The 116731-nt window shown below is 36.5% G+C and overlaps 8 protein-coding genes, 2 long non-coding RNA genes, 1 other non-coding gene and 1 pseudogene across 16 annotated transcripts in view; 5 read left to right on the top strand and 7 right to left on the bottom strand.

The window, feature by feature from the left end:
- The window catches only part of LOC149010663 (uncharacterized), a 5304-nt gene extending 3075 nt beyond the window's left edge, over positions 1–2229 (bottom strand). Inside the window, exons 1-3 of the mRNA XM_089163682.1 lie at positions 2098–2229; positions 421–1706; positions 1–250 (exon numbers count right to left, since the gene is read on the bottom strand). The exon at positions 1–250 is cut by the window's left edge and continues 756 nt beyond it. Of these exons, the coding sequence (XP_089019808.1) occupies positions 1–250; positions 421–1704 (1534 nt within the window). The 5' untranslated portion in view covers positions 1705–1706; positions 2098–2229. The remainder of the gene's footprint in view (positions 251–420; positions 1707–2097) is intronic.
- Positions 2230–14682: 12453 nt separating this feature from the next.
- LOC149010664 (nicotinamide adenine dinucleotide transporter 1, chloroplastic-like) lies at positions 14683–31920 on the top strand. The gene is made up of 9 exons (XM_089161937.1): positions 14683–15125; positions 15255–15350; positions 15964–16070; positions 19166–19214; positions 19344–19450; positions 28667–28761; positions 28846–28934; positions 29013–29107; positions 30880–31920. Exons 1-9 carry the CDS (start codon positions 15056–15058, stop codon positions 31132–31134), a joined length of 963 nt encoding a protein of 320 aa, XP_089018063.1. The 5' UTR covers positions 14683–15055; the 3' UTR covers positions 31135–31920.
- Positions 31921–39530: 7610 nt separating this feature from the next.
- Positions 39531–47843, top strand: LOC149010665 (kinesin-like protein KIN-14I). Its single transcript, XM_089161272.1, has 19 exons — positions 39531–40083; positions 40265–40431; positions 40528–40671; positions 40874–41134; positions 41231–41302; positions 42344–42412; positions 42734–42811; positions 42957–43088; positions 43209–43290; positions 43378–43473; positions 43578–43754; positions 43857–43963; positions 44130–44308; positions 44428–44589; positions 44672–44925; positions 45025–45188; positions 45304–45504; positions 46087–46610; positions 46742–47843. The coding sequence occupies exons 1-19, from the start codon at positions 39966–39968 to the stop codon at positions 46845–46847; spliced, it is 3093 nt and encodes a 1030-aa protein (XP_089017398.1). The 5' UTR covers positions 39531–39965; the 3' UTR covers positions 46848–47843.
- A 3295-nt stretch (positions 47844–51138) lies between these two features.
- On the top strand, positions 51139–56095 carry LOC149010666 (putative protein phosphatase 2C 5). 3 transcript variants are annotated; one of them, XM_089163070.1, is made up of 8 exons: positions 51139–51503; positions 51580–51969; positions 52068–52239; positions 52329–52546; positions 52668–52775; positions 52897–53022; positions 53114–53346; positions 55427–56095. In XM_089163070.1, the coding sequence occupies exons 2-8, from the start codon at positions 51760–51762 to the stop codon at positions 55641–55643; spliced, it is 1284 nt and encodes a 427-aa protein (XP_089019196.1). In that variant the 5' UTR covers positions 51139–51503; positions 51580–51759; the 3' UTR covers positions 55644–56095. The 3 variants fall into 3 exon arrangements, with proteins under 3 accessions (XP_089019196.1, XP_089019198.1, XP_089019199.1); XM_089163072.1 differs by having other exon boundaries at positions 51605–51969; XM_089163073.1 differs by having other exon boundaries at positions 51715–51969.
- Positions 56096–57106: 1011 nt separating this feature from the next.
- Positions 57107–57179, bottom strand: TRNAV-UAC (transfer RNA valine (anticodon UAC)). Its single transcript has one exon. It is a non-coding gene; the product is annotated as a tRNA-Val (tRNA).
- A 3055-nt stretch (positions 57180–60234) lies between these two features.
- LOC149010668 (3'-5' exonuclease-like) lies at positions 60235–61324 on the bottom strand. Its single transcript, XM_089163619.1, has one exon. It carries the CDS (start codon positions 61298–61300, stop codon positions 60641–60643), a length of 660 nt encoding a protein of 219 aa, XP_089019745.1. The 5' UTR covers positions 61301–61324; the 3' UTR covers positions 60235–60640.
- Positions 61325–65473: 4149 nt separating this feature from the next.
- On the bottom strand, positions 65474–69809 carry LOC149010669 (3'-5' exonuclease-like; annotated as a pseudogene).
- LOC149010670 (uncharacterized) lies at positions 69779–71209 on the top strand. Of its 3 annotated transcripts, XM_089164393.1 has the most exons (3): positions 69779–69864; positions 70015–70099; positions 70210–71209. In XM_089164393.1, the coding sequence occupies exons 1-3, from the start codon at positions 69859–69861 to the stop codon at positions 70929–70931; spliced, it is 813 nt and encodes a 270-aa protein (XP_089020519.1). In that variant the 5' UTR covers positions 69779–69858; the 3' UTR covers positions 70932–71209. The 3 variants fall into 3 exon arrangements, with proteins under 3 accessions (XP_089020519.1, XP_089020520.1, XP_089020521.1); XM_089164394.1 differs by having other exon boundaries at positions 69822–70099; XM_089164395.1 differs by lacking the exon at positions 69779–69864 and having other exon boundaries at positions 70010–70099; positions 70242–71209.
- A 2850-nt stretch (positions 71210–74059) lies between these two features.
- Positions 74060–77912, top strand: LOC149010671 (uncharacterized). Of its 2 annotated transcripts, none has more exons than XR_016174751.1 (3): positions 74060–74592; positions 76146–76267; positions 76800–77912. It is a non-coding gene; the product is annotated as an uncharacterized LOC149010671 (long non-coding RNA). The 2 variants fall into 2 exon arrangements; XR_016174750.1 differs by lacking the exon at positions 76146–76267 and having other exon boundaries at positions 74065–74592; positions 76800–76898; positions 76994–77911.
- A 4004-nt stretch (positions 77913–81916) lies between these two features.
- LOC149010672 (receptor-like protein EIX2) lies at positions 81917–85409 on the bottom strand. Its single transcript, XM_089162469.1, has 3 exons — positions 84278–85409; positions 84071–84142; positions 81917–83904 (listed from the first exon to the last, which is right to left on the bottom strand). The coding sequence occupies exons 1-3, from the start codon at positions 85407–85409 to the stop codon at positions 81917–81919; spliced, it is 3192 nt and encodes a 1063-aa protein (XP_089018595.1).
- A 1657-nt stretch (positions 85410–87066) lies between these two features.
- LOC149010673 (uncharacterized) lies at positions 87067–94404 on the bottom strand. The gene is made up of 3 exons (XR_016174731.1): positions 94099–94404; positions 93760–93876; positions 87067–88613 (listed from the first exon to the last, which is right to left on the bottom strand). It is a non-coding gene; the product is annotated as an uncharacterized LOC149010673 (long non-coding RNA).
- Positions 94405–99004: 4600 nt separating this feature from the next.
- LOC149010674 (receptor-like protein EIX2) lies at positions 99005–102847 on the bottom strand. The gene is made up of 3 exons (XM_089162470.1): positions 101602–102847; positions 101176–101247; positions 99005–100998 (listed from the first exon to the last, which is right to left on the bottom strand). Exons 1-3 carry the CDS (start codon positions 102845–102847, stop codon positions 99005–99007), a joined length of 3312 nt encoding a protein of 1103 aa, XP_089018596.1.
- Positions 102848–116731: the final 13884 nt, after the last annotated feature.

Here is a 116731-nt window from a genome sequence, read left to right on the forward strand (position 1 = left end):
TCTGATTGAGCACAGGATCTTGTACTAGTGAATTTGAAGATCCAGGATCAGCTGGCCTGCAACCTTCACAGTACCAATTGCCTTCAGGTACTTCCCGACCTAAACCAACACAATAGGTATGAGCAGGGGAATCACAAATATCACAAAGTAACATAAGGTTATCATCTCCAGCTTGCTGACATTCCATGCAAACAACATTTTCATATGGATCAAAATACCCTCTTATTTCCTCTTCAGTTGGCCGATAGACCTGCAGATAATATCCCAACATCAAATTTGGAAAATACAAGAACTTCACACGAAAGAAATAGTGTGGACATTAAACTGTAATTTGAGAAATAAATGGGATTTAAACAGTAACTAACGGAATTAATTTTGGTGCACAAGGATAACTGAATTTAAAGTGAAGAAATAAGACACCTGATCCCGTTTGGCGACGCGTATGATCATAGTCCTTAGATCAATTCCCAAGATGGAACTTGCTGGTTTACTAATGGTGGTAAATCTCTGTTTACACAGTGGGCAACGAGATTCCACCTTTGACCACTCAAAAATGCAAGCGAAACAAAAGTAATGATTGCAACAGTTCAATGTTCCCCGAATTGTGCCTTTTCCATCCTCAGACCAGCAGATCCCACAAACCTGCTTCCCTACATCAGTCCGTGATTCTTCGACCTTAACCTTCCCCTTTCGTCCAGGGCTTCGCCTTTGCTGATGATTTGAAACTTCATCAACATGGAGTCTCTTCGACAAAGAAGAACTCCTCAAGCAAGTTGTCAAATTCCCACAAAATATACTGGCTTCTTTCAATACTTCCCTCTCTTCCTCAGAAATGGTGTATTCATAATCCGAAGATCCAGTAGATAAAACGTCAGAATCTGAACAAGAAACCACAGATCTCTTCCCTCGTCTCCTTGATTTCTTCTTAGTCTTTTCCTTTACGGTTATATTGTTAGCTATAAAGTCATCATCATCAGAGTTAACTTGATTCCTCAAAACTGACCTCCTCTTGGTTCTTTTCCCCTTCTTTCTCAATGGCTTATTTCCAGTCTTTCTTTTCTTTTTCTGGCCTTTCACAGAAACCCTTCTCCGCACGGAACGTTTTCTCGTGTGACCCTTATCCTTGACCTGAAAATCCTCATCTTCCTCAACGATATCAATCCCATCCAGAGTGAACTCCTCGTCATCGTCGTCGTTGTCATCATCTTCGTTATCATTGTAATCGACAGACGCCCTGGTTCTCTTCCTCGAAGGTGGTTCAACGAAACGTGAAGAACCCCTATCTGGATCTAATCTAGCAGCCCTCCTCACCCTTCCATCTACAAGATCGATCCCATCAGGCAAGAATTCCCCATCATCGTACCCGTAGTCAACTTCATCATCGTCCGAAAATTTTGTTCTTTTATGTGAACGTTTAACGCTATGTTTCCTTTGACCTCGAATAACCGATCGGGATTTGAATCCAACAACTTTTTTCTCCTCCTCCTCCTCCTCATCTTCTTGACTTCCACCACTTACCTCGTCAAAATCAAAAGCTTCCTCCGATTCTTCTCCAGCCAAGGAGGAAACGTAATCGGAGCTCTCATAATTTCCTTCATCTTGTCCCAACACGTAATCTTCATCAGAACCATCCGAGCCCTTTTCTTTAGAACGAACCCTTCTCTTTCCACCATTTCTTGGAACCAATTTTCCTCCTCTTCCCATCTCTGAATTAGGAAAAAATTGAGGATTAAATTTGAATTACAGAGAGCAAAATTCAAGAAATTCTGTCATCTTTAACCTTCAGATGATTCGTTCTTGATTATCAATTAAAGAAGCAAATTTCAAGAAAAAGAATTATAAAGTATGAATCTTCAACTTCAACCTCGTCTGTTCAACATTTTTTTTGAAAAAATCCAATTAAATTGGTTTTCCATTGGGAGTTCTTCAACGGAAAAGAAAAGCTAGCTTGAAATTTAAATGTGAAAGATGCTTTTTAAAAATTAGAAGTAATTATTGTGATTATTATCTGTTAACTTGTTAAGTATATATTTGTATGTATCATCATCATCTGATTTATAGATCCATATATATATATATAAATCATTAAAATCGTACCTGAGGCTCTGATGAGAAATGAACCCAAATACGGACGGAGGTGGAGAAACGAGAGATTTCCGCTTTTTATGTCGACCGCCGCCTCCCGGCTCGGTTCTGGTCTCTCTGTTTTCTGTCTTATATATGATGATCTTTCTCTCTCTCTCTATTTGGTTTTCATCATCAAACGCGTTTGTTTATTATTATTATTCTCTTTTCTTTTCTCCCATTGCGTTTCTACCTACCATAGCACCATGGGCGCACATTTGGGCCCGCCCACAGAATTCTGGCCCAGTAAATTCAATAAAGAATGGCCCACATAAATCGGGTCCTGTTTTCTGGCCCAGCTTTGGCCTTTGCCCTTTTTTCTTTTTTGCAGTTGTTAAGGCATGTGGATTATATTTCATTTGGTTCGATTCGGTTCAGCCAATTTGGATTATAATCTGAGCTTGACAAAAACTGGATCGAACGAATCTAGGCCTAACCAGTTGGGCTTCAAGGTTAGTTGTGCCCAATGAAAAAAATTTCGGTGATATTTTGCCAAGATAAATTCTGCGAAAAAATCACTTTTTATAATGGAATTTTGGGGTATTTCTAGTAAATTCACTCACCTTATGCTTTAGCTTGACAAGATCTGTCAATTTTGAAGAAGTTGGCCACAAGAATCTATGAGAATTTCTTTATCGTTCTTCCTCATGGATTCATCGTTTGTTCCAAGTTTCTACTAACAGAGGATTGTGCATCAGATTCTCTAGCTTGTTAATTTTTTTTGCTTCTAATATATGTTTTTTTCCGTTTTATGGGGGCAAAATCTGGCTCATACGCTTACGCCCTTTTAATTTGCTGATTTTTTCCTTTTGGTTGCTTTTTTTGGGGCAAAATCTGATTGAAACTCTAAGTAATTTTGCCAAACCAGCGTAACACCGAAGTTTGATAAAATTTCATAACCAAAAAAACTTTGCTCATGCAAGAGTTGGGTTTGATCGAGATTGACTTAAATCGAACCATCAACATGATTTAGGGATGATATGATCAGAGGTGAACTTAAGCTCAACTCGACTCCAGATCCTCCACAACACATAGAGAGGAAATTTTTTTAACTTGCATTGTTTGATTCATGTTTAATCTTAAAACAAAATCCTATTTTTTTAAGAAAATTTTAAAATATAGAAACTCAAATATTCTCTTTCCTTTATTCAAAAAGTAGATTTTGTTTTTAAATTGAACATCGTGTCATGAATCTAATCGTATGGATTGAAAATTTTCTTTTCGCACGACTGGATTTACAACTGCTAGAGATTACTTTCTCTTGACCTCTGGATGCATTACGTGTTGCGGAAGATTGAACAATCAATGCTTGAATTGAAAAATCCAGTTTACTTCTAGATTTGCTAATTTGATTGCTGATAATCTAGCCAGCAAAGTCCAGTGTTTGGCAATTAAAATTACTTGCCCAGTGTTCTATTCCTTTGCATTTTTTTTATCCATGTAACCATGATGCATCGAGTTCCTAATCATGCCCCTTTTTAATAAACTTCTTTATACTTAGAAAATTACATAATGGGTTAAAAATTAGAATATAAAACTGTTTCTTGGATACAAAAGCATAACCACCGGTTTGGCTGTCCCTTTAATTTTTTATATAAAGGGCTTTCTTTTTCTCTTTTTTCTATGTAAAACATATTAAAGCTTTTTTCTTCTCCCTCAAGCACAAAATGAAACAAGGCCAAGCTGTCTCAGTCAACCGACAATGCCCTTCAGGTTAGAGAACCGGCTATAAGTCTATAACATTGGACTCTCTAAGAACATAAGAAAAAACACAAAATGATGATGGAACAACAACAGCTTTAAGAATTTCCTCTAAAACCACCTATAAGAGAAGAAGAGGAGTTTTAGGGGATATATAATTGATGAACTCCACCATCTCAATGCAATCAGATTCAAACTCAATACGATCTTCATCTGTAGGATCAAGCGCTTGCCGTTGCTCTAAAAGTCCTGAACATGTGGATACGGTGCCACTAATATTTCATATATAGTAGCCAGCAACCACCCCGCTTCAAGCCTGGATCTGGACGGGACCTTGGGCAATCTCAGCATAGCCTAACGAGGTCCCCAACATCATCCATGGTCAATCCGTGTAAAATAGCTCGCTCTGAATTCCCAACCCTTCACCCATACTCACAACATCAAAGCTTAGTGGTATGGAGAGTGCCTTCAAAGTATGCCCAGTTGAGTTCCGAATCACATACCAAACTCCTGTATTTCCTATGGAAGTGTTTCTAGAGGCATCGACATCAATTTGAATGACTCCTCAATCTGGTGGTTCCAAGGAGCAAGCTGATGCACCACCGAGGCTTGACCCTCTCTCTGCCGGAGTTGCTCGCTAAAAATGGTCCTTGTTTGTAGCCAAAAAAGGAAAACCACAAATTATAATATGAGGAGCTATCAAAGGACCTGGTTGGCCACTCTAATACAAGGTCCACGGGCTTAGCCAGTAAGGCCCATGAGCATAAGTTGTAAAACCCAAATGTTTAAACTCATGGACATATGATTGGCCCATGAACTAAAAATTTCCACACTTATAGGAAACAATGGTACCTCAACTTGTAGGAAATGTAATGGAACCCCCTCTCCACTAAGAAGAAATAGGGCCATTGGCTTGGAAAATATTTTTTTATTCTTGAGAAAATATCTAGTAATGTTCCCTTCCATTGGATGGAAGGATATTTACACAAATCCTAACCTTCTTTAGTGATTGAGGTGCTATAGATAGAAGTGGCTTTATTTGGCTATGGTGCCAAATAAGTGAGTCTTTTAGCCTTAAATGAGCTATAGTGTAATACAAATTACCAAATCCCTCTTTGTTAGATGTCAATGGGACTTGTACATTTATATAAGGAGTGGGATGCATGATGGAGGAGAAGATAGAAGGTCCGAATATTAAGAAGAGGAATGCTGCTCGGAGTAAGGAGGCTTTTCCAGTAGTTGCTCCACGTAGGGGAATGTGGTGATGAACGGGCTACTCAGGCACAAGTTAGGAAGATGACCTATGGAAGTGTTGTTGGGGAAGGATCGGATCTTTCATTGGATAGTCTTTTGAATCCAATTCAAGCATAAAAATTTAGGCATATTTTCATCCCTCAATCACCCTATTAGGACTAACACAATCTTTCCAAATTTTCGTAAATTAATAGATATGATTTCATCGCACATCGATGGATGCGGTGTGAAAGGAAGTTCATCAAACGTGGAAGCTTACAACCCTTGTTTTTTTGCATTCTCTAGGGAAAAGGGTTATATCATTTTTCAATTTAGGAATGAGAATGACATGATAGCGGTCCAGTGACGAAACCCTTTAGGGTGGACTTGTAATTGTTATGGTTTTAGTGTTGGAAGTTGGAATTTTTATATTCATATGGCACAACCTTCATCGAAGTTAGTTTGGCTTTGTTTATTGAATCTTCTAATGGAGTACTGGCATAAAAAAAATTCTATTGTCAATTGTGAAGATGGCGGGTCATCCGGTAACTCTGCAAAGAAGAACTCGTGCGGGGGCATTGGTTATTTTTTCTTGTGTCTTGATTGAAGTGGACTTTGTTGTGGAGTGAGTAAAAGAGTTATAGGTAGAAAGGTGTGAGCCAAGATCCTCCATAGTGTTCAGCTTTCTACAAAAGGTGTTGTATGAGAATGATCTATAAAAATGCTTCTTTTGTAAATCAATGCCAACCCATGCAAGTCAAGGTTGTTGGACCAAGAGAAGAGAGTGGGAGACACTAACAATTTGGAAGAGACAAAGGATTCTGTTGAGGGAGACTTTAGTCCAGGAAGTACTCTAGGGGCACTAGACTTTGGCAATTTGGAAGAGAGATAGGATTCAGTTGGTGGAAACTTTAGTACAACAAGGAATCTAGGGGTGGAGGGGTTAGAGTATTCTCTTAGTCATTTGATGCTTAGATACGAGTCCTACACGTCTAGTGCAGATAAAGAATATTCTCAATTTCAAATCAAAATTTAAATGCAGACAATTCAAATAAGGACGTGAACCCTCTCTCCACTAAGTATTTCAAATTTTGGATGGAGTGTCATACTCATCCGAATCTCATATATTCTCATTCATTCTCATATAACCAATATAAGATTCAAAAAGAAGAACAATAATCATTCACATATTCTTACACTTTCATTCATGCAAAATCATACACAATCACATAATAATAGATATAAAATTTTAGGCAAGATATCATCAATGAAATTGAAATAACGATATTAAAACATACAAGACATGGTTAGTTTATTTATCACCTTTAGATTTGGGTTTCGTTCTCCAAAGTCCCAATTTTCACACTCAAGAGTTGGTGATTATACTCAAAATATTCTTAATCACATAAGATAAATAATATATATATTAATTTGGGAACCAATTGAATTTCAAAAGAGGTCCATAATCATGCTTTCCAAACCCAAGATATTAAATGGCCTCAAACCCTTCATTATCAACCTAGTTTCCGCAAAAATCGTTATTTCACCTCCAATTTGAAGTCGAATTGAAAAGAGACTTTGAGAACTTCTAATTAATAGTAATAGGGTCCTAAAAGTATTAGCAATTCATCCCAATTTGGTCTTAATCGAAAAGCCCCAAATGTGCTCGTAGGCATCTCTGAGAAGCAAAATGTAAAATTGTTCGCAACGAATAGCACAAGCAACTTCCAAACTAAAGGGAAATACAAATAGAACTAATGGCAAGCATTCAATGCATTCAATATACCACAACTACCAAAAGTCTATTATTTATTATGAAGAAAACATCATAAACCTAGGTTTAGAGAAGAGAGGTTGAAGAATACTCACCTTTCTCAATGATTTCGTGATGATCCGAGTCTCGACGTGTCTCTTTGTGGATGTAATCCAAGATTCTTCTTGGTTTCTTCTTCTCTCCAAGCTTCAGCCCCACTCTAGCATTAAAAAAATGCATGTAAAGGTGACTAAATGCTTAAACTAGGGTTTTAAACCCGGATTCCCAAAATTGCCTAGAAACGGGAGGGATGGTCGACCCTGCCGATCGACCAGCCCTTGGTTGACCCCTCAACCAAGGTCCGATTCCAGTGGTTTTTAGACTTGAAGGAAAGGTCTTTCAAATGTCTACGTTTGGGTATATTTACCTAGTCATTTGGATTATGCATCATTGATTTTCAAACGTGTCAATATCGCCTTTTAATCCCTTCGTGATTGACTTTCTCTCTCTTCTTAAATTTTAGGAGAGGTGTTGAGTCATCACTAGGGTCATCCACTAGCATTGGGTCCATCTCCAAACTTTTAGGCTCGACTTGAATGGCCCACAGTTGTAGCCAACTCGAGTTTTGGGTTCGCGGTCCTGAAACCATAGGTTAAAGGGTTAGAAATCCGGGGGATTTCACAATAACACCTTACAAAGGATTGGGGTAGGGCTGCCCCCTCAATCCCTATATTTTAATTCTTTGTGAAGAGACCCCATCCAAGAGACTCACTTCCTAGTTTGGAATACCTAAATTGTTAAGGTTGCACATTTCAAGAACAAACTTTGAAATAAATCGTTTGTTTTTTTGCTGATGATTGCATGTTTTTTCACTCCAATTAACTAAGAGAATGCACTTCTAAATGGTTTTGTTCTCCATGATATGCATAGGTTTTTGGTCTATATATTAACAACTCTAAGTCATTCATTCTCTTTATTAGAGGGACTTAAGGATATACCAAAAGATACACTACACCCCTCCTAGACATCCCTAAAGTTTCTTCCCATGGTTCATACCTGAGTCCACTTTTGGTAAGTGTAAGTTTTAATTATTTTCCTTTCTTTATGATAGACTGAATACCAAATTGGCTAAATGGAAAAGGCAATTGCTATCAAATGAGGGGAATGAAGTTCTCATTGTAACTATGACTACGACTCTCCCATCCTACACTGTCTCATTTTCATTCTCCTATCGGAAGTTAGTAATAAGCTCTCATTGATTAGTAAGAACTTTTGGTGGAAGAATAGCAATGAATTTGGAGTGCATTGGATAAGATGGAGGAAGATTGTGCCCATATAAGAGAATAGGGGGATTTGGTTATAAGTCCTTGTACTACTTTAATAAAGCCTTCTTGGCAAAACAAAGCAAGAGACTATTGACGAACACAAACTCATTGTGGATCCAACCAATGAGAGCAAAGTATTTGCAACATCTCTCTTTTCTCCAAGCTCTAATGTCAAGGGATGCTTTTTGGGATGGAGAAGTATATTAGCTGAGAGAGATGTTTTTCAACCAAATTTACTTGGGAAAATAGGAAATGAGCTTAGTACATACATATATCAAGATCCTTGGGTACCCCTCTCATCCTCTCCTTACATAAAAAGTTCCACCCCCCCCCCCCTAATTGGGCCATTCTTGGTGAATGAACTGATTCATTGGAATGTTAAACAATGTAACTTCCCTCTACTCTTATTGATAAGTAGGAAATTTCTACTATTACATCTCTCCCCATTTAATCATCTTCAACACCAGACTCAAGGATTTGGAAATTTACCCAACACATAGGATCTAATGTAAAATCTACATATTATGGATTTCTCTCTTATTCTTCTGATGTGTAACTTAATGAACTTAATGACCAAGCTTCACCATCACATCAATCACATCGGGCAAAAATATGGAAGATTAGACAATTCCAAACTTCATGGTATTTCCAATCCAATCCAATCCCACTAATGCTGATTTTCTCATATACACAAATGACGCTTAGGACTCTTCTACAACTTATAGTGCTTGAAATTACATTGTTTGGGACCATGGTGGAGAATTTGTAGCAGCTAAGACTAGAGTGAGTATGGTCGTATCAGCTTCTATAATGGATTCAATTTGCATTTTCAATTCAAATAACTAGCACACAAATTCTTTCATATTGTAAAATTACTATTATGGCTTTGAATGGGCAGCCCTCTTCCTTAGATTGGGCAAGCAGCAGTCGATCTGATGACATTTTATAATTCAATTCTAAGTTTTATTCCATTAAGTTTGTTATGTACATAGATTTGGTAACTCTTTTGGATTTTTTAGCAAAGGGTGCAAAGAAGTTTTGCTTTAACAAGGTCTAGTCGGAATCCCCCCCCCCTTTCATTGTAAATTCTTCTCATCTCGCTCTTACAAATTTAGTCTTTAAGAGCTTAATATAAATTATCTTTTGACCAAACAAAGTCTCTCTCAGGGCTACTCAAGTTTCCAATGGTCAAAGTCATCATCAACCTAATGGGAAAAAAGAAAAGTTTATCATACATGCCTTCCACATTTTCTATTTTATTTTATATATGTAATAACTTTCCGCATGTTGCTATTTTTTTTTAATAAAAGATTTTAAAAATGATCTATATTTTTAACCATTGGATGAGAACAAAAAGGACCATATGTTGTACATAATTATGTTCTTCCAACGGTTATAAGCAAAACTTTGTGTTGTGCCTTTTTGCATCAAGTGTGGTCGCTCAATCCCAAATTGGACAACGGGTCAACTAGTAAAAGACCATGGGGGCTTGACTTGAGGAAGATTGTGTTTGAATGACTGATAACCCCAGTCATCAAGGGACGATCAGACATGCCCGAGGTCATGGGTTTGACCACATCCTCGGGAGGAAGGCACAATTCCAAGCCTATGGGGCTCAACTTGGGCCCCCGGGAAGAAAGTAAGATCAATCATATGCTCGAGGCTTTCCTGACATGTTTGCTCAGAGATCCTGATATCCCCACAGAGCGTAACGTACATGTTAGGAGATACATCGACTTGCTTCCACATCCTTCTTGGGCGGAGCACCCACCAAGCTATTGGCTCCGTAGATTGGGAGTTGTCACGTCAAACTACCCTTGCTATACTAGTATTAGGAGCTTACAAGTCTTGCTCATGATGTGTCGACTAGAGATGAGATGCAGACTAGCTAGACAACCCGACAACCTCGAAGAGTCAGATTCTACTATAAATACCCCTTATCTACCATAGTGTATAATAATTCTCATTTACTCTCACCATACTCATTAAAGGAGGGGTCAACGGCGGTTGGAACGGCCGAAAAACCCCAGCCCAAACAGCCCATAAAAAAACGGGGCGGCGGGGGGGGGACAACGGAGCCCAAGATTGGATCGTTGGCTAACGGTTAACTAAGTTAAAATCAATATTGAAATTTATTTTATTTCCCAACCCAAACCAGTCCACACACAAAACACAAAGAAGAGGAGAAACCCAAGAGACCAACGAAAGTGATGGCATAGCCCAAACCACCCCACCCCAAAAATAAAGAATTAGATTTTCATCACGGTAGAGGGAAACAGCGAATAAGATTAAGACAAAGAGTAAGAGTATAATTAAGACTTTAAATTTTAAAATAATAAAACTAAATGAAATTGAAAATTAAAAAAAGATTAAGATTAAACTAAGAGTTATCAATTACTTTAAATTTTAAAGTAATAAAACAAATGAAATTTGAAAATTAAAAGTTAAAACAGAAACCAAACGAACGGTAACACTCAACCCACTCAACCGAGTTTCAACGCTCAACCCGAAATTCGGGATCATTAATTACTTTAAACAATACCAAAAAAAATTACATTTAATATTTTAATTTTATTTATGTAAAAGACTACGCGGGCCACGGGCGCCGAAAGAGGCCCCAACCTAGGATCGGTCGCGGTGCGTCGTTTGGTCGTTTTACGTCGATTGAAAATTGACACCCCTAATTAAAGGTATCTAAATCCTCTTTCCAAAGTAGTGTTTTTGAATTTGATTTATTCTTCAGAGGTGGCCACCCAACTGCCAAAGCCATCTAATACTAATTTCTTTTTTGAGCAAATTGAAACAGTTAAATTATTGTATGTTTAAGGCCTCTATTTTGGGGTGCCAGTGCAATTTGCTCTTCTTTTTTCGATGAAGAAGTCATAATGAGTTTGATTGTGGTTAAATTTCCTCCAGTCAGATTTGAGTGCAACACGTGGTATTATTGTATATTTTATTATTATTATTTTTTTTTGATAACAAAGGCGCTTTATATATATAGGAAAATTGGGGATGAAATATTACATATGCGGCCAAGTTCTCAACCACTCGACTATCCTTCCATTGGCTAGTATTGTTTTTTTTCTCTAAGTAAGTTTATAAAATCCATAAGGATTCTTATGTTCTAATTTTTCAACCACGGGATCAATATGATATATTATTACATGTGATCATGTGGGCTGGGTGAATAACACGTGCATCCAATGATTGGTTAAGCTTTAGAAGGCTTCTCCCCATTGCATTGAGTAAGAAGGCAACGTGGGAAAGTAAACGATCTTATATGTTTCTATACTAAAGGATTGGATGTCAATCAGACGGTTTACAATCATGCAACATCTATAGGTTGTTACTCTTAATTAAAAGAAAAATATATAAAAAAAAGACAATTATGTTGCCCAGTATTTTGATTTTATTATTATTTTATCTCTTATATTTTTTAAACTTACTAATACAACCTTTAACTTTATTTATAATTACTGTTGATACGGAATCTCGCTCGTCCTTCCCTGTCACGAACCTGCAAAATACGTGCTCGACCTTGTGTGGTCGAGGTACGTCTCCGACGAGTAAGTCAGTACCAATGATATGATCTCAAGTAATTGATCACACAAAATATTAATGCTTACCACATAGTGTTTACCTGAGGTGTTTATATAGTGTATGATAATAGAATTATATTAGGACTATGAATCTAAGATGAGTTGCTCTAGGAAAGTAACTCTACAAAGAGTTCTTTAGCTAACTTATCTTTCCATCAAGTTGATAGATGGTAGGAGTCTACCTTTGTCAGGTTCCCTAAACTCGTTAGGGTGAATGTGCTTGTTGTATGGTCGGTCCTACCATGAACCGCCTGGTCGAACCATATTAAGTAACGACCCTGGTCGGATTGTCCAGTCATGAATTTAGACCGGAAGATATAGAATGACCATTTTAGTCATTAACAATTACTAATGCCCCTTGTGTTTAAGTTCTATTAGTTTATTGATTATATAGAATCTTTGTATTTTTTCAAAATCTCCAAGATAATTCTAAAGTTATATTTTTATTTATTTACTATTTTTAAGTTACAATACTATTCTTAATTCATATAGAAAAAAATTAGCCATAAATTCATTTTCTTTTTTAAAAGAAATCATCAAATAAAGAAAAAAGTGATTGAAGAAAACTCAAAATAGAAAATTCAACTCAAATTACTAAACTCACTTCTTCTATTCCTTCTTCTCTTTGATTACCTTTGAGAATTTGAAGAAATTGTCTGCAACAACCTCTGGCGGCTAAAAGGAGTAATGCAATTTCAACAATTTATTTTATACTTTTGAGTAAAGGTTGTATGTAAGGTTTTGTATTTTCCCTTTTTTCACCTTTTAATCATTCAGACTTTAATGGATTTCTCCTTCAAATCATTCTTTCAAGTAGAATACTAGTTAAAATGGCCATTTTGGGTGAAAACCCCAATTTGAATTGTGTAAGACGAGATAATTCTAGAATTCAGAATTCTGGAACGCTGATTTTAGATTCTAAATCTCCACACGTTTTTTGAAACAAATTCTAGGTTTTACCAAAAAACATAAAACACTAAAAAGCTGGAATTGTGATATGTTATCGCCGTACTCCCAATGGCCCAAAGGACTGGTTTCTGGGCCAGTCCATAATTGCTTGCTGAGCCTGGGCTTTCCTCGATTGGACGTCACCCTAAGGGTTCTTCTGTCGAAAAGTGACCTAAGAGCACTGGTCGGATCCTAATCCGTGATAGGGCAAGAATGGTCTACGTGACAAGAACCACCACCTTATGTGGACCCAATTCCCCTACAGCTAGTTAGCTGCTTGTGTTAGGGGATCTTATACATTCAGAGATCTCCTCGAGCCTAGAGATGGCAGTATCCTCGGCTCCTATTCATGAGTCTCCAGCATACCACACAAAAGGGTGCGACTGAGACTTAGCCTTCGGATGTGACTCTCCTGACGGTTGAGGTGACTTTCTTGGCCGTGCCTTGGGCCCCTAAACCGTAGAAGCCATCTCCACCTTCCATCTTCAGGATTGATCATGCAAAGGCCACGAGGCCCACTACCTCTGGAGGTATATCCCTTATATAATCCTTCATCATACACAAACGGGATAAGCTTTACACACTCCAGCCATCTCTTATTAACTTTTTGACCCTTTAAGAGCATGATCTTCATCATCTCTTGGGGCTCTTTACTCCTCAATGGAATCTCTAATTTATTGGTTTGGACTAACTCGATCGTCGGAGGTGGCTTCCGGTCCTTAGAGGTGGCCTACTTTCACTTTCTTTTGGTCTCAGTAGCAAGGGCTGGATCAGGAGCAAACCATGGGGTCAAGATCATCTTTCTTGCACCAACATGATCTAATCGAAAAAAGATGGATCAGGTTCACTTTGTAATAACTAATAAGTTCAAAACAGTGCCATAAATCATTGATGAAAAATCATATGTAACTTACATTTATTTTCCGAACGAGTATGAATAGAGTTTTATTTTTGTCAAAATTTGAAAATAAGGATAAAATTGGTATTTAATTTGATTTTTATGAATGAGGGTAACATCATCTTTTGATTTGTTTTGAATTTTTTTGAATTGAGGTTCATCCAGGCCAACTTGCGCACATTAATATTTACTTCCTCAAGGGGAACTTTATATTAATGCGGTCCGAGGGGTGCAAACGCAAAACCTCCCCAGGGAAGTTGGGTCTTTAACCGCTTTTGATTTTTTTTTTATTTTAATAAAGGACAAAGTCGGCATTGCCCATTCATACTTCATAGCTGGAAGTTGGGTCTTTAACCGCTTTTGATTTTTTTTTATTTTAATAAAGGACAAAGTCGGCATTGCACATTCATACTTCATAGCTGTTTAACACTGTTAAAAGAAGGGGCAATCGTAATTTAATAAAAAAGGTCCTATTAGTAATAAAATCAGAATCAGAGAGGAGAAATAATAATTATCTCAAAAAATAAACAGTGAAGCAATTTCGTTGAATTTGAGAGAAAACGAATGACATCATGATTGTACATAATAGCTGTTCAAAAAACAGTTTTTTTCGCAAATTCTGAAACCATATGTTTCCTTTTTTGTGATTTTACAAACAGTCCGGATTAGCTACCTGTCGGTAGAGCACTCTTGCTCTCGATCGGTTTACCGCCATAAAATATAGGGGACCAGGAGTTGGATGATGTGATCTTATTTTTTATTTTTTTATCTTTTACCTGTGGGTCCCACAAGATTTGTGGTGGTAAAGCCATCGGTGCTCCCTTGAGGGGGTGATGATCCGAATTCTTTTATTAGACCACAGGTTTATAGTGGACAAGGATCAAGAATCACCGAGACACTGATTGGATTATCCGGAATCTAGACGACACGTGGACAATTAGGTTTAGGTTTTTTTCTTTTTTTTTGGGTAAAGGACAACCAGGTCTTTGAACCAAAACAAGTGTTAGAGACTTTGGAATCAACGGCTTCGAAGAAAAAACGCATTTTAACTTTTCCACCTCACGATGTACTATATCATCTTCAACCAATAGCGAGGCAATTTTTTGGCGAGTGAACACGTCAACCGTGAGAGAGGAAGCGAAGGAGAGAGACGGTCAGAAACGGCGACCTTTCTCCTCGTCTTCCCCGTCTCCCACTCTGCCTTACAGGCTTCTATTATATAGATGATGAAATTTTAATGGCGATTTCTCTCTCCCCCTCGATCTTATCGAAAATCTAATTTTTCTTTGTTAAGCTCTGCAAATAATCTCTCTAGGTTCTCTCGGTTCCTTCTCAAGAGGAATTCACTGGTATACCTTCTGGCCATGCGACTCTGCTTCTCTGATATCTCCCTCTCGAGAGAGGAATTCCCTATATTTGTCTCGAGACTTTCAACAACCTACCGCTATTCTAGGTCTCAATTTTATTTTCAGCTATGACCAGGAACTCTCATCTTCCTACTACTAATTGCGTTCTCTGCAATGCCGGCGCTGGCGCCGCTGCTGGTGCGTTGATTTGTTTAGCATCTTGTACATGATTTGAATCCTTCATCGCTTATAAATTACTAACTTTGAAGAGACTGGCTTCCTGTATCCTCCACTTCTTCTTTGTTTGATGTTTGAATTACTGTATAGGAGTAATCGCTGCCACATTCGTTTGCCCTTTGGATGTGATCAAGACGAGGTTTCAGGTACATGGGCTGCCCAAGCTTGCGAACGGACACATTAAAGGTACATGCTATTACTTCGCCCCCTCTGCTGACTGTTGCAACAATTGGAAGGAAGGAGGAAAACGTGGAGCGGGGTGTGGGTGTGGGGGGAGGGATGGGGATTTCTCAGTATTTGTACAGTATCATGCTTTACAGAGTCTCTGTTAAATTAGTGGCGAAATAAACGGGGGGCGTTTACGAAAATTCGAGATATTTATGAAGTTGCCATTCATTAAAAATTGTTGAAGAAGAGGAAATATTTTGTTTATCCAATCCTGAACACAAACACACACGTAGACACTTTCTTGTTCATGTTCATTAATATACGGGCTTGTTCATATTGGTTGATATACTGATATATATTGACCCAAAAAGAAAAAGAAGAAAAAAGAGAGAGCATATACTGATATATAAGTTATATGATATCTTATGTGATTCATATTCCCTGATAGATTGCAAGATAGTTTATGGTATGCATCCTTACCAAATAACTCGCATAACACTCAAGTTATGGTGGCATGTGATGATTTTCTGTCCTGGAGCCGTTTTAATGATCTTTGATGTGGTGAGCACGTACTTTTCTGTTACTTTGTTTTGCTAAAAATCCTAAAATCTGGAAACTTAAACCTAAACAGGCAGCCTCATTGTCGGGAGTTTGGAGCAAATATGCCGAAAGGAGGGGTTACGTGGCATGTATCGTGGCCTTTCTCCAACTGTGTTGGCTTTACTCCCAAACTGGGCGGTGAGTTTTTTTCCATTAAATAAAACCATCAATTTGGTAATTGTTTTATTACACGTTGAAGAAGATATGGAAAGAAAAAGTGTAACTTGTTCATTTAGTGAAACGTGTTTGTTCCTTTGGAGTTTATGCATATATTATATAGAAGGCTATAAAAGTCCACTTCAAACAGCGTGGACTCATCACTGATATTGTGTACATTGCACGTACATAGTCTTTACATCATGTGTTGGAAGCTTTCGTGCCATTTTGATTCTTATTGCATGAGTTGATATTTTGGGCTTGTTGGTAGTATATGTGTGGTCTGTAAGAGATGCATTCATGCTGTGTACGGTGAAGGTGAATTGCTTAAACAAACAAGGCTGTTCTTTGTTGAAATGGGAGCTGATAGGGTGATGCAAATCTGAAGACCTACATCTCCAATAGGACCAAGAGGACCAAGTGAAGCCCCTAAGCTTGCTGCCCAGCAGCAATTAGAATAGTTGAACTCTAATGTGACTTGGTATTTTTCAGTACTATATGTAATTTTGGTTGAGAGTGGTAGAACTGTAACTCTTGCCAAGTTTAAGGTAAGGGACTGCTGTCCTTTCAGCTTTTATTATAGTTTTTGTCTTTGTAACAGCTTCCATGATCTAAGGGGGGGGGGTCTTGTAAGGGATTAAAGTGTCCAATTTATGTCTGATTTAGGAATCCTACTTCAGTTGGGTATTCATTCCTTTTGTATTAAGGAATCCAAAAAAGAAAATCGACAGGAAGAATACTATCTGATTTTGTATGATTACTTTAAACTTTTACTGCCTCTCTTATGAGTATTAAGCTTAATGGCATCCTTGGTGTGTAATAATACCCAAGGTGGTGAGTTTTGGGTTCTTGGTGAGTAATATCCAAGATCCATCTGTGGTTGAGGATTCACCTTCACTTGATGTTACATCCTCTTCCACAATTGAAGACAAGGCTTCTGTTCAGGGTAACTTGATGCCAGCACACCCCATCTCCACCTCCCATCCTTCTCCTCCACTCTCCCATGTGGCCCTATATTGAATAGGGGGTCAGGCTTAAGTCTCAATTCAAAAAGTTAGGATTTTAGGATTTTGGGGTAGTTTATTGGGGGTACATAAGTACATAGGTTATAGTGGTTGGACAATACTTGGAGAGGACGTAGGTAATGATATATAGGGATGATCCCCAAAGATTGGTGTAGATTTAAGTTTGACTTGTGTCTTTTGGAGAATACAAAAATTTCAAGCAAGGGGATTAAAACCTTGGACACTGGAAGATAATTTGTTGTGTCCTCTTGATTGGAAGAAGGAAATGATATGTTTAGGTTTGTGGGATGTATTTCCAATGGATTCTAGCAGTTATTTTGGGCTGGAGATAGGTTTTAGCATCTAGGGCTTAGGGAAAATGAAAATAGAAAGAAAAAAGGGAAATAGGTTTGGTACTTAGAGGATTAGAAATAAGAATCTTGGGGATGAGGTGATTCAACTTACTGCCAAGTTGAAAAAGAAGATGGAGAAGTAGTTGCAGGGGAAGGGCGGGGAGAATCGTTGTACCTCACTGGTGGCAATTAACAAAACTCCAAAAATTCAATTCATCAAGTCTTGCTGTCTTGGTCAGCTGAGCAATCACATCTATATACATAGCCACATTGGTTGACACAGTTCTAGACTTGAACTAGGACTCAAAATTTGAAACAGACTCCAAAGTAGGCTCGTATACTAAAAGAAAAGGCCAAACCCAATCCTTAATTCATTAGGTAACCTAAAACGTATAGGAAGTGAAATGATAAAGGAAATAGACTTGAACTAGGACTCTTCCCTAAAAATAATGAAATAAAGCCCGTATTCCTACTTTCTACTCATATGTTTAGGCCCATAAAAAATTGGCCAATTACAATTAAATCCATAGAATCAAAGGCTCATCAACTCTGCATCAAACCCCCCTCCCCTGTCTTTCTTTATTCATTTTTCTAAACCCTAAACCCCTTGGCCAAACCCCTTTCCCTTCAGAACCGAGAAGCCCTAGATCTCTTTAACCACCCATGCAAATCCATCCTAGCATCATATGCAACTCCCTCGATACCCATTGAGACTTGATCCATATCCCAATTCCCATCTTAAGGAATTCACCCCCATATCAAGATTTCTCTCATAACCCTTTTAAACTATCTTCCCAGTCCAATACATTATGGATCTATTTCCGATTATGAAATCACAGAACCCCATACCATTACTGTTCCATTTAGGCCTTAACTGAAGACCCCATTTGAGATCACCCCATAAACCCATTCTGCACACGCTAGCTGGATCACCCAATGCCTGATTTATGTTCCCATACGTTGGTTCTGATCAAGATTTGGGTTGATTTGGCCTTCATGCAGTTGAGGCTACATCATGTGGGAACGGTAAATCAAATTTAAGATAACGAGAGTGATATTATTCTTTATTAGTTACTCTTAAGTGAACATCAAATAGTAGAGATCAAATTCATGTCATTTTATGTCTCTGTGAGAGCTACTACCATACTATCTAGTTATATCTAAGCTGTACTTTAGAACCTGGCACTATTACAAGCAGAAGTTGGTTGAATAATTATTTTGTTGACTTTTTGACCAACATATCACATGGTACATTTATGAACCACGTCCTGCCACTTATTTACATCATCCACCACAATAGAACTCAAACAGGAGCTGCAATATGTAAAGCTAGCTTGGTTGGGGGACTAATAAAGGGACTGAAATGGAGGAAAGTAGGAAGTAAAGATAAATGGACAAAAGGGTTCATATTCTTCTTATGATAATTTGACAGAGCTGGTTGGAAGGCAAGAATCCATGTACCCGATTCCATTTAGTTGGGACAAGAGTTGTTATTATTTCTAACATATTTATGAAGATATTTGTGACATCCTTATTAGTTAGAATTGTTGCCCCCTCCTGAAATGCTTCATTTGCTTGACAAGCGATAAGATGGAAGTTGAATTTTGTATTCCCATTATATATATATATATATATATATATATATATATATATATATATATATATAGATAATTCTCCCTTTTTGTTTGGTAACTCAGGCTTTTGGTTAACATTTTTGCAGGTATACTTCACCGTGTATGAACAGCTCAAAAGCTTAATGTATTCTGATGGTTAGTTTCTTTGCTTACTTCTATGAAATGATAGAAAGCTGTTAATGTTTTGGTCATTACCCTTGGCTCTTCTATTTCACCTTTTGGCCTGTAAATAATATCATTTAACTTTTATGGTTTACACGGTAGGATGCCATCAACTCTCAATAGGTGCAAACATGGTAGCTGCTGCCGGTGCTGGAGCTGCAACAACGATTGCCACAAATCCTCTTTGGGTTGTGAAGACAAGATTTCAAGTATGCCAAGACATGATGTTAATTCATGTGCCACTGAATTTTTTTATTATTTTTATTATTTCTAATTCAGATTTACAACTGCAATTGTCTGCTAGAAAAGTCTTGTAATTTTTTGTGTTCATTAGGCGCCAGAATGTATTATGCTGGGAATTCTAAGAGGGTTCCTCTTCCGAGGAATATTGTTTTAATGTTAGAGTGTTTACATTTGCATGTACAAAATGTTGCATTCTGTGAGTTGGTTTTCATATTTGTATATAATATCTTATCTCCTAGTGCCATTTAAAATTGCTTAGCTGGTCCTTGTAAGGCCAATGATGTGATGTAGGAACTTATCCTGCTGTCCATACTCAAGAATATGCTGATTTGACTTCTTATCGTAGGCATGCTGATGTAGAGCCAGGGTTTCCTTTATTTTTTCCCCAACGGGAGACAATTTGTTTTCTTTTTTTTTGGGGGCCGTTGGGGGGAGGGGGATTGAGGGGGTCTTGGTGAGGAGTGAGTTTGTTGTTCTCATTTCTTTTAGAGCTTTTTCAATTTGGACCCCCTAAGGTATAGCTAAAGGTAGGTTAGCTATAAACATTTAACACTTTCGCATCTGTACTCCCTATGGTAATTTAATTTTGTGACGGCAACTTTGAAATTTGAAACTTTTCTAATAAAAAAATCCTTTTATAGGTAGAATGACACCAATGCCCTTCTCTTTCATCTCACTCTTCTTCCTTCTCGGGAGCTTTCCCTTTATTCCCCTCCTTGACCACGACCACTATTGGATCCACCAACCCCTCACTCATGTTGACTCCTTCCCTCCAACCAAATCTCCATATTCTCTTCGACTTCTCCATGCCAACCTAAATTTTCGACTATTTTGGTTTCAATCATGGTGGGACACGAGATATCTCGCTTTTTCAAAGAAGCGAGACGAGATGGAGGTCGAGAGTAGAGAGTTTGGATATTTCGCTCGAGATCTCACCATATCTTGCCTTGGATCTCATTGGAATTCTCAATTTTCTCCTTTTGTTTTTTGGATTTCGGCTGGATTTTCACTTGCAACTACTCTTAGCACATCTACAACATTGAAGGAAGATCAATCATTCTTTGCTTATCTTATGAACTTATGATTTAATGACTTATATAGAACTTCTAATGGTTGTATAATTTTATTATTCTATTCTTGAAAATTGAGATTGTGATACTCATATGGATGAAATTTTGATAACATTTAGGTTCTTTGATGCATTTGATACACTTGTTTTTCATTTATATGCCTTAAAGGTTCTATATTACATGTTGTATAACCTTGCATTCCCTAATCCTACAACAGTTCGGTTTCACACTATGTGTAGACTTATAAATCATACTTAGGATTGTTTTCTAACAAATCCAAGGCCACCAATGTGTTCAAAAGGCCTTATATAGGCTTAGTACCAAGTTTCAACTCAATTGGGACCCTAAAACCCACTGAGATGGGCCAATGAGTTGATGCCAAAAAATTGTATATCTTGACCGAGATCTCGCCAAGATGGTCGAGATCTCGATTTTTCAAGGTGACAAGATCTCACTCGAGAGCAAGATTTTCTACCATGGTTTTGACTACCAATCTTTCTTCCATCTTACCCTCTCCTTTGTCCCTCCCCCCCACAACCCCCCAAAGAAAAAGGGAAAAAAGAGAATCCCACCTCCGAGATCTACAAATTTATGCAATCGTTCCTGGAATTCACTGTGCTTAGGAAAGTGTCATAAGCACTAAAGGAATAACATGTTCTTTGTTTTTCCATCTCTTCGCTTGGTTTGCTTACTAGCATGTGAATTTCAGATTCGGAGTTGTTGAATTGGTTGAGAAAGGCAGCAATTTCCTCTTCTTTTTTTTTTTTTTTTTTTTTTAAATTTTTTATAAATATAGGTCTTGCTTTATTAAAAAAAAAAAAATCATTTTTGACTTTTGTTTTGATTTGTGATATAGGAAAGAAAAAGGGAAACAAATAAAGAAAGCACTAAAGCACTGTTATTTCATTTGTTGCTACAATTTTTCCCTAAAATGTTTACTTTTCACAAAGTTCAATTGGAGCTTGTTTCATCTTCTTCTTCAGTTATAGGCTCATTCGATCAAATTTGCAATAGTAGAGTTTTATGGGTTTAGTTCTTCATCTTGGTGTTGAAAAGAAGCAAAAAGGGGAGATTTTGTTTTGCTCCTGATGGATCCTCAAGTTGAAGGCAACCTCATGATTGTTTCACTATTCTAGCCTCCTGGACATCATTAGGGCCCTGAGAGGTAGGTCCTGCTTATCGGCAAATGGAAGAAGTGTTCTTCTTGGGTCGCCATCAGAGTTAAAGAGGAAGAATGGAAGGAGGAGGACAAATACCTCTTCAACTTTGGTGGAGAAAATATTGCTCCTCCTCTAGTCTTCGCCCTTAATCTCTGACATTGGAATCTTGGCCATCACATTCTGGTGGGGGTCTGGCTCCATGTTCTCTTCAACATACTAGTTTTCAAACTCTTCTTCCAGTGGAGGATAAACTACCTCTTCATCAGGGACCTGCTGATTAGGGTCAAATACAACAACTTCCCTTCTTTGTGGAGTCTTAGGCAAAGTCACCCTTCTCATGGCAGTAGCACAGAACAAAATTCGGTCAAAACTTGTGAAATTTCCCATTTTGGGATCCTCGAAATGAAAAACTAGGAGACCAAAAAAAATCCCAAGTTTCGATCGAAACAGTCGAAATTTCGTCAAAACTTGTCGAAACCTCGAAACTTGGTTCAACCAGCTGGTTTGTGAGAGGAAAAAAATTCCCAAATTTCGTGGGAAACATGGGAAATTTCATGGAAACCTGGGACTTTTTCCTGTAAGTTTTGTAGCTTTCCAAAATTTTCAATTCTTTTTTGTATTTCTTTCATGTTTCCCCAAATACCATGACAAATACCTCTTCCATCAGGACTTCCCTATCCAAATTGCATATTCCCTCAGACTGGTTATCTTAGGCATGTTGATGACCAGACTTATAAAGTTATAGTTGTCGATTACCTTGACAACCATAGGCATAGAATGTCATGGGATGTCTATGTTCGTCACTTGGAGGAGAGGATGTTACATGCATAGTGCTACTCAGCTCACAGGATGGATCCACTCTTGGCACTAAATTGTACTTTCCTTTTATTGTTAGTTACTTTGTATTTGATGTTTTGAAGTTAGAAATTATATATTGAATGTTATGTACTTAAATTTATAGTGTACTTCTCGGACAACTTTACATTGATGTTATGTACATTGAATGACCTATCTACATTGATTTTTTTAGCAAAATACAGCTAGTGTGTTCCTTATACTCAAATTAGCTTAAATGTAGAGTCCCATCCTAAAATACTGCCTAAAACCTATCGAAACTTCATGTTGAAACTTGCATGAAAAAGTCCTAAGTTTCCTCGAAATTTCCCAGTTTCCTACCTTGGTTTCCCATTTTCACCTTATCGAAACTTGAGTTTCCCTCGAATTTTTTCTATGGGCAGTAGAAACACTCTCCAAGGTTGTTAGTGTTGGGGAAGCCTCTTTTGATTTTGGCTTTAGGTGGAGGGGTCCCTCATGGTGGAACAATAGTGGAAGTGGTGGATGGAGATGGTTTGGAGTATGAGGGACCCTTCCTATAATCTTGACTAGTCTGCTTTTTGTGGGCCAATAGTGTTTCGGTGCTTAGGGCTTTGTCAAACAAATCTTGAAGGTCTATTACATCAGTGACCCCCAAAGCCATCTGAATCTCATGTTTTGACCCAAGCTTACCTAGTCATAGTCTGAAACTTACTCTCTCTGGTGCTCATCTTAGATGCCAAAGAATCAAGTTACTGTATATAATCTATATTAGACATGTTACCTAGCTTTAGTGTGTGGAATTGCTCCTGCAGTCTGGTCTTGTTGTGCTGTGGTAGGTATCTGTCTGTCAATTCTCTCTTCATCTAGTTCCATGTAGTGGGTTCTCTGTCCTTGTAGTACAACCCACACCCCATAGTTTTCCACCAGTTTCCAGCAACACCAATCAGTTTAGCTCTCCCTTGTCTCATCTTCCTGTCTTCAGACAACTCTTACCAATCAAAATAATCATCTTAAGCAGCCCTCTAGTCATAGAATACTTGTGGATCCAATGCACCATTGAACTCCTTGAGTTCTGGCTTGAATGTGATGGTCTGCAGCTCTTCACTGCTCCTGTCCTCCATTAAATATGATCCGATGTGTTCTTCAAGTGTAGTAGGAGTCTGAGTAGGTCTACGGGGAGGTCTTTCTTCAGTCTCATACCTATCAAACATGGGATGTTTCGGGACTCCCTGTCGTGGCCATTCCTATCATTCCTATCTCTGTCATCTCTGTGAGCCCTTGATGGATAGAGCTCTGTTTTAGTTTCATCTCTGTGTCTGGGAGCACCACTTTTTTCTCCTCGATGGGGAATGGAGATTTGGTAGTTGAGCCTTGGGGGTGGTGGAGCGTGCAAGGCATCTTTTCTATGTTGTTGCTTTAAGTGGGCTACTTTGGCTGATAAGTCCTGTAGCTAGCAGGCCTCATATTTGTGTCACTCTATAATCGAGGGTTTTCTGGATAGCTTCCAGTGATCTGTTTCCTGTTGTTTCTTTTATTGCTCTGATACCATATGATGAAACCCTAGACTACAAAACCAGTAGAATGATCTTTCTAAGAAAGCAGCAGGCATTCTAGGCTCAATTCGTTGCTGTTTGGTTAAAATCTCCAAAGACAGCAGCAATTTAGGACTTGTAACTCTGCTGTTCAAGTCTGGAATTCAAGGACAGCTACTAAACTTTATTATGTACTCACAGTAGGTCAATTTGGGCTTAGCTCCTTGCTGCCCTGGTCTGAATATCAATGAACAGTTGGTAAATCACTCCCAAAATACTCCAGAAACCCTGCGGCTAGGGCTGGGTTTGGCTTTCAAACCTTGGGTATTGAAAAGAGGAATTTCAGGTAAGGTTTAGGGTTCAGCCAAGGGAAAAACTTATGAATTTAATTATGCTTTTGTAACTTTTTAAGGTAATTTCAGAATTGATCCTAAGAAGCAAGGGTTTAGAAAATAGGCCTATTAGTTGGTTTAGGACTCTTGAGGTGTTGACTAGGGTTAGGGAAGTCGAAGGTAGGGGAAATGATGTAAACCCAGATCCAGGGGTAAGGGTCTTTCAAAATTTTTCCTAAATCTAAGGGGTTCCTTGGAATTCCAGCAATGAAGAATTAAAATCCTAGGGGTTTATAGGATATTTTAGTACTTTAAAACTCTGCCGTAATGTAATGTCAGAACTGAAATTTGAACAAAACAGAAAACTAGGGTTTCTAGGTATTTCGGCTAGCATAGAATAAGCTCTACCTTTGCTGTTTCTGCACATTCAGAACTGAATTTCAGTGACTCAAGGGGTTGGGTAGGTCTGAAGTTTATAAACTTAATGTTTTTCAGAAGTTGAATAAGTTGAAGAATTTTCAGGTGAAGAAAATGATGTGCAGGATCTTTAGAAACTGATAAAACAAGGTCTAACTAAGAGATTTACTGCAGGTTTGATTCCTAAAGGATGGTGCAACCTAAGGGGAAAAGAAAGAAAGGCTCAAGGGGGTGGGTTTGAAATCTGCAGGGGAAGGAATCCTAAGGCTGTCATGAGGTAGCAGGAGGGGGTGGGAGACTTGTGGGTGCTGGGGTAGTTTTCCCTTTTTTTTTTTACCTTTTTGTTTGGAGGGGGGGGTCGTGATGGCTTAGGGAAGGAAGTCAGGGGAGTTGTGGAGGGTGGGGGATGCTTTGGTTGTAATGCAGCAGCAAGGGGAAGGGGAAACCCAAGTGCGCAAGGCATTCATGTTCAGTGCTTGATCTAGGAAATTACGCAACATCCAGTTCTTATTCTTGTGCACCGGCCTTTGGAACTCAACCACAGGCTGGTTGGTTATCGGGGGTGGTGGGAGGGTGGGGGAAGAGCTGTGGGAGAGAGAGAGGAAGGCAGGGGTGGGGTGGGGGGAGGTCTTGAACTTACTTGGAGCTGCTGTGATTGTTTGTGACTGCTTGATGATTGCTTATAAACTGCTGGAATTTAAGAAGAAGAAGCTGATCTTTGAACAATTTCTACTCGGCCAGGATCCCCTCAACTAGGAAACCCTGATCCCAAACTCTTTACAATTTTATTAATCATCAAAACTGAAAATTTATATAGCCTTCACAAGACTCTTAACTTCGGTGGGAATCCTTAACAGACAAGGATCCCACCACTTGACCAAAACTCTTGAATTGGAATCTATTTACTTAAGGTCCTTAACTCTTGATTTGGAATCTACTGAAAGACACATGCTAATAATTAGACTTTAAGTTAGATTAAATAAGCCCATGCTGAATTCTTTGTTAATTAAAACTCATGTGCTTAATTTAAGATAACTAAGGACTCAACAAAACAACTTTTAATCAAAACAAAACTCCTAAGACCAAGCCAAACAAACTCTATTTAAACTCAAATAAAATTCTAAATTAATTTGAAAACAACTCCAGACCTAAAATAGGGGGCAAAATGCCAAAAAGTACCCCCTAATAATGGTTTGGCCAGGTTAGGGTGGTTTCTTGGGGCCACCTAGAGGCCTCACTTAGGGTTTCAGCCTGGGGATTCTTGTGTTCACATCAGGAAGTGTAAGTTATTCCTAGAAGGGTTTAGGATTTGGTAAAGGGGTCAGGAAGATGTGTGTTTTTAAGTGAAATTAGGGTTTAGGGTTTCTAGAGGAAGAAGATGAATTGCAGAAAAATTCTATAACAATGGAATGAAGGTTTAATGATGAAACTAAAGTAGGGATCGGTTGATGGAAAGGTTAATGATGAAACTAAAGGAGGGATGGGTTGCCGGAAAGGTGCAATCTTATAGGGGGAAGGAGGGAGTGAATGGGGTTGGGAGTCTAGGGTTCTAGAAGGGAGGGTGCTGCTGCTGCTGTAGGGTAGGGAAGAAGGGGGGGGGAATGGGGATGAATTGGGCAAGGGTTAGGAAGGGGTTTTAGGGTTGGTGAAGAGGTAGGGGATGCCCTTACTTGATGGGGAAGATGATCCTCCAAACTGGTTCTGAACTTTGCTGAATTCTCTGACTGCCACAAGCTTGAAGAAGATGATGAAGAACTACAAATTTGCAGAAATTGAAGAAGACTTGTGACCATCAAATAAACCGAAACCTATAATTCAAAATTCTGAGTATATAATAAGTGCAAGGAATGTAGAACTAAATAAATTTATGTATTCGCCCTTCTAGATGAAATTTATGTAGGATAAAAAATAAAGAAAGAGATTCTTACAAATTCTTGAAGGATTCATTACAATTCGATCCAATAGGGATTCTTAATAAGCTAAAAACCTGGGGGTGGGCTTTGTTCTCTATGACTCCTAGTCTGATATTATTCATTATTCAAAAGCTGATTTGTCACAATGAGTGGGGGCTATTTCTAGCCTTATAGTGTGGGAAACCAACTAAGACTTAACTAGGGGATCCTATTTGGATTAGGATTCCTTACGACTCAACAACTTAAAAGGACTATCAAAACAACTAGAAAAGGAGTCTTTTGAAGAACTCCTGAACAAAGACAACTTGAAAAATAATACAACCAACCACCAGAAGGAATCCTACTTGAAAATTGGATTCCAACTAGGACCACTAGTCAGATCAGGACTCTAACCACTAGTCCAATTGAAAAACAAAAGGTAGATCTATGATCCTAAAATTATTCTGGGTTTAATGGATCCTTCTGGTGTCCAAAGGGGGGTAGGGAAAAGACCAAATTGCCTTCCTGAAGTTTCAGCCTGCCCTTTGGTGCGCCGTTAGTGCCTTGTTTTGGGTCCAAATTTTACGGACTGTATACTTGCTGATTCTGGTTACATCAGGAGAATATGGGTTTGGTGAAGGGACAAGTGAAAAAGAGGTAGTATCAGATGCAGGAGGGAGGGCTTAGATGGATTGGCAAATGAGGAAGGATTGGGTGGATAGGTACTGTGTGCGGGCTCTCTACACAGTGAAGGCTTGGCAGGGGGTGTAGCCTTTAAACCAGACTAGGTCAATCCTGAGACCTTAGGGGAGGGGGTGTGGATGAGATTTAGGCTGAGGTAGAGGAGGAGCCTTTCCTGTAGGGGAGACAGAGAGGGTTATCCTGCAATGAGGTGGGGAATGGAAGGTCCAGACCTGATCAAAATGGCAAGAGGATGGGAGATTCTAGATCCATTGGAGGGGGGGGGGGCGCAGAGGGGGGAGTCTTTTGGGATGCTGAAGAAATAGACTACACTAGCACCAGTCACATTTAAAACCAAGTATCCTACTAGGCATCCTATTCATCGGTAAGAGGTAGTGAGTATAGCATCACTCCAGTATATATATTTTTTCTTTTTCTTTCTTTCTTTTTGGGCTAATGGAACTGTAGGTAAGAAAGGAAAGAACCAAGACATGGTTCCATGGTCTGGTCCATGTGGATTCTGTTGCTGGAAGAAGAAGTTTCTGGTTTGTAGGTCGCAAGAGCCTTGCGATTCCAAAAAAAGGAAAAAGAAAAAGGTTCAGTGGTTGCTAGTATGGCGAAGAGGTGAAGTGCAGGCCTGGTTGCAGGTTCGATGGTTAGAAGATGAATTGCAGCGATGGTTGCATGTACAATGGCAGGTTCGATGGTTCAAAGATGAATTGGAGCGATGGTCAAGGTAATGGCGGAAATCTTGGTTGTGAAGGTCTCGCAATGGGCTTTTTCAGGTCAGCGATAGGAATGAGAAGGTAGGCGATGGGTGATGTAGTTGAAGCGGTAGCAGGTCTCAGTCACAGAATCGAGACAGAGACGATCTTTGGTTTCTTGCTTTTCTTTTCTTTTTTGCTCTAATCGATTTTTGGCGCTGATGCCATGTTGAGAAAATCGATTGTGGTAGAATGACATGATCAATCAGTGTGATCACAAGCTCTCTATTTATAATAAGGTGGAAAGAGGACTATTACACAAATACCCTTACTAGGGTAACAAGAAATAGAAAAAATACACGAACTAAAACTCTAACAGAATTGAACTACTAGTAGAACTCAACCAACACCCAAGAAGGCTTCTAGATGAGTCATATCCTAGTTGTTAAAGCCTAAAGTCTTGTAGTGAGTGCTTCCATATAGGAGTACAGTTTGTGCTTAAATTCCTGCAGCAGTCATTTACTTCATGCTCCCTTTGTTGAAGCTTTTATAATTCGTCGTTTCTCTTCAATGTGTAGACACAAGGAATGAGGGCAGGAGTGCTTCCATATAGGAGTACACTATCTGCTTTGCGGAGAATAGCTTGTGAAGAGGGAATTCGTGGATTATACAGGTTGGGTATCAGTTGTCCTTTTATCAGCATAGATTTGTCAGTGTCTTTTTCTGATGACATATCTGTTTTTTATGTGGTGTACAGTGGTCTTGTTCCTGCATTGGCTGGAGTTAGCCATGTTGCAATCCAGTTCCCAATGTATGAGAAGATTAAAAGTTACTTGGCTAAGAGAGGTAATTTTCATCCTATTAATCCCTTTTGACGTACAAGAACGTTGAATTATTGATGCTGATCCTACGTCATGATATCAGACAACACCACCACAGATACACTCGCTGCACGTGATGTTGCTGTTGCCTCATCAGTCTCCAAAATAATCGCATCGACATTGACGTATCCACATGAGGTATGATTTTCTGAAAACATTGAAAGTGTCTCAACGGTGATTCTCCACTTTCCTCCTTTTCTTGATCATTTTCCAGTTATACCTTTCTTGTCCTGATAAAATGTCCCAAGTATTCTTATGTTATTGGGGACGAAGAGTTGAGGAGGTCATTGCCACTCCAGTATATTTCCTTGAAAACTATATGTTGCTTACCAAGGAAGGAAAAGGGAAAGGAGATGGTGGATGGAAAGAGATTCTTTGTTATCAACTTCATGTTCTGGAGGGAATAAGACTAAGGGAGCAGGCCAAGCTGTGCATTTGCTGCTGATCTACTGTTTTCCCATACTCAGTTTACTCTGCTGCCTTCTGTTTTCAGTTTAGCTCAATTGAACCTGAACTTATGTGGATTAATTAAAGGTGTACTACTACTATACTGTTGATCAGCACCTTCTAGAGCTCTTCTTGGGCTTCTTGCAGATGTAGGTCTTCAGGCTTGCATCATTCTGCTAGAGAATACTGTTTCCAGTTTCCCCCATCTATTGATTTTACTATTTTGCAGCTTTATTCCCCTTTTGAGCTAGAACATTTTTCAATACATGAATGTACTAATTTTTCATGTGTTCTGTTTTACTGTTCAACATGTTCAAGCCTGAGATTACAACCTGGGATATCCACTGTTTTTGAGTTGTTTCCTGTCGTCTCTGTTTTATCACTTGATACAGGTTTTTCTTCTATTAGGGTTGAGACTTTGCCAAATTTTTTTGTTTTTAGATGCTGTTTCCCATTTTATGGCTTAACAAACAGAAAAAAGGGCAAACGGCAAGCCTTCCTGTTCATTTTTAAACATGTTTAAAGCGTCCCTTTCTTTGCCTTTTTTTGACCTTGGGCTTGTGAAACTGCAAGCCTTCCTGTTTCTTGACACTTTTAAATGCGTCTGAAACACCCCTCTCTTAAATACGTCTGAAACAACCCTCTCTTTGTCTTGTTTTGACCCTAGGCTTGTTTCACATGGTTTTATTTGATTGACCCTAGGCTTCAATATACACATGTAATTTTGGATGCCACAATTGTTTTAAACATTTGAAGCATGTATTTCAGGTAAAAACTTCTTAATTTTTTATATGAATGGTTTCCTTTTCTTATTCTGTCTCTCTTCTTTAAACTAAGGGTAAAACACGTACCATCCGTCTGGCCTTTTTTAGTGTTCTCCATTTGTACATTTGACCATTTGGTCTTTTTGTTTTGTCGTTTTAAACATGTACTGTTAACCTTTTTTTTTTTTTTTTTTTTTTTTTTCTATTTCCCTTTATTATTAATTATGGTTATGAAATTTGAGTTATTAAAAGGTGTCACATTGTTGACCTTTGACCCAGGGTGTTTCTGATTTGAGTCTTGGTCCTGCTGATTTTAGAAACATCTTTTTTATTTTAATAAAATTTCAGATCTAGAGATTTTCAGGTTACTCTTGATCTTGCCATTAGATCAAATCCATACTTAGATAATTTATTCAAACAGCCAAGAAAGGACTTGAATTATTGTTACAGACTTCTTTTTCAGAAACCAGATTTTTTTTTTAATTAGAAATTTCCTGTTTTCTAAATTTCAATTTGATGGACATCTCTGCTTACTTATTCTCATTTAATGGCAAGAGTTCGACCTCATTTGAGAAAATTGACTTTTTGGATTTGGGTTTGCTTGGGATCTTGCTAGGAGGTGTTTAACCCGAGACCTAGTGCTAATCTTACTTACCTCCTACCAGTTCACCACTGTAATTATTCCCTCTCCTTGTGCAGGTGGTGCGATCAAGGCTTCAAGATCAGGGCCACCACTCAGAGAAGCGATATTCTGGTCTTATGGATTGCATTAAGAAAGTCTTTGAAAAAGATGGTCTTCCTGGATTTTACCGAGGTTGTGCCACCAACCTACTCAGGACCACCCCAGCTGCAGCAATCACATTCACCAGCTTTGAAATGATTCACCGGTTTCTTGTCAATCTCTACCCTCCCAAGTCTCATCCTCAGACACTGAATACAGAGACCCTCGCTTGATTCTGTGGAGCTCCAATAATGCAATTCACAGATTTTTGTGGTACTGTCGTAATGCCAGACCCACTAGAAGGAAAATTAATTCAGCCAGAAGTCATTCATCCAATTGATGGTTGAACTCTTAGATTAGATTTGTATATTATAGTCATTACATGGTGTTTCATGGCTGTGCCAACCGCATTTTCCTCCTGGTCTGGCTTTTCAAGGTTGGCAACAGAGTAGAATGTGTTCATGAGGCCTCAATACCTCTGGTTGTAATATTGCCTTTTTAGGGGTACCTTGGTCATTGTGGTGACATTCTGATGATGACGATTAAAGCCTTGTCTGATATTGGTCAGACATTTAGTAATTAATTATTGCATAGTTGTTATTCTACTGATACCTTTAAGAAGTGGAAAGATTTTGCATCTGGTGCTGCTTGTATTGAAGGTTAGATATTTGTCAAATTCTCATTTAGTGTTTGTATTTCCACTTCTGAATATCAAATACAAAAGGTCTTGATGGGTCAGATTGTTTTGTTTAAGCATCTGGGTGGGTCCTCGAGAAATGCTTGGATTGCATTGGTTCAGACTCCACCAATCATGAGTTCTTGGTGTTCTTTTCTTTTTTAATATTGAAAATCATGGAGTTGCATTGTCATTGCAATTCCCATTATCAATTCTAATTCAAGCTTCCACCTAACTTTGTGTGGGATTTGAGTTTTATTAGAACTTGGGAGAAGCTTTATTTCAGTCCAACAGCTCATGTGAAGCTTTCTTGAAATAGGAGAGTTGTTATCTGAACTGATGAGGACTTTCAACCTGCTGGAGGGTACATGTTGCCTATTCCGAAGGCATGGGATGTAATAATCAGTCCAGCACTCCTGCTGGAGAACTTTCATTTTCCTCATGTCTTCTTCCATTGAATAAATTCCCCTTGTTTCTGGGTTCCCATTTGATTTTGCTTTATTTTGGATTTTGAATAGTAATAACTGCAGATTTGTTCCCAGTTAACATTTGATTATGTAAAAGCACCAATGCATTATGGGAATTCAAGCTATCCAATTATGAGTTTGATTTCTATTGAGACACGGTAGTCATTATGTGTGGCTGATGAGACCATCTTAGATTGTGCTTCTTGCTTGCCAGGTGCCTCTACAAGCATGCCAACACTAAGCATCAGTGATTAATGATAACTGGGTGAGATGATTTGTAATATTATTAACTTCACTAGAATTTCTATCTTCATTATCATCTCATCACTGTTATTACTATTTTGTGCTTACGGTTGGACATGGCAAATCTTTATCACTCTAATTCTGTCACATTTAACTGGCCACCATTCAGGAAAAGCTAGAAATCCCAGAAGTTTATGAACTTTAATGATTTAAAAATATCTAATGGATGCATCAAAAGGAAAAAGTATACAGCTTTCAGGCAAACAGTAAAAGTGAGACAGTGTTTGCCAATTTAAGAATTCATGATTATGTGGTCAAGTGGCCTCTCTTCTGATGATCCTCCATTTACATATCCTACTAGATATGCTTATGTTTCCGTATTCAAGGACAAATTTTATTCCTTTGGCAAATGCTAGGGTCAATTACTATGTCTGAACAGAACTTTAGATCATTAGAAGACAGTATGATGGTTTATGAAGAGGAATCAGAATCAAAATCTGGTCAAGTTGCTGAATTTGGGGTGTGAAATAGTCAGTTTGAAAGTGCAACTCTGGTGTTGAACGATTGAAGAAATGCCAAAAACTTCTTCAGCTTCCTGGGTTATCTGGGATCATAGAAACAAGTTGTGATTAGAAGTGAATGCCTTCTTGAGGAACTACTGAACAAAAGAGCAAGTTTGGGTTGGCAGACACAGTAACCCTGATAAATTTCACCTGCTTGGCTGCTAGAAACCAATTCTAGCCCCCCAAAAAAACAGGATTTCTTCTGAAAAATCTCTATTCTAACTCATCCAAACTAATGCTTTCCAGAGACGACAATCTTGTAAGTACTGTACTTCAACACATCATTGCTTTCCAGGACTTTGGCCCTATGTTTTGTAGTCTCTCTGGCATTCAGGATTGTGTGACTCTCACTATAACCTGCTCCATCAGACATTTGAGGCCATGGCCCCTTAACATTTTATTTTGTTATCTGTTAACATCACTGCTGGATGGTCTCTTCTTGCCTCACTTTTAAGTCTTGAACTGTAATGTGTGTTACAAGAACTAAAAAAGAGAAATCGCATGTGAATCACACAACCTGTCTCTCATAACTCATTAACATAATGACTAGTAACCAACTAAACACACTTTTACAGCATAGATGGGTTTGGGGTAGTACTATTCTTTCTAGATCTGGACATAGTTCTGGCATTAATCTCTCTCTCTCTCTCTCTCTCTCTCTCTCTCTCTGTGCAGACATCAAATTAGAAACATTTCTTTATAAGTAACTCATTATTTTCTCTTCACTTCCCCACATATGGCTTTGAGTAAGGTGAGTTGTCCCCAGTGACTAGGAGTGGATAACTAACAAATGTCAAATCGGTCTTCCAGCTTATAACATGATAGCCAGCTCTGAATGACAGACTCTGCTTTTGTATCTCATTATCTTCTTGGTTTTCCTGTTAAGCTATCTCCCAAAGGGTGAAGGAGGGGGAGCATAGAGGATCTATCGTAAGTATATCCCTTTTATTTAAGTATGGCATGTGCCCCAAAGAGCAGAACACCCCCACTGAAAAGCTTTACTAATTAGGATCCAGCCCTTAGTCCCCTACACTTGATTACCATCTTTTTTTTTTCTTCCTTTCTGCTTTCTGCTCTCAAAGTCTCCATACTTACATTTTATATGTACCAATGAAGTGGATAGCATCTATGATAAAAAGGGCAGCCATCATTTGCATAGGGTTCCCAGATCTATTCTTCTGGTTGGAAGATTATTAAAGACAACCCAGGGACCCCTGTTAACCCACACCATTAGGATTAGTAAATAGATTTCTCTCAAGACTCTTATGTCTCCATGAAAGCAGAGAAATTTTAGCCATTTGGTTTGATTGGAACTGGTCATGCTTGACTACATGGCATGTCTCAGACTGGTTTGAAGTTGAGGGGGCCCTGAGATTAGGGACATACATAGGATATCTTTACTGTTCATGTGCACATTATGTCTTTTCTTTCCCTTGAGAACTTCTTATACTTTTGACTGAGATGGTCATCTCCATTAGTGTTTTTTATGGAATAAAAAGGGTTCCACTGTATTATTTGAGAGTGTGGGGGGAGTGTTTTAAAGGGAAGAGAGACCATTATGGAACTGTTTCGTTCAGTCTCTCACCTCATCTATTATATAATCTGGTCGGTCCAAAGGGTGAAGTGACCAAAAGAAATTGGAGTGGGATGAGGTCTTCATGATTTCATGGGAATGAGCAAGTGCCCCCACTCACAACAACATATGATGAACTCTTCTCTTTTCCTCTGTCATCCCTCCACACACACATCTGAAATTGATCAAAACCTTTGCAAACTCTTTCTTTCTAACTAACTAACTTGAAATAAAAGCTTCTAAAACTTTCATCTACCAGATAAAACCTTTAAATTAATACAGAACAGAACAGAAGGTTCAAACCCAAAACTTAACTTGATCTTACTATTTCTACGTAAGAGACTGTAACTATTGTGCTTGAAGTACATCTCCATTATACGTATTCTGTTAAAAAAATTGTCTTTTTTCTTTTTCTTTATAGAAAAGTTGTCTTTCTTTACTTCCTGAAACTCAACAATCAAATTCCCTTTTGTGGTCCAAGATATCATTTATCAATGTAGATAATGGATTATTTTGGGTTGATGGTTTTCTAACTATTTTACTCGTTAAAAAAGGCATTACTAAAAAAAAGAAAAAGAAAGAAAGAAAGAAAAAGGAAAAATCTTAAATTCAAAACTTCTTCTCTCTGTGGTCAGAACTTAGTTTCTATTTTTTTTAAAAATGGTCATAATGGTATGTAAAGTTTGGGCCCAACTAGGTTGGTATTTGATACTTTAGTTTTTCTTTTCTTTTTTTATGAAACAATAAAATGCCTTACTTGAGAGCAACCAAAGGTGGTGGGGAAGGGGATCCAAAGCAACTTAGATTTAATTGATATTAACTTAATAGAATAATATAAAAATTCAAGATTACATAAATTTTAAATGTAATCCAATGAATTCCAAAGTGGTAAAGTGAGAATTGTTTCCTTCTTTGCTTTTATTACTTCATAATTAATAAATTAAAAGGTATCCATTATCCATAGAACCGTTGTGTCTACTCTGTTAGTAAATCTTTTCCATTCTCGTAATTAGTACGTTGCCATGCCATTTTTCACCAAGTGATCAACTTCGGTCTTGTATTACAGGTCAATCGGGCTTGCCACACTAAATTAATCCAAATTAGAGTAAACCAAAAGGCTCGACCTTGATTCCATGAAAAGATCCAAAGAAAGCTTGAGATAGACGCTCAAAGATAATTTTTCTTCTCATAATAGAACGAACATAAAAAAACATCTTAGTGAAGAGGTCGTCGGTTCGACTCTTGCTGAGGCATATTATTATCCCAATCCCCCGGCTTAATAAAGCTCCTTAGTACCAAAAAAAAAAAAAATCTTATAAAAAAAGTGAGAGAAAAAAAAGGAAAAAACAACATAATCATTAAATAATAAAAAAATAAAAGGTACTTTTTGTCGTTTTGAAATATCAAGGGATAATGAGGAAGATAGTTCATTTTTTGGGGAATACAGAGTAAACTTTTTCAAAAATGATTATCTTATATAAACTGGGGGTGGGGGCCATTACATACATTTCCAAGAAAAATCAATTTTTTTTCGTAATAGGTGTTGATCATTACCAACTGAGCCAACCATTTGGTGGTAGAGGTAAAACTTTTGATAAGGAAATAACAGTAAAAAGAAAATAATGAAGGGAAGATAGAAAATTTGCCCTTTCCTACGAGTTAGATTTATTTATTTATTATAATTAATTTTGGGTTAAAATATCAATGGAGAAATTTGGATACCAACTGCCAAGGAGAAGTTGGTATGTGGGTTTGGAGGCTTCAAGCTCACTCCCATGCAGTTTAATAGTCTTCATGTCTCGGGTCGAATCCTCTCCGCTCCTCTATTTCTTGTTTGCTCTCTTGACTTAGGCATTGGACCACTATCGGCTTTTGTGGACTATAAGGTTTAACAAAAACACGACTCTTTAGGTACAGGCCACACAGTCACACTTGGGGCAGCCCATATTTCTGTATTGAGTCGTGAATGATGGGCCATGGAGGCCCATGGGCCAGAGTCAGATTCCCCACTCTATGCAGCCGACTTGATGGGCCCCACCAATCTTTACCATGCGCACGCTGGGCCCCCCTCCCCAACTGCAATTAAGAGCCCAAGGGTCCACTTTGGCCCTTTTTTGTGTAAATAAATTGGAGCACAAGGCGGAAAATAATAAATAAAATAGTTAAATATCGATCTATTCCTAACCTGTCAGGCTCGGATCCGAACCACCAATTTGAAACTTTCGAACGTTGTAGACCTACGAACCAGTGAAGTGACGCGTATACCCTTATCCTGTTTCGTATATTTGTCGATTTCTGATCAGATCACCACGATTTTATCAGAAGTAACATGGTACCCCTGGTAAAAAATCATTAAATAAAGGAAAAACAAAGAACACAAAAGAGTATGGTTGATACCAAAACTTCTTAACTCTTTACTGTAATAAATTCTTGGGGATTCACTTTGTCAGTGTTTAGAGTGCGCGTCTCCTGAATGTATGTGATAAACAAACATGACGGCAGAAGCTCCAATTTGGAGAAAATGCAAATTGACATCGATTTAGGAGAACTATTCACGTTAGACATCGTCTTTTCTAGATTCTTCTCCAAGATTGACATTGTTTTTTTATGGCTTAAGTAGTGAAAAGCATCAAGTGTTAAGATTAGAGCGATCAATCACATACAATCAAATAGAAAACAAGAAAGAAAAGGAGACATGGATGTTACCCTGGTTCACCTCAATGTGAGGCTACGTCCAACATAAGGTTTTTTACTATATTCAATGTTCGATTACAAGATAACATATATAAGCGCTTAGAAACCCTAAGTCACAGCTATTCATGAACCCAAGTCCAAACTGTAAAGAAACTCTGAGTCTTACAGAAACATGGACTCTCTACGGGCACCGTGTGAACACAATGTGAGGCATGAGCTATACTCAACAATAAGTCCAATTTCATCTATGAGTGGCGAACACCTCAATAGTTAAACACAAATGGATCATAGCCTCGCTAAAGCTATGAAAATTAATCCCTAGAACTATTTGATTACTTGAACTAAATGAATTCTAGGTGCATGTTTCGATTTACAATCAACTAAGGACTTCATTGGAATCTAACCCATAAATAACTTTCTAGGTTACCCGGAATAGTCATAAGTAATATAGCCATTTGACCACTTGACATAAGTGAAGTATAGTACTTCTATACCATAAATCATTTCCCAAAATCAATTTCTAGGTTAAACAGTTGAGTTATATGCCAGTCCACTGCATATGGTGGTTGTACCTTTACCAAATTTAAATTGGTAGGTAAAAGGTCCTTCTCTCAATGTTTCAATTAACCATTTACACTACAACCAGTAAAGCTTGACCATTGTCAACAACCTTGAATATGAAGATTAGAGAAACTGTTAAAACTAGGTATATATTTATTTATTTATCTAAGTTCTCTCTAACCATTGCTACAATGTTTAAGCTTAAACCTAAAGCAATCCTTTTCATTCTTTATAATATTACAGCTAAGTAATTATCTCTAATATTCCTTTGAAACTATAAACTAAGGAAAAGGTTGCTGGTGATGCTTTTTTCTTGTTTAAGGGTGAAGAAAAAGCATTATAGCATTTGTAACCACAGTCACATTTTGGTTGGTAAGTTCTAACTTCCTTTAGGGAAGGTTGTTAAATAGTTAGATGTCTTGAAACCTCAGGGACCCATTTTTTATTTTGAAAAATCTTTGCCCAAATTAACTAAGCATGTTTAAGATAATGGGATCTTATTAGTTAATGTAATAAGTAAGAAGTTATGGAAAATGACTAGTTCATAATTTCAAATAGACTAATGAGATGACCCCTTCTTATCCTTTAAATATTCTTCCCCAAAAAAGAGAGTTTTAGGTAACTTAGACAAGTGATTTATGAACACATCAACAATTATGATCGACTTAACTACGTGCATACTGTATTAGTCCAAAGTTTAGTATTATTTTATTCTCTATACAATTTATTGTACAAATTTGGACTCAATTCCAAATAAATGGTCAAGTTGGCTAGACCAGGGTTCAACCACATGTCCACAGGAGAAAAACATAAGACCGAAGGAATCCAACCCATAATAGGAAATTATCTGTGAAAACAAACTTGCTAGATGCTTGAGGGGCTATCCTAATAGGAAATAGCAATCCATTGGATAATCCAACAAGGATCACAAAGGAAAATACGATATAGATTGGGAAATAAGAATATTAAGTCGTTACTAGCCACATTATGGACTTTGATTGAGACGAATTGTGAAAGATCCAATGATTAGGACTAAACAACTATAGATTTATTCGTCCGGTAGAAAAGGTCAATTTATAAAAATCATGAACCAATCTCAGGGAAGGTAACTTTGTCATTCATTCCAATGCTAGTGAATTTGTTTCCCAGGTTCTGCAACTTCTGAGTTTACGAGTATATACCCCCATTCACTAGGGAAAATATTACTTCAACTTACTAATTTGATCATCGGAGGTTGCTTCTCGATCTTCAAGATCGGCCGGCTTTTACTCTTTTTGTCTCCTGTGAATAGTTCCTGATCAGGTTCATGGAGATGCACTCATAGTTTGCTTGGAGTGTCAATTAGGGTTCCAACATACTGTATCCAAAAATATTAATATTAATCTGATAATTAGAAAGAAAAAAAATTATGATTATCCATGAATATTCAACCATTTACTTAGGAGTTTTGTAACTGAATTCAGTATCATTGCAAAAGATGAATCTTAGTTTGGTGAAGTGAAGATGGTTTTAGGTGCGAACCGACCATTAGACAGTTGACACCAACATCAATCTCTCTCTGTCAGATTGAAATTGGTTCCTCTTTTGGTATTGAATTGAAGCAAAGCAAACCCAGCAAAAAAAAGTGAGGTTGTTTTGAGGGTCCAGCCGATTCAAATGGACAAAACCCGGAATCGGGTCTTGATCCGATTCCAATAAAATTAGACTTAGGCATCGAATGGAAATTTCAAATTAAAAAAAAAAAAGAGAGAGAAAAAAAAAGGTTCAGTTTCCGAGCCTGGAGGTTCGGAGTGAGGTTTGATGTTACTTTTGAAAGCAATATTAGAACGAGCAATGTAAAAGAGAGAGAGAGAAGCTTTTGAGGTTTGAGAGCGATTTGCAGAGTGTATTGGAGAAGAAGAAAAAGAGAAAGGAAGAAAGAACCGAACAGGAAAAAGAACACCACCCCACATCACCTTCTATGCACTTTCATTGTTTTCTCTTTTTCTCTCACTCTCTGTTCATCTTGCTTTCCTACTAGTCTCCATATACTTTAGTTCTTCAACTTCGTCATTTGTTCGCTTCTCTCTGTTGAAGCACCAGAAAGATATTCTTAGTACGATTTTTGAATTGGGTTGTCAGGAAAGCTGTTAATTCTTGAAGATATTGTTGGGTTTTGCTGATCTGAGATCGTAGTAGTCTTGGGAGTAAAGCTCGGATTCTCATTTTAGAAGCAAAACAGCGGATGACGCAATACCTTATTTTTGCTTGATTTGGTTTTGAGAATTGTTGCTTCTTGGGTGCGAAAATGGCAACCGATGGGATCTTGTCTTTTACTATGGCTTCTGTTGTAGAAGATGTTCTTCAACAGCACGGGAGTCGACTCAGCGATAACGACTTAGCATCGAGGAAGGCAGAGGAAGCAGGTCTCTCTCCATTCTGCTTTCTCATTATTTCACTCCATATTTTCCTTCTTCGCAATTGCATTTCGTGTCTGTTCTAGCTTGAACTTCAAGAACTATTAAGCAACTACAGAATCTAAATTTAAATTAAGTGCCTCTTAAATTCACCTTTCTTGTCTTAACTGGATTTCAACATCGTTTTCAGCACTCAGAAGATATGAGGCTGCTGGGTGGCTGCGAAAGATGGTTGGGGTGGTTGCAGCTAAAGATTTGCCGGCTCAGCCTTCTGAGGACGAATTCAGACTTGGGTTACGAAGTGGGATAATTCTCTGCAATGTTCTCAATAAGGTTCAGCCTGGGGCAGTTCCAAAGGTTGGTGGATGAAATTGCCTCTGGTTCTTACTGGTTTAGAACCCTTCTTCTGTTGCTTATATTATATGTATGTTCTTCTTTCCAACTATTTTCCAGGTTGTGGAAAGTCCATCTGTCACAGCTGTTGTCCCTGATGGAGCTGCATTATCAGCATATCAGTACTTCGAAAATGTGAGGAATTTCCTTGTAGTTGTGCAGGATATGAAGCTTCCTACCTTTGAAGCATCCGATCTGGAACAGGTATCTGTTCTTCTTAATTTTTAAATTTGAACAATCAATCCTTGATATGTGTCCTCCCCATTGTTTTCTTATGGATTCAGACGATTTTTTTACCTAAAGATCAAAGTTCTACACTGTAAAATGATGAGTGGATTGGATTACAGAAGTACAATCTTCGTAGTTGAACCTTATCATTTTTCCATGTCTTTCCTTAAATTTCCAGGGAGGGAAATCTTCAAGGATTGTCAACTGCGTACTGGCACTTAAATCATACGGTGAATCCAAACAATGTGGTGGAAACCGAATGTCAAAATTTGGGGGAAATTTGAAATCCACAAGCTCAGGGAAGTATGTTGTAAGGAAAAATTCTGAACTTTTCACCAACTCATTATCAAGGGGCCAGTCAATGAATGAGAAATACATGGATTGTTTATCTTCTGAACAAAGCTTAAACAGTGATCTTGCTCATGATCTAACAGAAATGGTTGGTAAGCTTTACTATTTGCAGTTATATTGTGGACTTGCTTCATGTGACATGAATGCAGTGATCATTAAATTACATTCAATATTTAATCTGCAGACTACCTCTCAATCTGTGAATACACTTGTACGTGAAGTTCTATCAGACAAGAAGGCTGAGGAAGTTCCAGCGGTAAGATCTCTTGCTGTTAGTAATACTAACTTACATGGCAGAGGAAAACTGTATTTTGTGTTTCTTGAACATATTCAGAGGATTGTAGTACAACATTTATAACATCCTAGTCCAAGAATCCAGTAAATGATCCCAACCATCAAACTGTTGGATCGTACAAAAGTTATGGTGAGTGGTCCAGAAAATGGCTCTAGAATTTGGGCCTTGCAGATACGGACCCATAAAATGATGTGGTCCCAAATCTATCTGTTTGTGTTCCATGTGTAGTCGGCTACATGGATTTTTGCCTTCCAATCAGTTATGTTTGAGGCCATGCTAGATACAAGGCCTAAGCATGCATATCCTTTCTAACCACTTCTCTTAAGGTTATCTTAGCTCTGCCCCTAGCTCTTCTAGTTCCTTCAATCTGGGTTATATCACTTTTCCGTACAGGGGCATTTATAGGTCTCCGTTGAACGTGGTCGTGCCACCTTAAACGACTTTCTCGAAGCTTATCACTTATTAGAGCAACTACTAGACCAACTACAATGATCACTTCTTATCTTATCCTTCCTAGTTTTGCCACTCATCCATTTTAGTATTTTCATTTTTGCTACACTAAGTTTATCTATATGATTCTTTTTAACAGCCCAGTATTCTGCACTGTACATGATAATTGGTCGAACGACGGTCCTATAGAATTTTCCTTTAAGCTTTAATGGAATACATCGATCACACAAGACTCGGACGCACCTCTCCACTTCATCCACTCACTTTAAATTATTAGGGAAACTTCATCTTCTATATCACCTCTTTTATTTATAATTGAACCTAGGAACCTAAAACAATCACTCTGAGGGATCTCCTTATCGTCAAGTTTCACCACCTCATTGTTTGATGATTGTTTGTGTTCCATGTGTATGATGGTTTAATTAAGATTGGCTTCTCCTTTAATTCTATTACTTATCTGGACTTGAGCAGTCATGCTTTGCACAGACTATTCATGATCTATTTATAATTCTTGATCCTAAGAGAATTATATTACTGTTTTGCTGGCAACAGTTGGTGGAATCATTGCTAAGTATGGTTATGGAGGAGTTTGAGCGACGTCTTGCGAGTCAAAATGAGCTGGTAAGCTTCCTTTTATATGCACTTTACTATTATGCAAATAACTTTCCCCTCCCAACGCTGAATTTATTTTGATTGTGCGTTTGTGAGTGGGGTGGTGGGTTTCCATGGATAAGGGCAAAGACCTCTCTGTTGCCACGTCTACCATTTTGAGGATATAATCATGCAAAGGATTCTTCTTTGCTATGTCAACAATTTGAGTATCTGTGGAGGATAACATCGCTCGTCTCTGCTTCAAGCGTTTTCCAATTATGATTGGCAAATATGGGATTCATGAGTTCTCATTGTAATTACTTACTTTTTTCATATTTTATGACCCAGCAGATGAAAACAGCTGTAAAGGATCTGTCTGCACCTAATGGCAACAAATCCCTTTTAAAGACTGCTTCTTGTGAAGTGAAGGTATGCTGCTTTATAAAAAGGTCCTTTGAAGTAAAATTTGAGATATGGCTTTGCTATACAATTTGTATAATGCAAGACTTTTGATGTTTAGAGATTACATAGATTTTAATTAAGTAATCTCTTACTGTCTTACATTGATATGAAGGTTGAGATAGATAATGAGACAATGATGAACAATGAGAAATGCTCCTTTGGAAAAACTATCCATAATGAAGAGTCAAAAAAACAGATCGTGAAGCAGAAGTTGATTCTTGACCTACAAGGAAGAGAAATTCAGGTATGCATTGATGTGAACACAGCACAACTCAACCCAACTCAGCCTTATCCCAAAAAAAAAAAAGATATGCTATTCTTTGACGGCGACAGGATTTATATAATTATGCATGTAACTTGTCAGGAACTGAGACATACTCTTTGTGAAACAAAAGCTGGGATGCAGTTTATGCAGAGGAAATGCCTTGAGGATTTGAGCACTCTTGGTGAGACTCGAAGGGATTTTTCCACCATTTCTTTGGGCTTATTTACAACCAAAGATTTTCTTTTATCTTAAATCTGTCTCATCCCAGGTATACATATGCATGGTCTAGCTCATGCTGCTTCTGGATACCACAAGGTCCTTGAAGAGAACCGCAAATTATATAATCAAGTACAAGACCTTAAAGGTAATGCCATAATTCGAACAACCTTTATAGCTCATTATCACAATTTATTGAACTTCCTGTTCCTGTAAAGAGATTTATCAGTTTATTTTGCACTATAATATTAGGAAGCATCAGGGTCTACTGCCGAGTCAGACCCTTCTTGCATGGGCAACCAAACCGATTGAGCTGCATCGATCATATAGAAGAAGGAAATATTACGATAGTTACCCCTTCAAAATACGGAAAAGAAGGACGAAGATCATTTACTTTTAACAAGGTTTTTGGTCCAGCTGCAACTCAAGGTCACTAAGGTCCCCCCATCATGTTTGTTTTCCATTTATTTCAGATTTTTTCCCCACTTATGGAATTCAAGTACCACCTACTCATTTTTTGTTTCATTGCAGAGGAAGTCTTCTCAGACACTCAGCCCCTAATTCGATCAGTTCTTGATGGTTATAATGTTTGCATATTTGCATATGGCCAGACAGGATCAGGAAAAACATACACTATGGTAAGACTTCCTAATTGTGGATCAATGTATGTATATGTATATATCTATCAATTAATTATTGTGTGACACTATTATTTGGTATCATCATTTTCTTTCATTTCACTAGCTGTGACAGTTCAAAGATGTGCAAGCAATTTAAGCTGATTCTTTTTGTTTGTATATCCAGACTGGGCCAAAAGATCTTACAGAGAAAAGTCAAGGTGTAAATTACCGGGCATTGAATGATTTGTTTCTTCTATCAGAACAAAGGAAAGATACCTTTTGTTATGAGGTTTCTGTTCAGATGATTGAAATTTACAATGAACAAGTACGGGATCTCCTGGTTACTGATGGTTTGAACAAAAGATATCCTTCTCAACATTTGGTTAATTTCTATTTATACTTGAGCAAGTTGGATGCTTTTTTCTCCCATCACCCACCCCTACTTCCTAAAGAGAGAAATGAATTCCTTAACTGTTGAACACATTAGAAATACGTAACAGTTCTCAGAGGGGACTTAGTGTACCAGATGCAAGTCTAGTACCTGTTGCATCAACATTTGATGTTTTTGAACTGATGAACCTTGGGCAAAGAAATCGAGCAGTGAGTGCAACAGCCCTCAATGATCATAGTAGTCGATCTCATAGGTATGAATATGAGTTGTTATATCTCGTATTTGGATTGAAATGTCCAGTGATGCGCTGATTTCTGTTTTAATTTTTCTTGCAGCTGCCTGACTGTTCATGTTCAAGGCAAAGACATGACAACTGGATCCATTTTCCGTGGGTGTATGCATTTGGTTGACCTGGCTGGGAGTGAAAGGGTTGACAAATCCGAAGTTACGGGAGACAGACTAAAGGAAGCTCAGCATATTAACAAATCACTTTCTGCCCTAGGCGATGTGATCTCATCCCTTGCCCAAAAGAATTCACATGTTCCTTACAGGAATAGTAAACTCACACAACTACTTCAGGATTCTCTAGGTATAAGAATATGAATCTCTTTTCTCCTTGGCGCATTGGAACTTTAAAGCTACATTTCTTCTTTTGGATACTCACATTTTTTATTTTAATGATGTATAGGAGGACAAGCCAAGACACTAATGTTTGTTCACATTAGCCCTGAACCTGATGCTATTGGGGAGACAATTAGTACGCTCAAGTTTGCTGAACGTGTTTCTACGGTCGAGCTTGGTGCCGCCCGAGTAAACAAAGATGGTGCTGATGTCAAAGAACTCAAAGACCAGGTTCTTATACATTCTTTCTTCTGTTACTTTGCCTGACAGTTATAGGAGCTGCATCTAGTTTTGCTTCATTTTTTCATCTAAAAGAAATTTGTCCTATTCTTGATTCTTGTTTCAGATTACTAGTCTTAAAGCAGCCTTAGCAAGGAAAGAGGGAGAAACTGAGCATACCCAGCATCCCACACACTGCAGCCCTGAAAAGCATGTAGTGAAGGCTGGTGGTTCATCACCTCTGCATTCTAGCAGATTACTAGGTGGAGATATACCAGCTAGTCACAACAACCGCCGACAACCAATGGAGGATGTAGGTAACTTACAGGTAATTTCGCCTATACATCTCGATGTAGTAAAGTCTTGTGCTCTTAGTTATTAGGATTATTAATTTTGTAGTTTTTTGGGTGAATTTTATTAATTTTCTACTCATAGTTTCATATTTATTATGCATATAAGAACCATATTTTCCCCCTCTTTTAGACAAAAAGTATTTTGAGGCAATGACACTTGATATTTGCTTTCAAAAGGAAACATAGAAAATCTCTGCTTGTAGCTACAAAAGTGCATTTGGAGTAAACGGTGAATTAAATGTTCGTTAATGTAACTCAATTTGCCTAACCTTCTGATTTCTGTCTTCTGGGAAGTAATAATATCTTTCAAAATGCAACCTGGGATATGTATCTTGATATACCACATCCCCCCCCCCCTCTCTCTTTAAACTTTTCAAGTACAGAATCTAATTGGAAAGTTTGAAAGTGTACATATCAACTCGCCTCACATATCATTTTGAAAGTGTACACTTAGATAGTTTTCAAGTTGAGACCATGGATTGTTCTGTTATTAGTTGCTAATGAATTTATTATCTGAATAAATATGAAGTTGGAAATTTGATATTCTCATTTGATAGGTAAGGAGTAATTCTCTGATGAGGCAAAGAAGGCCAAGCCTTGATCTTCAAGAATTATTGGTGAATTCACCTCCATGGCCACAAGCCAGTAGACCTGAACAAAATTTCCATAAGGAGGATGATAGGGAAATTGGGTCAGACAATTGGGTAGATAAGGTCATGGTTAACAGGCAGGAAGTTTTATATGGAGATGAAAAATCATTGGGGCATTGGGATGGTGAAAATGTGCAGTTGCCTGAGAATTTCTTCCAGAGATTTCTCCCCGATTCTAGGGTCTACACAGAACAACAATACAACAAAATCACAGGTAACAAAAAGGAGAGCCACGATTATGATTTTCAGAGAAGCCGGTTTGACATGGCTTCAGCTGGTGATTCTGATGAACTTGAGGCTGCAACCAGTGATTCGTCTGAGCCAGACTTGCTTTGGCAATTCAATAATCCAAAATTGACCAGTATACCGAATGGAGTTGGATCAAAGATCAAGAAACCTCAATCCAAGGCATATAAAAGCTCAGAAATAAGGTAATCCATGTGGCAACAGAACTGGAGCAACTACATCATAAATACTCACATGTAAACCAAGTCACTAACATTATTTGCTTCCCCTGTACAGTCTACTGATTGCTACTCTTCTGCTCCTTTTTTATATGTAGGAGTTCAACATTAGGTCCTTCACCATCACGCAAACCCTCATTACATCGGAGTGGAAGGCAGCCAGTGTCTGTGGACATGAAGCGCAGAGTTGGAAACGGGAAGTAGTTTCCTAAAATGGCGAAGAAGGCAAGTGGTTTTCAGGTTTCTTAGAGAGATATGTTTTCAAATATAGTGAGAGGCAGCAATGACTCAAGTTGCTGATATTATTTAGTGGGGTTGACAGTTCCCCAAGACACCAAAGAGGGGAGAAATCTCCATGCCATGCCAATGGCAATACATCGGATGATACCATCTAGATAGGGTCTGCATGGTTTATAACATGAGAGTGTGTCAGTGTGAACCCATATCTCATTTTTTGTGAGGGTGTACACCTGGTTTCTACACTTATGTTGTGTGGCTTTTATCCCTATTTAGTAGCAGCAATCCCAATTGGTGTGATGATCCTTTTTAGTTTCCATTTGTTTCTATAAGCATTATTTGTAATTTTGTTTTTACTTGTTCTTCCTCACCAAAAGAAAGGAAATCAAATATCATTTGAGCTTGCATTGGGGTTTCAGGTTTTCATAGCTTCTGAAAGACTGGCTGATCAATATGCCTGAAAAATGACTGTAATTAAATGAATTACCATTGTAAGACCTCAACATATTATTATTTGGTTTCCCTCTTTCTGAGTTCTGCCTCACCAAACAAAGAAAAACAAGAATCCATTAGAACTTGCAAGGGATTTTAGGGCCTATGAGAATTTGGTCAATATGCATGACCCCTGCCAGGGTTTTTGTTATAGGATTAACTTGAGCCAGATCATAGAGGATCAAGATCAGATCTAGTTCTTTAAGAATTTGGACCCAATAGAAACACCTCAGATCAAAGGAGCATCTGAGTTTAGAAACTCAGAATTAACTGGGATTAATATTTATCATCCCCATTAGATTCAATTTCTACTGGAAGCATTCTTTTTCACAGATTTGGCTCTGTCCACTCAGCCCCATTCACTTTCACTGCCAACTTGATCTGCTCTGGCATTTGTTAAAAGAAAAAAAATGAAAACCCAAGGAAAAATTGAACTGTTGACCTCTTCCTTACAAGTTACAACTGAGCTGTATGGATTATTGGTATGAAGACTAAGGACAGCAAACTTGTTGAACATTGACACTGTCAAAGACAAAATTAAGAAACAGATAGGTTATTCAAACTTGGATCGTGCAGGTGAGCCCCTACTTGAGCCTCAAGACAAGATGATTTGTGTAAATTAGCATATTCTGTTCCTAAAATAAGATATAGAAATTTTCTAAAATACCAAATGAGAAAAAAAAATCATTTATGAGAATTAGAAACCATGGATTTTATTCTTAGTACCAATCAACAGATGGATGGAGTTGTTACTAATTCATGATCTGACTTGTACAAAATGAAACTTCATTCTTGATTCTACGAGATTTTTTATGAACGTGTTTGATTTGCTTCTCTTCTATGGAAGTCTCATTTTCCTAGAATGTATCCTAATCATTTGTTTAATTCTTCTTCTAAAGATCGATTCAACCTTTAATAAAAAAGATATACAATGGTTATATTTCGTCTCTTCAGAAAGTCAACAATAAGTATAATGACCTTATTGTCCACGAGCAGGGAAGAACTTATGATTAGCTTTTTGCGAACTTTCCAAATGAACGATTTCAATGAAATTTTCGATTTCTTATTTTAAGATTTTCAACTGTTGTGTCTATTATGCTTGTTTTGATACCAACACAAACTACTAATGTGGCCAATTTGATACGAATGCCAACATCTTATATTGTGTAAATAGAGCTTGAGAGAATGTCAATGTGGGTGCAACATGTACTTGGTGTCAAAGGGTCCAAAAAGGAATTCCCACTCTTTTTTTATGGTAGAAAAGGAATTCTCACTCTAGCATCGAGGGGGACCTTTTCCGAAAAATAAAATTAACTAAAAAGAATAAAGAAAAACTAAAACTAATTTAAAATAAAAAAAATTAACATATAAAATTTCTCATTTGACCTTCAAACCCAATATAATTCCTAGTTGACCTATTTTATAATGTTGTCACAAATCGTCATGATAATCATTTTTTAGTACTAATTCAATGTTATTATTCATAATTAATGGTTACAAATGATAGGTGTTTCACATGCTTAATCCATAATCATGGGCTATTCTTGATAAACAATGAATGACATTTCACTCTAAGGTTGAGCAGGAACTTTATATATGGACCCTCAAAGCTTTAAAGTTTGTTCATGACCGATTTGTGCTTTGTTGCTTTTATGTAACAAATCCATTCCCTTGCTTAGCTTACATTGATGATAAAAATGATGATGATGATGGTGTTGAAAGAAAAGGATTATAAATTTAGTGCTTTAAGTTCCTAGAGTGGTTGTGATGTTGTCGACCATTATAATTTAGTCAAATAAATCATAGATCACAAATTGAATTCACCTATGATATGTCCAAATCCTAATTTAAATCAGTAATCATCAAATTTGAGTGAAATTAGGTGAGTTTGATCTAGGTTATGATTTCAGGTTTTAACATTTGGATCCAATTCGTTGAATGAAAATCTCGACTTTTACCCCTGACGGAAATCATCCGTTAAAACCTGAAGAACAAGAACGACTGAGTGCAAGTACATTCGAGAACATCTCCTACCGGCCACTATTTACAAGAACTAGAACTAGGTCAAGTAGTACGCACACCTCAAAACATGTATAACAATTGAATACTTACACTTCAAAAATAAATTCCAAATGTCACAAACCAAATGCAAAAATTTCTCAAAAGGAACATAAATTCATTTAAAAGATTCTAGCAATTCTGTAAGGTTCAATCCACTATCATATTTTACACGTTCAAATTTGAATCCAGCTGATGAACTATTCTGGTGAACCTAACCTCCAACTGATCTGAACGACGAGACTATACAGAACCAACTCTTCAGAATATTTTTTTTATTATCCTAAAACTTTAAGCCTCGTTCTTTTTCTTTCATTTCTAGGGAAGGTTGCTTTGAGACCAAACTTTTTAATAATTTAACCTAATTCCACTATTTGGATTCATGATTTAGATATTTTTTTTAATATCATTTCAATTTTATGAATAATTTATATATATATAAATAAAATCATGGACAGCTGTTGGGAATAAGACAGTTATTTTAAAAGAAAAATTTATAGCTGGCATTTTAAAAGAAAATCGTCCCTTTTTTTTTTTGGTAATAATCGTCCTTTTTTTGGTAGTAAGAAAAATCCTCCCTTGATTAAGACTTATTCCTAACATAGAAATATCAACAGCCAGGCGCCAACCAATAAAGTGGTAGAAGTGATGAATTACACGTCACCCAAAAATCTTAGTGATGTTAGGTGCTTTTTAGTTTTTATCTTATTTATTTATTCCTTTTTTCCTTTTAAAGACCCTTTATGTGGGCTCCACCAATCCATCTGGCAAAACCCGCCCTTGAAATTTGGCCTGTTTGTCTCAGGTTTTTGAAACCCAAAGTGAAGGTTAGGTTCAAGTTAGGTTGGATTTATCCTTAATACGTCCAGATTGAGTTTAAACCGTTCGAATCGCTTGTTTGGTTACATGTGATTTGAAATGTAATGAGAGTTCAAATCTATGGATTCATAGTTTAAAAAAATCAATTGTTTGGTTGGTTTCCAATCCATTGAAGTTTAAAGAGTTCCGTAGAGTTATTATGCGTGAATTCACATATATCATCCATCTGTATACTTAGGATAAAATCTATAGATTTCACCCAAAATTCAAAAATTAGGGTGGTTTAATTCACATTTTTAGGCAAAAACTAAAATCGTGGATGCATTAACCCATAAGTGTTTTGAAGGGCATGTTTGGTTACTTGAGTCTGGAAGATTTCAAATCTATGGAGTCATGGTTCATAAAATTAATTGTTTGGTTAACCTTAATCTGTGGTTCGGAGAGTTCCGTTAAGATGATTTTGTAAATGTTCAAATGTTTAACGCTTTTATAGTAGGGATGAAATATAGAGATTTTACTTCATACTCATAAATCTACAGATTCACATTTTTAGCGTAAAAAGGTGAATCCCTAGATTTCATGAATCAAGGGATTCACACAACACAACAAAGGTATAAATTTTCATTTATAAATCCAGAGATTTAAAAAATTTTGAATTCATATAACCAAACAGGCCTAAAACTTAACAGGTATAAATCTTGGATTCATGAATGTAGGGATTTGAAATCTCGGGATTGAGTCATTCAGATAACCAAACAGGCTAATGAATTGTACTTGGATTTTTATTGAACCGGCGGTTTACATCGAATCGTCGAACCGGATGTAAAGTGAACCTTTAGCTGGCTGAAACTAAAACGAGCTAAAGTACCCACCATTTTTCACGTAATTAATTAATTTTGAAAGAGTGACTGAGAGCGTTGAGAGCGTTGAGAGCGTGTGACCGTGTCTTCTCTTTCACTGTAAAACCAGTTCTACTGAAACTTTCTAGGGTTTCGTAATTAAATGGTTCAGTCGAGTTTTCTTCGCTATATTTCTTGAAGACGACTTTTTTTTCCGTTCAAAAGAGAAGCATTTGGTTGAAGGTCTGAGCGATCCGATTCTAATGTGTTCAGAATCTGGCTGACGAACTCTCCAATGGCCGCAGAGATGAAAGATTTGTGATTATCACGTTCCGTGTAGCTGTCACTTCGTCGTTGCGACCAAATTTCGCTCGATGACGACTTTCTAGAGAAATGTGGTGTTTCACATTGCAAGGTTAGGGTTTCTATAATTTGCTTGACTTGACTTTTTGAGGGTTCTTCTGATAGCTGTTTTCTGTTGTTGTTCGTAGTTAAATCTATTGTACTGTAATGTAGATTGTCGATAGGGAAAATTTGGATCATTTGGTTGATACATATGGTTTTGGTTGGATTAAGACGGCGAAGTCGTGTGAATGGCCCTTATGATATTCATTTTAATGAATTAGGGGATTCGTGCGAAGGTCTTTGGGATGTTTGAATTATAGATTGATATGAATCAGAACGAAGTCTCAACGATGAAGCCTCCCTTGGTTCCACTCGCTACCTTGATCGGTCGCGAGCTCAGGAGCGAGAAGGTTGAGAAACCTTCCATCAAGTATGGACAGGCTGGTCTAGCCAGGAAAGGGGAGGATTATTTTCTTATCAAGACAGATTGTGAGAGGATTCCGGGCAATCCAGCATCGTCGTTCTCAGTATTTGCGGTACTCTTTCTCGTCCTCAATTCTCTGGTTGCCGCCTGCACGTATGTTTTTCTCAAATTCTCCATGCTGATTAAAAAGAATTCTGACTCTTTCTGCAGATCTTTGATGGGCACAATGGCATATCAGCTGCTATATATGCTAAGGAGAATCTACTTAATAATGTCATGAATGCGATTCCTCAGGGCGTTGGTACGGAAGACTGGCTTCATTCACTTCCTCGGGCATTGGTTGCAGGTTTTGTGAAGACTGACATAGAATTTCAACGGAAAGGTGAGTATGAACCGTTTATTTAATGTTTCTTCATTGCTTCCTTTCTTTTCTGGTGTCTTTGTGATGATATATTGGTATGTCGTCCATAGGAGAAACATCTGGTACAACAGCTACCTTCGTTGTGATTGATGGATGGACTGTGTCAGTTGCATCGGTAGGGGATTCTAGATGCATATTGGACACGCCTGGGGGTGTAGTTTCTCTCTTGACAGTAGATCACAGGCTAGAAGAGAATGTTGAAGAGAGGGAGCGTGTGACTGCTAGTGGCGGTGAAGTCGGAAGACTTAATGTTTATGGAGGTACACAGGTATAAACAGAAAAGTTTTGAACTTGTTCACTCATGGTTGTTGCTCAGAGGTTTTGTCTTGTCATACTTCCCCCTTGTCTGCCATATATGATAGGAATTTAACCTCATTCTTCTTTCAAAGGTTGGCCCTCTTCGCTGCTGGCCTGGTGGATTGTGCCTTTCCAGGTCAATTGGTGATATGGATGTAGGGGAATTCATTGTTCCCATACCACACGTGAAGCAAGTTAAGGTGATTGATATGGTTGAACACTTGGCAAAAACAAATTCTTCTTTCTAGTTGTCAAGTTTGCTTTTAGTATGGTGATATTTAAACTTAAGGATGTTACTTTTGCTGCTTTATGTTTCCTTAGCTTTCAAATGTCGGGGGAAGATTAATTATTGCGTCTGATGGAATCTGGGATGCTTTGTCGTCTGAGACCGCTGCAAAATCTTGCCGGGGCTTGTCTGCTGAGCTTTCTGCAACGCTGGTTGTGAAGGTGATGTATAACTTATGTTAATTTCAGCTCAGTTTATCTGCCCTTTTATTTACTTTGTTTTGCTTCCCTCTTATTTACCTTACTGTTTTAGGAAGCTCTGAGGTCAAGAGGTCTGAAAGATGATACAACCTGCCTTGTTGTTGACATCATTCCACCTGAACATTCTGTTCTACCAGCAACTCCAAAGATGAAACAGAATGTACTCACTTCATTTATTTTTGGAAAAAGATCTCAAAATTCTACAAGTAAATCAACTAGCAAACGTTCTTCTGTTGGGGTTGTGGAGGAACTATTTGAAGAGGGTTCTGCAGTACTTGCTGAAAGGTTTCTATTATCTCATCCTAACAACTTTGCTTCTAAATACTATCATCAAATTACTTGCAGTGTTCCATTAAAGTGTATCCTGTTTTATGTGCCTGTGACACTTTTTAATGAGGTCTTTCTCATAAAATCTTTAGAAGTTGATGCTTCTTCCACTTTCATGGTCTTTTGATCTGCTCCTTTGTCTTTTCTATTGACAACTAGAGGCCTTACCACCAAAGTCAAGGTTGACTAATTATTAAATCACAATGATATAAGTTGTTACATTATCACTTGTGAGGTACATTACTATTGACTATTTATTTAGTTTTAACAATGAATTTTATTTTCACCAAACTGAGAATTCTGTCCTAATTCAAATGAGGTCGACTTTCCCATGAATGATTTCATGATAACTGGATTATAGGTTATCTTCCCCAATCTTGTTGGTTTTGTTTTTAATGCAAACAAATCTGGAACCAGGAAAATGCAGTGGGAGATTAGCTAGCGACAGGATTGCAGGAAAAGAATATGACCAGATTAGTGAAAACTAGATAACTTAATTGAAACAGACAAATCAGAAATCTAGTCAATTAGTTTACTAGGCAGGGCAAACAAACTAGCATGTTAAGCGTAAATCTAATGATTAGATTTAAAGGTATGGAGCAAACCCACTGGATTGGGATAAATCAAAAGCTGTAGAGTTGATGGACAGTTGGCCTTTTTAAACAGTAAGACATATTAATTCATATATAGATGATTGAAACCAGAAATCCCGCAAAAAAGATCAGTTTCCAGAAACTAAGATTTCAAGTTTGAACGGGATTTCAGAAATCAGTGAGAAAGCTAACTGAAAAGTGTATCTGATTTTAATAAATATTCAAGCAAATTGATGCGAAAGTCCAGTATAGTTGAATCTTGGATCAACTCAGTAACCAGAAACGGAAATTTATATTGATATATAAAGAAAGAGGAAACTTTAAAGAGAACATTAGCTCTAGACCAGCGTAGAAACAGTAGATGGATTGATTTATTTAATCCAACAACAATTTGGTTTGATTGTTTGCTCTGCCCAGGGTTTTGAGAATGGACTGTCAAGCTGGTCTGTTGGAAGTTTGACTTGAACTGCATGTATGTTGCGTTAATTCTGGATATAATTAGAGTTGGATATTTTAATAAGAAACAATGAGGTTATGGGTTCTTTCTAGAATAACGGTAAGGTTCTAGTAAAGTTAAGTCCTTCCCTCAAGCTACTTGACGGTCTCTATGAGACATTAGATAGTGTTCTTGAGCATAATTGAACGATCAATTTTGGAGGGATAGGGTAATAAATAAATCTGCAGGAATTCAGGTGAGAGAGCAGAAGAAAGAACACATGCAGAAGCCACAAGAATTTGTATTTTACTTTTGGGAGTGTTAATAGTGGTAAGGAAGAGGACTGGGTCTGTGCAAATAATAGGGTATAAAAAAGAGAATAGGCGCATATACCATTTGATGTCAGAAAATTTGCTCTACTCATCTTATGGTTGTACGTGTGTTTATAAATCCCATGAAATGTTATTGTGGTTCCAATGGTTGAACCCTACTGTTTTTGGGGACCCAAATGGGTAACCAGTCCGACAAGAGGTCCCATTATGTTCACACAGTTTTTGGTTTTACATGACAATCTTCTTTAAGGCTATGTTTAGATGTCAAGAACAGAAGACAGAACTTAAAAGAAAAGGATGAATTTGAGAAAAGGTTGACACAACAATCACTGTGCCTTCCTGATTCTTGTCTCATGTTTTTTCTTTTCTTTTTTTTCACATCCAAATGTTCCCTAATGCACAAAGACTTAGGGGATAACTTTTGGAGCAAGACAGATCAGTCATTTTAGTTGTTACCGCTCTGCCTGTTGAAGTGTTTCACATATATGTTTTGTTCTACTGCACGGCTGTCTTTATTGCTGTAATGTTCATTATTCTCACTCATGTTTTGGGCTCATACATAATTCATTGCAATGTACTTCTATGTACCATGTTATCTACCCTTTTTTCTCATGAGCCACTCCATGTTGCTCAGTAGTTCTTTCTTTCCTTCTGATTGGTTGCTACAATGTTGCAAGGTTGGGGAAGGATCTTCCCAGGACATTTTCCGGGCTATTCAGGTGTGCTGTCTGCCAAGCGGACCAATCACCAAGTGATGGTTTTTCTGTCAATTCTGGACCTATCTTCTTACCTCCATCAAAGCCTGGGGACGGTCCATTCCTTTGCAGAAACTGCCAAATGAAAAAAGATGCAATGGAAGGAAAGCGGCCAAACCAAATGCCAGTGACCACATAATTGATATTCTGTTAAATGTCATAGTTGATGTATGTCTATATAGATATATACATAGATATTTTTTTCTTTCTTGACAGCATTCTGAGCTTGTTCCTTGGAAAAACACCTAGGAGATTGAGATGACACTGAAAAGGGTTGCTTTGGGTATTATTCTTAGTGGTGATTTTTGTCTCTCTCTAAGAAGAGATATGTTCTGTATGTCCTGTTAAAAAAGTCTTTTTTTTATGGCTTGTCCGGTTGAAGGACTACAATGTATGATTGTGGTAGTTTGCTAACAGCTTGAATTTGTACGTAACATTTGTTGTGATGAGTGGTGACACGTTTGTTGATGTCATTGTATACTTTTTCCTATTAGATTCTCATTTTGATCACATTTTTAATATGGTAGTCTCAATTCGTTATGTTAAACATAAGAACCTTGTGCACTATTACAGCCTCTTCTGTTTTGTTCATTCACTATTGTGGATGATTCTCTATATCAATATTTCCATTGTGAGGAATCGTATCAGCTGATATGGCTGGTTGTTGTTCTACTTAGCTTTGCCTGACGGCCACTCTATAAAGTCACAAGCATATTTGAGGGATGCTGATTTGGTTCCTTACATGATGGTTAAAATGAAGAATTTTCCCCATCACTAAAAGGTAAAGAAAAAGCCAGAATGAGTGTCTTACAACCATCAAAATTCTGTTATTTAATTCAATGAACCAGAATTTTGCTTCAATGAGATGAAGAAAGGGTACCTATAGCTATAGGCATAGAGTTGTTTCATCAGTTGCGTGTGAATGGTCACTGGGAATTTTCAAATTCCAGGTATGTTGCTGACATGAATTTTCTTTTGCAGCTGGAGCTTCTCTCACCATCTCATGAGCTGGATAAAAGTGCAAGAATGTCATAAATTAAGTTGGATAAAAAGTAATTAGAGTAGGTCATTAATGGTACAAAACAAATATGATTTAGCATTTTTACCTAATTCATGACAAACTTGACAACTTCGGTGGTAATAAAGTCATATTCACATTCTACAATAATAATTTATTATTTATTTATTTTTAACTTTATTGGAAAAGCCATGGGGTTGGTTTGAACATTGATTTGCTTCTTCAGTGTTCTAAAGATGTATTTTTTTTAACTACTTACACCTCCAAATCCAACCAAAATGAGAAAAGGACTTTCTTTTTTTCGTTCTGGTAAAAGAAATAAGAAAAGGTCAAGATGTATTAATGTGAATCTTTAGAAAAAAATTTATTTTATACACGTCTATTGCATTAAGAAAAATGTTCTCCCCATTGTCTTGTTTGACAAGGTTAAATCATTGAATATTTTAAAATAGACGAGTCACAATAGAAAGTGACCATGCAAAACTACCTTTTCAAAAGAGTTAATCATAAAATCATAAAACAAAAATAGAGGGAAGGGTTTCTAAACTAAGACAGAATACACTAGCAAGTAAAAAAAAGACAATTGTTGCTGCCCAGGATCGAACTGGAGACCTTTAGTGTGTAAGACTAACGTGATAACCACTACACCACAGCAACTATTTGATGGTATACTATTGAAAATCATAATAATCTTTAAACATTAGGATTATTTCCGTTTTGCAAAATGCTATTTCTAATTAGCATGAATCTATTCAATTTTTTGTCCTTTTTCCAATTTGTTTCAAATCGGACTCCGCTAGAAGGGAATCAATCCAATTGGATCAAATAAGAGTATTGTGTTCCAAGGGTGGGGGGTCATAATGACGTATATATCTGTTGTCTTTACCTTTAATTTTTTTTCTTCTTTTAATATAAGGGAGGGGAGAGACCAAGTATTGATATTTCATACTAAAAGAGGGTCAAAAGACAAACAAAAAAAATAAATAAAAAGAAGAGTCCAAAATAGACTTATTTTAATAATTAAAAAAAAAATGAGGGGAAGGGGCCTTTGTTTATTTGTCTTTTCTTTTTTTATGTTAGGCGCTTCTCTTTCCGGTTAGAGATGAAAGATTAGTCAGCAATTACCAATGCCTTTCAATAACAGGTCATAAGTTCGATTCTTGTTGGGTATATATAATAGTCTTCCCCCTACAATAAGATATACATGTATGTACAACAGTACATGAGGTCTCGTCTCTAGTTAGAAACTTTATTTTTGATATGCACTTAAAGGAAAAATAGAAAAACATCACTTGCAATAGCCCAAACCCCCCTATGGATGAATCTCTATTAACTGCAATGATTAAAACACGGGGTTATTAGAGGATATGGAACAATTGGGAGAGATTGTAGAGGCAAACCTAGTTTAGCCATCGCTGGCTACACAAGGACTGATCACATTCTTTGTGTTGAGCTAATTGCAGTGGTTTAGTAAAGCTTTATGTTGGGCAAGAGATCTTGGTCTATTAAACTTGATCATAGAGGGGGATAATCTTGAAGTAATCAAACTCATTCAGCAACAGAGTAGAGACCCTGCATGGAGAATCAGATCGGTCATTCTTGATAGCAAAACCTAGCAGCCTCATTTGATTCGATTGAATTTAAACATACACTAAGAGAAGGAAACTTTGTAGCAAACTACTTGTCTTCTAAAGGTGAAGAGACTCAACAAAATTTTTGGAGCGATTCCTCTCCTCCTCCTTTTCTAGGGTGGCCTTTACTTTTTGATAGTCTTTCAAATAAATCATCGTTTCACTAAAAAAAAATTTTGCAGTGGTTATTGGACTATATGAAACAAGAGAGGGTGGGTCTTACAAGCATTCAAATACAATCTTTTTTTTTTTTTTTTGGTCGGGCATTCAAATACAATCAGATTCAAGGTTTATATCACATTCCCCGAACTTGAGTTAATTCTTGACATCTGTGATCTGGTGAAACACATTTCACTCATTGCACTTTCGACCACCATGTTAGTTGTTAGAGAGATTTTTTTTTTTTGAACAAATAAGAACTTATATTAAACTCTCTAGACTAATGCTAGAGGAAAGGAGATTAGTGTTTACAAAACAAGGCAGAGACTGTCACCAAACACGATTAAGCTGAAATTTCTTTGAGTCATGAGCTAAGAAATTAGCAAGAGAGTTCCAAGATCTATGGATAAAGCAAAAAGCTACATAAACTAAACTAGCAGAGAGCCTCAGAATTTCTTGGACTAGCCATGACTTGGCCAATGCCAATCTAGAGACTGGACCTGGCCATTTAAGGCCTTTACGGCTATGAGGCAATCTAAGAAAATTACAACTTGGTTAATACGCAAATTACAAAGAACTAATATAGCTTCTGTAATTGCTTCTAATTCTGCTGCAAGTGGTGAAAAACCAAATGCAAAAGTAGCTTTTGCAAGAACAAAATATCCTGTAGGATTCCAAACAATGTTGCTCCTCCTTGAATGCCTTGTAGATTTGTCCATGAAACATTTGAGAAAACCTTGAAACAAGTCTGAGGTGATGTAAATTTGCATTTGAAGCACTAAAGTTGTTTGTTGAGACGTTCACGCTATTGGAGAGAAATATTTTCTTGCACTCACTAAACTTCGCTGAGTAACTCATCCAAGTAGAAAGTGAAGCACTCTTACTACTAAATAGAAATTCATTTCTTGCATGCCAAATAATCCAACAAAGAATATTATTGATCATATACATATGTTTATAATGACCAGAATCTCCAAATTTTTTGCATCCAAAAAAGTCAACCAATCATTAATAGAGCTACTTACAAATTTGTTTGTGTCAATTCTAAGGGGAGAAGCCCTCCAACAAGCTTTTGCAAACTCACAATGAAATAATGCATGAATAGTGGTTTCCACATGTGAAGCACATATAAGACATAGAGGTGAAGGACTACTCTTCCTAGTAAAGAAGGTTTGTTGAGTTGCAATACCATCATGAACTGCCTTCCATAAAAAGGTTTTGATTTTTAGCAAGGATTTGATTTTCCAAAGTCTCCCCTAGTTCTCATTTGCCGAGAGAGATGATTGCGCTTGAAAATGGTTGGTAGTGTCTCTAGAACAATGAAATGTAGACTTCACTTAGAAAGATCCATTATTAGATTAACTTTCACACCCATTTATCTTCAAATTCCTCCAATAAAATTGGGATGGATAAAATAGCTTGCTTTTCATCATGGCTAAACTAACAATCTAGCATTTGAGAATTCCATTTTCTATTGGGCCAATCAATAAGCTCATGTAAAAAAATAGGTCCCAAAAGGGGTTGGGTCCGTTGAAGAGAAGGCAGAGGGAAGATGGGGTATCCAAAGATCTAGAAACACTGTTGTAGATCTGCCATTTCCTATTGTACGAATCAAACACTTTTTTAGAATTTCCCGCCCTAGTAAAATGCTTTTCCTCCCCCAAGATGCTTTTTTTGACACTTGGGTTTCTAAGAAGTTTGAATCTTTCATATATTTTCCTCTCATTGTTTTTGCCCAAATTGAGTTTGGATTTGTAAGGAGTCTTCATCCTTGTTTCGCCATTAAGGCTTTGTCAAACGAATGAAGGTCCCTAAACCCCAAACCACCTTGTTTCTTTAATTTGCATAACGTGTCCCAATTAATCCAATTTATTCATGTGGTTCCTTTATTTTTCCACTAAAACTTCCTTAAGAGGCTAGAAAGCTTATCGCACATCTCTTTTACACAAACTCTTTTACATGATGCCCGTAAATTCAAAATCTAAATCTAAATTCTGCACTCAAAATTGAAGTTTGAGATGAATGAACGTATTTGGTGAAAGTGGCACATGAACAAGTAGATGATGAAATAAATCCGCCCGCTCCATCCATTCAAGATTATTTTTACCCAAAAAAAGAAAAAGAAATCTCCCAAATTACCATGTAGGGGGGTTCGTTAGAAATCAATTTCTGATTCATCCAAATTCAACCAGCCATTAAACACTAAGAACAGTATGTCAATTTAAATGCTAAAAAAGGGAAACGGCAGGAAAAATCACTGGTGATCAGGTTCCAGAATCTCAGGTGTTTCTCCAAATATCAGAAACCCAGATGTCTGTCTTCCAAGAATTAATTTAGGTCTGTTCTCCTTATCGAGTTCTTGCTCTCCTGCAACAAAACCTTACCAATCTGGAAAGAAAGAAAAGCATCGAGACAGGCGTATTGAACTTGATTGTAGCTGAGCTGCTCTGCATCCCATTTACTCATCGTTACTTTCCTGGGCTTCGTGACTTCTTTTCCAAGTACCTCTTTTGTCAACCCTTTCAATCCAGAACCCCTAAGCTCCGGCTTGCTCAACTTATTTGCAGCCAAGAAACGAAGATCCATTGTCTTCAAAACTTTCAATCCGTGATCCGCTGATAATTTCTTAACATCTCCCACGATTCCCACTCCAACGAAGCTCAAACTCGGATCTTTAAGAAAATTGACGAGAGAATTGGGGATCTGATCCGCGTAATGGAGTTGAAATATCAGGCAAGTTCGTTCCACACAGAGCTGTAGAACAGCGGCCTTGTTGCTGACGCCGCGGCTGAAGCTTGGACGCCATTCCACATCAAGACCCACTACGGGCTTCTTCCCATCGATTATGCCATGGTGGATTCGTTGGATTTCGGAGATCCATTCGTCGACGACGGAGGCAGCTTTGGTTAATGTGGCTCGAATTTGGTCATTAAAGAACCTGATGGAGTATAATTGAGGATTACTGAAAGTCGCACTGTTCCTGAACATCTTCGATCGATATGGATGGTAAAAAAAGACTTGATTCTGTTACAGTTACATGTTCTTTTTATACGAGCAAGAATTTTAAATCTATTGGAGACTACAGGGGTTACAAGGTAGATGAGATGAAATAGAATTAAGAGGTTTGAATCAAGTGAAACTCAATAGTTACTGGTAAGGTTGGATTCCCCCCATATGGGAAATTTAGCCCATAGTTTTGAGTATTTTTGGTCAATAATTTTGGTATATTTGATGCATATCCTAATTTAATACAAATATGTGATAAATTTAATTTATTTTCTATAAATTCTTTCATTTAAATTCTCCTACCTAGTCATATTTAACATATTACCTTTTGAGGCCTACATCATTCAGACATAATTGGAATGATTATTCATTCACTCTCAAAATCCATTCATAATTTAAATTGTTTCTATAAATTATTTCATGTATATATTCTTCCCTAACCATATTTGGCATGTTGACTTTTGAGGACTAAATCACTAGAATATAGTTGGTAAGATTGTTCATTAATCTTGAAGATTTGCTATAAAATGTCTTCTTATCTATAAATTATTCTTATGTAGATTCTTTTCCTAATTACATTTAACACATTAACTTTTGAGTCTTGAATCATTGGGATAGAATTGGTAAGATTGGGATAGAATCGCGAGAGAAATCGCTTAAAAAGTGCAAGAAATAATATAAAAATCGAAAAAAATAAAAAAATGGCGATATATCGCAATATATCGGGAGAAATCGCCGATATCTCGGGGATATTATGTAAATGTCGTTTCACCTCCTGGTATCGTTTCACCATGGGGCGAAACCAACGAATTTAGCGAAATTCGCCGAAAAATAGTTCCTGTGCTTGTGCTTGCGCTTGTGCTTTGATTGTTGTCTCTCCTTTTTCGATTCGATTTGGGGTCACAAGTGACAAAGTAACTTTCCCAATGGTTACTTCTGGAATTGACTCCCAATTTATTATGATGGAAGACTTCATTGTTGACTTTGTTTTTGTTTTATTTTATTTAGATTGTGAGAACTCAATCCACCAAACCGGTAAGTTTAGGTATGAATGGGATTCGGGAGATACCAAAATCCACGAAACCCATGATTTTTCTGGGGCAAAGGATGAAAATGTACGGGCGCAAAGGACATCCTTGCCTATGTGAAATCTAGCCCTAACCTTGACCTAGAAACCTTGTTGTTTGTAGGTCCGAAGACCCGAAGTGAAGGAAGAAGACAACTATGAGCCCTCTCAGTAGAAGACATGGTATTTGACCCCGAACCCATGGACATTGATGATGGTGCTCCACACTTAGAAGCTTTGGCAGTGTTTGATAAGAAATTGTACCTTGAGGAAGGAGAGATTAATTGATGGATCTAATGCACTCTTGGTCATGATTTGAAGGTATTTATTTGTTCTAGATTTGTCAATTGAGATGTAGGAAGAAACCCACTTGAATTTGAGTTGATCTAGGCCTTCAAATCCTTGACTTGGCTTGCTGTCCTAGCCTGGTCGACTGCCCTAGTCGACTGGCCAGTCGACCAAGCCAGTCAACCAGCTGATTATAAGATCTGAGAAAAATCTTGCTTTCAGGTCTTTTGCTGTTCTATTTAAGTAGACTTCGTATTCTAAGGCCTCCCTTGCTACCATAACCTATTGTGTACGTGGGAAACCTCCTCCAAAGCCTCTCCTTGGTGATTGTGAAAAACTCTTTGAAGATCTATAGTTTCTCTTCTCTAGTTCATCTTCAAGGTTAGTAATCTCTTGTTTTCTCTTTGATTTACTCTTGTTTGATATTGTTCTTGCTTCCTGTGATTATGAAGTAGGTATTGCAACCTTGCAAACACCTCTTCTACAGTCTTCTTCAAGTTAGAATGAATCTCCATTCATTCTATGAATGCTATGATTCACATACTTGATTCTAGCCATGATTATATGATTTCTTCATGAAAGCATGATCATTATTCTAATATGATTTCTCTAGTATATTAGATCTAAGTTTATGATAGTATTCATCTCTGATCTTTTGATTATGATCCTCTTGACATGATCCTTCATTCTCCTTTGCATTCATGGTGTTTTTCATTGAATATCATGATGTTGATCAAAATAGAAAGTATGTTTTCTAAATAAAAAGTCTATGTTTTGATCATTGTTTGATGTTTAATCTTTGCTAGATAGTCTTAGTTTACTGTTCCTTAGATTCCTTTCGAACTTTGGAGTGTTTCGAATCCCGAAAGTATGGTTTCAGATAAAAAATTCAGTTTTGGCTTCAATTACTGTTCACCTGGTCGATTGCCTGGTCGACTGGATCAGTCAACCACCCAGTCAGCCAGTTGTGGACAGCATTGATGCTTTCGTCCGATTTAATCCGTTTGACCTTCGATTTTCTAGGTTTCTCTCCTAATGTTGTATCTATGCTTGTCTAGGGTTGATTTGCTAACTTTAGACTTGATTTCTTTGATCTTCGAATATCTTCGAATCTATTTAAGGTAAGGACAGTTGTTTCCATAATTACATATATTGCGTGAATCTTAGTTTCTATTTTGGGAATTTCTTAGATTCACTACCATTATTGTATTTTCTTAATATTATATTACTGTTGTAGTACTTCAAGTATAGTAGTACCATATTCACGTATTCTTTTGTTATTATGATACTTATTCTTGTCATTTACATATGCATTCGATCATGTTTATATGCATCTTTATATATGATGAGATATCAATTGTGTATGTTATGATTGAATTGGGAATGTGATTGAATATGTATGATTTGGGATTGGGAAGTGTCCTTTGACACTTTTCCGGATTATTGGTTGTCATACCTAGGGCTTATCTAACGGTGTTTGGCTAGGATGTTCCTGTTATATCAAACTCGATTTGGAAGGGTATTGAGACCGAACGACCCGTGGTAGCAATGGGGATTTATGGGCGCTCAAGACCGGTAACCAACCTGTGAGAAGACATGAGAGCTTTTCGTCTATTATTTGTGGATGACCAATAGGGTTGATGAGTCCGTAGTCCTGGACTATGCTAACTCTAGTGAAAAGGATACCGGAAAGGATTACCCGGGGCGAGGAATGGACGTATTTGGACCTGAGTTGATATAACCAAGTAGATGACTTGCATTTGGCTAGGCTTTACCTTGACATGCGCCAATACTTAGACCAAACGGAGAGGTGAGAGAGCGATGACCTAAACCCCAGCCATGGAATGTCCCGAGGGATGCCGGACCCATTACCAACCGATGATGAGTGATTTGAGACCTACCCAAAGAAGTATGGTGCTATGATTTAAAGAATGTTTGCCTATAGAGACCAGTATACATAAGAGTTAGATTCATACATGCATTGTCTGATTCATATCATATTGCATCATGCTATGTTTTGCTATCATGTTATTTATGTTGTTGTGGAATAACTTGCCTTGCTGAGTTCTTTATAAAGTAGAAGAAACTCTAGTTTAGTTTTATTACTTTTTCCTTTCCTTTCTTTTAGAATCGGTTGTAATTTTCTTTTTTGTTCAAGCTACATTTCCATTGTAGTTGTGGAGTGATTTTCCACACACTCTACATTTTTATTATTATATATTGGTATCATTTCTTTCCGCACTTTGATTATATTGTCTCTCTTATTCTTATCTTGATCTCATTGTTTATATAGTATTACATTGATTTATATATTGTTCATGATTATGTTATTGTGTATGTGGAAGGTTGGTTTTCTCGATACTTATTCTTTGGGGCTGTGGATCACACACTCTGGTATGTCAGGTAGGGTACTGGCTGGGTGGATGTGACAGCCTAAGACCTCTAGAAGGGTTGAATTTGCTTGTAAGTTGTCCATTAATATTTATATGATACTCAACTATGGACAAACACTGAATGATCCACTAAATCCATTTATTACTGAATCCCATACTACAAAGAGTGTCTTGGATGAAGCTCCATTCCATTTGATCATAGGTCTTACATAGATCAATTTTGAGTGCCATGTGTCCCAATTTAGATGTGGACTGCTTCATGAAGTGAAGGCATTTATGAGCAAGGTATATGTTATCCGATATGGACCTTTCTAGTACAAATGCACTTTGAGTTTCACTAATCAAGGAGTTTAGAAGAGGTTTTAATCTATTGGCAAGGCATTTTGCATTGATCTTGTAAAAAATGGTGCATAAACTAATCGGTCTTAGGTGGCTTACCTCCTGGGGGTTTTCACTTTTGGGATCAAGGTTGTAATTGTTCTATTAAAGCTCTTAAGAAGGTACCCCTTGTTAAAGAAATGTTGGATTCCTAATATCAGGTTTGACCGTATTATATCCCAATTTTTCTGAAAAAATCTTCCTGGTAAGCCATAAATCCCAAGAGCTTTATTCCCCTTCATTTGAAATAGAGCAGTTTTTATCTCCTTCGAGAAAATGGTCTACACAACATTTCATTTTCTGATGTGGAACTACAAGGTTGGATGTATGATGTGAGGGGTATAGGGAGATGGGGTGGGTAGAGGTTTAAAGTGATGAAAAATGTCTTAATATTTCATTTGAGATTTTCTAGTCAATTGTAAACCACTGACCATTCATAACTTTGATTTTATGGATGACATTTCTCTGTCTTCGCTCGTTTGTAACAGAGTGGAAGAATGCGGTGTTTTTGTCACTTTCTTGAAGACATTTGACCCTAGAACTTTGGTGCCATTATTTTTCCTCTTCTCTAAGCAATCTAGAGAGTTTAGATGTTATCTTAGCTTCAACTTGGGCTTGATTTTCTGAGGGGGTTTCTTGTTGGATTTCTTCTAATGATGACTGAAGCTTTTTTATTTCAAGGGAAGCCACTAGTATCCCCACAAAAAAAGAAGAAGAAGTGGTACACTTGCCTTACTCCAGTTTCTAATGAATTTTGTACAATTATAAATCTTTTGTTGAAGCAAGTAGGTAGATGACCCCAGTCCACCCTTTTTTAACTTGATCCAGAAAGTCATTGTATCCTTCCCATTTGTTCTCATACATGAATCTCATAGGTTTTCTTTTGGGTTTTTGTAGGATGACCTCAATAGGTGTATGATCGGATCCTACCATGGCTAAGCTTATGGGCTACAAGGCCACTACAAGAATTCAACATTTTAGAGAGATCAACTGCTGTGCGGATTTCTTGGCAGTATTTACTCACTCCACCCAAGAAATCCATTTAAACCCCTTTGCGCTTCTGAAAGCGATCTGCAATTGTACTGATTGATGCTAATAGAAAGAAATACCCCATTGAGTATACATTGTAATCCTCATGTTATCTTATTTGCTTATCAATAAAAAAAAAAAAAAAATCTTTTACCTGATGCCCGAACGTGAAGAATCGATCAAGATTAATTATCGACTTCAAATTCAAAATCAAAATCTAAATTCTGCACTAAAAATTGAAGCTTGAGATGAATGAACACATTTGGTGAAAGTGGCACATGAACAAGTAGCTGATGAAATAAATCCGCCGCTTCATCCATTCAAGATTATTTTTACCCAAATAAAGAAAAAGAAATCTCCCAAATTACTATATATGGGAGTCCATATATTCGTAAAAATCAATTTCTGATTCATCCAAATTCAGCCAGCCATTGAACACTAAGAACAGTATGTCAATTTAAATGCTAAAAATGGGAAACGGCAGGAAAAATCACCTTGTGATCTCAGGTTCCAGAATCTCAGGTGTTTCCCCAAATAGCAGAAACCCAGATGTCTGTCTTCCCAGAATTAATTTAGGTCTGTTCTCCTTCTCGAGTTCTTGAACTCTCCTGCAACAAAACCTTACCAATCTGGAAAGAAAGAAAAGCATCGAGACAGGCGTATTGAACTTGATTGTAGCTGAGCCGCTCTGCATCCCATTTACTCATCGTTACTTTCCTGGGCTTCGTGACTTCTTTTCCAAGTACCTCTTTTGTCAGCCCTTTCAATCCAGAACCCCTAAGCTCCGGCTTGCTCAACTTATTTGCAGCCAAGAAACGAAGATCCATTGTCTTCAAAACCCTCAATCCGTGATCCTCTGATAATTTCTCAACATCTCCCACGATTCCCACTCCAGCGAAGCACAAACTCGGATCTTTAAGAAAGTTGACGAGAGAATTGGGGATCTGATCCGCGTAATGGAGTTGAAATATCAAGCAAGTTCGTTCCACACAGAGCTGTAGAACAGCGACCTTGTTGCTGACGCCGCGGCTGAAACTTGGACGCCATTCCACATCAAGACCCACTACGAGCTTCTTCCCATCGATTATGCCAAGGTGGATTCGTTGGATTTCGGAGATCCATTCGTCGACGACAGAGGCAGTTTTGGTTAATGTGGCTCGAATTTGGTCATTAAAGAACCTGATGGAGTAGACTTGAGGGTCACTGAAAGGGGCACTCTTCCTGAACATCTTCGATCGATATGGATGGCTTGTGCTTGCGCTTGTGCTTTGATTGTTGTCTCTCCTTGTTCGATTCGATTTGGGGTCACAAGTGACGAAGTAACTTTCCCAATGGTTACTTAATGGAAAGCTTCTGGAATTGACTCCCAATTTATTATGATGGAAGACTTCATTGTTGACTCTGTTTTTGTTTTATTTTATTTAGATTGTGAGAACTCAATCCACCAAACCGGTAAGTTTAGGTATGAATGGGACTCTTGAGATACCAAAATCCACAAAACCCATGATTTTTCTGGGGCTAAAGTGGCTATACAGGTTCGTTTAGGCAGGGTTAGTTGATTGAATATCTTTCTATTGCTGCTTTAAACATATTTTTTGATAAAAAGAACTTTGATTCTTGTGCTTTATAAAAGACTATGTGAGAGGCAGGCACAAATAGATGCAAAGAAAAAGCTAACAAAACAAACCCAAAGAAGATTTGATGTAATGCATCTATGTGTGTTTCATTACATGGATGAAACGAGTTCTCTGATGTTAAGTTTTATCCAAAGGGTTCTGTTTTTGGCTTTAAAGAGAGCTATTGGTGCTAAAAGCCTACCCATGTCTCTAAAATTATACTTCAGAAATGATTCTCTATGTGTATAGTGTGGCCTCCACACATTATGCACAAATGGCCAATGAAATGAGACACAAATAAGATTTTAATTTTTACCTTTTTAATTGGATGGTAATGGTGCTATTTTGCCCTCTTGGCATGTAGATTAGGCATGAGTGATATACTACAACCAGTAAATAATTTCTCTTCTTTATAATTTTTAATCATTATTTCACGTTAATATAAAAGATGAGAAGGCACAAAGTACTTTAAACCCAAAAAGAAAAAGAAAAAGAAAAAGAAAAGGCATACAAAGAAGAAGGAATGAGAGCTTTCTCTCCCTCTGTCCCCATATATAAATATTCACTCTTCTAGAATTCAACCTATGTAGCTAGTAGATTATTCCATTCTTTTGCACCGTCAGTCAGTAATGTAGGAGATTCTTCCTACATATGCATCTTGATCTTATGAGACAAATCACAAATGCATTTAACTTTAAGTAATTCCTATGCAGCTCAAAGAACCTCTTTTTCTTTTTCTTTTTATTTATTTAGTTATTTATTTATTTTTTGGTCAACATATTTTTTGTGTTTGAGGTTCATTCGGGTCAGTTTGCGCACACCTCGATTATATCCTTAGATGGAGTTTTGTCGTCTGCAAAGGTCAAACCCATGAGTTCTCTACTAAGAAATATGGATCTTACCACTCTACTAACCCTCATTGACATTTATTTATTAATAACCAGAGCAGTGAAAGTTACGCCAAAACCAATCCCAGCCCTTCACCCTGTCCTCTGTGAATGAGAAAAAGGTCCGACAAACTGCAACAATTCTGTATTTGCTTCTCATGGTAACCTCAATGGCAGAAAACAAAGATGGGTCATCCAATAGAGCTCAAAATTCAAACATCTTACTCACCCAATCTGCTGCAGTTACATCATCTGGGCAGTAGAATCCAAGCTCAATCGTCATACTTAACTTTTCTGTTGACAAAAAAACACATATGCTGTTTTTAACTGAAATACTGTGTTAAACATATCTATACAAGGCATCAGGAGAAAAAAAGATTCATAGTTTTCCAACTTAAATGATCTGTTACTTGTAAAGAAGGTATACCTTGGATTGATATCTTTCCATTAAAAGCTACTTTGAGTTTTTGACTTTTGAAGACAGGTCGGATATAATCATGCTTGTCACTTTATTTCCCTTCCTTGATCTTTTTCTGGGCGGCCTAGATGTCTTATAACCTTTCCCACACCTGCATATGGATACACTTCAATGACCATAGATGGGCATCCATTCCAAAACAAATTCCCTTTCTACAAACCAAAATCAGTTTTCAATAATCTACCTTTCTCTCTCTCTCTCTCTCTGGGCTGTGCATGCTTTTGTGTTTGTGAAGAAGATTCCTTGCATGTCCCACACCTTTCACCTTCCAAATATTCCCTGCTTCCATGTAGAAATGAAATCCTGGAAGCATTCGTGCACTTACGTACTTCCAATTTCATACAAGTAGACGCCATCTCCTCTGCTTTCTCCCTCCATTTCTCTTCCTCACGCGTGGTTGCTGAGATGGAGGTAAGTCTTTTGATCCACACAGCTCTTAAAGCCTAACTGTAAACTTGTTACTGTATTGCAATACTGCACTGGTTTCATGTATTTTGCATCATCTGTGTATGTATATTACAAGGCACTAAATCATTCATTGGGTTGGTTCTAAAAATGCAGAAGCCCCGTATCACAGAGATAAAAGTTCGGATGGACTGTAATGGGTGTGTACAGAAGATCAAGAAGGCATTGCATGGCATAAATGGTATGTTGAACAATTCAAATCTGCATACTCTTTTCATATGCTAGCTACTTTGTTCTCTTCTCGTGTTGTTCCAATTTAAACATTTATGATTTGTATCTGATTTTCCACAGGGATATATGATCTCTATATTGATTTCCCGCAGCAAAAGTTGACAGTAATTGGCTGTGCTGATCCAGAAAAGATTGTCAAGGCTATCAAGAAGACAAGAAAGATTGCCACCATCTGTGCCCATAGAGAACAAATTGACACCCCAGCTCAACCATCAGAACCAGCACCACCTGAAGGTGGACAATCAGACCCTGATTCTGCAGAATCCCCAGCCACTGAAACGGCTGAACCAGCAGAGCCATCCAAAGACCCACCACTGCCTGAAAATCCAGCACCTGAGACAACACCATCACCCATAGCTGTTGATGCTGCTGTACCCCAGCAAGTTCATGAGCATGGTCTGAAAGATGTTGGAAATACTCACACAATACACCACTTTCAACATGACTACGGCCATGGCTATGCTCATGATTACAGCAATGGTTGGCATTTGAATAACAATCCTACTGGATACAATTTCCGACCTGAGCCAACAGCTTATGTCACTCACAGCTACAACACCTATAAACCATTCCCTTCCATTTCTGAAACTCACAGCTACAACACCCACAGAACATCCCCTTCTATTTCTGAACACGAGAACTTTCACTCACCTCCTCGGCAAATCCATTACAGTCGAGGGACATATCAATATGATGATTACCATACACGTGGTAACAGTGGTGTGAACAACATAACTTCAATTTTTAGTGATGAGAATCCAAATGCATGTAGAATAGTCTAAGGGGATAGAAAGAGAGGCTCACACGGAAAGGCTCTCTTTCTTTCCCCTTCCAAAGAGAGTCCTTGCAAGAAAACTAAAGGGGAATTGATTATTAGTAAAGTAATCCATGGTATTGATGGATATTATTTCTAATGGTGACTTTTTTGATAAGCTTGTGATAATGTTGAAAGAAGAATGAGATTCTTAGATTGTAATTGCAGTAAGAATTGATCCTGTATTCCACTTCATTACAGACAGATTTATTTTTCCTGGTGCTCATTTATTCCAAGAGAATCCTACAAAGGTGCATTATTCAATAACTTTATTAGCCTTCAATTTTCTGGTGATCTATCCTTACTTTTAAGGAAGAAGGTTGGCTCAGCAGCCAGCTTTCAATAAACTAATGGCAAACACCAAGCACCAAATTTATTTAGTTGTTTTGCCTAATTTTATATTTACAGAACCTAATTAATGATGATGCTAGTCATTTGATTGTGTTAGCTATGAGGCTAATGCTATTGGTCCTCTACTATTTTCTTCTCCTCCCAGAAGTTTAGTCTTTTTCTTTTTTTCAGAACATTTTCGCTCATGGAAGCTGGAGGTACAAATTGAGAAGAAACATAAAAGGGAACCGCAGGAGAATAAACATTGGCAATGGAATCATGTCTTTAGTGCATAGGACCATCACATATTTTACTGCAAGCACTCAGACATACAAATAACAAAATGGAAAACACTACTTATGCACTTTATCAACATATCCATATTGTGTTCAGGTTCTTTTAAGAGAGATTCCAATAAATACTTATGGCCTCCAAGTTCCACCTTCATGAATTCAGGCTTCATCTAATCCAGTGAGTCACAGATATTCCCACATCACATAATTATTGAACAAAATACATCATAGAGAGATCTCTGATAATATTGTCCAGCAATGTGGATGGTTCAGCAATTGAGACATGATATGAAAGCAAAAGCAAGTCACTAATATCACAGCTCACACCTACATCAGATATACCATCTCCTTGGCAATATAGTAAATGTTACTCAGGAACTTCTGTTTTCTACACACGGCTGTATATACTGTAACATACTCTTGATCTGATTCTAAACTACAATGGGATCAATTAACCTAAGATATCCTTCTGACCAAAAACTGATGAATCCCAATGACTTCATGGATTCTTTTGACCACTATATGAGAATATGACATATGGTTAAGAAGTAATAAACCTCATGTATGGTTGGAGATATCAAAAGCAGGTCAACTTCAATTTCCATCTCCCAGGCAGAACATGTGTGCTAAGCATTTACACCAAATTGATACCAAATCTTAACATATATGCTTAAGATATGTAGTGAATCAGGTATTATCATTTGTAATATTTCATGACTAAAACAAAGGGGTGCTAAGCATTTACACCAAATTGATACCAAATCTTAACATATATGCTTAAGATATGTAGTGAATCAGGTATTATCATTTGTACTATTTCATGACTAAAACAAAGGGAACAATACTTAAAGTTAAAAGCATAGATTGGGAGAATCTCTTTTTTCCCTCATAGATAAGATTGGTTCCTACCCTTAAAGTAAAAGAATTGTTTGCAAGAATCTTCGATTTTCTCATAGGTAAGGTTGGTTCCTAAACTGAAAGCACTTCTCTTAACTGAGTATAGAAAGAGATGCACTTTAGAAAGGCTTAAGCAGAAACAGAAATATAAATTATACTAATCAGTTACTTTGGTAAAGCAGGGTTAAGTTATTTTCACTCACTGGGGCAGTCATCTTTCACTCACTCACAAAGCATTCCCTCACTTGCTACTTCAGCAATTCATTTTCCCTGTTTGCATCTTGGCCTGACTGAAGCATCAGAGGTGGCCTGTTGATCATCCTGATCGAACTGCTCTGACTGGAACTTTGAGTTTTGCAGAGTTTTCACCTCAAATCTAACGGATTTTGAGGGAACCAGAACCAGCTTGAAGGTTCACCGGATGATTCACCCCCAAAGGTAGATTCAGCATCAATAATGACCATCAGTGTGTAGAAATATGATGGCTCCTAATGCTCACTTATAATTACAATAACAATCTTCAACAGTGGTTTTAACAATGACAATGCAACTCTAAACTTTTAAAACTATTAGCTCTCATACCTTTCATAGTTCCCGAAGAAGTCCAAAATTTTATCAATCCTAACTCTACTGAAAGTTACCTTAATAAAGGTAATTAAAGAAAAATGGATTCAGGAAAGAAAAAAAAAATTTGTTCGACCATCTCCTGAGCTGATAGAGAAATAGCCAAGTTTAAAAAACCAAAATAGAGAAATAGTCAACGAATAAATGATGCCTGATATTACAGAAACCTATAATCCTGCATTGATGAACTTCAAATTTAAGTTTCAGCTAAATAGTTAAAAAAAAAATCATCCATATTATCAAGACAAATTGTCTTTATCTTATAATTCAGAAATTGTGTTTGATCTTAATCTAATTATTTGAGCAAGCAATCTCGCAAATACCAAATTGCAAATTCATAGTGAACATATATGTGACAATTTTATAGATGTATATACTAAAATAATATATTATTTGAATGGTCCATATGATAGGTGAATGAACCCATATATTTCACCTATATAAAACAGAGGGGATTCAATCCCAATTTTAGCTACTGATGATCTAGTAATAAATTTCCCTTGAAAATAAGCAACATAAGAAGTTTATCAAATTGAAGAATAATCTAGTTTTTCAATGGATAATCATATGAATTTTCAATATATTTTCGCGTTATATTTGATTCGGGATGGTTAATTTGGTCATGCCAAATAATAAAACTATTGGAATCAATGTTCTTTTGATTTACCAAAGCATATGTTTCAACCATGCGAATATTTGTATAATACAAACCGGGAGAAAATATCTAGGGTGGTGTTTGGTTTTGTAATACCCTGGAATCGGTTTCTAGGAAATCATGATTCCACAAAAAAAAAAAAAAAAAAAAAAAAAAAAAAAAGAAAAGGTTTGGTTGCAACATGATTCCGAATCCAAGTGATTCATGAGAATCAGGTGGTTCCGTGTTTTAATGTAAAATTTAGATTCCGTTTCCAAATAGAATCACCAATTTGTAGTTGTGGTATAAATATCGATGATTCTGTAGAATCACCCCAGCATGGTGAACTCGAGACGGTGAACATCGAACCTCCTCCAAGCCCTAGTCGCAGACTCTTCTCTTCTTCTCTTCAACATCGTGAAGTCGAAAAGGTGAGACCATCGAAGCTTGACTATCGAACCAGAAGCTCCTCCAAACCCTAGTCGCAGAAGCTTCTCTTCAGCATCTTGAACTCGAGGCGGTGAGACCATCGAACCAGAAGCTCCTCCAAACCAAACTTGCAGAAGCTTCTCTTCGAACGCTGGTGGCTGCAGGTCTTCCATGACACTCTTTTTAGTTTTCACGTGGAGAGAAAACTGTGGTAAAAACCGAAAGAAAGGAAACGATCGAAGGGATCCCAACTCCTACTGAAGCGAAGCTTGAACCAGCTGCCGATCTTGCAAAAGGGGATTCCTCTTCTTCGTCTTCTCTGTCTCCGGTGACTCAGTCTATCAAAATCATCTTTTTGTAGCAGTTTGTCTGTTTTCCATTTATTCGTCTTCCTGGTGTTCGCGAGAAGTTGTGCCGTTAAGGTCAGTAAATAAATCGGGTTTTCTCATTAGGATTCTTCTATGTTCATATAATTCTTCTTGTTTTCTTCTTTCCCAAAATTTGTTAGATGGGTTTTCTCCATGTCCTGTTTACCTATATTTGTTTGAACTAATTGAATCTACTTTCTTGAAAACGATCAATCTCGTTTTCGGGTTCAATAAAAGCAGAGAACAAGCAAAAACCTCTACTGGTACAAGGCTATCAGCTCTGTTTCTCAATGAAGCTTCCTTTTAGTCCATAACTAAATAGACACTGTTACGACTTTTATTTATATGTGGAACTTCATTGTTCCTTTGAGGCTTTCAGTTTGTAATGTGCAGGTTAAAGTTCATCTTTGATTGAAAACTGTATGACAGAATGATGCCATTTACACTTTGGGCTGATTGTTTCTGTCTATAAATAACAGAGGTGGAGAACAGATACAGAATTATTTGTTTTTCCATGTTCTTGATCTTCAAATTGTGATGCCAGAGAGATTTTGGTGTTTTTTCCAAATGTTGATGGAAAGAAGTAGCAGTCACTTCTTATAGCTATGGTGTTTTTTGTGAAATCTATCTATGATTTGCAGTTCTAATATTAATTTCTTCCAAGTTGAAGATTCCATTTCAGTAATTAAGTACAAACTTTTAAAGCAGTACCAATCCGTGTCCATTTTCTCATTGTTTGAATTTGGAAACTTAGAATATTGTTTCTTTCATATTCAAATGTGGATTTGGATTGGGAACATGGAAGTTAGCAACTTGCTCTTCCATTTACGCTATAAACATCTTTAATTAATGAAGGATATTGTAAGGATTACACTTTGACCAAATATTTAAAAGGGTTTTGTTACTTGACTACACAGAAATTTGAAAGTATCGTATGTTGACAGCAGCAGCAATTAGAGGAGATATTGGCATGTTTCATGGGATTATGGTTCAAAAAGGATCTTGAACTTCGATTGACATGATAGGCATTGTTGGCTTGATAAATCTGTAGAAATTTATTGAGGCAGAGCTTCCCATCACAATATGACTCTCATTATTATTGAGTTTTCTAGTTTTCTTTCATCAGTTCAGGATTGGTTTAGGCTTTTCCTTCTTGAGTTTTGACCATTCCATATTACCTCGTAAGGGATTACAGCCTCACATACACAAGTTTGAGTAATAAAATTTGCTTGTTGCATTTGGTAATTCTAGTCAAGGTCTTGGGTGGTAATTTCAATTTTCAAGTTCTCTTGTTTCTTCCTTTTATCCTCTATTGAAACTCAAGTAAACTGTTGTACATCTTTCCGTTTCAGTTTATTTTTCTTTTTCAAGTTCAATGATATTCTATCTCATTAGATCTGTTACTGCTGTCTTTAATATTCTAATCATTGGTGGAAATCCTGAATTGTATCTGAAATCAAGATTGGATCTTCTGCTAAATTCTGTTTTCCTAATCCCAAGTGGGTTTGGGGACTCTTGATCCGCAAGTCTGATTTCACTTCTAGTTTCAGCTTTGACAATTATTTGTGCTTCTTGACTGATTGATGAATTTAAAATTTAATCCCAAGTGGGTTTGGAGCTGCTGAGAGAGATCTGCTGCTCAGTGAGTATGGGTTGTCCAAAGAGCAAGAACTGGGGTGTCTTCACATCATCTGATTTCTTTGTAGTTACGGCAGGAGAACTTCCGATGGTAAGCAAGCATGACACACTGTCATTGCCACTAGTATGCAATGCACTTTCTGTAGTAAGAGATATATGCTGGAGAAAGGCATGCAGTGGATTGTTTTTTACACCCTTGTTAAGTATCTAAAGGACCACAAAAGTTGTTCACTTCTAGGGAAAATGGTTTTACTGCTTGCTTGTGGAAACAAACTGTTTGACCTGTGTGTATCGCATCAAATGCGAGTGTTGTTTTGTACTTACATCTGATTAACTTTTGGAAATTTTATTATTGTCCTCTGATTTGCTTCTCTCACATTCCTTTGCATCATCATCAGTTCCTAGGTGTTTTAGTGTCTTAATATAATGATAAGAAGCACACTCTTTCCTATGTTATTGTATCTAAAAATATCAACTACTTGTCACAGCAACATTTGATTAATAAAATCTAATTTCTTATTGAAGAGAGACAAGTTGGAAAAAGAATTCAAGAAACCATTTTAGATGAATTTTGTTACTGCCAAAGTTTTCATGATTGAAAACTAATTGATATTATTAAGCAGGTTGGGGATTCTGATCGAAAGCTGGCAGAAGGGATTACTCTATAGTCAATAGCAGCAGACATGTATGGGAAGGCATCAATTATTGGTCCTCTAGTAACGGTATCATTCCAGAATTTTTGTATGGGCACTTCACTTATTTTCTTGAATCAGCTTGCCTTGCTTTGGGAGTGTGATGCGAGCTTTATCTTTTTTAGGTTCACATTCTATTTCAACATTCAGGGACTACTTGAGCTTCATTATGGTTAAATTATCTGATTCAATATTAGAACGTCTTGTCCATGTGTGACATTCTATTTTTCAGTTTAAATTTATGAATTTTTATGGTTCTAATTGGGTTGTTTCCTTTGAGGGGTTGTAGATTGTAGTTTCTGGTGGACCGAATTCATCGGTAGCTAAAGTCAAGGATGGCTGCCAATGGACATGTTGGTGCCATACCAGCAGTTACAAGTGAATCAGTCTATTCACTTCTGATCCATTCTTGAGTACTTGACAGCAGACCAGCAGTCTATTCACTTTTGATCCATTCTTGAGTACTTGACAGAGGTTCTTCAACTAGTTGGAAATGCAAGCAAGGATCTGAACAAGTGCAGCACTCTTGATTCTGTTGCTATTCTTGAGAAGTTGACAGCAGAGGGTTTGAAGCTAGAATGCAAGCAGGATCTGAAGGTAAAGCCTATCACTCCATTGCATCTGCAGCTGGCTATGAGGGGGAGGGATGAGGAGGTTGATACACTGATTAAGGGCACAACTGCAGGCGGCGGTGGTGTCATTCCTCACATCCACAAATCTGTCATTAACAAATCATCCAAGGATTGAATCTGGTATTATTAGTTATAGGTTTTTTTTAACCCATGCATTCCCCCATTCTATATACTTTATGTTTCTCACTCAAATACAAGAAAATTTGTGTTTTAACTGTTAAACATGGCATTGGATGTATCTGCTCTTTTGGGCCTTGCAAACTCAAAAATTAATGTTTATTTTTATGCCGTTGAAGGATATTTCAGGGTTCTTGGTTATGTGTATGATTATTAGTATAATTTTTAATAAAGTGATAACCGTATGTATGCACATATTCTGAAGTCACAGTTCACCCTTTTCCCATGGCTTTTGTTGAAAATTGATAGGGCAACATTTTAAGTCTGGCTGGATTGGGCTGAGACTAATAATCTAGCGTTGGACTATGACATTGATACTGCTACAGTTCCAGGTGCAGAGATAGCCACGTCGGCAGCCACATCACAGAAGTTTTCACGTCTAGAGTTCCTCATAGACTATGCTCTGTAGTTAGTTATGAATGATTACTTTGATCAGTTGATAATTCCTTTGATAGTTGCTTTAGAATTGGAGTCATCTATAACCTGAATGGGTGCCACCTATTGCTTTATATGATCTTGTCTAGGATCATAGTAGTGTTTGTGAAATCGAATCACATTTTCAGTGGCTGGAATTTAATAAAATATATTAAAATAAAAAAAATCAAACAAAGAAAAAAAATGAAGAGATAATACAAACTCACTTGAGTTAAACACTACAAAATATTAAGTGTTTGATCATTTAACCTGGATTTTGATCCCATTTAATTTCACTTTCTCACTTCTCTGCACACTTGCGGCGATGCCAATAACAAAGCATGGACCTTAGATTCATAGCCAATGGCTGGTTGACTATAAATATAAAGAGATTCAAGAGGTTGAAATTAGTTAGGTGCATGAAAGTGATTCTAATTAAACTGGGTATTCGTCAGACCTCTTATCTTCAATTATAGGACCATGCAACATTGGACCCAGTACGTCAAGTTGTTGTTGTTGGTGGTTTGTTGAATTTGGTACTTTCATAAAGTTTTGGTTTTGTCAGGTTTTATATTATGTAGTTACACTTATATAAGATCATATATTACCCTTAATAGAGGAAAAAAATTAATCCAAAAATTTGTCATCTCATCTTAACCAACCAAGAAAGGGGGAGCAAGAAAGTTCTTCCTCTTCCTCTTAATAGCCCTCAACCCAATAATAAATGGTTGTTCAAAGTGATTCAGGTTGAATCCACTCACAGAATCAGGGTAACCAAACAAATTTTCATACATATTCACTTTCAGAATCATGGTAACCAAACAGTTTTTCAAACATATTCATTTTCAGAATCAGGGTAGCCAAACAATTTTTTTTACGAATATGATTCTACAAAACCTAAATCCACAGATTCATGATTTCCTATAAACATGATTCTGAAGCGGATTCCAAGGAATTGCGGAACCGAATGCCATCTAACACTTTTGTAGTAATTATAGTTATTCACTTTTACCATTATTTATAGTCTTAATATGATAGCCATTTTGACAAATATCTTTAAAGCTTATTAAGTTTCTTTGAGACTTATTACAAAATAATGCATTATTTATAGTCAATTTCTTCTCCCAAGTAGTAATAGATTAGCTTTTTCGAAGCCTTCAATCAATGTTGTACTATTAATTATTGTATGAACATTGTCTTCCGCATCATACATCATAGTATATTAGGAAATATTCATATTCTTCATCAAAATGAAATAATGTAGAAAATCAATGTAATAAGAAGAAAAAAAAAATGAATGGAAAAAGAATTACATTTAAAATAAGCAAACTAATATAATATCAATTTTATTTTTATTTGAACTCCAGTAACATATATTCAAAAGGGTCTGTAACATTTAGATGCATAGTATTGTGAGGCCATCAAAATCATCATCTTTACAAGCAAAATTTGTTTCAGTATCATTACTTTAGAAAGTTCAATTTATCTTCACATTATTTGTATTCATTTAATTAAAGTTTGATAAAGTTTAACGAAATATTATGAAGTACGATAGATGCATGCCTAATGATATTTCATACCACATCGATGACAAATATTATCTTTAATCCTTGAAGAGTCATATTGATAATCCTTATTATTCTCTTATTTATTTTTATCATAAGAATAATAATAATTCCATCTTTTGCTCGTCCACGTCAACAGTCATAACCACGATTATAAATTTGCCTTCTTTCAGGCTTGTCATGAATTATTGCATTTCTTCAAGGAATTGATGAGTTTCATAAATTTTTTTATTAATAATTCATTATTTTGCTCAGTCACGATGAGACATGAAATCGATTTAAATAATATTTTAAAACCTTTTCAGTAATATTGCTATTGTAATAACACATTTGAAACATGAAAAGTTGAAAAAGGTTTTTATTTCCAGTAAATCTTCATCAATAATATTTTTTTCACATAATTTCAATTGATAACTAATTTTAAAAACTGCAGAAGTACTTACATATAGTTTCAAATCTTGCAACTTCAAACGCATTCAACAATATTTGTGATGTAAAATTAGCAATCACTATATACAATAAATAAAATCATTATGTTGAAATTGGTTAATGACAAAACCACAATTGTTAATGCAACTTAATATTTTATAATTTGTTTGACTTTTAAATTCAATAAATCACATACATTAATCATGCACTTACATTACATGATGGACAAGGCAAATTCCATTGTTTACAGAAATGCGCAGAGATCGATCATCATTTTCACCTTCGAATAGAAAGCATAATAATACATAGTCTGTCGTCTTTCTTCTCAAAACATAATAGTTTGAGCGGAGTCGTGCTGATGACGTGTTATAAAATAAAGAAGATATATTAAATACAAAGAATAAAATTAGGACAAGATGAGTTCAACCCTTTTCTATTAAGGTATATATTACATATTTATAATGGAACTAATATCTTCTCTGATATGAAAATATCACTGTCTACAAAGAAATACAATATATGATTTTCACATATAATAAAATGATCTTAATATGGAATGATGGATTACTAAAATCTTCGGTTAGTAGGGGAATGTGGATAGTTAAGATCGCACTTTGAGATGGCTGAAATATTCATTTGGAAGTTACATATTTTGGTATGATCTCTTTGGAGGTAATGAACATCTATAAATAAATATTATTTATAACATTTTTATCTTTTTTCTCATTTTTTTGCTTTATATTTTCTGTTTCTTTATTTCTTATGCATTTTTTATTATTTGATTTTATGTTGTGAAGAAAATGTCTATAGTTAATAAGGTAACTAACTAGTTTGCATCTCCTACCAAAAAATAAAGATTAGTTTGCATCTCCTAACCTCAAAGAAAATTTTGGTTTGCATATAACTTTTTAGGGTTGAAGTCATGTGCCATTTTTTTTTTTGTATTGTTGCTTTAATTTACCTATATTTTGTCTGAAAAAAAATATCATTATCAATAATTTACCTTTTTTCCCCCAAATATATGTGGGTCCCACAAAATATATGTGGACCTATGTCATAATATAATAAAATAATTCAAAGGTGGGACCCAGAGGTGGGATATGATCCCTAATGGGTCTTATAATGGCCCACACAATGTGTGGCGAAAAAATATTAGTGCTTCTCCAACAGGAAAGTTATCTGGACTTTCATTCTTTAGCCCCCAATGTCGAATTTTTGTTCCGCCTTTGGTTGGCAGCTTCATGCTATTTACTAAACTAGTTCTTGTGTGCTTTATATGAACCTTCACTAGAAATAGTGGACTGAGCAACAAACACATGAGTGGGGGACCCAAGTTGTGTGAACCCTTTGTTGTAATTTTCTCTATTATTTTATTCCTTGATCGTTATGAGGATCCGTTCAAGAATCCGACCAAGGAACTTAGAGTGAAATGGTTCATTATTTGATCATTTAGTTACCAAGTTGTAAATTTGTGTAAAATAAGCAACATCACCACAATTTTATTGATCCAAAATTAAAACTTACAGCAAATGCATAGCATCCTTTAATTATACAGTTAAAAAACACCCCTTAGACACATTCTTATGGAATTGAGATCAACTACCATTCGAGAATAGTATACAATATTATCCTTATACTCTTCTAACACACATTTAGAAGGGGGTTCACCTTTGAACACTAAGGAAAGCTAATGAACATGACCCAATTCCTGTGAAGAAAAAGGAAAAGAGAAGTAGGAGTTAGAACATTAAAAACAGAGGCAATGGAAATGATTCCTACCAATTTCCTCAAGGCCTTGAAGTTTTGTTTCCTTCCACAGAAAACTCCTCATTCAACAGAATGTCCAAAACCGAAAGTAGGCAATCCTCCAAGCTTTCTTGAAAAATAAAATACCCCAAACAGTCCAAAATCCCACAATGAAGCCCATAATGCCACCTATGTAAAACCATAGCATATCCATCCCTCCTTCATCACCATTGGCATCAATTTGAGGTTGAGATGTGTTGGTGCCTGAGCAATTATTGGCTAGGGGCCACCCACAAAGCCCAGAGTTCCCAATATAAATGGATGCATCACCACTAATGGTTTGGAGCTGGTTACTGAATGGAATTTTCCCAGATAAATTGTTATATGAGAGGTTCAAGTGGCTTATGAAAGTTAGAGAAGTAATGCTTGGAGGAATCTCACCAGAAAGTTGGTTTATGGAGAGGTCAAGGGTTTCCAAATATCGCATGTCCCCAATCTTATATGGGATTTTTCCTGCGAGATGATTCATTGATAAATTCAAGCTACCCAATCGCACCAGCTTTGTTATTCCATCTGGGATTCTTCCTGATAGATGATTGCTTGACAGATCAAAGCTATTCACCAAACCAAGAGTTGAGCCATATTCAAATTCTCTTCCTTTTAAGACTATCTTCATCTTCTCCATATAACCCCCATATCCTAAAATACCTGTCACATTTAACCCCAAAGAACTCAATTCACCCAAACATTGGGGGATGAATCCTGATAGCTTATTGTGTGAGAGGTCCAGCATGTGAAGCCAAGAAATGTTACAAACTTGTGAAGGAATTCCATCGGTGAAAAAGTTGGAACTGAAGCTGATAAGTCTCAGAGATGATAGACTATTTCCAATCCATGTTGGTATATTGCCAAACAATCCATTGCTACTAAGATCAAGACTAATTAAAGATGTGCAATTTTGCAATGATGGAGGAAGCTTGCCATGAAAATTGTTGTTGTTGAGTACTAGAATTTGTAAAAGAGACAGGTTACCTATTGATTGAGGAATCTTCCCTGATAGATTGTTGTCAGCTAAATCTAGGACTGCCAAGTTTTTCATGTTTGCCAAACAGTAAGGGAGTTCTCCCCATAAACTGTTGGTCGAAAGAACAAGAAGCCACAAATTTGATAGTTGACATATAGAAGAAGGAATACTCCCATTCAAGAAATTCCCAGAAAAATCTAAGCCGGTTACTCCAAGTCCTAAAATTTCACTAATATTTTGAGGAATTTGTCCAATGAATAAATTATTCCCAAGATATATATAATTGACATTAGAACACAGGGGAAAATGACCCTCAATTTGATTGGAACTCAAATCTACTATATCAGCATTGAAAAATTTCAAAGTACTCGGTACCTTTCCTCTGATTTGATTATGAGAGAGATCCAAATTACGTATCGCCTGTTGAGTACATAAGTTCCAAAAGCTATTTGGAATGGTATCTGAAATTCCTACTTTTGTGAGAGTAATATATTGAAGATCTTTTTGGGTTGCAAGCCATGAAGGAAATTTTGGGCCCATATGGAGGTTAGATAAACTAATAGTCACCAAACTAAAAGTTGGAATCCAATCGCTAGTCACTTCAAAAACCAAGGGACTATTTGGAGCATTTGATACAAGTAACTTTCTCAAACTTCTCATACTCTTAAAATGAGCTTCTGAAATAACTCCACTCAAGGAACTCTCAGTTATTTTTAGTTCAACCAACTCTAAAAGTTCACCAATTGATTCAGGAATAGTTCCACTTATTTGACAGCTAGAAAGGTCCAGATTCGTTAAGGATGATAGTCCTCCAATGCCTAACGGTATGGGACCTCCGATTTGAGTATTAGAGAGATCTAATATTCTCAAGCATGACAACCTTCCAATGGATATGGGAATATCACCCTTAGTTTGAGTTTCATGGAGGTCTAATATTCTCAATGATAACAATCTTCCAATGGATGGCGGAATGGTACCTGAGATTTGAGTTTCAGAAAGATCTAACATTCTCAAGGATGGAAGGTTTCCGATAGATCTAAGAATTGGACCTGAAACAAAAATTCAATTTTAGAGATTGTAATCCTACCATGTATCCACAAAAAGAGGAAGGTGAATTCTTTTTTTTTTTTTTTTTTTTTTTGGGGGGGGGGGGGGGAGGGGGGGGGGTTGGTAAGAGAAATCCACCAAGGGTTTGAGGAGATTGTGGAAGTTTACCTGAGAGTTGAGTTGATGAGAGGTCCAATTTTATCAAGGACGACAAGTTTCCAATGGATGACGGAATTAGACCTGAAATTGAAGTTTCAATTTTATAGAGATCCTACCATGAATCTACAAAAGCAAGAAGAGGGATTCTTTTTCTTTTATCGGTGGTGGGTGTGGAAAGATTTGGTTCCGGCCCTCGAGGAGAAGGTAGAAGCTTACCTGAAAGCTGAGTTGATGAGAGATCCAATTCTGTCAAAGACAACAAGTCGCCTATGGAGGACGGAATCAGACCTGAAACTCTAGTGTCATGTAAATGTAATATCTCCAGGAGGCTGTTGTTGCACATGGACAAACTGTTCACATATTCTCTGATTCCACCATTTATACAACCGCAATATGACAAATCTAATCTCATCAAATTACAAAGGCTACCCAAAGTTTTTGGTATCTTTCCTTCAACACTTGTAAAGGATATGTCAAGGTTTTGGAGAGAACTGGTTTTTGCAAAAGTATCTGGAATAGGGCCACTCATCAGAAAATTCTGGCTGAGATCAAGGACGGCAAGGCCAGAAACATTAAAAAGCCAGGGAGGAATTGAGGAGTAAAAGTAGTTGGCAGCTAGCCTGAGGACTCGAAGAGAAGAAAAATTTGCATGTGGAAGAGAAAGAGGGATGCTTAGAAGGTGACAGTCTGATAGGTGAAGTTCTGCTAGAGAAGGTAGCATTGTAACAGCTTGTATCCATTCTGTGGAAGACTTGCCTGTAATATTAATCCACACTCCATCCATGTTTAGGTACCTCAAAGAAGATAGACCAGAGAGCCATTGGAGGTTGTTGATGGCTAGTTCATCACGGCACTGGTGGAGGTTAAGATATTGCAATCTTGACAAGTTTCCAAGTTGTGGAGGAATAGTTCCACTGAATGATGAATGAGAGAGATTGAGATACCTCAAGTTCTCAAGTGAACCCAAGAATTCTGGAATATGGAGTGCTTCAAAATTGTTGAGGCTGAGGTCCAAGTAATTCAATTGTTCCAATTTGAGCAATGAAGGACTTATCTTGCCGCTAAAATAAGAGTTATTATAGCTAGCATCCAAATAAGGAAAACATGTATCTAAAGAAGGGGTTTCGGTGTATACTATTTGGCCTCTTAGAACAAGTTTGATGACATGGCCGGTGATATTGTTGCAGCCCACACCTCTCCATGAGCAGCAATCGTCACCAATCCAAGAAGAAAGCTGCCAAGAAGTAGTGTAATTTAGACCAGCTTTGAACTGAAGCAGTGCCTGTTTCTCCCCCTCAATGCAGCTGCTGCTGCTGCTCACAGTGACAGCACTGAGACCTCCGAACATATTGCTTTCAAGGTGTAGAGAAGTTGTTAAGACGAGTGGGCATCACTCTTAGTGACAGTAGTCTTTCTTGCCAAATGATGTTTATACCGTAAGCACTCCGACACAAGCAGTGTGAGAGGACAATTTTCCTACTTTTTACTGGTGGACTGGACTTCCTATGGCAACTTGACGCGTGTATTCACATGCATTCAGCTGTGGAAATTTGAAAAGTTGTTAAACGATTAGGCATTAATGTCAATAAACGTGACCTTCACTTCAAGTCTTTCAGGATTTTTCTTTTTTTCAAAGTCTCATTGAAATGAGAATCGTGAAAATCATGAATTGCATCCTCTTTCTCGAACTACGTTGAGGAGGATTAATTGGATCTTCTATAACTTTTTTGAAATCCCAATTTGCCGAGTGTGAACCCAACATCAAATGTGACTGTGATCACCTTTCAGGTAAAAGTCAAAAATCAAAATCGTGCCAACAGCAAAATTGCGTAAGATTTGGAATTTGGATGTCCTCCATTTTTCATCCCACCTCGACTCGCTGTGCCAAAAAGTATCTAACCTTACCAAAAAAAAAAAAAAAAAAAAATCTAACTTTTTTCTTTCCAGGTAGAAAAATATCTAACTTTTGACTCTGTGGAAACCTAATAATATAATATCAGGACAATAGTACTTATCAGTTATTTTATGAATGTCTATTCATAACTTCTCACTTTATTAGCCGCCTGCTAGTGTGGTGAAACCTTTAGAGAATGCTAGAACAAGTGAGTAAATTAAATGATTAACTGACATCTTATTAGAGGATTCATTTGTAATTTTGAAGCATTGATCAATGGCTAGTATGTTAACAATTAATGAGACTCCTCTAACAGAATAAGGTTGAGTGTAATAGATTGTCCTAAACCTTGAGGAACTATGTATGCATTTTAAAAGCTAAGTGGTTGCTCTATATAGGGCAAACCTCAGGGAGTCTTTGCAATTTTCCCAATCTTTTAGAACGAGTCTAAATGATGTGCATAGCCACATTTTCAAAGCCATAAGAATTTATCTTTTATCATACTTCAAGATATCAATACATATTGCCATCTCCACCTTTTTCTATGACAAAATTGGGTGAACCTCCACTAGGGTTAAATAAAAATTTTCCCCGTCTTTTATCGATCCACTAGCAAGGTTTCACGTGCATATGTATGTGGTTCTTGTTGTTTTTGTTAAATAATTTAAATATTTACATTTTTTTATTTTTAAGAGAAATTTGTTTTTGAAAATTATTGTAGATATTTCTGTTGATGAAGATACTCAAAGAAAGATTCAGGGACTTCATCATATAAATAATAAGAGGAAAAGAGCGAAAAACATGATATGGAGTTTTTTTTTAAAACGAAAGAGTTATCATGTAGTGCAGTGAACATGAGACCAAGGAGTTATTATTGGATCTATCGCATAAAAATTATTTTCCACAAGATTTCGTGTAAAGGTGTTTGGTACGATGTTAAGTGTTCCTAAAGTTTTTGAATGTTTTGGACTCAGGGAAGTGACGGATTGAGGAGAACTTGTTCCGTTGATATTGATCTTGTGGTTCATATGAAGATTGACAGACATGTTATTTAGGTTTATGATGAGTATGTAGGATACAAATTAGTTAAATGGGGGGGGGGGTGAAGAGTTCAAATTTCTCTATAGAACTTTTCAATGGTCATAATTATTTCACCTCGTGGCAACAAGGGTAAAGATTATTCTTATGCGGGAAGTGATTGTTAAATCACTCAAGAAAAAATAAAAAAGTCTAAAGATGACGAAGGAAGATGAGTTGCAAGAGTTGAGTGATCTATCGAATAGTACAATCTAATTATATCTTGTGGATAATGTTCAAGGTCATCTGGTTGGCGGATCCAAAAGAAGTCTTGGCAAAGCTAGAGAGTAGGTACAAGTACAAGTCATTGACAAATCAATTATTTTTGAAGAACTAGTCATATGACCTTTGGTTGTCAGAGGGAGCAAAATTTGACAAGCATTTGGATAAGTTCAATAAGATTTTGATAGAGTTGTCGGCTTTTGATGAGGAGATCAAAGAGGTGGACAAGGCATTACTCTTCTTGGCATCAATGCCTTATTCATTCGATTACATTGTGACTGCTTTACTTTTTCGTTAGGATACTTTGAAATTTGAAGACGTTATTATTGCATTGCTGATGAATGAAACATGGTAGAAATATAACGGTGATTGGGAGTCAAATAGAAGTAGTGCCTTGGTTGTAAGGGGTAGTCAAGGTAGAGGAAGATCAAATGGGAGAATGGAGGGGTCTGGCAAGTCAAGGTCTGTTGGTCGCAAAATAGTTTGTTATTTTTGCGAAGGTGAAAGTCAGATAAAGAGGAATTGTTCAAGGCAAATGGAGGATAAGAAAAAGAGGAATGAGGAGAATGAAGAATTATTTATAGTTGTCTTATGGCATGATGATGGAAGAGATGATGTCTTTCTAACTTCTTCATCATGTTTGAAGTTTTATACTAGATTTTACATTCTGGGTATTCATTTCACATGGCTTTAGTCAGGGATCAGTTTGCTATACATCTTGCATGTGATAGTGATGCTGTTAAAATGGCAAATAATGGCAAATGCAAGGTTGTTGGAGTTGGGGCTATACAGATTTACATGTCTGATGGGATTGTGAAGATTTTGACTGGGGTTAGACATGTGCTAGATCTAAAAAAAAATCTAATTTCATTGAATACTTTGGATTCTAAAGGTTTAGACTTCTCAAGGTTTTGAGAGGATACATGGCTATGATGTCGGGCCAAATGATTGGTAAACTCTACATGCTTGCACATAGTGTTGAAACAAGTAGGGCTAAGATTGAAACTTGGGCAAGGGGTACAAGTAGAAACAATTTGCAGGTTGTTAAGGTACCGAACAATGGCAAATCTAGAAAGAAAAGGGTGACATTCATTTCGAATTTGGTGATGTGATCTCTCGAAGCAGACTATAACAATAAGAGAGGTGGAGCTACATCATACTATACATCATATTCAAATCTTATTGCATCCACCCTTAATGGTCATTCTCGGAATTATCTTATTGTCATCATTATCATTGAGAATATTAGTCCACCTATTTCCTTCAATAACCTACGTGGCAAACTCCTAAACCATGAACATTGGCTGTTTTATGGTCATGGAAACAACTAGCCCCTTCTCCATGATCCTTACTCCCAAACTGCATTATACACATTTAAGAATGTCAAGCCAAATAAACCACAGTTTTCGACACCAGTTATTTCATAATAGCTAACAACAACTATATTTAAATCCACTTTGAGGATAATTTACAGTCGAGATAATAAAATCTGTCAGTCCGTGGAAACAAAAAAAGTCACAAAAACAAAATTGGAGATGGATAAAAGCTCTGCCCTCCTACCTATTCAACTATGAAGAATGTGTAGTTCTTGTAAATTCGGAAAATGGGTTGCAAATTGCAATGGTACACATGTAATCAAAATTCTGAGGTTTTAGGAATTGCATTAAATTTCTCACATGGGCAGTCCAAAATCTTCTACAAGAGGATGGTTAATTCAGAAAATGGGCTGCAATGATACACATGTAATCAAAATTCTGGGGCTTCAAGAATTGCATTAAATTTCTCACATGGTCAGTCCAGATTCTTCTACAAAAGGATGATTAGGCAAAACCAAGGAACTTTTTTTCGCCGAATTTCGGTGATTTCGCCCCCTGGCGAACCGAAACCAGGGGGCGAAATGAGATTTGCAGGATATCAGCGATATCTCGCCCTTTTTTGCAGTTTATCGCCGAAATCGGCGATATTTCGCTGCTGCTAAGGCCGGCGGCAGTCTCCCATGCTTGCAGAGATGCAGTAAGCAATTTTTGCATGTTCCTTGAGAGAGAGAAAAGGAAAGAGAGAAAGCTTGGTGTTGAGATTTGTTCTTGTTCTTGAGAAGAAATAGTTGCAGAGAGAGGAAGAAATAGTTGCAGACGAAGAGTGGGAGAGAGAGAGAGTTACAATGGCAGATTTTTATTTGAATATCATTTTATTATTGTTTTCAAATGACTGATTGATGTATTACAAGATTATTTTATATTTTTTCATTAACTTTTGAAGCTTCACATTTATGGTGCATAGATACTCGTACCAGATGTTTTACAACTTTGCTTTACCTGGAATGGTGGTGTGCACTAAATGTCTTTTCAAATATTTTTATTATGGAAGTGGAACTGTATAGTGCAGTAAATGTCTTTTCAAATATTTTTATTATTTTCTTTTGAACGAAATTGCTTTTAGAGGCAGCGAAATCTCGCCGAAATCTCGACGAGATTTTGCCATATCGCCTGGTTCGCCGGGTTGCGAACCCGGCGAACCGGGCAATATTTCTTTCCTTGGGCAAAACCTTGTTTCATCCTTTGCTTGTTTCAACTTCCCATTCATACCGTAAAGAGGGTAAGAGGAACTTTAACATTCAACTTCCATTCTGCAAAGTCTAGTGTGGCCATTCCTAGCTCCTATATTTTGTTAATCAACCCTGATTGGCGCAAACTACATAAAGACCTAGCCTATTAATCAAGTCATCAATTAACAAATAATGTACCTAAATGCCATCCAGACTAACAACACCTAAAAGCAACTAAGATCGGAAAGTTAGATCAAACATAGATATGCATAAAGGAATTTGGCCTGATATTCACTTAATGAGAGGAATCTAGACTTCACACTTAAACTAAATGCATAACACCCCCATTTCTAACACGACGAGAATGAATATTGTGATTCTAAACAACATCAATTATGTCAAATCATGATAAAGATGTATGGCCTAGCCCTTCCTCAAAAAACAGAAAAGTCTACCCAAACAAAGTTAGAAATGGGGTGTTTGATGCAGACATGGAGTCAAGAAAATGAAAACCCAACATGTGTAGGAAAAAAAGAAAGAAGAAAAACAAAAAACAAAAACTCGTCCCAGTTTCAAAACATAAGTAAAAGAAAACAGAAGAAATTAAGGACTCACTTTTGTTAAAAATCACTAGCAGGGTGGGTATCTCCTCAAAACCCAAAAATTTGCCTGAGAAGCAATAACACCAAATAAAACCCTCAAAAGTTTCTGTGTTCTAGACTTCTATAGCAGTCTCTGCAAGTCTGTGTGTGATAAAAGAACAAAATCCTGTCAAACAGAAGAGGTTTTTTCTTATGGCTGTTAATATCTCCTATTGTTTCAGGCTACTGTGAGATTAATCTTCTTCAGAAAAGAAACCCAAAATCATTTTTGATCCTGGAACATCTATATCTCTTTCAGATTCTCAGGTGATGAAGTCAACTGCTGCAGCAGTCGTTATGAGAGCACCCAGAGAAAAACATACAGGCAGCTCTCTTGTTTTTTTCAAGTTTCTTTCTTGGGATTTTGAAATGGGATAACAATAATTCTTACCAAAAAGGAGAGAGAACAATAATGAAACCTCATAGTATATGTTCTAAACAGGATGTCTTATAGTGGATAGAAAAGGAAGCCTGAAAGAGAATCACCCGACTTAGCTGAGGCAAGCTGAGGTGAGCTGAGAAAGATATGAAAGATGACAATGGTGGATTGGTTCTATTTGTATACAATTGCATCCAAAACCTTGTCCTTTATTTTCGAAGTAAAGTTTGATTCGATGACCTGCTGGAGATTCTGTGGCGGTTAAAAGCCACATTCGTCTAACCACACTGAAAGATTCTCTGATCACATCTCAACAATACTCCCACCCAGCTAAAATATTAAAAACTTAAATCAAACCCAATAAAAGCATATAGTGCATCTATAGTTTTATAAACCCGTTTGACTGTTGAAATGGGTTCTATAATCCAGAGAGGCACTATTTTATTTAAAAACCCATTTGACTGTTGAGAGGAGTTCTAGATTCCAGACTCCAGAGAGAGATTCTATACATCACCCTGACCCACACTTGTTTAAATAAATAAAATGGACTTTTAGGTTCCTTCTTTGATCATATCCATGCATGAAAAAGATTGAGAATCAAATCGATAAACTTGATAGAGTGAGAAACAAAAACAGCAAGTAAAAGTTACCCAATGCCACATCAAAATCAACCATGTAATATAGAATTAAACAGCTAACGAGTTACAAAACCAGATAGATAGAAATCCACAATAATCCCAGAATTGTTCGTTATGATACAACTTTATATATATATATATATATATATATATATAACAAAATTCCAAAAAACAAACAAACAAACTGACATTGGTAAACCAATCAAGAACAATGGGAGATTGTGAATCAATTAACGGTGCCTCAAATTAATATAGTCATAGAGTGAGGAACAAAAACAGCAAGTACCCAATTGTAAAAATTGGAATGCCACATGCCACTCAACCATGTAATACAGAATTAAACAGAGAATAAGTAGAAAATATGAATCTGACTTCTTCAGGGGAAGAGTAGAGCAAGCAATAGTAATGGCGATCAAAAGGAAGAGGAGAAGGGCGTTCCTGGAGATAGAGGCCCATGTGACCACCATTGATAACCTTCGATGCCAAGGTCTGCACTCCTCCTCATTATCCTTGGTTATGGGTTGCTTCAAGGACGACCTTGCCCTCAAGCCTTCAAAGGTTGCCAGATTTAGTAATCCAAATTTAGCAGACCTGTATGACTATATCCCCCCACGAACGTTAAACGTCTACCACTCTATACCACTCCACCTCCTGCCTACGTGTTGAGCCGAGGTATTGGTTGGCAGGTTAGATATTTTAACAAAAAACTCTCTTTATGAATTAAGCATGTAGCCTCCTACATGTGCTTCTTTATAATGTCAGCTGTAGTGACAGGAAATTCATCTAGCCTATTCATTTCATTATCAACTTAACATTAGAACTTTTTGTGAAAAGTACTTTTAATACATTAGAACCAGATCAACTGCATTCAACAATGTCTTGTACCAACCTTTTGGGGTTTGATTAGAGAATCCCCTGTTTCTGCTAGAACTAGATCAATTTCTGTGGTTACTTCAATTACATTTACTTTAGCTTTAGGATTCTAGCATAAGAATACACAAACTGTATTGCAGATATGTAATGAACATCATTATGTCGGTCCACATAATAACCCAGTGACAAAAAATGTGCTCACGGATCATTTCCCAACTTGAACCATCATTTGTTTGACTAAGAAAATTGAATCAGATTAGGAGTCCCATAAAAAGTTGATTGATATCGCTGCCCTCATGATTGTCAACTTTTGTTACATAAGCTTCCTTAATGAATGTATTTTGGTCCGTATCATTTTAGTTGTGGTTTCAACGCCTTAATCCCAAGGAGCTAATGTTTTGTGGCAACAAAATGGTATCGGTGTAATGCTTGATGGCCTATTCGGAACATGGACTGGTTCTACTGTATCAATGTATGACCACATGCTGTAGATGATCTGAATCATCAGGAGTTATTGTGCATTCATTTTTTATTCGCAAGATTATAGTCAATATGACCATATTTTCCATATATACTAGGGAGAATGTGGGGCTTCTTGGACTAACTCGTATTGGGAGCCGAAGAATTGTTCAGATTTCAGCTGCCTTCATGATATTCTTTACAACCTTAGGTTTCCTCTTACTTTTAACTTTTGACTTGAAACAAATTTGTTCCTGGGAAGGTTAGAGATCATATTTTTCCTACCCTGGTGATAAGCACTTATGGTAAAAAAAAAAATTCAGAATTTCAAACCCACCTTCATCCTTGTTTTTTATCATTGCAGGAAAATTTGGAGCCCTCTTTGCATCCATACCTTTTCCTATATTTCCTGCACTTTACTGTGTTCTATTTGGCCTTGTTGGTATGCAAATTAAGATTTTGGTGTTTTTCCTTTTCTGTTGTTTTCTGTTACTAATTCCTTGTTGCATGCAGGTTCAGTTGGATTATCATTCCTACAGTTCACAAACAAAACTCTGAGAAATCTCTTAATCACTGGACTTACGCTTTTTCTTGGGATATCTATCCCACAGTATTTTGATGACTACTGGGTTTCTTCTCATCATGGTCCTGTCCACACCAATGCAGGATGGGTTTGTAATTCACTCAAGCCTCATTTTGGTATTCTTTTTAAATAAATGTGAAGTACTGATATATATGCTATGTGAACATCACTAAAACATGTGGTGCATTAACTAGTAACTAGACCCGAGAACCTAATCAGGAATAGTTGGAGGAAAGAGCTTCCCAATTCAATGAGCATGTATCGTTATTGACACTATAAACTTGTGAGTCAATACTGACATCTCTTATAAACTTCCTATAAAGAGGGGAACGAAAAAGCATTCAAACACGATAATATAAAGGTAATAACAGGCAAAAGAAGCTTTACAGATTTGTACTCCTCAACTTGCAAGATTTGGAATTGGTAGGAGATCAATCCTCTCTACAGAAAATGGAGGAAGCTCTGACTCGTGCGATTGAACAACAAATCAGAGTTGTGTTGATTCTTCAGTTCAGAAAGGAAAAAATTAACAGAGAATAATTATGGATTAACCAACAACGATTATAAAAAATCCCTTCGATTGAAGAGGAAAGAACTCATTCGATTGAAGAGCAAAAAACCCTTCGATTGAAGAGGAAAAAACCCCATTCTTCGAAAGAGATTGAAAACGAGAAAAAAAAACCCTTCGAATATTGAAGAATGAGATTGAAAACGAAAAATACTAACCTAAAAACCCTTTCGTTCTTCAAGCTTCCTTCTTTTTCTTCCACTTCTACCGGTTCGATCAACAAAGGAGAAAATGGAGAGTTACCTCTGATTATCGAGCTCTTACCTCTGATAAGCCGTGAAAGAGGTCGGCAGCGGCTTGTGTTATCTTTCTTCTCTCACGAGTATACAACAGAAACAGAAACAATCGCCAAACCCTAACTTTCCAATAGATAATAGTTTCTCAGTTTAGCAGTGAACGAGAGGATGAGTGTATACGGAGAAGTGGGAGAGAGTGACGTTTAGGGGAACACGAAAACTATTAGCGCGCGGGAAGATGAAATGTTGCCTACTGAATTTTTTTTCTTTACCAGCTGTGTTTGTTTGCAAATGTAGGTTGGTAAAAAAAATATGTGGCCCCATGTATAGTGGGGTGAGGGAAAAAGAAAAGAAAGAAAAGGATTTTGTGGAAAAGTGATAATAGGGTGGGAAAACAATGCCTATAAAGGCTAGTTTAACAGCTCTTTTCTAGACGGCTGACCGTCTGGGTTAAACACATGACAAAAATGATAATCAACAAGTCTTGCTTTAAATAAATCTACAATCATTCGCAAGATATTGAATTATATAAGGATATTTATATCCAACATATATTCTCAACTTTATTTGGGAACTCATCTTGGTGCATTGTGGTAGAGCAATTGGAATATAAGCCGCACATCCAAAAATTTTAAAATGAGAAATATTTGGCTTTTGACCACAAGCCAATTGTAATGAAGAGAATTTATAACAATTTGTTAGCCTGATGCGTATAAATGATACTGCATATAATATATCCCCATGCTGACACATGATTTTGTTATCATAAATAATGGTTTAACTATTAATTAGAGACATTTAATAAATGATTTTGCCAAACCATTTTAGATATAAACATGAGTAACATGCTATTCAGCTGTGATTTCAATTGTTATACTAGAATCATAAAGCCTAAGATGTTAACTCACCAGCATTATCAAAACAAATTGTCTTTATCTTATAATTCAGAAATTGTGCTCTTAATCTAATTATTTGAACAATCAATCTTGCAAATATCAAATTGTGAGTTCATAATGAACATATATGTGACAATTTTATAGATGCATCTACTAAAATTATATATTATTTGAATTGTCCACATGATGGGTAAATGGACCCATATATTTCACTCTATATAAAACAGGGGGGATTCAATCTCAATTTTAACTTTTGATGATTTAGTAATAAATTTCTCTTGAGAATAAGCAACATAAGAAGTTCATTGAATTAAAGAATCTTCTAGTTCTTCAATTGATAATCATATGAATTTTCAATAAATTTAGCATCATATTTGATTCGTAATGGTTCAACCGGTCATACCAAATACTAAAACTATCAGAATCAATGTTCTTTTGATTTATCAAAGTATATGTTTCAACCATGGGAATATTCGTATAGTACAAATCAGGAGAAAATAATTAACACTTTTGCAGTAATTATAGATATTCACTTTTACCATTATTTATAATCTCAATATGATAGTTGTTAATGATAAAAATGGTTTTTCCACATAGTCTGGTCTAACCAGATGAGTAAACGGTCCAACCAGTAATTCTTTGTAGTTGGGGTTGACCATATTATCAATGGTAGGATTGACAACTTACTAAAAAGAGCCCGATCAGAGTAAACTTCTAGCATCTATCAATTTGTTGGAGTAATAGATCAAGTAAATAACTCTTCATAGAGCTACTCTCCTTGAGTAAATTGTCTTAGAGTCATATTCCGAATCTGACTCTGCCATCTTACATTATATAAACACCTCATGTAAAACTAAAGGGGTTAGCATTCATATTCTAAGAGATCAATTACTTGAATTCTCTATTGAGTATTTGAGATCTTATTATTGGTACTGATTTGCTCGTCGGAGACATATCTCGACCCCCCAAGGTCGAGCACGTATTTTGCAGGTTCGTGACAGGGAAGGACGAGCGAGATTCCGTGTCAACAATAGCCATTTTGGAGAATATCTTTTGAGACTTACTGCAAAATAATGCATTATTTATAGCCAATTTCATCTCCCATATAATAATAGATTAGCTCTTCCGGAGCCTTCAATCAATGTTGTACTACCGATTATTGTATGAATATTGTCTTCCGCATCATCAAATAAGATGAATTTTTTTCTCTTAGTATAATATCCATCATAGCACATTAGGAAATATTTATATTCTTCATCAAAATGAAATAATAAGAAAATCAACATAATAATAAAAAAAAGAATGAAAAAATAATTACATTTAAGATAAACAAACTAACATAATATCAATTTTACTTTTATTTGAACTCCAGTAACATATCTTCAAAAGTGTCTGCAATATTAAGATGTGTAGTATTTGTGAGGCCATTAAAATGATTTTCTTTACAAGCAAAATTTACTTCAATATCATTATTTTGAAAAGTTCAATTTATCTCCATATTATTTTTATTCATTTAATTAAAGTTTGATAAAACTTAACAAAATATTATAGAGTACGACAGATGCATGCCTCATGATATTTCATACCACATCGATGACAAATATTATCTTTAATCCTTGAAGAGTCATATTGAGAATCCTTATTATTCTCTTATTTATTTTCATCATAAGAATGATAATAATTTCGTCTTTTGCTCGCACATCCACAGTCATAACCACGATTATAAATTTGTCTTCTTTCAGGCTTATCATGAATTACTGCATTCATTTCCAAGAATGGATGAACTTCATAATTTTTTTTAATAATTCATTATTTTTCTTAGTCACAATGAGACATTAGATCAATTCACAGAAAATTTTATAACATTTTTCATGATATTGTTATTGTAATGACACATTTGAAGCATGAAATTTGAAAATGTTTTTCTTTCTAACAAGTCCTCATCAATAATATTTTCTTCACATAATTTTAATTGATAACTAATTTTAAAAACTGCTGAAGTTCTTATTTATAGTTTCAAAACTTACAACTTCAAACGCATCCAACAATATTTGTAGTGCAAAACTAGCAGTCACTATATACAATAAATAAAATTATTATGTTGAGATTGGTTAATGACGAATCACAATTGTTAAGACAACCTAATATTTTATAATTTGTTTGATTTTTAAATTCAATAAATCTCATACCTTAATTACGATGCACTTACATTACAAGATGCACAAGGCAAACTCTATTGTTTATAGAAATGCGTGGAGAGGTCGATCATCCTTTTTACCTTAAAATAGAAAACATAATGATACATAGTCTGTCATCTTTCTTTTCAAAACACAATACTTTGAGTGGAGTCATGCTGATAACGTATTATAAAATAGAAAAAATATATTAAATACAAATAAGAAAATTAGGACAAGATGAGTTCAACCCTTCTATTGAGTTATTCATTACATATTTATAATGGAATTAATCTTCTCTGATATGGAAATATCATAGCCTATAAAGAAATACAAAATATGATTTTCACACACAATAAGATGATCTTGATATGGACGATGGATTGCTAAGATCTTCGGTTAGTATGGGAATGCGGATCGCCAAGATCGTACCTTGAGATGGCTGAAATCTTCATTTGGAAGTTATATCTTTTGGTATGATCTCTTTGAAGGTAATGGACATCCATAAATAAATATTATTTATAACACTTTTATCTTTTTTTCTCATTTTTTTTGTTATTCTTTTTATTTGTTTCATATTCTTTGTTTCTTTATTTCTTCTACATTTTTTATTATTTGATTTTATGTTGTGAAGAAAATGTCTATAGTTAATAAGATAACTAACTATTATTGGTTTGCATCTCCGACTCCACCCCCCCCCCCCCAAAAAAAAAAATTGAAGAAAAAGAAAATTGGTTTGCATCTCTTACCAAAGAAAATTTTGGTTTGCATATAATTTTTTAGGGTTGAAGTCATGTGTCATTTTTTTGTTGTTGCTTTAATTTACCTATATTTTGTCTGAAAAAAAAAATAATTATCAATAATTTACCTTTTTTTTTTCAAATATGTGTCGGCCCTACAAAATATATGTGGACCTATCTCTTAATATAATAAAATAATTCAAAGATGGGACCCATTGCGAGATGGGATATGATCCCCAGTGGGTCTTATAATAGCCCACATAATATGTGTGGAGAAAAAACATTAGTGCTTCCTCAACGGGAATGTTATCCTTTCATTCTTTGGTCCCCCAATGTCGAATCCTTGTTCTGCCCCTGGTTGACAGCTTCATGTCTATATATATATATATATATTTTTGGTAATAATTTCATATCTATTTACTAAACCAATTCTAATGTGCTTTATATGAACCTTCACTAGCAATAGTGGACTGAGCAATAAACACATGAGTGGGGGACCCAAGTTATGTGAACCCTTTGTTGTAATTTTCTCTATTATTTTCTTCCTTGATTGTTGGTTGTTAACAAGTCCCTTATGAGGATCCATTCAAGAATCCAACCAAGGAACTTAGAGTGAAATGATTCATTATTTGATCGTTTAGTTTACCAAGTTGTACATTTGTGTACAATAAGCAACATCACCACAATTTTATTGATCCAAAGTTAAAACTTACAGTAAACCATAGCATCCTTTAATTAACAGTTAAAAAAACACCCCTTAGATACATTCTTATGGAATTGAGATCAACTACCATTCGAGAATAGTATACAATGTTATCCTTATACTCTTCTAACATACATTCAGAAGGGGATTCACCTTTGAACACTAAGGAAAGCTAAGGAACATGACCCAATTCCTGTGAAGAAAAAGGAAAAGAGAAGCAGGAGTTACAACAAAAAAAAAAGAGGCAATGGAAATGATTCCTACCAATTTCCTCAAGGCCTTGAAGTTTTGTTTCTTCCAAAGAAAACTCATCATTCAACAAAATGTCCAAAACCGAAAGTAGGCAATCCTCCAAGCTTTCTTGAAAAATAAAATACCCCAAACAGTCCAAAATCCCACAATGAAGCCCATAATGCCACCTATGTAAAACCATAGCATATCCATCCCTCCTTCATCACCATTGGCATCAGTTTGAGGTGGAGATGTGTTGGTACCTGAGCAATTATTGGCTAGGGGCCACCCGCAAAGCCCAGAGTTCCCCATATAAATGGATGCATCACCACTAATGGTTTGGAGCTGGTTACTGAATGGAATTTTCCCAGATAAATTGTTACATGAGAGGTTCAAGTGACTTAAGAAAGTTAGAGAAGAAATGCTTGGTGGAATCTCACCTGAAAGTTGGTTCATGGAGAGGTCAAGGGTTTCCAAATATCGCATGTCCCCAATCTTATATGGGATCGTTCCTGTCAAATGATTCATTGATAAATTCAAGTTACCCAATCGCACCAACTTTGTTATCCCATTTGGGATTACTCCTGATAGATGATTGCTTGACAGATCAAAGCTATTCACCAAACCAAGGGTCGATTTAAATTCAAATTCTCTTCCTTTTAAGACTATCTTCATCTGCTCCATATAACCCCTATATCCTTGAATACCTGTCTCATTTAACCCCAAAGAACTCAAGTCACCCAAACATTGGGGGATGAATCCTGATAGTTTATTGTGTGAGAGGTCCAGCATGTGAGGCCAATAAAGTTTACAAACTTGTGAAGGAATTTCATCAGTGAAAAAGTTGGAACTTAAGCTGATAAGTTTCAACAATGATAGACTATCTCCAATCCATGTCGGTATATTGCCAGACAATCCATTGCTACCAAGATCAAGACTAAATAAAGATTTGCAATTTTGCAATGAAGGAGGAAGCTTGCCATGAAAATTGTTGTTGTTGAGTACTAGAATTTCCAATGAAGACAGGTTACCTATTGATTGAGGAATCTTCCCTGATAGATTGTTGTTAGCTAAGTCTAGGACTGCCAAGTTTTTCATGTTTGTCAAACAATAAGGGAGTTCTCCCCATAAATTGTTGGTTGAAAGAACAAGAAGCTCCAAATTTGATAGTTGGCATATAGAAGAAGGAATACTCCCATTCAAAAAATTCCCAGAAAAATCTAAGAAGCTTACTCCAAGTCCTAAAACTTCACCAATGTTTTGAGGAATTTGGCCAATCAATAAATTATTCCCAAGATATATATCAATGACATTAGACCACAGGGGGAAATGACCCTCAATTTGATTGAAACTCAAATCAACTCTTTCGGTATGGAAAAATTTCAAAGAACTTGGTACCCTTCCTCTTATTTGATTTTGAGAGAGATCCAAATTATTTATTGCCTGTCGAGCACATAAATTCCAAATGCTATCTGGAATGGTATCTGAAATTCCTACTTTTCTGAGAGTAATACTATCAAGATCTTTTTGGGTTGCAAGCCATGAAGGAAATTTTGGGCCCATATGGATGTTAGATAGATAGACCGTCTCCAAACTAAAAGTTGGAATCCAGTCCCCATCGATTTCAAAAACCAAGGGACTATTTGGAGCATTTGATACAACAATATCTAACTCTCTCAAACTTTTCATATTCATAAAATGAGCTTCTGAAATAACACCACTCAAGGAACTTTCAGTTATTTTTAGTTCAACCAACTCTGAAAGTTCACCAATTGATTCAGGAATAGTTCCATTTATTCGACTGCTAGAAAGGTCCAATTGCATTAAGGATGACAATCCTCCAATGACCAACGGTATGGGACCTCCGATTTGAGTATTAGAGAGATCTAATATTCTCAAGGATGACAACTTTCCAATGAACATGGGAATATCACCCGTAATTTGAGTTTTATGGAGGTCTAATATTCTCAATGATAACAATCTTCCAATGGACAGCGGAATGGTACCTGAGATTTGAGTTTCAGATAGATCTAACGTTCTCAAGGATGGAAAGTTTCCGAAAGATCTAGGAATTTGACCTGAAACAGAAATTCAATTTTAGTTTCAATTTCAAAGATCGTGATCCTAGCATGTACCCACAAAAAGAATAAGGTGAATTCTTTTTTTTTTTTTTTGAGGGGGGGGGGGGGGGGAGAGGGGGGAGGGGTGTTGGTAAGAGAGATCCATTAAGGTTTGAGGAGATTGTGGAAGTTTACCTGAGAGTTGAGTTGATGAGAGGTCCAATTTTATCAAGGATGACAAGTTTCCAATGGATGTAGGAATTTGACCTGAAATTGAAGTTTCAGTTTTATAGAAATCGTACCATGAATCTACAAAATAAATAAGAGGGATTCTTTTTCTTTTGCCGGGGGAGGGTGAGGAAAGATATGGTTCCGGCCCTCAGGAGAAGGGTAGAAGCCTACCTGAGAGTTGAGTTGATGAGAGGTCCAATTTTATCAAGGACGACAAGTTTCCAATGGATGACGGAATTAGACCTGAAATTGAAGTTTCAGTTTCAGTTTCAGTTTTATAGAGATCCTACCATGAATCTACAAAATAAAGAACAGAGATTCTTTTTCTTTTGTTGGTGGTGGGTGAGGAAAGATATGGTTCCAGCCGTTAGGGAGAAGGTAGAAGCTTACCTGAAAGCTGAGTTATTGAGAGATCCAATTCGGTCAAAGATGACAAGTTTCCTATGGATGACGGAATTAGACCTGAAATAAAAGTGCCCCCTAAATGTAATATCTCCAGGTGGCTATGAGAATTGCAGATGGACAAACTGTTCACATATTCTGTAATTCCGTCATTTATATCACTGCAGCCTGATAGATCTAATCTCATCATGTTACAAAGACTACCCAAAGTTTTTGGTATCTTTCCTTCAACATACGTGGAGGATAAGTCGAGATTTTGAAGAGAACTAGAGTTGGCAAATGTATCTGGAATAGGGCCAGTGAGACTATTCTGGCTGAGATCAAGGACGGCTAGGCTAGAAACATTAAAAAGCCAAGGAGGAATTGAGGAGTAAAAGTAGTTGCCAGCTAGCCTAAGGACTTGAAGAGAAGAAAAATTTGCATGTGGAAGAGAGAGAGGGATGCTGAAAAGCTGACAGTTTGATAGGTGAAGTTCTACTAGAGAAGGTAGCATTGTAACAGCTTGTATCCATTCTGTGGAAGACTTGCCTGTAAAGCTCACTCCATCCATGTTTAGGTACCTCAAAGAAGAGAGACCAGAGAGCCATTGGAGGTTGTTGATGGCTAGTTCATCATCGCAGTGGTGGAGGTTAAGATATTGCAATCTTGACAAGTTTCCAAGTTGTGGAGGAATAGCTCCACTGAATGATGAATGAGAGAGATTGAGATACCTCAAGTTCTCAAGTGAACCCATGAATTCTGGAATATGGGTTCCTTGAAAATTGTTGAAGCTGAGGTCCAAGTATTTCAAGTGTTCCAATTTGAGCAATGAAGGACTTATCTTGCCGCTCAAATTAGAGTTATTATGGCTAGCATCCAAATCAGCCAAACATGGATCTAAAAAAGGGATTTCATAAAAAGGGGTATCAAGAGTTACTTCTTTGTGTACTATTTGTTGGCCTCTCAGGTCAAGTTTGATGACATGGCCGGTGATATTGTTGCAACCCACACCTCTCCATGTGCAGCAATCATCCCCGATCCAAGAAGAGAGCCGCCCAGAAGTAGTGTCATTTAGACCAGCTTTGAACTCAAGCAGTGCCTGTTTCTCCCCCTCAATGCAGCTGCTGCTCACATTGGGAGCACTGAGACATCCGATCATATTGCTTTCAAGGTGTAGAAAACTCAACATTAGCAGGAACGACAAAAGAGAAAGAAATCGGCCATGGATACATGTAAAAGCAACTAAACCTCCCATTGTAAGGCTTTATCAGATGATGCAACTACTGAAAATTCACTCAATTCAGATAGAATGATTCATACTCTTGCCAAATGATGTTTATAATGACACAAGCAGTGTGAGAGGACAATAGGAAAATGACAAGTTTCCTGCATGACCACTATTTACTAGTGGACTAGGACTTCCTATGGCAATATGACGCGCGTATTCACTTGCATTCAGCTGTAGAAATTTGAAAAGTTGTCAAAACGATTAGGTATTAATGTCAATAAACGTGAACTTCACTTCAGGTCTTTCAAGGATTTTTCCTGTTTTTCAAGTCTTACAGAGTAAGTCTCACGGAATGAGATTCGTGAAAATCGTGAATTGCATCCTCTCTCTGGAACTACGTTGAAGAGGATTAATTGAATCTTCTATAACTTTTTCGATATGCCACCATGGCAACTGTGAACCCATTCCATCAAATGCGAGTGTGGTTATCTTTCAGGTAAAGCCAAAAATCAAATCCTACCAAAACTGCGTAAGATCTGGGATGTTCTCAAATTTTCTTCTCACCTTGACTTGCTGTGCCAAACAATATCTAACTTTTTTTTTTTCTGGTAGAAAAAAAATCTAACTTTTAACTCTGTGGAAACCTAATAATATAATATCAGGACAATACTATCAGTTATTTTATCAATGTCTATTCATACTACTGCGGTGACACCTTTAGAGAATGCTATAACAAGTGAGTAAAATGATAAACTTTCACCTTATTAGGGGATTCATTTGTAATTTTAAAGCATTGATCAATGACTAATATTAACAATTAATGAGACAGAATGGGGTTGAGTGTAAAAGATTGTCCTAAACCTTGGGGAACTATCTATGCATTTTAAAAGCTCAGTGGTCGCTCTATATAGGGCAAACCTCTGGGAGTTTTTGCAATTTTTTCAATCTTTTAGAACGAGTCTAAATGATGTTCATAGCCACATGAATCTTTGAAAGCCATAAGAATTTGTCTTTTATCATATTTCAAAATATCAATACATATTTGCCATCTCCACCTTTTTCTATGACAAAATTGGGTGAACCTCCACTAGGGTTAAATAAATTTTTTTCCCCGTCTTTTATCGATCCACTAGCAAGGTTTAACATGCATTATGTATGTGGTTCTTGTTGTTTTTGTTAAATAATTTAAATGTTTACATTTTTTTATTTTTAGGGAAAATTATTTTGAAAACTATTGTAGATATTTCTGTTGATGAAGATACTCAAAGAAAGATTCAGGGACTTTATCATATAAATAAGAGCAAATTGCATAGGCACCCCAAATTAGAGGCATTAAAGCACTGACACCCCATTTTATGTTTAAAAAACACAGACACCCCAATTCAATAAACATACTAGTCCATTATGTTATTGAAACCATTAGTCCACTGTTTATTTTTATTAAATTCCAAAAATACCCTTATGTAAAAAAAAAAGCCAAATGTATTCTCTCTCTTCAATCGGCTCTCCGCCTCTGTCGATTCCGGCCTTGCTCCTGAACACCGTCTTCCGGCGGCCTACGACGATATAGCATCGTACCAGAAACAGAGTTTCTCATGTGATTACCACTACATTACACGCCTCTCTATCTCACGCTCAATGCATCTATAAAAGAGAAAGAGGAGGATGGTTTATTTATTAATTTTTTGGATTTGGATGAACAAGAAGCGCAGGGGTTTTGGGTTTTTCTCTCGACTGAAACCTCCTTTTTTGTGCTCAGTTTTGCATTTCGCATATCGCATATCGCTCAAAACCTAGAACCAGAATGAGATCTTCTGTTGAGTTCGATATCAATGACTGGGACAAGATTGTTCTTAGAGAGTTTCGCAGGAGTTCTGCTGAGGTAGGATGCATTAATGGCTACTTGTTTCTAGTTCTTTATCCAGTTAATGGATCCGATGATATTGTGAATGGTTTCCTTTTTAATCGGAACTGATTTCTTGAAATTCAATAATTTACTTTTTAACGGAACCTGGTTACCTGAAATAAAATGATTCCATTTTAATCGGAACTGACTTCTTGAAATCTTCTTGTTCTTTTTCTCTCTTTCTCTCTAGGCTTATTTGTTAGTTTTGGTGAACAACGAGGGCGGAGGTATTGGTTTTTTCTTCTCTCGACTGAAACTTCCTTTTTTGTGCTCAGTTTTGCATTTTGCTTAAATAGACTGGAAGCGAAGAAAAAGATATTCCAAAAGGTATTCCTTCTGGTTTTAGGTTTTGATCTATATGTCGACCAGCGAATGCGTTGAACTGCCCAGCGGCATCGGATTGCTGATCCGAAGCAAGATCGCGTATACATATATATCAGATTTTGGGTTTATCATCTTCGATTGCATTAATAGGATGGAAACCTTCGCTTCAGTGACGATCCCTCTCTCCCTCTCTCGCTTTGCTGATTCGCTATAGGAGTTGAAGAGGGTGTCGGAAGCGGTAAAGATGGTGGTGGTAAGCCGGAGCCGAAGGTGGAGAGCCGAGTGAAGAGAGAATACATTTGGCCCTTTTTTTACATAAGGGCATTTTTGGAATTTAATAAAAATAAACAGTGGACTAATGGTTTCAATACATAATGGACTAGTATGTTTATTGAATTGGGGTGTCTGTGTTTTTTAAACATAAAATGGGGTGTCAGTGCTTTAATGCCTCCATTTTGGGGTGCCTGTGCAATTTGCTCTATAAATAATAAGAGGAAAAGAGGGAAAAACATGATATGGAGTTATTTATTTATTTTTTTTAAACTAAAGAGTTATCATGTAGTGTAGTGAACGTGAAACCAAGGAGTTATTATTGGATCTATTGCATACAAATTATTTTCCACAAGATTTCGTGTAAAGGTTTTTTGTACGATGTTAAGTGTTCCTAAAGTTTTTGAATGTTCTAGATTCGGTGGAAGTGAGTGATTGAGGAGAACTCATTCCGTTGATATTGATCTTGTGGTTCATATAAAGATTGACGGACATGTTATTTAGGTTTATGATGAGTATGCAGGATAAAAATTAGTTAAACCGGGGGGGGGTGAAGAGTTCAAATTTCTCTATAGAACTTTTCAATGTTCATAATTATTTCACCTTGTGGCAACAAGGGTGAAGATTATTCTTATGCGGGAAGTGATTGTTAAGTCACTCAAGAAAAAAATAAAAAAGGCTAAAGAAGATGAAGGAAGAGATGAGTTGCAAGAGTTAAGCGATCTATTGAATAGTACAATCTAGTTATATCTTGTGGATAATGTTCACCGTAAGGTCATCGGGTTAGCAAAGCTAGAGAGTAGGTACAAGTATAAGTCATTGACAAATCAGTTATTTTTGAAGAACTAGTCATATGGCCTTTGGTTGTCAGAGGGAGCAAAATTTGACAAGCATTTGGATAAATTCAATAAGATTTTGATAGAGTTGTCGGCTCTTGATGAAGAGATTAAAGAGGTGGACAAGGCATTACTCCTCTTGGCATCACTACCTTATTCATTCAATTACATTGTGACTACTTTACTTTTTGGTAATGATACTTTGAAATTTGAAGATGTTATTATTGCATTGTTGATGAATGAAACACGGTAGAAATATAGTGGTGATTGGGAGTTAAATAGAAGTAGTGCCTTGGTTGCAAGGGGTAGTCAAGGTAGAGAAAGATCAAATGGGAAAATGGAGGGGTCTAGGAAGTCAAGGGGTTGCTCAAGGTCCGTTGGTCGCAAAATGGTTTGTTATTTTTGCAAAGGGGAAGGTTAGATAAAGAGGAATTGTTCAAAGCATAAGGAGGATAAGAAAAAGAAGAATGAGGAGAATGAAGAATCATTTATAGTTGTCTTATGGCATGATGATGGAGGAGATGATGTCTTTCTAACTTCTTCATCAGGTTTGAAGCTTTATACTAGATTTTAGATTTTGGGTATTCATTTCACATGCCTTAAGTCAGGGATCAATTTGCTATATATCTTGCATGTGATAGTGATGCTGTCAAAATGGCAAATAATGCAAAATGCAAGGTTGTTGGAGTTGGGGCTATACGGATTTACATGTCTGATGGGAGGATTTTGACTGGGGTTAGACATGTGCTAAATCTAAAAAAGAATCTAATTTCATTGAATACTCTGGATTCTAAAGGTTTTAGATGTCCATTTGAAGGTAGATTTCTCAAGGTTTCGAGAGGATACATGGCTATGATGTCGATCCAAATGATTGGTAAACTCTACATGCTTGCACATAGTGTTGAAACAAGTAGGGCTAATATTGAAACTTAGGCAAGAGGTACAACTAGAAACAATTTGTAGGTTGTAAAGGTACCGAACAAAGGCAAATCTAGAAAGAAAAGGGTGACATTCATTTCGAATTTGGTGAGTGGCAATGACCTCTCGAAGCAAACTATAACAATAAGAGAGGTGGAGCCACATCATATTATACTATGACAATGAGTTGTATAGGACACCCTAAGCGTGGGTACGTATAAGGTTTCACATGCATATGTATGTGGTTCTTGTTGTTTTTGTTAAATAATTTAAAAGTTTAAATCTTTTCAGTTTTAGAGAAACTGTTTTTGAAAATTATCATAGATATTTTTGTTGATGAACATAAAGAAAGATTCAGGGACTTTATCATATAACTTATTATATCAATATCAGGAAATATGATAAAAGATAAATTCCTATGGCTTTGAAAGATTCTAGTGGTGATGAACATCATTTAGAATCATTCTGGAAGATTAGGAAAATTGCATGAAGACTCCTTGAGGTTTGCCTTATGTAGGGCAACTGCTAAGCATTTGAAATGAATACATAGTTCCCCTAGATTTAGGACAATCTTTTACACTCAACCTCAGTAGTGTTAGCCACTGATTGATGCTTCAAATTCCAAATAAGTACTCTAATAAGGTGTGATTGGAAGAAAAGAGGAGAGAGGAGAGTATAAATAGGGATTGAGGAGTTAGTTTCTAATTAAGAATGACATTTTGAATACCTAATAAGATTTTTTTCCAAAAATTTCCTTAACCCACGTTTATAGAAAGAGAAGAGAATAAACAGGAAAAAAAGATGAGAGAGAAGAGAGGGGAGAATAAATAGGGATGAAGAGTTGATTTTTAATTAAGAATGACATCTATACCCATTATTTTACCTTTAAAATTGTTCTCAAGGGGGGGGGGCATGGCCCCCTCCGGCCCCACTATAGGTCCGCCTCTGGGGTCAAGGCTAACACTGAAGCAAGTTTGAAGCATTTATTCGCAGTATTTTTCTTGTGTTCAGGTTAGGTATGCAAAAGTTGTGGGTGGAGTGTGATTCTATGATCGTGGTGGGTCTGATTCAAAGATGTTCCATTCCTTATTGGTACATATTACAATGATGGAAGGGTCTTCAAGCATTCTTAAATGGTATCCAATGGATAATTTCACACTGATCTGCAGGAGACAAATACAACTGCAGACTTCTTGAATATTAACGAAACAATTTTCATTAGTTTAATTATTTTTATGACCAAAATACCCTAATGCTCTTCTAAGAAGAATATTTAGTTCTAATAGAAAAACAAAGCAAAAACAAGCATATGGGACAAGATTTTATGTGGTTGACCTAATGATTGCATCTATGGCCGAGCAAATATGGTGTTTCACTTTATCAAAGAAGATGAATTGACTTATAACCTAACTATTTCTCTATTATTCTCAACCATGTTAAGAGACTATATGTATTTACAAGTGAAAAATAATACCTCAAAGAAAAATAACTAAATTGCCCCTAAACCTAACACGGCCCAAAAAATACAACATGGGTCCTCCATATAGTGAGGGGCTTATAACTAGTCATTTCAAAAAACTCAAAATCTTGAATAAGACCTATGCCTATTTGCGGTGATCGATTTCGAAAAAGGCCATCCGGATGCATTAATACCTTGAAAATGGATCCTGAAACATTTTACATGATGAAAGTTGGTGTTAACCCTTAACCCCAACAATTTTCAATACTTGTCTTAATCATTACATTTAGGATGCATTAATTAAATCAATTAATTATAAATAAAATATTGAAAAGAAAGATATTTGAAGAAGGAAATACTTATTGTAATGTATTCCCATAAGAAAATATTTCCTTCTTCACGTTTACAATTAAAAAATCATGAATTTTAGAAAATATTTTATTCTTCATTTGAATGAGAGTTTTGAAGAAGGATAATAACTAAGACAACAACATTTTCAATATTTAGAAAATATTTCTCTTTATCATCCATTTACATTAAGACTTGTATTGAAAAGAATAATAATCTTTCAGTGTCAATTATTGTTTAATGTGTTATAAAATAGAAAAGATATATTAAATACAAAGAAGAAAATTATGACAAGATGAGTTCTAACTCTTCTATTGAGTCATTCATTACATGTTTATAATAGAATTAACATATTTTCTGTCTATAAAGAAATACAATATATGATTCTCGCACACAATAAGATGATCTTGATTTGAAAGACGATAAACTATAAATAGATAAGGAATAAGGAAATACGAGATTCAATTCTAACCTATATGCCACCTTCCTTTCATGCCAACTAGCAATTTTAGGTAATAGCTCACAAAACCAAATCAAGTCGAATCTAAGACTATTAGTTGGGGCTAGTAGAAAGGTCGAATTTCAAAGAATTGAACCAAAACAGGATTAGGTCTAAATGAATTCCTTGAACCTAGATAATAATAATAATAATATCATGTCAATGATTCTTTAATTAGTTTCTTACCAAGTTGATTTCAAATTGGTTTGGTTTTAAAACAATACAATAAATACTTCACATTAGTAAATGGGACATTTTTATCTTTTCTAGAAACAACTTTGTTACTGAGACATCTACTATAGAATCTGAGACCAACGTTCGAAGTATTAGTATCAAGTATTATATAATTTCAAGAAACATCATTTTGTATTGAGTATTATATTGTATTAGTCAATGTATTTTAGTGCAATTCAATAGAGAAACGTATCGATATGTATCGTATTGATCGTATCCAATACACATACGTATTAGATAGTTGAAATACTTTAAAACTTGGCTGAGATTTTAATGTCTTAAGATGGCATTAATATTATCATTACTATTTTATTAAAGAATAAGTTTCCCTTTTAAAATTTCATTCCGTCTGAATTGGGATTAGATAGAATTAATAGGGATACCTTGAACGTGTTAAGAGAGTATGAATCAGTCATCATCGAGAATGGTAAGGTGGGCAGTTGTTTTCACCCCAAAATTAGGGAATGATGTGATAAGATAACATGATTGGAACAGACACAAAAAACCCAGATTGATTTCCCTATAAAGAACTGAACACAGTCGACAGAAACTATTTCCCATTTTCAAGAAATGGATGAAAGAATCGTTCGCAGAGAACCAATTATTTCATCATCAAAGAAGCCTACTACTCCCTTAGCTTACTTCATCAACATCCATTTCAGTCAAAAGACCAAGATTTTCCATGAAAAATTACCCAAGAAGATTAGAATCAAGATTCCAACACTCATCGCCAATACTCTCAGGAAGAAACCTCGATGGAACACACCCAGGAAGTTTCTTTTGGGTGAATCATCCAGGAAGTTCTTCTCCAAAAGAATCAACTCGTTTCTCCGTTCAGCTTTAGGAGATAAGAAGTCCATGAGAAGCAGTGGAATCAGTGAATCGTCTCATGCAGAAGAGATAGAGCTCGAGCCTGCATACGATAAGAGCGGATCTTGTTCGGATGATTCAATCTCCTTCAAAGTTGCTGGTGTTGATGGGAAAAAACCCCTCTTTTCGGAATTTTCGTCAGGAACCAGGTCTCCTTTATGTGATCTGAGGGGAAGAGAGATTGTAAAACGGAACACAACAGAGAAAATCTGTATTACTTGTAGGCAGCCTTATGAAGAAGAAGATCAATGGCTGTATTCCAGTGATGAAGACGATGATGAAGAACAAGAATGGGATGGGAAGAAGATGTGCTTCACTTGTGGCATCGTTTCTTCAATGTTTTCAAGGGATGATCGAGAAGATGAAGACAAAGAAGATAACAATGAGCTATGCAAGAAGAGAATTTTGATGGGAGAACGATGTAAACCTCTCGATTTCTCAGGTATCATTCACTATGACGAGGATGGCAATCCAATACAAAACTGAGTTTCAGTTTTTATTTCTTCTCCCTTTCCCAAATGATCAGAAAGTAATAGTGATAGCTAAGAGCTAGATTCTCATCAGCTGCAGAATCAAATCTTCTTCGAGTTTGTATTTAATCTTTTTAGTCCGTTATTTACATTATCAGCATTCACGATTAACTACATTTTGATTCCAACAAAAATTTTTAGGGTTTTAGAAACATTAAATTCGTAATAGAGGATTTAAGATGAGATCAGTCTTTCAGTCCAACACGATAGTAAAGAATGTGAGATGTCGGACTGACTTAGCTACCTTAGAAAAATTCCTCAAAAGACATTTATTGATGGCACACTTTAAGTTATCAGATGGGAAAGAACCACATGATCAATATACGGGGGTGTCAACGGTTCAGGTTGGACCGGTTTCGGGCTGAAAAATACTCAGCCCAAACACAGCTCATTAAGAAAATAACGGTTTCGGGCCAGTTTCGGGCCATTTTCGAGCTGGCGCGGTTTGGGTTCGGGCTGATTAACGGTTTGGGTTAACGGTTTAAAATTGGGTTTACTAACGGTTTGGGTTTGGATTTATTAGCCGTAGTTGTTGATATGTGAAATTTATCAAGAGTATGTGAACACATATAAGCATTAAGTTATCTCCAAGTCTTTTGTGTTGGGTGTTCAAAACCAAAAACTTTTTTCTCCAAAGAAATAAAACTTATAGAACTAATAAATAAAAGAAAGTTGGCATCTTGATCAATTTTAGTGGGTTGTGTCTGCTTATTTTCCTACCCCTTCTTGACTTGTAAAAATGGATCAAAATAAAACATTAAAAGACTTTCAAATGATAACACACTTGCTAAATATTTACTAAGCCCATCTTCCAAATGGCGAAAGCTTTGACAAGCTTGTTGTTTGCATATTTCAAAACAAAACAATTAAGGAAAACAATGGATACTTGGGGGTTTTCTTGTCTTTTACATTTAAATTTAATTCATTTTATTTCTTTATAATGGGTTTAACGGGCTTGTTGGGGTTCGGGCTGGTTTCGGGCCAAAAGGTTCGGGCTAGCGGGCCACACACGAGCTGGCCCGACCCAGCCCGAACCATTGCGGGCTAAGGTTGTTCAGCCCAAACACAACCCAGTAGCAGAAAATGCGGAAAGTTTTCGGAGAAAAACTTGTTTTATATATTCTAGAATTGAAGTTTATGCGCACCTTGCTTAAATATAAGTTAAGGTATCGCTTGTGACCCCGAGGGGATTTGAACAAATAACGTCACACTTGTTATTAAGAAGGTTTTGGTATAAACAAGGAGATTGGTCGGAGGGGATTTGAACAAATAACGTAACACTTGTTATTAAGAAGGTTTTGGTATAAACAAGGAGATTGGTCAAGAGACTCATAGTAGACCAATCCTAGAGCTCGCAATTGTTAGGTTGGGGCGTGCTTCTTCTTCTCTTTCTTCTTCTTCTTCTTCTTCTTTTTTTTTTTTTTTTTTTTTTTTAATCCGAAGAGTTTATTTATAAGGTGGGGGAATATTACTAATATAGGTGCCACCGGATGGGTGCGAACCCAGGTCCTCCCCGTGGGAAGTTGGGCTTTTAACCGCTCTACTAATCCACCATTGGCATGGGGCGTGGTTTTATTTTATCTAGGGCTAAGGCTTTTCTTCGCTTCTTCGGATCCTCTGACTTCTTTAGCCACTTCTGCATCTGTTGTATTCGGGGGAGATTGCTTCAATGGCGGAGCATTTAGCAATGCCAGCCTAGTGAGGGCTGGCTGTCTGTCGGGGACAGGTGTTGGCAAGGCCACCTAGCCTTGCTTCTTTGGTTTGCAATACAAAGTGATCGTAACCCTAAGGACTTAAGAGTTGTCCATTGATTTTAAACTGAGCTATTGATCAGTTCTTTAGTAGTTTCATACAAGCATATCATATAAATTCTGAATTTTAGATCCAAAATAATTAACTACCCCATTTTGATTCCTTAGCGCATTTTTAAAAATTTTTAAAAGACATTTTTTAAATGTAACACCTATAATAAGACCCACAATTTGTTTTTTCTTTGTTTTTTGGGACCTCGTCATATGGATATCATACATCAAGATATGTATGTACAATATATGTAAAAAGGTAAATAATTTACCCCAAAAAAATGAAAAGAAGAAGAAGAAGAAGCTACATGTATGATTGGAAATTGTTGGTTAACAAAAAAGATAAAAAATAAATAAAGACAAGAAATTGTGGCTGAAGAAAAGCTAACCTCATCCCTGAAGAGAAGTTACTAATGGAATATTTTCATCATTCAGAGCCATATCATAATCTATTGCACCTATTCAAAAGGCATATAAGTATATAACAAATAAGAATAAATAATATTTTGTGTTATTGACCTTCACATTATGATAAGCTACATAATCCCTTCATTTTTTCCTTTTTTGGGTAAATAACCCCTTAGTTTCTCGGAAAAGAAAAACCAACATAACCTTTTAGGGCCTGTTTGGTTACATGAGTCCGGAGATTTCAAATATCTAGAGATTTCAAATCTATGGAGTTATAATTTATAAAATTAAATGTTTGGTTGTAGAATGAAATCTGTGGATTCATCCTAAAAAATTATTTGATCGACGTGATTTTTGTGAATGTGCAAATGTTTAGCTTTTTTGAAATCTCCGGATTTCACCCATTACCCATAAATCTATAGATTCATGTTTTTAGTGTAAAAATGTGAATCTCTAGATTTCATGAATCTAGAGATTTTTACAACCAAACGGGTATAATTCTCAGATTCATGAATCCAGAGATTGAAATCTCTGGATTCATGTAACCAAACAGGCCCTTAAGTAGTATCTCCTACAATAACTTCTCAACTCAACTTCTGCACATAAAATAATTCATCTAAACATTTACAAATAAATAAATAAATAAATAAAGAGAGAAAAAAAAAGAAAAATTACGTGATTAGCTACTATTAGGTTTCCCCTTACAAAAATAGCCACTCAATGTTTCACTTTACAAAACTAGCTAAAATTGAGTTTGCATTTACAAAACTAGTCAAAATAATATTTTTTTTCATCTCTTTGGACATTCCCCAAAAATTGATCATACCGCATAGGGGTGAAAATGTCCAAAGGGTATGAAAAAATAATGACTTTTCCCTTTTGGACAAAATAGTAATTTACCCACTCAATGTGATCGGTTTTAGGGGTAAAAATGTCCAAAAGGTGAAAAATCAATATTTTGGTTAGTTTTGTAAATGCATCTCAGTTTTGACTAATTTTGTAAAGTGAAACATTGAGTGGCTATTTTTGTAAAGGGAAACCTAAAAGTAGCTAATCACGTAATTTTTCCAGAAAAAAACGCTCCTATTGGCAATAGCTAGCCACAAGAGGTAGATAACCTTAAGGAACATCTTTTTTTCCTTTTACAGACCATAGTTTACATCATCTATGAGTAATTTAAGAGTGAATGCAGTGATTTTTTAATCAAAAGTTATTTCATGTTATGTTGAAATCTAGGATATATTTTTTTTTTTTTGGGGACAAAACATAGAATATATGTAACTCATCAAGAACATACAATTATGGTATCAGCCCTTAACTCACATCAAGCTTACATACAATTATGGTATCAGCCCTTAACTCACATCAAGCTTACATACAATTACAATATCGGCCCTTAACTCACATCAAGTTTAGAAAATGTATTCATCCATCGTCTCCTTTTACATCCTAAAAAGTTAGGCCAATTGAATTATCTTTCTAGTGACTTAAAATGTAACAATCATATGAATAATATGTTTAAAATAATTTAATAATTATTTTGTAATAACATTAAAATTAAATTAATGGGAGATGTGTTGCCACATGGATGATGGGCAATTTCAAGTCTTAGAATTAAAAAATGAGTAGAAAAATGAAAAAAGAGGAGATAATAGAAACCCAAGAGGAATGGATCAAGAATCGAGTCTTGAAAGGGAAGCTAACTTATAGTTTTGACAAAAAGTAGGTATCATGGCTATCTTCCTCACCATTTGGTGAACATCCTTGAACGCTAAAAATCTGAGGTCTTTTTTGTTTTATGGGTGGAAAAATTTTCAATTCTTCAATTAACTCTTGGTACTACTTGACCCGATTGTGGGTTTCTTATGTAGTAGCAAAAATATCATATAAGTTCATATGTAAAAATTTTACAAGATTGATCGCATTGAAACTAAAAATATCTTGACATGATAGATTGAAAATCTAGAGGGCTTGAGCCTCAACAGATCTCAAACTTGCAGGAGCTAAGGAGGGTTGTCAGGTTTGTATTGCGAGAAGATATCTAAGATTCAAACTTTTATTTTATTTATTTATTTTTTTTTGTTAGTTCATATTCAATGTTTTGATGGGGGTAACACATGTAATTTTTTTTATTCCGATCGTATCTCCACACTATAATTCTTCGGGTTGCTAACTCAACGCTAATGTACTCAGCTTTTAAGTGTGGCTAGAATCTTTTACACATTTGGATAAAGCAAGGAATTCGTCCATACTATTGATAAAGTTTGTATGACCATGACTGAGTCTAATAAGGTAATGAACGGAAAAAACAACATGTCGTATCAATGGAGAACTCTGAGAATACTTCATCCTTACAAGATTGGTCTAAAATTTTGTTTGAATTTTAGTGACGAGACAAAATGAAATCAATTCAAAGTTGGGTCGAGTGAATAAATGGATAGAGCTTGATGGCTCTAATTATAGGGAAACAAAAAGTAACGAGCTTATGTTCTTAATTTGAATGCTTACTTGATCTAATTAGATGTTAAAAATAAATTAGTGCCCGACGCAGAAAAGAGTTCTTCCACGAGTGGATTATGATCCATTATTTTTTGGAGATCCTAATTAGTCTCCATTATGGAGTAGAGGTGAATGTGTAGATGAAACGGTATGTTGATAAAGATAATTTATTCCAAAATCAAAAGACCGATCGGGTTGTAAAAATAAAGGATTTCTATTCCTCTCGGTATCCTAGATGTATCCTAAATGAAGACAAAGCCAATTTGCTGAAAAAGAGAGGATAAAGGGTCCATTGATTAATTTACTTGTCTCTGAGGTCTTTATTCTTTTCTTAGTATAGTATATGCCTTGTTTTGACTGTATCACACTATGTATTATTTGAAAACCCAAGAAATACTTGGCCTTTGATTTCAAACCCCATTTCAAATGGAGGAATTACAAGAATATTTCAAAATAGATAGATCTCGACAACAAGACTTCCTATATCCACTTTTCTTTCAAGAGTATATTTATACGCTTGTTCACAATCATGGTTTAAATAGATCGATTATTTACGAATCTACGGAAAATTTAGGTTGTGACAATAAATCTAGTTTACTAATTGTGAAACGTTTCATTAATCGAATGTATCAATTGAATCATTTCAGTCTTTTGACTAGTAACAATTCCAAACAAAATCGATTTCGTTAGCACAACAAAAATTTAGATCTGAAAATGATATTAGAAGGGTTTGCCGTCATTGTGGAAATTCCATTCTCGCTAGCTTTTGGCCAAACCCAAACAGAGTTCTTCCTTGTCCACAAACCCTCTAAAACTTTCGTTCCTTTTGAGCACCTCAATTGAGATAGTCACTGATTCTAATGTCATCCGAGTTTTCGAAGACAGTTCTTTAATCACTATTTAGATTGGACAGCCTTAGCTATGCTTCCTAGCATTCTATCCTTCTCTATTGCCTTTCCTTGTCGTCTTCTCTCTCGCTTTCGCTTCTAAGTCTAATTATAAGGTAAA

Source organism: Hakea prostrata, chromosome 7 (assembly GCF_041222555.1).
Source record: "Hakea prostrata isolate BN-2017 chromosome 7, UWA_Hpros_2, whole genome shotgun sequence".
Classification (NCBI taxonomy): domain Eukaryota; kingdom Viridiplantae; phylum Streptophyta; class Magnoliopsida; order Proteales; family Proteaceae; genus Hakea; species Hakea prostrata.

Coding starts and splice junctions, on each gene's coding strand:
- LOC149010664 (XM_089161937.1), top strand. CDS start 15,056: ATGACCAGGAACTCTCATCTTCCTACTACTAATTGCGTTCTCTGCAAT. Junction 19,215..19,343: donor AAGCTTAATGTATTCTGATG/GTTAGTTTCTTT, acceptor TTTACACGGTAG/GATGCCATCAACTCTCAATA. Junction 28,935..29,012: donor AAGTTACTTGGCTAAGAGAG/GTAATTTTCATC, acceptor TCATGATATCAG/ACAACACCACCACAGATACA.
- LOC149010666 (XM_089163070.1), top strand. CDS start 51,760: ATGAATCAGAACGAAGTCTCAACGATGAAGCCTCCCTTGGTTCCACTC. Junction 52,547..52,667: donor ATGTTTATGGAGGTACACAG/GTATAAACAGAA, acceptor CTTCTTTCAAAG/GTTGGCCCTCTTCGCTGCTG. Junction 53,023..53,113: donor CTGCAACGCTGGTTGTGAAG/GTGATGTATAAC, acceptor TTACTGTTTTAG/GAAGCTCTGAGGTCAAGAGG.
- LOC149010665 (XM_089161272.1), top strand. CDS start 39,966: ATGGCAACCGATGGGATCTTGTCTTTTACTATGGCTTCTGTTGTAGAA. Junction 43,964..44,129: donor CAGGAAAAACATACACTATG/GTAAGACTTCCT, acceptor TTGTATATCCAG/ACTGGGCCAAAAGATCTTAC. Junction 45,505..46,086: donor AGGATGTAGGTAACTTACAG/GTAATTTCGCCT, acceptor CTCATTTGATAG/GTAAGGAGTAATTCTCTGAT.
- LOC149010672 (XM_089162469.1), bottom strand. CDS start 85,409: ATGTTCGGAGGTCTCAGTGCTGTCACTGTGAGCAGCAGCAGCAGCTGC. Junction 84,143..84,277: donor CTCATCAACTCAGCTTTCAG/GTAAGCTTCTAC, acceptor CTTCAATTTCAG/GTCTAATTCCGTCATCCATT. Junction 83,905..84,070: donor CTCATCAACTCAACTCTCAG/GTAAACTTCCAC, acceptor TTTTTGTTTCAG/GTCCAATTCTTAGATCTATC.
- LOC149010668 (XM_089163619.1), bottom strand. CDS start 61,300: ATGTTCAGGAACAGTGCGACTTTCAGTAATCCTCAATTATACTCCATC.
- LOC149010674 (XM_089162470.1), bottom strand. CDS start 102,847: ATGGGAGGTTTAGTTGCTTTTACATGTATCCATGGCCGATTTCTTTCT. Junction 101,248..101,601: donor CTCAATAACTCAGCTTTCAG/GTAAGCTTCTAC, acceptor CTTCAATTTCAG/GTCAAATTCCTACATCCATT. Junction 100,999..101,175: donor CTCATCAACTCAACTCTCAG/GTAAACTTCCAC, acceptor TTTCTGTTTCAG/GTCAAATTCCTAGATCTTTC.
- LOC149010670 (XM_089164393.1), top strand. Junction 70,100..70,209: donor GGCATTGCATGGCATAAATG/GTATGTTGAACA, acceptor GATTTTCCACAG/GGATATATGATCTCTATATT.